Source organism: Moschus berezovskii, chromosome 4, assembly GCF_049115385.1.
Source record: "Moschus berezovskii isolate FMDL1 chromosome 4, NW_MosBer_1.0, whole genome shotgun sequence".
Classification (NCBI taxonomy): domain Eukaryota; kingdom Metazoa; phylum Chordata; class Mammalia; order Artiodactyla; family Moschidae; genus Moschus; species Moschus berezovskii.
Window position 1 is genome coordinate 56,763,485 of NC_142463.1, and position 144,179 is coordinate 56,907,663.

Genomic DNA, 144,179 nt, shown 5'->3' on the forward strand with positions numbered 1-144,179 from the left:
AAGAAAGTTATCCTGAAGTCATTTCTATCAATATAAGTCATAATAAAACTATCTCAAACATGCTTAAATGGAGAAAATATATTCACTTAGGTAGATGTTCAATTATTTTTATAAAAACTTCATGCAGAGATCTTCCTCTATTAATCTACTGGCACACAGAGGAAGAAAGCTTGTGACTCACAAATTGAAGGCAGAGAAGAATTCATGCAAATGAGACTAGAAATTGCAGACCTGCATAGTAGCCCTCCACATATGGAAAAATGTTGTCCTGAAATGTTATCCAGAAAGTGAATTTCTCCACATTGGACCCTTTTGTTTTCATTCTAATTATGGGGCTGACTGTGCATTTTGCAAGGATGGAAAAAGAGCTGCAAAGAAAATAGATTCTTGCTAAATTCATAATGCCAATTACTTGCTTATTACCCAATCTACTTCCTAATATCCTTTCTCTTCTTCTCCAGATGGAGATCGTGAGGGTAATGCCCTTCAAGGAGACTGCAAAGCATTCCTAGAAAACTTTGACAATATCTCTCAGTTTAAATAGGATGGAGATTATTTTATGTCCTGGCTTTGTCTTCTTCTTCCTGATCCTCAACTCAGTCCCCTTCTGCTATCTTTCCAGAGATCAAAGAAATATTTTGTCTCTCCCCCTACAGGGTACCCATTTTAACTCCATTTACTACCAGAGGAGTGGCTACTCATCTAGCTGAAAGGAGCTGCTCATTTAGAAACAGAAAGACAAACAGGACATATTCTGCAAGTAGGCATCAACACTTAGGGCCTTTGTGTTCCCTCTGAATACCATTCGTTTGACCCTAGGAAATGTTCCACATATGCAGAGGTGGTGTAATGCATGCCTGAAACTACATTCTTGATTTATAAATCCCATAACACAAAACGCTGTACACAAGGTCATGAAGCAAAAATTCTACATGGGCACATAAAATACTCTGGCTTTATTTATTTAAAGAATTAACCTTTCTCTCATAGACAGCTGGAATTTCTATCAGTTCTACTTAACTAAGGTATTTGGAATGTAATTGCCACATTGCCCCACTCAAATAAGAGACACTATCAATTCACTCCATAGCCTCCAGTTGTTTCTGTCACAAAAATAGGACCCTTGGCTGCTTTTGCTTCCTTTTAACAAGTATTTGTTAATTTTTATAATTTGCAGAGTTTAAAGAACAGCAGTTCTGTTTGTGTAAATCACAAGATTTAATTAGAGAAGAGGAATCCAAATGGTGCAAATAAAAGTCTGTGCATAATAAAATATTAATTGCCTTTAAAAATACAATAGCACTCCAGGATTCTATTACACTCCAGTGGAAAGTGCTGTAAGCAACAGAGCCTAATGCCACAGCTTGGCTGCACTCATAGCAGACTCAAAAATCTGTTTGTGACCCTGAAAGGCTAGAGGAATGACTGCCTTTGCTGCATCACTGATGAGGAAACCTGAAGTCGTGCTGCTGTTGAGGGGTGGGGCACTTACCATGTACTCATGGTACAGCCTTCTCATCTTTCTACCCTTCTGTATCTTTGTCTACAAACTTCTGAAATCTGGAGTACTGTGAAGAATTTAGTCTCTTTTTTTTTTTTTTCATTAGGTAGAGCTAATTGGGGTAAAGCAAATGAAAGGGAAAGAACACAGGCTAGGAGTTGTTGTTTTGGTCTTGCCATTAAGGGGCTGTATCACTTGCAGGCCCTCTAACCTAGGGTATACACGTTCACTTCGTGGGGCCTCTGATTCTTCCCTGCAGGCTGAAGAAAGCAAAGATCTCTTTGATTTCTAATCATTCAAGTATACTAGTTAGTATCTTTTTAAAATCCATTTTTTAGGAGAAGGTCAGTGCAGAACAAAAAAAATGATGTATTATTTAGTAATGAAATTTACTTTCTTAATAGAGTATACAGTAAATATGGTAAGCAGTAAAATTCAGTTCAGTCGCTCAGTCATGTCTGACTCTCTGAGTCCCCATGAATCACAGCACACCAGGCCTCCCTGTCCATCACCAATTCCTGGAGTTCACTCAAACTCATGTCCACTGAGTCGGTGATGCCATCCAGGCAGCTCATTCTCTTTCATCCCCTTCTCCTCCTGCCCCCAATCCCTCCCAGCATCAGAGTCTTTTCCAGTGAGTCAACTCATCACATGAGGTGGCCAAAGTATTAGAGTTTCAGCTTCAGCATCAGTCCTTCCAATGAACACCCAGGATTGATCTCCTTTAGAATGGACTGGTTGGATCTCCTTGCAGTCCAAGGGACTCTCAAGAGTCTTCTCCAGAACCACAGTTCAAAAGCATCAATTCTTCAGCGATCAGGTTTCTTCACAGTCCAACTCTCACATCCATACATGACCACTGGAAAAACCATAGCCTTTACTACATGGACCTTTGTTAGCAAAGTAATGTCTCTGCTTTTTAATACACTATCTAGGTTGGTCATAACTTTCCTTCCAAGGAGTAAGCGTCTTTTAATTTCATGGCTGCCAAAAGCATTCACAGTGATTTTGGAGCCCCCCAAAATAAAGTCTGACACTGTTTCCATTATTTCCCCATCTATTTCCCATGAAGTGATGGGACCAGATGCCATGATCTTTGTTTTCACTCTCCTCTTTCACTTTCATCAAGAGGCCTTTGAGTTCTTCTTCACTTTCTGCCATAAGGGTGGTGTCATCTGCATATCTGAGGTTATTGATATTTCTCCCGGCAATCTTGATTCCAGCTTGTGCTTCTTCCAGCCCAGCATTCCTCATGATGTACTCTGCATGTAAGTAAAATAAGCAGGGTGACAATATACAATCTTGATGTACTCCTTTTCCTATTTGGAACCAGTCTGTTGTTCCATGTCCAATTCTAACTGTAGCTTCCTGCCCTGCATACAGGTTTCTCAAGAGGCAGGTCAGGTGGTCTGGGATTCCCATCTCTTTCAGAATTTTCCACAGTTTACTGTGATCCACACAGTCAAAGTCTTTAGCATAGTCAATAAAGCAGAAATAGATATTTTTCTGGAACTCTCTTGCTTTCTCCATGATCCAGCAGATGTAGGAAATTTGATCTCTGGTGCCTCTGCCTTTTCTAAAACCCGCTTGAACATCTGGGAATTCATGGTTCACATATTGCTGAAGCCTGGCTTGGAGAATTTTGAGTATGACTTTAATAGTGTGTGAGATGAGTGCAATGGTGCAGTAGTTTGAGCATTCTTTGGCATTGCCTTTCTTTGGGATTGGAATGAAGACTGACCTGTTGCAGTCCTGTGGCCACTGCTGAGTTTTCCAAATTTGCTAGCATATTGAGTGCGGCACTTTCACAGCATCATCTTTCAGGATTTGAAATAGCTCAACTGGAATTCCATCACCTCCACAAGCTTTGATCGTAGTGATGCTTTCTAAGGCCCACTTGACTTCACATTCCAGAATTTCTGGCTCTAGGTGAGTGATCACACCACTGTCATTATCCAGGTAGTGAAGATCTTTTTTGTACAGTTCTTCCTGGTATTCTTGCCACCTCTTCTTAATATTTTTAATTCTGTTCGGTCCATACTATAACTCCTTGGAAGGAAAGTTATGACCAACCTAGATAGCATATTAAAAAGTAGAGATATTACTTTGACAACAAAGGTCCATCTAGTTAAGGCTATGGTTTTTCCAGTGGTCATGTATGGATGTGAGATTTGGACTGTGAAGAAAGCTGAGCGCCGGAGAATTGATACTTTTGAACTATGGTGTTGGAGAAGACTCTTGAGAGTCCTTTGGACTGCAAGGAGATCCAACCAGTCCATCCTAAAGGAGACCAGTCCTGGGTGTTCATTGGAAGGACTGCGCTGAGGTTGAAACTCCAATATTTGGCCACCTCATGCAACGAGTTGACTCATTTGAAAAGACCCTGATGCTGGGAGGGATTGGAGTCAGGAGGAGAAGGGGACGACAGAGGATGAGATGGCTAGATGGCATCACCAACTCCATGCACATGTGTTTGGGTGAACTCCGGGAGTTGGTGATGGACAGGGAGGCCTGGTATGCTATGATTCATGGGGTTGCAAAGAGTCAGACACGATTGAGCGACTGAACTGAACTGAACTGAATGTTCTGTTTAACAGGAATTTGTAAAGTTTAATGCTGAACAACTGTTTTAAGTATTGTTATTAGAATAAACAGATTTAATTTTTGTAAAGTATGGAAGTATAGAAGCTCTTAAGTTAAAACTTGAAATCCACGTTTCCTGTAAGTTTAACTTAAACCATCTAAGGAAATGATACACTTATCAGATGACCAATAGTGCCTTGCAATAAGTCTTCTCATTTGGTGTGTTTGTGTGTTTGTGTGGGTGGTGAGGGACTGTGGATTTCATTTGACCCCACTCTCCGGTTTGCTTGCCCACCTCAGACTAAAACCAATGAAACATACACAAACCCCACTGCATCTTCTCACTCAAAACATCCAGGCAGTAGGTCCCACTCAGGGAAGAGAACTACCAGAGGTCAAAGCAAAGAAAACTCACACCAGCTACATGTCCTTCTGTTTTTAAGATAAACTGAAAACCAAAGGTTACCAGTATATGAGGAGAACAATCAACCTGGGAGAGAAATGATGAATAAATACTTGTCCCTTAGGAAACAAATCATTCAGAACCCTAAATTATTTTTAGAGATTTCTTATTTATATTCTCAGAGACATTTAATAAGCCATCAGACTGTTTAAAAAGGGTCAGAGAACATGAAAAATCACTTAAGAGATTAAAAATATGAAAGTTGAATTTAAAATAAGCCAGCAGAATTACAAAATATTAATAGGAAGTATTATATATGTAATACATATGTATGCAATATATAATTATATATATATAGCACTTTTCTGGGCTTCCTTGGTGGCTCAGATGGTAAAGAATCTGCCTGCAATGCCTGTAGGCCTGGATTTGATACCTGGGTTGGGAAGGTCCCCTCAAGAAGAGAATGGAGACCCACTCCAGTATTCTTGCTTGGAGAATTCCATGGATAGCGAAGCCTGGCAAGCTATAGTCCGCAGGGTCATAGAAAGTCAGACACAATTGAACGACTAACATAACAACATAGCACTTGGCATGTGCAGACCCTGTATTAGATTCTGTACATGTATTAACTTATAATCCTCACAGCAACATAGAGAAGGATGTACTATTATCCCCTTTTGCAGATGAGAAGCTTGAGGAAGACAATGGTGAGGTAACTGACACATGTTTCCTAATGAGTAAGTGAGAGAACTGAGATACAGGCCCAAGTAATCTGCCTCCAAAGACCTGAAAGTTAAGCATTTAACTCTGTTTTTTGCCAACAGAAAGAATAAAGATGATTTTAATAAGATTCCAGCGAAAGAGACAGAAAATTGTCTACAGCTTAGTAAAACAGAGAGGCACCAGCCCTCTTTTCAACTACACTATATAAATCAGTAAAAACTTATATTCTGAGACCAAATGATTTCCAATGCAGATTTTACATCAAACCAAGTAATCAACCACAGTGAGGACAGAATAAAGTCCTTTTTAAGACATTCAAGGACTGGAAAAATTGTTCTCTCCAAAACCACGCTCAGGAAGTATCTGGAGTTGTGCACCATCAAGTGAAGAAGTAAAATAAAAATAAATAAATAAATAAATAAGGTGAGGCATAGGATCAAGGAAACATCTGACCATTTAAAAGGAAAAAAAAAAGAAAGGAATTCCCAGGATGATACCATGCAGCAGTCTATGAAATAAATTAGTTCCGATGGGAGCAGGAAGTAAGAGCCTCTGGATTGTGATGTGCAGGAAAAAAAAAAATTGAGAGAACAAAAAGTTGGTGTCATTCTGGAAAAAGTGAAAATATGATGAAGGTATAAAAGTCCATAAAGTCAAAACCATTTTAACAGCCATCAGAAGAGCAGAAATATGTTCAATGTTTTTGAAACATAGATTAAACTGAAAAGGGCATAATTCTGAGAAATTAAAGATGTAGAAGGAAAGAGAATCCATTTGCTCTTGATGTTCATAACAGTATAATGTTTTATAATTTAACTTTTTATTTTTTAATTGGAGTATAATCGCTTTACTATTGTGTCAGTTTCTGCTGTACAAGAAAGTGAATCAGCTATAACTATACATATATCCCCTCTCTGTTGAGCCTCTTCTCTAGAATAGCTCAGGAATGATGCAATCAGGTCCATAATCTCAGCACCACTGCTTGGGCCAGCATTGGATGGTAACATACATAGTCACAGCAATGTTTATACTGATTGAGTCAATCAGTATTCAAAGAGGGCTTTATTGTGTTTATAGTTTATATTATAAATCTGACCTGTATTGAGAATATAAATGCTCTCATATAGCTCAGAGAAGGTGGAATGAAAATTACTAGGAAAAGTTGAGGAAAATGTGGAAGTTCTAATGCATTTATCTTACAAAGTGAATAATCAAGAGATACTTTTCAGAATTATTGTAACTAACTGAAGCTTAAATGCAATAGGAAAATTTTAAATAAAACTGATAATTATAAATCATGAAGGAAAGAGGAACAGGAGAGTACAAATACATTTTCATGTATCATAAGAGCAAGTAAATACATACTTTCCAGTATGGTGTTTACAGAGTAAGCAATACAAGAGCCAAAAATAATCCTTTAAAAAGAGCAGAGGGAGTCATAGTACAGGTGGTAAGGGAAATAGTTGGGACCAACCATGAGTTTTCACCATAAGTTTCTGTATTCTGTGTTACCCTGGCAATTTGATAAAAGCTAAACTTTAGACCCGGGTTCGATCCCTGTGTCGGGAAGATCCCCTGGAGAAGGAAACAGTAACCCACTCCAGTATTCTTGCCTGGAGAATCCCATGGACAGAGAAGCCTGGTAGGCTACAGTCCACGGGGTCGCATAGAGTCGGACATGACTGAGCGACGGAACGGAACGGAAACTTTAAAATATTATAATATTTCTAAGATGACAAAATACACTTATTCTAATTTTCTAGTTTTCTAAATCTAAGGACATTTTAATGTGTCAATTTGTTATCAAGGTTAAAAATAGAAGGGGAAGTGTTTTTGCATTAACATAAGCCAGAAGATCCCATGCTTTGGAGAGTTGTTCCTGGATCCCATGGATCCGCTGTTAAGATGATACATGATGATGAAGCAAACGCTTCTTTATGATTTGGGTCAGTATGTACTCAGTATTGCAATTTCTGAATACTCATGATATATATGACCCATGAATAGCAAAATAAATTTAAAAAGTAATTTTTTTCATCTTCGAGATGATCACCCAGATACAAAAATGTCTAAAAGTTATAGTAGAAGACATTTACTCCTTTTAGTTTTGAAGGTGTGTTGGTGTGAGATGCAAATAGGGTGAAGTAAATGACTCTAGAAAGAGTTGAAAGATGAGAGCCTTGATTAATTACACTGTGATGTTATCCAGGGCAGTCTACCATTTTTGTGATTCAGTTTTCTCATCCACCTGAAAAAGGAAGTGAGGAAGAAAGTACAGAAGGAGAGAGGGAAGGAGGAAAAGCAAAAAGATGGAAGAAATGAAGAGGGAAGTAGGAATTTAATTAGATTGGCTTTGAAGTTCTATTATTTTGAGCAAGAAAGATGATTTATTTTGAGCTGAGATGACAGTGTAGTTTTAGAGGTAGGTGGGGAGCTTTGAGCCTGAGAGCAGAGATGTATATTTTAGTCATGAAGCTTCAGAGAAAGGCAGTCCCTGAAGGTTCAAGAAGTAGGTGGTAGGTTTAAATGTTACTAATTACAGGTGAGAGAAAAAAGCAGAAAATGCTTGAATGCACTGGGAATTTATTAATGCATCAAAACTATATTAAGCTGTGCTCAAAGTACTTTGCTGGAAACTTGAAAGCTCAAGGTTCTAAAAGACATATAAGATAGAGGCCCAGATTTAAAGACACCTAGACAAGGAGATAAGGCACACTGCCTGAAAGTTTAAACATACTAGACATCAAATACCTCTGCCAAATATGTTGCAGACAATATGTGGTTCTGGGGCTCTGAATAAAGGCCACTTTCATCTGCTTTAATGAGAGATGATTTCATAGGGCATAAGGAGCTAGAGATGGGGTTTAAAAGAAGCTGAGAAAAATAAATTCTGTGATGTGGTTACAAAAAATGAGTGGAGTAGAGATAATGATGATTCATCCCAACTTAGATTTCCCATGAGGCTGACTGAGACTCCACTGAGACTTCATTATACCTCACCCTCTCTCTCAGGGAGGCTGCTGAAACACTGGAGTGGAAGGGTAACGGTCTTAATATGATCTTTCACGGACAGCTGAGTCACTTTGTTTAACTGAGAAATAGTGTTAGATTTTGTCACTAAAGACTTTTTTTCAGTCTTATGACTTATTGCCTGGGGTCCAGAATAGTTGTGTTTTCTGAATCTATAAGGCTCTTGATCCCTGGCCCTCCATTGCCATTCTTATGCATGCATGCATGCCTGTATGCTGTCTCTTCAGTCATGTCCAACTCTTCGGGACTCTATGGACTGTAACCTGCCAGGCTCCTCTGTCCATGGGATTCTCCAGGCAAGAATACTGAAGGGGGTTAATGCGCCCTCCTCCAGGAGATCTTCCCAACTCAGGGATAGAACTCACATCTCTTATGTCTCCTGCATTGACAGGTGGATTCTTTACCACTAGAGCCACCTGGGAAGCCCTGTCATTCTTAATTCATTCTTAAACAGTTTGTTACAACTTAACAATAGTGGTCAACATGTTGGCTCTTTCCCACACTTCTCCTAGAGCTACTGGCTCAACAGGTAAGGTCTGTGGTCAAGTCATCACAGACAGCAATTTTACTAGGTATTTTTTACTGTACAACCACAATCTCTCGTTTTTCAGTTGCAGAGATCAGTTTTAACACCACCTGCTGCCTGGCCGCTTTTTTGTTCTGGAAGTTCTACCTTCCGGTAACAACTTCTGTAAACTTGGCCACACTAGAAATAACTGCATTCCAACCTGCAGGAAGAAACACCTGTAAGAGATTCATTCTAAATATACCATATATCCTTTCTACTCCATTCTGATTGTTAGAACTGTGACATGGTCATTTCTAACTATGGGGAGTTTGGGAAGTAAATTATGTGCTCAGAAAGTAGGGAATTTCCATCTAATATCCCAGCTAGCACCATCTGGCCCAAATGGAGACACAAAAGTGCTGTGATATACTGGTAACACTGCCACGGATGAGGGTGGGCATAGAATATTTGTGTCACGTATTTTCTACCCTTGTCATTGTCAGTGCAATTAGAGACAATGCTTAGACAGCATTCATAAATATACATATGCATATATATATATATATATATGCATTTAAGGACTATATATACACACACATATATAAAGGCTTCCCTGGTATCCCAGATGGTAAAGAATCTGCCTGCCATGCAGGAGACCTGGGTTCTATCCCTGGGAAGATCTCCTGGAGAAGGGCATGGCAACCCACTCCAGTATTCTTGCCTAGAGAATTCCATGGACAGAGGAGCTTGACGGGATAGAGTCGATGGGGTTGCAAAGAGCTGGACATGACTGAGTGACTAACACACACCTACGTATATAAATATATATAATTTCCTTTCAATAGATTGGCCCCCACCTTTTCTTAATAATCCTCTTTAATGACACTTTTCAAATAAACTGTGGCTTATGATGTCAGTTTAAAAATTAAAACAAGCACTAGAGCATCTTCTAGGAAAAGCTCAGTTTTAGAATATCCCTCACTTTAAAATTCTGCTGTCTGTTCTCTAATTCCACAGTACCCAAATATTTCAGAAGCAATATAATCTTCAGTTTATTTCAAATTCCTCAGCTTTCCCTAGGGCGCTTGTCTCTCTACAGGGCATGAGTAACTAGGAACTTTGGTCTGATGCTATCCACTTGGTTAAAGCTCACTGAGAGAAGAAATTACCTCTCAGTTCCATGCGGGAACTGCAGTTCCAATCCTTGTCACTAAACATAAAATAACTTGGGCCTCCAGGGTTAACAGTAACATTAGAATCACTTGAGGCTCAAGTAAGAAAATTGTAATTAAAAAGGAAATAGAGTTTGAGATATCGCTGAACTTTATTATACAAAAGTACAGTGTAGCATTTCCTTCTTAACCTTGGAGCTAAGTCTCTGAAGGTACTGGGATTTTTGATACCCAGAAAATACCCCGATGAAGGAAGAGGAGGTGCGGGGGTGGGGGCCGTTAAGTAGACCACTGCCAAATTTCTGCCTGGAATTTTATCAAATAATTAAAGCCTTCTTGTCACCCATTTCAAGTTTCTTTCCCTTTGTTTCATCTGCACTCAATTTTCCTCTCATCGGCTCTTAAGAGAGGAGCTTTTGGCCTCAGTTCCTTCACTACTGAGCCATCATGCTTTTCTTAACTCCTCCAGAATTCTCCCCCAACCCTTGTTATTTAGGAGTTTAGTCAAGTAGGCAGAACGTCTTTAGTTTTTGTTTTGGTCCTGTAGTATTTTTATACCCCAAATTGCACGGCCTAGCAGTGTTTTCTTGTTCCTCTTCTGTGACAGACTGAAATAAACATACCACCATCTGATAAAGGTCAGCTTTGAAACACAGCTGCCTCTTGTGCTTGCGGATCAGGCCACAGAACACCCAAACCTTTCCCCACTACTAAGAGAATTTAAAATCCAATTAAAACTCTTAGCCTTCTCTTTAAATCCTGGAGGGCTTAGGGACCCAGCCTCCTCAGAAACAGCCTCCCGAAGTCATCTTTCCCTTCCTCCTTTCAATCACCACTTGCACTCCTCAGTTGTTTATTTCTAGGATTAAATTGAAAAGACCTCAACAAAATCATTTTCAAAATGAAAACCCAAGAGCATAGACCTCTCACTTCCCGCTTATCCACCTGAGTCTTGCTATAATCATTCACAATGTGGCACACAAAACTTCCTCCCTCAACTTGCTTGCACCAGCTTGAAATCCTAAGTCTGCCAATGCCTGATTTCTTCCCACTCGCTTTCACATGGTTTAAATGGAGTCAAGCCCAGGAGAAATTGATTTGCCCCGGTTGCATTATACTTACATGTTTCTCTGATCACATGGCAACGCTGAGTGCCTACCAATAGGACAGTTTTAATCAACACCACAGAGTTGTCTGGGATGTGTGCAATCGGGGAAAGCAGGGACCTTCACTGTATCTGCTTATTAGTCCCTCTGATTAGAGAGACCCAGGGCGCTTGGAATCATGCACCTGTCACAGGTGCTCAGTTCCTCCAGAGCAACGTGTCCTCACCTGAGAGCTCAGTTGCAGTGGTGGCTTTCATCTCTGTTTGCCAAACTTCTGTTCCTCTTGATACCTCAGCTATGCCATGGGCTCACTGGGCCTAAACCACTCTTCTTTGTTTGTGCATGTGGAGTTAAGGGACTAAAAGACAGGGAGGGATATTTACCCTTTAGAAAGTCAAGTCTTGGAAAACTGAACAGCCTATGACTGCTGATGGGGGCGGTGTTTCCTTTCGCTCAGGTGATCTGGGAGCTAGACGATCACACATGTGATTCAAATCCTCAGCAGGGATCCATGATGGCATCTGTCCTTTCCATGCTATTGTTTGATAGCTAAGCTACAGAGCAGCCCCTCTGCAGACAATTGACATGGAGGGAACTAATGCAAAACACTGAAAGGAGTTTCAAGCCCTCTCAAAGTCCACAGGGTTCAGTGAAAAATAGAATCTAATCAACTTGTAAAAATTGTAATCCCACGTCTATTGCATGACTTGATTTGATTTGAAGTAGCTTCTTTTGGATCCCCAAGCAATAAAATGAATTGACTCTCTTTTCAGGAATGTTATCTGCATCTGTGTCTGCTTTTCTCAGCCTCCTCATCTTCATTCTGTGGCCTTCGTCTTTCAGGCTCCTGGTTCTGAACACTTCCAAACCACTCGTTGGCTTTTGCAACTATAAACAAAAGGAAAGCAGTCCTTATTGCTTCTCTTCTATTTATGTCTGGCACTTCTCTCTCCATTCTTTTTTTTTTTTTTTTTTTTTTTGTATTCTTCTTTCCCTGAGTTTCATTACTTCCCCTCTGACTCCCAGGATTTTATGAGGACTTCTTGCTGAAGAACCATTTCTTCTTGCTGAAGAACCATTTCTTAATCAAAGGTGAATCAACAATTTCAGAATTTTGTATGATGTTCGGGCAAGAGTGTGATGTGCTAGAACAGAGGAGAATTCAGGGAAGTTCATGTTTAAGTAAATCTTCTTCCATTAAGATAGGGAAACTTAATCTATGTTCTACGAACAGATTGTACCTTCTCCCACTGCCCTGTGCTATACAGTAAGTTCTTACCGGTTTATCTCTGGTATACATAGTAGTGTATATGCATCAATCCCAGTCTCCCAGTTCATCCCCCATTTTCGCCCCTCAGTGTCCCTACATTTGTTTTCTACGTCTCTGTCTCTATTGTCTTGCAAGTAGGTTTATCTGTACATTTTTTTTCCAGATTCTACGCATATGCATTAATATATGATATTTGGGACAGAGTTTCAGTTTAGAAACATGACAAACTCAGGAGATGAATGATTATGAGAGCTGCAAAGCACAGTGAATGCACTTAAGTACCGCTGAACTGTCTAGCTAAAGGTAGTTAAAATAGTATGTTTTATTGTGATTTGTACCACAATTAGAAAAAAAAATAAAAAAAGATAGGGACACCTATTATGTGGAAAATCAACAATGGTTGGTTGATTAAGGGAAATAATCAAAGCCACATGGATTTAATCTTGAAGAAGATAATTACATTATAGAAGAGTAAAGAAGTCACCCAAGGTGGGAGCTGTGGCATATATAATGATTCAGACGTGAAAGTAACTATTAAAGATGCTTTGGGGGAAATATATGGGTTTTTTTCTTTATGATACTCACTTCATTTTTTGATGCAAAAGATTAATTTTAATGCTTGCATATGTTACACTAACCCAACTTGGTGATAATTTGTAAAACTTGTTGATTCCTAATAATTATATCGACTTCTGCATCATTAGACATGCTCTCCCCAAAACCTTGCCCTACTCTAGCCCCAAAGCATATATTTAATGGAATATATTACAACATGTTCCTTTATGTATTAATACAAATAACTCCTTGTTCAGAGAAATTCTAAAGCAGTACATAATGCACTAGTTCATTGCAGAGATAAAAAGAGAATTTTATAAATTTTTTGTTATTTGAAATCTGCAGATAGTTTATTTTTTGGCTGCACTATGTGGCATGTAGGATCTTAGTTCCCTGACCAGAAATCAAATCCTGCATTGGGAACCTAGAATCCCAACCACTGGACTTCCAGGGAAGTCCCTAGAGAACATTTTTTAAAATCAGTTGAGAATGGAGGAATATAACATAGAACTCATTAGAATTTTTACTAGGGTCCAGACTCCTTTGGGGCTTCCCATGTGGTGCTAGTGGTAAAGAACCCTCCTGTCAATGCGGGAGACATAAGAGATGTGGGTTCCATCCCTAGGTAAGGAAGATCCCCTGGAAGAGAGCATGATGACCCACTCCAGTATTCTCGCCTGGAGAATCCCATGGACAGAGGAGCCTGGTGGGCTATATTCCATGGACTTGCAAAAGGCCAGACACTACTGAAGTGACTTAGCATGCATATAGGCATGGCAGACTCCTTTACTCTAAAAAATTACATGGGGATATTAGAAAACATAGTTTAATGTCACTTTCCAGAGACAATACCTGCAGTAAGGGTGTCTTCCAGCACCAGGTCTGCACACAGGTTCAGTTATAAATGAGGAGAACATCAATGAACTGGCCCAGCTTCTCCTCTCTGCCTCCTGCCATCTTCTCCCATCTGCACCAACAATGCCTCCTGTGCTTTCTGCTGCTCATCTTCTGAGCACAGCCTAAGGTGGGAGAGCTATGTTTCAGTTTGATCCACTCACTCAATATTAGAAGAAGGGTAGGTGTGCGACATTTTGCTAAATTCCAAAGTGTTTGAGGAAAGTTGTTGAAGCCATCAAACTTAACTTGTTTGACCTTCAGCTTCCATCTGCCTTAAAATTAAACTTGCTTTTATTTTCTCCTTTGCTTCTACCCTTTTCTTTTCTTTTATAAACAATAGTGGTAGCTATAATGGTAATATTTAAAAGCTGATCTCTGTATGTATGACCACTAAGTGTCTTTGGGGATTGGATGTGTATGTACCTAGCTTTATGTTAATGTTAAGAGTTCTTATTTTAGGATTTTAAAATCTAAGATTACTATTTTGAATGCTTTTCAATTTTTTTTTTCTGATTTTGTGCTCCCATATCTAAACATCCTTCTTCTCTCCTGTAATATGAGTACAGATAATAAGAAGCAATTTCTATATTGCTTATCCATGCTTAACTACAACATATTGCATGGGAGACATTGTTTTCAAAAGATTTCCTTTTGTCTTGGTCTTGACTGTTTCCCATCTCCCACCAATTATTTGCTTAAATGGTGTAAGCCATCTGTAGTTTATTAAACACCTTTAAGCTATTGTTTTAAAGTTTCATACCTTTTTTTTTAAGGTTTTTAGCTTTCTTTTTTTTTTTTCAGCTACTTTATTTATTATTTTATTTTACTTTACATTATTGTATTGGTTTTGCCATACATTGACATGAATCTGCCCCGGGTGCACATGTGTTCCCCATCTTGAACTCCCTTCCCACCTCCCTCCCCATCCCATTCCTCTTGTTCATCCCAGTACACCAGCCCCAAGCAACCTGTATCATTCATCGATCGTGGACTGGCGATTTGTTTCACATATGATAATATACATGTCTCAATGCCATTCTCCCAAATCATCCCACCCTTGCCCTCTCCCTCAGAGTCCAAAAGACTATTCTATACATCTGTGTCTCTTGCTGTCTCGTATACAGGGTTATCATTATCATCTTTCTAAATTCCATATATATGCATTAGTATACTGTATTGTTTCATACCTTTAATGTCTCCCTATTTATTTCCGGTTGGTATCAACACATACCCTGCCAGAATCAATCTTTGGTGGATAATAACATATTCATATTAAAAATTTAATCCAGGAAGTTTGCAGATAATAAGCAGAGTAAATATTTGTGAGGGCCAGATAATTTCTAATATTTATAAGGAACTCATTTCTGTGTTACAATCCTTATGAAGAGCTCGGTTATTTAAAACACTGTACAGTACAAGTCCTTGTAGAGGATTCTATTGTGGGAGAGCTTTGAGGATTGAGTACTAAACTGTTTACTAATTGGGTTTTCAACCATGTAAGAATATTACTTGTAAGAGTTTGAGTACTGTGCAAGGTACCTATGGAAAGGTGTTGATTTCATACATTTTTAAATTGTCACATGCTAAATGCACTCAGGAAAAAAAAAAGAAGATTCAGCCTTAGAGAACAATGTCCAAAAATAGAACAAGTTTATTTCTAAGTATTAAGGCAATTCATGTTTTTACTATGAACAAGATATTGATGCTTGTCCTACTCTTTCGAAACAGAAAAAATATAGTGGAATTAAAGCAGTATCTCATTAGTGTATTTTATTTTTTGTAAAGTGTTAGTATCTGGAAAAGATTAGTTACAGGTTCAAGATTCATATCATTTTATGACCGGAAAACTGGTCTGAGATTTTTTTTTTAAGAAAATATTTTAATATATTCACTACCCCTCTCCCAGACAGCTCCCCTTAAAGTAAGATAAATTGAACTGCCTGGCACAAGAGTCTGATAAAATAATACATTCTGTTATTGTGAACTGGTAAATAAATTATCAATATGATTTAGATTCAGAGATCTGAAAAGTATTTTAGAGATTATGTAGTATCACTCTTTATTAAAGCTTTGAATAAATTTGAAAACGTAGACAAACAAATAAAATTCAACTGTTGATATAACCTAGTTTATGGCAGATTCAGGACTAAAATCCAACTCTTTTATAGTGCCTGGAGAAGGGTGGATCTAGTAAGTAATCTTGAAAAATGGCCCAAAGGAGTGAAAATATTAATTTGCAATGACTGTCCCTGCTTATGAACTACCACTAAGGAGGCTCCATTTTTCTCCCCAGTCCTATGAAGCACATTATTACTTTAGAGGCAAAGCCCTGAGTTGTTTAAATTGGTAGGAAAAATCACTCAGTCCAGGAAGGGTAGTTTTAGGAACAGGAGCTTTGAGTTTTTTAGTGTTATTCTCTTTTCTTTTTCTGCCTCAAAAATTCCATTTAGATTCTAAAATCAATACTGAAGATAATTTATCTTGCAGCAGAAGGAGCAGTCTTCTCCTCCTACCTAGGAACAGTTGGGAAATAATTGAAGAAGGAATTAGAAGTTGGTCATAGCACATTATTTTGTCTTGTGTTGTTTAAGCTTCTTAAATATATAAATTAATAATTTATCAGAATGATGCGATGGATTTCCATGCATATTTCACTTTGTGCCATATAGAAAAAATATAGTTTTATTTCATATTGAATTTGGAGATAATGATCCTGCAGGAATTATTAATAAACCATAATAATAGCATTCTTTGGCACAGAAGTGCTTATGTTGTTCAGAAAATTCTCTAGAATAGTGAATCTGACAAAAAAAATGTCTTACCTCATGGGACTGTATGGTTTTCCCAACACTAGAATGAAAAATCAGAGTTTATCATGCACAGGCTTGCCATAAACAAGAGGATGCAAATAATAGATTTTTAAAATAAAGAAATAATTTGGAAAAATAAAAATCCTTAATGTCACAAACTTTAAACTGACCAACTAGCCCAAGGCTATCTGCAGATCCAGGAAAGTAGGGACCATTGTCCTTGCTCTGCCAATAGCCACATAATGCCTGCCCTGTATTCACTATTTAATACAGTATTGCTGAAGTAATTACTTGATTAGCTAGTCAGTTATTCAATAAAAAAGTGTCTTCAAAATTTTTCTGAATAATCTATAAGTTGTTTATTGTTGTTTAGTCACTAAGCCATGTCTGACTCTTTTGCAACCCCATGGACTGCCAGGTTCATCTGTCCATGGGGTTTCCCAGGCCAGCATGCTGGAGTGGGTTACCATTTCCTTCCCCAGGAATCAAACCCGCATGTCCTGCATTAGTAGGCAGATTCTCTACCACTGAGCCACCAGGGAAGCCCCATTATCTATTTATCTATCTTATCTACCTATCAAATGAAATAATTCAAAATGTGCAGTTAAGTGATTTGGTGATAATGCCCCCTGGTAATTAAAACAATTGTGCGGTAGTTTGAGCATTCTTTGGCATTGCCTTTCTTAGGGATTAGAGTGAAAAGAGACCTTTTCCAGTCCTGTGGCCACTTCTGTTTTCCAAATTTGCTGGAATATTGAGCACAGCATTTTCACAGCATCATCTTTTAGGATTTAAAATAGCTAAACTGGAATTCCATCACTTCCACTAGCTTCGTAGTGATACTTCCTAAGGCCCACTTGACTTCGCATTCTAGGATGTCTGGCTCTAGGTGAGTGATCACACCATCATGATTATCTGGGTTGTGAAGATCTTTTTTGTACAGTTCTTCTGTGTATTCTTGGCACCTCTTAATATCTTTTGCTTCTGTTAGGTCAATACCATTTCTGTCCTTTATTGAGCCCATCTTTGCATGAAATATTCCCTTGGTATCTCTAGTTTTCTTGAAGAGATCTCTAGTCTTTTCCATTCTACTGTTTGCCTCTATTTCTTTGCACTGATCACTGAGGAAGGCTTTCTTATCTCTCCTTGCGATTTTTTGGAACTCTCCATTCAAATGGATATATCTTTCCTTTTCTCCTTTGCTTTTTGCTTCTCTTCTTTTCACAGCTATTTGTAAGGCCTCCTCAGGCAGCCATTTTGCTTTTTTTCATTTCTTTTTCTTGGGGATGGTCTTGCTCCCTGTCTCCTGTACAATGTCATGAACCTCCGTCTATAGTTCATCAGGCACTCTGTCTGTCAGATCTAGTCCCTTAAATCTATTTCTCACTTCCACTGTATAATTGTTAAGGCTATGGTTTTTCCAGAGTCAAGGCTATGGTTTTCCAGTAGTCCTGTATGGATGTGAGAGTTGGACTATAAAGAAAGCTGAGCACTGAAGAATTGATGCTTGTGAACTGTGGTGTTGGAGAAGACTCTTGAAAGTCCCTTGGACTGCAAGGAGATCCAACCAGTCCATCCTAAAGGAAATCAGTCCTGAGTGTTCATTGGAAGGACTGATGTTGAAGCTGAAACTCCAATACTTTGGCCACCTGGTTTGAAGAGCTGACTCATTTGAAAAGACCCTGATGCTGGGAAAGATTGAAGGCAGAAGGAGAAGGTGACGACAGAGAATGAGATGGTTGGATGGCATCACCGACTCAATGGAGGTGAGTTTGAGTAAACTCTAGGAGTTGGTGGTGGACAGGGAGGCCTGGCGTGCTGCACTTCATGGGGTCGCAAAGAGTTGGACATGACTGAACGACTGAACTGATAACTGATAACTGAATTCAAACAAATCAGGAAATCTAGAGAATGTAAAAGTGGGTTCTCAACAAACTAACAATTATTGAGCACAGGTCAGTGTTTTGGGTATATGACACTTCCCCCAAACCTGCACATAAGTAGGTCTCTTAACTGACTTGTATAGATAAGAACCTTGTTTCCTCTTTCACTTGACCCTGCAAAACCAGTGCAATCATAATGTTGCACACTGCTCTCTTTCTATTCAGAATGAAATAGGACAGGCTATTAGTTTCACATATAATGAAAAATTTCAAAGGTAAAATACTAAATGTAATGGGGCTAGAGACTTGAGCTTAATGCTTCTCTCAAGTAAAATGTCTGCATCCCTCAAGGCTTGCTGTGAGGTATCAATTATAGGCATACTTTATTGTGAATCTTGTTAACTTGGCCATTAGGACATGAAAGAGTTTACATAAAAATTTTCAGGAGTAATTGGAATATTTCTCCTCCACTTTGAGCCTTTACAATTCTAACCGGAGATCTTTGAAAAATGCATTCTTCATTTCTTTGTTCACTTAACTTTAATCCAGGAAGCATAATTTAGACTTTCTTGGTGACACATTATAGGAGTACATTATGGGAGTCATAGCACACATTATGACTTCCCTGGTGGTCCAGGGTTTGGGACCTCACTTTCCAATGAAGTGGGTTTGGGTTCAATCCCTGGTTGGAGAGCTAAGTTCCCACATAACTTGTGACCAAAAAATCAAAAGCGTAAAGAAGAAGCAATATTTTAACAAATTCAATAAACACTTAAAATACTAAAATACAAAACAAAACAACTTTAAAAAATTAAACAAACAACTTTGATATGGGCCAGGGGGCAGATGGCATAAGCTTGTCATCCCCTCCTCACACAGCTAAATTATCCTGGTAAGTTCTTCATGGCCACACAGTGGCAGGACATGAGGTATAGATGAAAATTTGCACACACATTTAAATATATATGTACTCAAGAACACATGCTCAGTGAATGGAGATAGGTTTCAAATGCTACAATATAGAGAGGGACATGATTACATTTTCCTCCAGTTGTTTAGTTGCTCAGTCATGTCCAGCTTCTTTGGAGCCCTATAGACTGTAGCTCGCCAGTGTTCTCTGTCCATGGGATTTCCCAGGCAAGAATACCAGAATGGGTCGCCATTTCTTTCTCCAATTACATTTTTCTCTCCTACTTTCATTCTTTGTGGAGTCACTGTAGTCAATTCTGTCCTAGGTTTTCCTGGTATTTGTAAAAAATTAGTTTAATTCAGTAAAGTTTTGATAAATGCCTTCTGTGGATCAAGCACAAGAAGTGCTAAGGATGGATAATACATGTTTCATCCCTTGATGAACTTTCAATCTACCATACTTTTATTCTTTTAATTTTTTTATTTTTTATTAGAGGCTAATTATTTTACAATATTATATTGGTTGGTTTTGCTATACATTGACATGAATCCGCCCCAGGTGTACATGAGTTCCCCGTCCTGAACCTCCCTCCCAGCTCCCTCCTCCCCTTATCCTCCCTCTGGGTCATCCCCGTGCACCAGCCCCGAGCATCCTGTATCATGCATCGAACCATTGCATTGCATTAGCAGCTATTATTTTTACTTTTCCTAGCACAGAGGCCTTGTGCCAATGATCCATTATCAGCACCCTTCCACTATTATTGCACTATTCCTCAAACACAGCTTTGAGGAAACTGAATTCCTCCTTGTGCCCATAGCTCTATCAAAAGTAGAAAAATAACAGGCAGAACACAAAAAAAAAATAAATGAGAGAGCAGGTTTATTTGCAGGAGAAAAAAAAATTCTGTGGATTTAAATCACAAATGTTTCAGGATCATAGCTTAAATCACCTTGCTTTCCACCTTCACTTATGTTATTTTTGAACTCCACAGGCATGTGAGTTTGTGATTATATCAATATTTCTGATGTTTACCCATTGCCAACAATTTGCCACAAATTGTTTATAATTTTTGATATCTTCACTTTCCCCCCTAATCTTTCTCTTTCTCATACCTTCTGGATTTTTTTTTAACTTTCTCCATTTTGTTTTGAAAGAGCTAAATTTTCAAAAGTGCTATTCAACAATACAAATACTTCTTTTTTTGGTAGACAAACTAGTGATGGCATCCTTACTGTAACCTCTTTGATTTCTGTAATTTCATTTGTTCACACACTTTTGGTCAATAAAGACTAGATAAATCATTAGACTTAGGATTATTTTAAGAATTCTTTTTGTCTTATTTGCTTGAGTGCTTCAAGAAATGATTGCATCATAAGGTGATAAGGTCACATTTTGTGTCCCATTCAATGATATAATCATAGGTATAACTATTCTGTATATGAAAATGAATGTCTCATCAAATAGCTTATAATTTGCTTTTCATTTGTCTCTTGTATTTTTGTCCCAGTGTGTTTCAATTCTGTGACTCCTCAACAGCTCTTGCCTAAATTTTCATATTATAAAGATCTCAAGATAGCTGTTGTATGAAATCTTTATAAATACAATCTGACCCTAACAAACAGGAGACAATAGAATGGACTGCTTACAGACACACTCCAAACATCTATTTAATCAGTGACAAGGAAAGACACAATTAATTTCAAAGAGAAGCAGCGACATAACAGTGTACTTTGGAGGACAAAACCCTCATGACATCTTCTGTCCTCTGCTGAATGCAAAGTTAAACACCCCCACTCACACAAAAATAGCTGTCTATAAAATGCCGTCTGTGATGCTGAATGCTTTGGAGACGGGGGAGATGAAGTGAAATAATGTGAGGTAAACCAACATGTGGCAGACATCAGAAAAGCTGAGGCAGTCAGAAACGCCAGCTTTATCCACAAGTCCTGTGGTATAAACAGCAGTAACATTAACAATTACGCAGACAAAGAAAACATAAAGGAATCTTTCCATAGACAGAGAAACAAAAATGTGTTCACCCAAATGTATTTCTGTCGTGTCTGGAAAAGCAAGGCTGTTTAGCAGTACTGTAATCATCACAAGTACCATTTTCCTGGGAGGGAGAAGGTTATCTTTGTTTTCGTAGGTTATTGTAAAGTGCACATTAGTGACTAAAGCCTGTCCCCTTAGGTAAATACCAATCTCATCTTGTGTGCGTAAACATAGATTTAAGCATTTAAAAAGTTCATTTGTTCTCCAGTTAAATAGGGTGTTTGCTAATCCTGTTGGTAGAAAGTGAAGAGAAGTATGCATTCAGGATCATGGTAGGCTCTGGATAAACAGAATGGTTAATATGAAAATGCTTGCTTTGTAAGATCTATTTAGCATGAGCTTCCAAAAAATAGCCCTGGTTTGAATCAGACCAGAAGCTTCTTATACAGACAATGAGTTTGGTCTCTGGCTTCAAGGCTTTCATTTCTTACACATGTAAAACAGCATTGGTATTGCATTAGTAGTGGGGCTCACCCTTGAAGAGGTGCAACGCTTAGGAACAATTTATCTAACTTAATTTATATTTGAAAGTAATGAGCTACAGAAGTTCATTACCGTGATCTTGAATCAAAAGGTCATACCTAGATGGCTAGAGGTAGTTTCCTGTGGGAATAGGATCAGAAGAAGGCTGTTGATGCCAGAAAATGGTACATGAGTCCAAAGAATTTAAAGAGAGGGAAATTGAGAGTGTGTATTTTTTTGTTTGTTTTTTCATGTTTAAAAATGTTCTAAAAGATTTTTAGCAGTGACTAGGGGCACTCAAGAATTAAAATGTGGTGCTAAAGTCATGAAAGACAAACTTTTTGGTGAAAGAAATCTAAAGTTGAAATTAAAAATGAAATTCTCACTTTCTTTCCTTTGCATGCCTTTGAAATTCACTCTGGTGGACAAGAATATTAACAATTGGAATGCAAAACTGAGTTGGTATAATAAGAAATATCAAAACTCTCATTTTAGTAATCAGAGCCTGAGTCACAGAGGACAGCCCTGCTTGAAGCCCATTAACACATCATAATAACAACCACCTGATGTAATGAAAACAAATGAATTCCAAAGAAATAGAAAATGTAAGATAGGGTCATTATCACACAAGCTAATGAGGAACAGACTTTACCTGTTGTCTTGGGTTCCAAGGAAATGTTTCAGTCCACTGAGGGCATTTTACACCAGGAAATATTTCATTCTCTTTTGGAATTTCTCCTTGGAACATGTTACAGAACTATTTTCTTGCCTTCAGCCTTCTTGTTTTAGTTTAGCTCTGCTGAAATCTCTTTCTGCTGCTCATTACTTAATTTATAATTTTACAGAAAGCAAGGATGTGAGGGAACTGGGAAAAAGAAGGGAAGAGATTAAAATGTTGGAGTTTAACACAAAATTCTTAAATGATCTGGAGAAAGGACTTTTATTTTTATTTGTTTAATTCTATCCTTTATTTTAGAGTTTAGTCCTTGCTGCTGATAAACATTTCTGGACAGTATATTGGAACAGGATGAGCACAAGCTTTGGAATGCATGTGGCTTTCGTTAACTCAGGATTCTAATCCATGCTGCTGCTGCAGCTAAGTCACTTCAGTCATGTCCGACTCTGTGCGACCCCATAGATGGCAGCCCACCAGGCTCCCCCGTCCCTGGGATTCTCCAGGCAAGAACACTGGAGTGGGTTGCCATTTCCTTCTCCAATGTGTGAAAGTGAAGTCGCTCAGTCATGTCTGACTTGTAGCGACCCCATGGACTGCAGCCTACCAGGCTCCTCCATCCATGGGATTTTCTAGGCAAGAGTACTGGAGTGGCTTGCCATTGCCTTCTCCAATTCTAATCCATAATATGTGGTAAATAGTAGTGACTCATGCTTTAACATGAGCCCATGTGTGTTGTGAGAATAGATTTGTGTACCTTCCTATGTATTTCTGCCCAGCTCCCCACACCATTGGTGGCTTAGGTCATTTCACATATGGACCACTTCAAAGGCTCCTTCTAGTCTCTCCTTATTCTCTTCTTTTTCAATCCAGCATACCCTCCCTACTATGATCTTCCTCACATTGCAATTCAGAGTTTGTCTTTCTTTCTTCTTCTGATCTATTACCCAACTGTTTCTCAGCTGAAGGCAAATTCTCACATACCTTTTCCCATTGTCTTTTTAGACTGAAATGTGGGTAAAATAGGTTACAAGTAATTATATGTTTCTTCTCATTTAATTGTTGATTCCAGAATTTTTTAATTTTTTTTTTTTTTTGGTAGTATGAGTTCTGTTTTAATATCCCCAGTGCAGAGATTGGGCTTCCCTAGTGGCTCAGATGGTAAAGAATTCTCTTGCAATGTGGGAGACCTGGGTTCGAGCCCTGGGTTGGGAAGATCCCCTGGAGTAGGGCATAGCACCCCACTCCAGTATTCTTGCCTAGAGAACCCCCATGGACAGAGGAGCCTGCAGACTACAGCCCATGGGGTCACAAAAAGTCGGACACGACTGAGTAACTAAGCATAGCACAGCATAGCATAGTGCCGAGATTAAGGCCTTAAACCTAGTGGTTCTTTAAAATGTCTTGGTAATAAATAGATGATAAAGGGATAAAAGTCATACAGAAACTCTAAAGTTCATATGATTGTTAGTTGTCTTCTTTACTGGTGTCTGGAATGTAGCAAGCATACGCTCCAGACACATATGAATTCAAATTCTATTTCTCCAACTTGTTAAGTTTATATTCATGGACAAGTTATGAAATGTCTCTCAAATTTAGTTTTCTTATCTCCAAAATGGAGACAATAAGTGAAAATGGCAACCGGTTAGAGATGCTGGCAGATACTGAACAGTGTGTAGTGCCTAGTGCAGCATCTGGATCGCAGCAAGGACTCCGTCCTCCTTCCTCGCATGACTAGACTAGCCTGTGGGTAAATCTGGGAGACCGTGAAATCTTTTCACAACGGTAGCTAAGTATATGCTATGTATTTTGTTGTAAGGTTGTATTCTGGACTTCTGTTCTGTTCTGTTCAGTCGCTCAGTCGTGTCCGACTCTTGGCGACCCCGTGGACTGTAGCCTACCAGGCTTCTCCGTCCATGGGATTCTCCAGGCAAGAATACTGGAGTGGGTTACCATTTCCTTCTCCAGGGGATCTTCCCGACCCAGGGATCGAACCCGGGTCTCCCGCATTGGGGGCAGACTCTTTAACCTCTGAGCCACCAGGGAAGCCCACTTACCTTACCTGTAATCAAGTTCTCCATAAAGGCAACTGCACAATGAGATTTAAAACTGCAAAACAAAGATGCCAACCCATTCACAATATATCCCATTGACTTACCACAGTGCCAAAAATATTTCCAGTATTGACTGTTCAAAATTCTTTGTTTTGCAAATATACCCAGGAATGGAGATAATTAAACTGCTTTTGATGTTTTAATGTTAAGAAATAGTGTAAAAGAATCTCAGAGTTGGAAGATACCCTAAATTCAGAAAGGCAACATATCTTACTTTTGTTTAAGATAGTTCCAGTTTATGCTGATCTTTCCGTGATATAGAAAAATATGTAACAGTTGATCATGGAATCTCTTTACACACTAGTCTGGGTTTGGATGATAAATTATATTGTCACTCTACCTAAAGATACTTGTCCAATCTCTATCTCAGGCTTGAGATCTCTGTAATAACCCTATCACATGGTTATCAGTTGACTTGGATTATTTTTCTGACAGGGAACTTACTACCTTCTGAGGCATCCATTCCGTTCTGTCGCTCAGTCATGTCCGACTCTATGCAACCCCGTGGACTGTAGCCTACCAGGCTTCTCCGTCCATGGGATTCTCCAGGCAAGAATACTGGAGTGGGTTACCGTTTCCTTCTCCAGGGGATCTTCCCGACCCAGGGATCGAACCCGGGTCTCCCGCATTGGAGGCAGATGCTTTAACCTCTGAGCCACCAGGGAAGCCTTAAAATAAGCCAAATAAAGTGTGATTTTTGCTTCTACCCACTGCTTCTCACTATACCCTTGGGTTAAATAGAACAAGTCTAACGCTTCTCCCACATGACAGCCAGCTCTTCACAAATTTGAAGATAGCAATCATGTCCTGCCTGAGGGTGCTTATTTCCTGGCTATACATCCCCATTTCTTAGTTCAACTGTTGCTCATATAACTTGGTATTAGAATTTTCTCACCATTCAGATTGCACTTCATTGAATGTATTACAGTTTGTCTCTCTAAGTGAATAGCCCATAACACAGCAACATAATGTAACTGTGATTTGATTGATACCAAGATAAACAAAACTGGGATTGCTGTCCATGGGTACTATACTTCTAGTAACAAAACCAACTATTCAATAGTTCTACTCACCATATCAAACTCTGTTTTTTTGTTTTTCCAGAACTTATTTTCTAAAAATGAAGCTACATTTCCTTCATTCTAGGATTTGTGCTATTGTATTTTGGTAATTGAGTGTAAAGAGTTATAATCAGGGGAATAGTGCATTGATAAGATTGGAAGCTAAATAAATGTCTATCAACAGAGAAATGGATAAAGAAAAAAAAAAAGACAAGATTATTTAAGACAGAATTGTTGATATTTTGGGTTCTTGTCCAGAAAGGATGTTCTGAACGTTTTCTTCAAGGGTGGGATTGTAATAGAAGAACCAAAGTGTTACCTGGTTCATTTCTAAATACAGGTCTTTATAGTTCCAAGATCTGTGTTCTTGCTACATTATTGTGCTTCTCTTACTATATGTTTAGGTCTTTATTGTAAACTGAAATATGATTCAGTTCAGTTCAGTTGCAAAGTCATGTCCAATTCTTTGCGACCCATCAACAGCAGCAGGCCAGGCCTCCCTGTTCATAACCAACTTCCAGAGTTTACCTAAACTCATGTCCACTGAGTCGGTGATGCCATTCAACCATCTCATCCTCTGTCATCCCCTTCTCCTCTTGCCCTCAATCTTTCCAAGCATCAGGGTCTTTTCAAATGAGTCAGCTCTTTGCATCAGGTGGCCAAAGTATTGGAGTTTCAGCTTCGACGTCAGTTCTTCCAATGAATAATCAGGACTGATTTCCTTTAGGATGGACTGGTTGGATCTCCTTGCCATCCAAGGGACTGTCAAGAGACTTCTCCAACACCACAGTTCAAAAGCATCAATTCTTTGGGGCTCAGCTTTCTTCACAGTCCAACTCTCACATTCATACATGACTACTGGAAAAACCATAGCCTTGACTAGACAGACCTTTGTTGACAAAGTAATATGTCTGCTTTTTAATATGCTGTTTAGGTTGCTCATAACTTTCCTTCCAAGGAGTAAGCATCTTTAATTTCACGGCTGCAATTACCATCTGCAGTGATTTTGAAGCCCCCAAAAATAAAGTCAGCCACTCTTTCCCCATTTACTTGCAATGAAGTGAAGGACCGGATGCCATGATCTTCATTTTCTGAATGTTGAACTTTAAGCCAACTTTTTCACTCTCCTCTTTCATTTTCGTCAAGAGGCTCTTTAGTTCCTCTTCACTTTCTGCCTTAAGGGTGGTGTCATCTCCATATCTGAGGTTAGTGATATTTCTCCTGGAAATCTTGATTCCAGCTTGTGCTTCTTCCAGCCCAGCATCTCTCATGATGCATGTTTTTGGGCTCCAAAATCACTGCAGATGCTGATTGCAGCCATGAAATTAAAAGACACTTACTCCTTGGAAGGAAAGTTATGACCAACCTTGATAATATATTAAAAAGCAGAGACATTACTTTGCCAACCAAGGTCCGTCTAGTCAAGGCTATGGTTTTTCCCGTGGTCATGTATGGATGTGAGAGTTGGACTGTGAAGAAAGCTGATTGCTGAAGAATTGATGCTTTTGAACTGTGGTGTTGGAGAAGACGCTTGAGAGTCCCTTGTACCGCAAGGAGATCCAACCAGTCCATTCTAAGGGATATCGATCCTGGGTGTTCATTGGAAGGACTGATACTAAAGCTGAAACTGCAATACTTTGGCCACCTCATGAGACGAGTTGACTCACTGGAAAAGACTCTGATGCTGGGAAAGGTTGGGAGCGGGAGGAGAAGGGGACGACCAAGAGTGAGATGGCTGGATGGCATCACCGACTCTGTGGACATGAGTTTGAGTGAACTCCGGGAGTTGGTGATGGACAGGGAGGCCTGGCGTGCTGTGATTCATGGGGTCGTGGAGAATCGGACACGACTGAGTGACTGAACTGAACTGAACTGAACTGAACTCTGCATATAAGTTAAATAAGCAGGGTGACAATATACAGCCTTGATGTACTCCTTTTCCTATTTGGAACCAGTCTGTTGTACCATGTCCAATTCTAACTCTTGCTTCCTGACCTAATACAGGTTTCTCAAGAGGCAGGTCAGGTGGTCTGGTATTACCATCTCTTTCAGAATTTCCAGAGTTTATTGTGATCCACACAGTCAAAGGCTTTGGCATAGTCAATAAAGCAGAAATAGTTGTTTTTCTGGAACTCTCTTGCTTTTTCAATGATCCAGTGGATGTTGGCAATTTGATCTCTGGTTTCTCTGCCTTTTCTAAAACCAGCTTGACCATCTCGAAGTTCACGGGTCATATATTGCTGAAACCTGGCTTGGAGAATTTTGAGCATGACTTTACTAGTTTGTGAGTTGAGTGCAATTGTGCAGTAGTTTGAGCATTCTTTGGCATTGCCTTTCTTTGGGATTGGATTGAAAATTGACCTTGTCCAGTCCTTTGGCCACTGCTGAGTTTTCCAAATTTGCCGGCATATTGAGTGCAGCACTTCCATAGCATCATCTTTTAGGATTTGAAATAGCTCAACTGTAATTCCATCACCTCCACTAGCTTTGTTCATAGTGATGCTTTCTAAGGCCCACTTGACTTCACATTCCAGGATGTCTGGCTCTAGGTGAGTGATCACACCATCGTGATTTTCTGGGTCATGAAAATCTTTAATTTTATGTTTAAAAGAACATACATTAGTAATTCATTCAACCATTCAACCTTTTTTCAATAAGCTTTGGTTAAGCAATGATTTTAAACTAAGCACAGATACTTGATATTAAGTATATTAATACAGGGCCATTGCCCTTATTGCTTCTTTCTTTTCAAAGTGAATGTGAAAGTTGCTCAGTTGTGTCCTATTTTTTGTGACCCTATGGACTATCAGTTCAGTTCAGTTCAGTTCAGTTGCTCAGTCGTGACCAGCTCTTTGCTACCCCATGAATCACAGCACGCCAGGCCTCCCTGTCCATCACCAACTCCCGGAGTTCACTCAAACTTCCATGGAATTCTCCACGCCAGAACACTTTCCCTTCTTCAGGAGATCTTCCCAACCCAGGGATCAAACCCAGGTCTCCCTCATTGCACGCTGAGTTTTTTATCAGCTGAGTCACAGGGAAGGCCCAAGAATACTGGAGTGGGTAGCCTATCCCTTCTCCAGTGTATGTTCCCAACCCAGGAATCTAACTGGGGTCTGTGCAGTGCAGGCAGATTCTTTACCAACTGAGCTATCAGGGAAGCCCAATTCTTCTCCATATGTCCTTCCAGTGAAATGAGGTCAGTTAGTATAACTCTGAATCTCTTTTTTACTTATGTTTCCAAGGAGGTGGGATGATGCAACTGATCTGTTAATCTTGGAAAAATAACTAAACTTTTTAGACTTTTTTGAAACAAGATTGAGGAATCTTTTCCAGCACTAGGGTCTTTTCCAATAAATTGACTTTTTGCATCAGATAGCCAAAGTATTGGAGCTTCAGCATTATTTCTATTGATGTATAACAAATTATCATAAATTTAGAGGTGTAAAAAACCACTAATTAATTTTCCCATAGTTTCTGTGAATGAAAAGCCTAGGTGTGGTATGGTGGGATTGTCTGCTAGGCTGAAATCCAGATGTTGGCCTGTATTGCTGTTCTCACTTGCACTTGGACTTCTCAACCACACTAATGGGTTGTAGGGAGAATTCATTTCCAGCTGCTAGGATGGAGTTCTTTGTTTACTTGTTGGCTACAGCTGGATGCTGCTCTGAGCAGCTAGAGCTGACCCACATTTCCTTACCATAGGATCCTCTCCATCCTCATGTCAGCAATTACAAATTGAATCCTGCATGTACTTTGAATATCTTTTCTGTGACCAGCCAGAGAAAACTCTGTACTTTTACAGGGCTCATTTGATTTTGTAATGCCCACCTAGATAATCTTTCTAAACCTAATCACAGGAGTAAAATCCATCATATTTCATCCCAGAGATGATGTAATTCATAGCTTCCCTTGTGGCTCAGTTGGTAAAGAGTCCACCTGCAATGCTGGAGACCTGGGTTTGATCCCTGGGTTGGAAAGATCCCCTGGAGAAGAGAAAGGCTACCTACTCCATTATTCTGGCCTAGAGAATCCCATGGACTCTATAGTCCATGGGATTGCAAAGAGTCAGACACAACTGAATGATTTTCACTTCACTTCATGGAGGGAAAGGCAAGAAATCTTGAGGCTTATCTTAGAATTCTGCCTATGGCAGCCTCCATCTTTATATGTTACCCTATTTTTCAAATTGTCAAAAATTGACATAGGAGAGACTGTAGTTGTTGTTCAGTGGCTAAGACATGTCTGACTGTTTGTGACCCCATGGACCGCAGTGCACAGACTTCCCTATCCTTCACCATCTCCTGGAGTTTGCTCAAACGCATGTCCATTGATTCAGTGATGCCATCTAATTGTCTCATCCTCTGCCACCCCCTTCTCCTCTTGCCCTCAATCTTTCCCAGCATCAGTCTTTTCCAATGAGTCGGCTCTTTGCATCAAGTGGCCAAAATATTGGAACTTCAGCTTCACCATCAGTCCTTCCAATGAATATTCAAGGTTGATATCCTTTAGTGTTGACTGTCTCTATCTTCTTGCTAAGGAACTCTCAAGAGTCTTCTCCAGCACCACAGTTTGAAAGTATCACTTCTTTGGCGCTCAGCCTTTCTTTACGGTCCGACCCTTACATCTGTGTATGACTACTGAAAAACCATTGCTATATGGGCCTTTGTCACCAAAGTGATGTCTCTGCTTTTTAATACACTGTCTGGGTTTGTCATAACTCTCCTTCCAATAAGCAAGAGTCTTTTTCGTTTATTGGAAACTCAACATCTCCAATATTTTCTTCCTTGTCTTTTCTCAATTGTGTGTGTGTGTGTGCACGCGTGTGTGCATGCTTAATAGGTTCCTTAACAGAAAGTTTATTGTGACTTTCTTTACTCTGCTTTCCTACTTTCAAGAAAAAGTTATTCAAAGAGTTTTCTGAGAATTACATTTTGGAATTTAAGGAACTTGGAAATGATTTTCTTCATATTATCTATATTTTTATTATATTCAAAAGCTATGAAAGAAAAACACACTAGGCTATGTACAAACTTATAATTTTAGACCTGGCAGGTTAGTTAAGGAAAAGCCATGATTTATTTCACCAAGAAGTCCTATAATAGATAGCTAGAGTTACTTAAGAATAATTCTCTCTTGGATCTTTGCAGTACAGTCTCATTTCGCATTTAGAAAAGTTATCAAAAAAACAAAAAACACGTTGTGGCTAGTCAGAAGTAAGAAAAGACAATGATAAATAGAAATGCATTTTGCTTTATAATGACTTTCCTGTTCACTGGAAGAAAGGAACATTTTAATAACTGCATTGGGCTTTCCTTGTGGCTCAGTTGGTAAAGAATCCACCTGCAGTATTTGAGACCTGGTTTTGATCCCTGGGTTGGAAAGATCCCCTAGAAAGGCTACCCAATCCAGTATTCTGGCCTAGAGAATTCTATAGACTGTATAGTCCATGGTGTTGCAAATGTCGGACATGACAGTGACTTCAAGTTGTATATGATGCTTGCTATGAAGAGTTTAAATAAAAATAGAAACAGAACTATCTTTGTTTATGATGGTTATCCATTCATCTAAACTTTACCAACCAATGAGGTACTATCTAAAAATGTTTCATCTATTTAAGGTAGGTATTACTGGTTGGAGGGAGATTTGGTAGCCAATACACTACCCTTATGGCAGAAAGTGAAGAGGAACTCAAAAGCCTCTTGATGAAAGTGAAAGAGGAGAGTGAAAAGGTTGGTTTGAAGCTCAACATTCAGAAAACAAAGATCATGGCATCTGGTCCCATCACTTCATGGGAAATAGATGGAAAAACAGTGGAAACAGTGTCAGACTTTATTTGGGGGGGCTCCAAAATCACTGCAGATGCTGACTGCAGCCATGAAATTAAAAGACTCTTACTCCTTGGAAGGAAAGTTATGACCAACCTTGATAATATATTAAAAAGCAGAGACATTCCTTTGCCAACAAAGGTCCGTCTAGTCAAGGCAATGGTTTTTCCTGTGGTCATGTATGGATGTGAGAGTTGGACTGTGAAGAAAGCTGATCGCCGAAGAATTGATGCTTTTGAACTGTGGTGTTGGAGAAGACTCTTGAGGTCCCTTGTACCGCAAGGAGATCCAACCAGTCCATTCTAAGGGAGATCGATCCTGGGTGTTCATTGGAAGGACTGATGCTAAAGCTGAAACTCCAATACTTTGGCCAACTCATGCGAAGAGTTGACTCACTGGAAAAGACTCTGATGCTGGGAAAGGTTGGGGGCGGGAGGAGAAGGGGACAACCGAGAATGAGATGGCTGGATGGCATCACCCACTTGATGGACATGAGTTTGAGTGAACTCAGGGAGTTGGTGATGGATAGGGAGGCCTGGCGTGCTGTGATTCATGGGGTCGCGGAGAGTCGGACACGACTGAGCGACTGAACTGAACTGAACTGAACTGATGATTCTTCTTTATCATTTAAGCCTGTAATATATGTGATAACATTAAATGGTCAAAATATATGATTCACCTGTAAAAACACTTGCAGGTGAAAAAAATGAATGATCCTGGCAAGTCAACTGGAAATACATGTATATCAGTGGAGCTCATAGTAATTTCAGAAATCTCTTGCTTCAGGGGAGTGAAGCAGCATCCAGGATTACTGAATTGCATACACATGCCAAATAGTGAGCTGGCAAATCACCTCCAAGGCTGAGTGACGTATTTGATAACTGGAGAGAACACAGACATAAAATCAAAGCTAAAACAGAAGTCCTTTTTTTCTCCAGACTTATTGCAAAGAAATGGAGACTTGGTCTCTTTTTCACGTCCTCTGGGTTGATGTTTAAGAATCACAGTGATTTCAGCCAGCAGGATCTTGTCACAGTTCCTGGATTGATTCTTCATGGCTGTGTCTCCGCATTCCGTAATGCTGGTCATGCTGCAGTGCAGAGTGTGCTGTGCTTCCCACTGGCAACGTGGCCTGAGAGCACTGGCTGCACTCCAGTATTAACACAATCACCTCTGGTACTGCAGGGAAATTGTGCTACCTCTTTATGCTGGATGAAGTGTCTTAAATAGGCATTTAATTTATTCATTGTAACAGTTGCTTTTGTTGAATAAATACCAACTGCTTATTAAAAACCTATTTATTGAAGATGAGCAGCTATATCATAGACACATATCAAATTTATGGTTACTAAATCTCACTTAATATGCCTTGAATATTCTATTGGTTTTTAACATTCTGTACCAAAATGACTGTATTTATTCTAACCCTTCAAATAAAAATAGCTGCTATTGAATAAATATGGATTTTTTTTCCCCTCTCAGGCTTATTTACACAATGGTAAAAACTATGTAATAGTTATCTACTCTATCTTATTCTTAGTAGTTCAGTTTTTCAATGTGTGTTTTTAATATTCAAATGATTTATGATCAACAGAGATTAAGCATCTTATTAAAACTAAATTAAAAATGTGAGATATTTATGACATTCCTTGTATTCAGTTCACCCCAAATTCTCCTTAATCTAGTAACTCTCTTGGGAAGAAGCTGAAACTCTGTTACCAAAAAAGAAAAAAGAAAGCAGAAAGATTGTTTAACTTGCTCCAGAACAAAGTCATGTAAAAGAACTAAACTCTCTGGGCAGTGATCCAATTTACAAATTAGTAGCTAGAATTCTCACTCAAGAAAAAATGTACGAGATATGCCATGCTCTCATTCAAGAAGCTGATAAATGTTAGAGGTTTTTTTTTTTTTTTAAAGTCCATCTTGTGGCTTCCCTTTTAGAACAGAGTTGTAAGAACGAACTACACAATTTCTAAACATAGAATGTATAGATTCCAGCTGTTGGAAACTATGTTGTCTTTTCGGAAAGTGTTTTAAGATCTCAAGGAATTAACTTTCTGTGCAAGATTGGCATTTTAGTTTGGGAATTGGAATTGAATTACTAACAGGAATCAAGATATTTAGGGTCAGAATAATCAGGTTAGTACCTAGTACTTTCTGGTCACCATAATAACTCCAGTGAGGGTAACTGGAGTAATGCCCATAGGGCATTAGAATATTTTCATGAGCTCATTCAACAATAAAGACATTATTCTGCATATTGCTCTAAATCCTTTTGATACAATTTATTTTATTACTGAGAGATTTGATTGGATCCTCTTTTGTGAAAGTCGTGAAAAGCTTGCTATTTCTTTCCTATATTCTTCTGACTTTCCTGGTTATTATCTTCGCTAGACAACAGACAGACATACAGTAAGCATTGTCTGGGGAGTTGAGCTTTTTCCTGGCAAACCATTTAACAGAGGTCTGTAGAGCAAGGGATTATCCCTGATTGGTTAGGAAGAAGCTAACCTAGACACTTCAAAAGAGCCATCCATTTCTTTTGCTTTTTGTGCATTCACTTATAATCAATGGGATGTAAAGATTACATTTCCCGCATCTATTCACAAGTCCCTTTTTCTTTGCATTAGTATTGATTTAGTCGTGAGTCTATGTAAGCATTAAAGGCATTATTGTATTTCCAAATCTTGAGTTCAAAGAAATCTGGAGTGTCCTTTTGAGAACTAAGAGAACATATGGGTCTACTCTTAAATCATACTGGATTGGATTCCTTTTGGGAAAACCATCGATACACATTACAAAATTGTCTGAGGGTGATTTTGAACAAGCAGAGTGAATTTAAATTTTGAAATAAAAATTTGTAACAGAAATAACATTATGGTTATTAATTATATTAGCCAGGACTAATTGGGAGCACACATAAATTACATTGTTTAATCCTTAGATCAAAGCATCTTTATCCCATTTATTGATAAGGAAATCTGACACTTAGACCAATAAAATATCTTATGTAAAGTCACACCACTATTAAGTGTTGACCTTGCTATTAAGAATCAAATATGTGTGACACCAAAGGCTTTTATCCATTTTGTTATGCTACTACCAATACTTTAAAATGCTTTATTAATGTTCAGAAAATATAGTTCATTTCATATGATAATAAAAATTGGAGACCACTTTTCCGGTTTGGTACTCAGTGTCTCTCGGTAATTTGGCCTTTGTCCAGCTACCCTGAAGCACTGATCAGCTAGAATAAATTACTGAATTGTTTTTCAATAAAATAAATTTTAGCATAGCAGATATAATATTTATTACATTGGGTAAAAGCACAATTGTTTTTCTTTCTGCTACTATGTCTTTTCTGTTTGATTCCCTAGTGCCTAAACTTGCACTCCACACAGATATGGCTCAAATGTTCACAGAAAAAGGAAGGAAGGGAAGGAGGGAGAAAAGGAAGAGCGGTTTGGAAAAGGAAGGAAGGGAGCAGAAAAAGCAAAAAAGAATAATGAATAATTTGTGGGACAGTTGCTCCCTAGAGTGTCCTTTAGCTCTTGAGGGTTATTCTTTGAATATATGACTATTGATTATGTGTACTTGACCTTAAAAATGTGTATTAAAAATTAGTGGAAACAGATTTTTAAAATAAAAGTGTTACTGCCTCCTGCCAAATATGTCTTTGATATTGACAGAGAAACACATTTAGAGATAATTTATTTTAATTGAATATTTACTCCCTAGTTGGCACAAATTCATCACTAATAGGTCCAATAATTACATGAATGTGTGTGTTAAATTGACATGAGTAGTTCCATTATTGGGGGAAAAAAGGACAAGAATCTATAATACTCTGCATCATTTAATACTATATAATAATTTGGCTGATTATTGATGCTTTTGAACTGTGATGTTGGAAAAGACTCTTGAGAGTCCTTTGGATGGCAAGGAGATCCAATCAGTTCATCCTAAAGGAGATCAGTCCTGGGTGTTTATTGGAAGGACTGATGTTGAAGCTGAAACTCCAATAATGTGGCCACCTGATGTGAAGAGCTGACTCATTTGAAAAGACCCTGATGCTGGGAAAGATTGAGGGCAGGAGGAGAAGGGGACGACAGAGGATGAGATGGTTGGATGGCATCACTGACTCAGTGGACATGGGTTTAGGTAGACTCCGGGAGTTGGTGATGGACAAGGAGGCCTGGCATGCTGCAGTTCCTGGGGTCACAAAGAGTTGGACACAACTGAGCGACTGAACTGTAACTGTAATAATTTGGAAGTGATAGCATAAGAGACTGAACCAATGAAATACCTGTATACTAACAATCAGATTTTGTAACAAATGTGTTTAAAATTCTGAGTAAATGAAGGACATAAACAAGACAAGAAGTCCTTCTTATGTTTTGGGCAAAAGAGAAGTAAGTTCTGAAACAGATGAAAAATATAGAGGGTGTGAATTTATTTGGGAAGAGCATCTCTAACTCAAAGTTTGACAAGTCATCTAATAAATTTGATCATATTTTCTCTTTTTTTCTGAACCAGATGGGCCCTCCTTAATTAATATGAATACATGGTTCCAAAGTGTTCATTGTAGTCTCCCCACGGCCCAGCTGTGCCACAGATGATTCTCACTTCTGGGAGACTATATTGTCTTCCTGCTATAACCAGAACCTTCCAAACAACCTTCATTGCAACTCTGTCTGCTTCTTTTTCCTTAGACTAATTATCTTTCCAAAATAATCAGAATTGTAATTTAAATATTACAGTACATAATTAACCACACTGGTTGACAGAGAATGAGAAATTGTGGCTCTAGGCAACCATCAAAGTTAACATGTACAATCGGGAATACATCTTGTAGTGTAGGAGTATCATCTGGCTAGTATGCATGGAGAAACAGAGGAGAGTGGAGCCGAGTGGCCCGAGCCTCCTCTGACCATGGGCTGCCTTGGGTAAGATTTCTGAAATCCCAGGCACAGTCAGCCTGCTCTTACTTGTTTCTGATGTGTTGTTTTTCTGTTTCTCTAGGTTAAGTTTAACTGAAGCTCCCCAATGACCATCTCTTTCATCTTCTTCAAAGTCTCTGGCTCCTTTTAAGTGTCTGCATTTGGAAGTATTTATTGCTCTTATTGTATCTGACCTGGCTTCGGAATCAGTGGTGAAGTGTTCCCAGCCTGGCTATCTCCAAGGCATAGTCTAGAAAAGTGACATGGCTGTGAACTTTGAGCCTTTATGTACTGGAGATAAGAGAAGGAAGGGGAAATGGCAAATAAGCTGTAATTAGGTCCCCGAGGGCTGAAGGACCAAGAATCATCTTCAAGCTGTTGAATCATGAGACAAAGTTAATCTGTGAGAAACTGGAATAGGGATCCCAAGCACAACAGAGAGATTCTCTCTGGTTTTCACCCAAACCTGGACTTATCAAGGTTTCTGTGATATTGCTAATTTTCAATAACATTTAGCTAAAAAAAATTTACCAGAGCTACGCCAAAATGATGGCTCTCAGTCATCACCAGGACTTGCACCCTAAAATGAATGCTAAATGAAAATATATCATTTCGTCTTCATCTCAGGAGAATGAAAAGCAATGTCAGGCTGGTTCTCCATAAGAAGCAAAAGGAATCAGCTGACGTATAATTTGAAGAAAAGAGGAAAATGAAACAAGAGAAAAAAATAGTAAATTAGTGATGATTTGACAATAAAGTGAAGCCTTTTGGTTGGCTTCATTGTTAGCTTTGTGAACTTGATGACCTTTGGCCCATATTTGCCGTTTCCCTGCTGATGCAGCATGCTCACTCTTGTACCCTCATCCTTTCTGGCTGTTGTTGTTATTTTGTTATTCCCTTGGGTTCCATTGTTGTTGTTTTTGTCTCACGAAAGGGCACACTGTAATGGATCCATTCACAGGATTTTTTAATTGGGTCCATTGCTTCTGCCATGAGAGGAGAGCTGAATGCCAGCATTTTTCATTGAGATCTTTGCACCTTTATTGAAAGTGAAAGATAATGACTCTGGCAGCTATATTCTAATAAGGTCTTCCCCTTAATGACCTTAGAGGGTAAATTAGAAAAAATGGCTACAGTTGGTGTTTCTTGATTGGGTCAATTTTTCTTGCCCAGAGGATGTAACTGCTAGCATCATCCAATTAGACGCCACCTCTTCCTTAGAAATTGAGTACTTTTATATAGATCTAACCTTAAACTGTATAGGAATGTGGATGGTTGCATCTGACTATATCCAAGTCTGTTAGTAAGGTGAGCTGATAATGAAAACAACCATGTGTTACATTTTCCTTTGATTATAAGTGACATTAAATATCACTTTTCTTCCAATATTATCTCAAAATTAAGATTTGTTTAGTACTCAGAAAACACTCATTTATCCTTGTTTTTTAAATATGAACAATTATAATAGATGACTATTTTTTCCAGTATTTAGCAACCAATTTGATAGATAATTAAATTATGCACAAGAAGATCAATCAACTTTTAATGTGAAACTGTATTGTTGATTTCATTCTATATATATTTTATACTACTATTAAATATGCCAATTAGAAGTTTATGTATATTAAAATACCTTTACCCACTTGCACCCATGGATATTAAACAATTAACCCACTTTTCATGGGTAATCAACCCACAATAATTTGGTTTGGGTGTTCATTACCCAGATTAATTCAAATAAAAAAGTGAGGCAGTGAGGCAGAAATTGGATAAGTGGATACTATCTAATCCCAACTGTCTTAATTTTCCATAGGGATGTCTGAATCGGATTTTGACAAACTACCTCTCTTCATCGCAACCCCTCTGATCAAATACAATGTGATTTTTCTCTATTTCTTAAAATAAATTATTTTTCCATAAATTGTGTGGAGTTTGTAGTCTTCACAATTCTCAAGGACTAAGGTTATAAAAATTTTCCAATCCCCTCCAAAAACTGTTACACAATTAAATTTATTTCTATTTACATATATATTTCTATATGCAATGCACAAAAACAATAAACATAAAACATATACTAGAAGCTTCTTAGAGTTATAATTAATTGATTTTAGATTCTTAGCAAAAATGTAAATTATGATTCTCTTCTCCCTGTTTTTATAGACCCCAGCTACTATTGGTTAATCAATGACCAAAATAGCTAAAAGAAAAATATGTCACCACAGGGTGCCAGATTCAGTTTATAATTCAATTATACTCAAAAGACCAACACATCTGTACCTTCTAATAATAATATCTAGGAAGATTGGGTTTTTACATCTATTTGGATCTATCCATATGTAAACAAACATATACTTAAAAGTAACCTAAATAATCAACACTATGAGGATGTTTGTTTTTGTATGTCAGTTATGCAAGCTTTCATTTAAAATAATCTTTATAAAATTATTTAATAGTATGGACAATGCTTATACATTATGCCAATAGTTTTCAAACCTGGTTGCATGTTACAATCAATGAGGGAGCTCTTGAAAAATTAAATATGGCTAATCTCAACCTCTAGGGGTTCTGATTTAATTGGTCTTGAGTAGGATATGAGCAGGATTGTACTTTAAAATGTCAGTAGGCTGCTAAATTTCCTCAATAACCAGAATTTCAGTTATATAGCATTTGTTGTCGGAGAAGGCAATGGCAAGCCACTCCAGTACTCTTGCCTAGAAAATCCCATGGACAGAGGAGCCTGGTAGGCTGCAGTCCATGGGGTCGCTACGAGTCAGACATGACTGAGCGACTTCACTTTCACTTTTCACTTTCACACATTGGAGAAGGAAATGGCAACCCACTCCAGTGTTCTTGCCTGGAGAATCCCAGGGACGGGGGAGCCTGGTGGGCTGCCGTCTATGGGGTCACACAGAGTCGGACACGACTGAAGTGACTCAGCAGCAGCAGCAGCAGCATTTGTTGTTGTTGTTTAGTTACTAAGTCATGTCCAACTCTTTGTGACCCCATGGACTGTAGCCTGCCAGTCTCCTCTGTCCATGGGGTTACTCAGGCAAGAATACTGGAGTGGACTGACATTTCTTTCTCCAGGGGATCTTTCTTCTCCGGGAATGGAACCTGTATCTCCTGCATTGGCAGGCGGATTCTTTACTGCTGAGTCACCAGGGAAGCCACTAAAAATATAATTCAGGTTAAAAAATCCATGTTGAGAATGAAAAGGAGATATAGAAAGAAATGATTTCAAAAAATCTGTTTTTGGGTTTAGGTGATATAAGTTTGGATGATATTTATTTTATTTCTTGTTATATTTACACATTGAATATATTTTTGATGATCTTATAATTATTTAAAGTGAAATTAAAGACAAGTAATAAAAATATTCAAAATACATATTTAAGAAAGCAAAATCTTAGAGATATATGCTTAGGACAAATTATAGGCAATATATTGAGATAAAGATGTATTTGACAGTATAAACTTCCTTCCACACATGCATGAAATCTAACACAGATGGAAGTACAATGTCATGCTTTGAAGGACTGAGCTGTAATGATATGTACCTCTTCTTGTCAGAAAATAGGAACCCACATAGAGTAAACATAAGATGCATAAGTAAAAAACAATGATGGACCATCAAGTAAAAGATTTTCAATCCCAAGCTGCTTTACCTGGATTTACATATCCTTATCAGGTTATGACCAACCTAGATAGCATATTAAAAAGCAGAGACATTACTTTGCTAACAAAGGTCCGTCTAGTCAAGGCTGTGGTTTTTCCAGTGGTCATGTATGGATGTGAGAGTTGGACTGTGAAGAAAGCTGATTGCCGAAGAATTGATGCTTTTGAACTGTGGTGCTGGAGAAGACTCTTGAGAGTCCCTTGGACTGCAAGGAGATCCAACCAGTCCATTCTAAAGGAGATCAATCCTGGATGTTCATTGGAAGGACTGATGCTAAAGCTGAAACTGCAATACTTAGGCCACCTCATGCAACGAGTTGACTCACTGGAAAAGAGTCTGATGCTGGGAGGTATTGGGGGTGGGAGGAGACGGGGACGACAGAGAATGAGATGGCTGGATGGCATCACCGACTTGATGGACATGAGTTTGAGTGAACTCTGGGGGTTGGTGATGGACAGGGAGGCCTGGCGTGCTGTGATTCATGGGGTCACAAAGAGTCGGACACGACTGAGCGACTGAACTAACCAACTATCAGGATTAAAAAGCAGAGACATCACTTTGCTGACAAAGGTCCGTATAGTCAAAGCTATGGTTTTTCCAGCCACATGTAAGGATGTGAGAGTTGGACCATAAAAAAGGCTGAGCACTGAAAAATTGATGCTTTCAAACTGTAGTGCTGGAGAAGACTCTTGAGAGTCCCTTGAACGGCAAGGAGATCAAACCAGTCAGTCCTAAAGGTAATCAACCATGAATATTCTTTGGAAGGACTGATGCTGAAACTGAAGCTCCAGTACTTTGGCCACATGATATGAAGAGCTGAGTCATTGGAAAACACCCTGATGCTAGAAAAAATTAGGAACAGGAGGAGAAGGGGGAGACAGAGGATGTATTGGTTCAGTGGCATCACTGATGCAATGGACATGGGTTTGAACAAACCCCAGGAGATGGTGAAGGACAGGGAGGCCTGGCGTGCTGCAGTCCATGGGGTCTCAAAGAGTTGGACACGACTGAGCAACTGAACTGACTGATTGACTGACTGTGGAGGCATTACCCTCATGCTTTTTGACTACCTAAGGTCCTACTTTTGGAATTCTGCTGTGTAATTGCTTTTCTTAGATTTTGCTCCCAGAGGGCTTTAGATATTTTGTGTTAGAGGTCAGGGCATTTCTGAAATTTTACAATATGTGAATTTGTTCTTTATTTGACCTACTTAGAACTCATTGGCATTCTCAAAATTGAGAAGTGATTTAATTCCAAAAATTCTTACCTGCTCACTTTTTGAGCATTGCCTTTCCTCCAATCTTCCTTCTTTCATTCTATGGTTATAAAGATAGTACCTTTCAATTCCTTTCTTCCTGCAACTTGTCTTAAACTTTTGCATATTTGCAGTCAACTTAATTTAGTTGACTGCATTACTAATAATTTCTTTAGCTACATTCTCTAGTCATCATTTCTTCAGTTAGCTGTGCCTTTTAGTGCCAATGATTATCTATTTCATTTCCAGTAATTTTGTTTGTTTCATTTTCAAATGTTCTTGAGTATTTTCAACATTCTTTGATTCCATGTTCATGTTTTAGAGCTGTTATTTATTTCTTTGAATGTTTTTAATATATGTTTTATATTTTGTGTTAGATGATTCTAACATGTGAAGCCCTTCAAATGATATCTAAATTTAATTCTTAGTGTTTATTTTCTTAGTATTTTTTTCACTCATGATGGTTCACTTCCTTGTGTATTGATAGTTTTGTTTCTACTGTGAACCTATATTTAACAGAGTTTATACATAATTCAAAAAGCTTAAACTGACAGTCTGCTTTCCTGAGTGGAATAGTGTTTGTTTCAGTCAAGCACCGGTTCATTCCAGTTCAGCTTAGTCACTCAGTCATGTCCGACTCTTTGCAACCCCATGGACTGCAGCATGCCACGCTTACCTGTCCATCACAAATTCCCAGAGCTACTCAAACTCATGTCCATTGAGTTAGTGATGTCATCCAACCATCCCATACTCGTATGTCCCCTTCTCTTCCTGCCTTCAATTTTCCCAGCATCAGGGTCTTTTCAAATGAGTCAGTTTTTCCCAGCAGGTGGCCAAAGTATTGGAATTTCAGCTTCATCATCAGACCTTCCAATGAATATTCAGGACTGATTTCTTTAAGGATGGACTGGTTGGATCTCCTGCTATCTAAGAGAGTCTAAAGAGTCGTTTCCAACACCACAGTTCAAAAGCATCATTTCTTTGGCACTCAGTTTTCTTTATAGTCTAACTCTCACATCCCTACATGACTACTGGAAAAACCATAGCTTTGACTAGATGGACTTTTGTTGACAAAGTAATATCTCTGCTTTTTAATATGCTGCCTAGGTTGGTCATAACTTTTCTTCCAAGGAACAAGCATCTTTAATTTTATGGCTGCGGTCACCATGTGCAGTGATTTTGAAGCCCAAAACAATAAAGTTCATCACTATTTCAATTGTTTCCTCATCAATTTGTCACGAAGTGATGGGACCGGATGCCAGGATCTTAGTTTTCTGCATATTGAGTTTTATGCCAGCTTTTTCACTCTCCTCTTTCATTTTCATCAAGAAGCTCTTTAGTTCTTCTTTGTTTTTTGCCATAATGGTGGTGTCATCTGTATATCTGAAGTTATTGATATTTCTATGGCAATCTTGATTCCAGCTTATGCTTCAACCAGTCCAGCATTTCTCATGATGCACTCTGCATATAAGTTAAATAAGTAGGGTGACAATATACAGCCTTGAGGTACTCCTTTCCTGATTTGGAACCAGTCTGTTGTTCCATATTCAGTTCTAACTGTTACTTCTTGACCTGCCTATAGATTTCTCAGGAGGCAGGTCAGGTGTTTTGGTATTTCCATCTCTTCCAGAATTTTCCACAGTTTTTTGTGATCTACATAGTCAAAGGCTTTGGCACAGTTAATGAAGCAGAAATAGATGTTTTTTCTGGAACTCTTTTGCTTTTTCTATGACCCAATGAATATTGGCAATTTGATTTCTGGTTCCTCTGCCTTTTCTACATTCAGCTTAAACATCTGGAAGTTCATGGTTCACACACTGTTGGAGTCTAGCTTGAAGAATTTTGAGCATTACTTTGCCAGCGTGTGAGATGAGTACAATTGTGTGGTAGTTTGAGCATTCTTTGGCATTGCCTTTCTTAGGGTTGGAATGACAGCTGACCTTTTCCAGTCTTGTGGCCACTGCCAAGTTTTCCAAATTTGCTGGCATATTGAGTGCAGCACTTCCACAGTGTCATCTTTTAGGATTTGAAATAGATCAACTGGAATTCCATCATCTCAACTAGCTTTGTTCATAGTGATGCTTCCTAAGGCCTACTTGACTTCACATTCCAGGATATCTGGCTCTAGGTGAGTGATCACACCATCGTGATTATCTGGGTCTTGAAGATCTTTTTTCTTTTATAGTTCTTCTGTGTATTCTTTATCTTGTGCTTCTCTTAGGCCTATTTTTAATTGAGGTTCTTGTCTTGGAGTTTCTCAGACTTCAGTCTTCCTCTGATTGTCGTAATAGACACACCTGAAGTTGAGCCTATAACTGTAATTCTCAGAGTAGGCTGTTACTGCTATTGCTCTGGTTACTTTCCCATCTGTTCCCTTCTCCTGGCTACAGACAGGAAGCTATTTTTAGTGCCCATACCTTTACTGAGAAGGGGACTCTATTGAAGTTTCCAAATTTGTCCACGCAGGAGAGAGGGCACCTCACTTTGATCTCCTTTCCACACTTTTCAGAGGTCAAAGGCTCATCTCTAAGTACATTTCAGTTGGCTCTATCTATGTTCCAAGGACTTAAAAAATACTACAGATAGATGGTGGGAAGCACAGAGCTTCCTCATTTCCCTCAAACTCTTTCATTAATATACTTGAAAAGTAATTTGTCTTTTTTTTTTTGCAGAAATATAATACTTCTTTTTCATTTATTGTCTCTTAAATCCACATGTTTTCAGATTTTTGCTAAGCTTCAGTTCCTAATCTCACACTTGTAGATTTTTTTTTTCACTAGCCTGAAGATCAGAAATTGATGTTTGTTTTCATTCATTTTTGTCTTACTAGGTTCGACTCACTGTCTTTGCCTATCAAATTCTCTTAGGAGTACAATGTCTTACTTGTGATCTCTCCCAACTTTGAAACATTTGCAGTCAATATTTTATATACCCCCAAAAGTTTTTCTAAGTTAAATTTTATAAATATATAACAAGATTTAATTCTCATACTGCAGATTTCAAGTTCTCAACACCAAAAATATTTCTAAAGCCTGAGTATGCTTTGTCCTAGCTGCTGCTGCTGCTGCTGCTAAGTCACTTCAGTCGTGTCCGACTCTGTGTGTCCTAGCTATAGAATATCAAAGATAAACTTGTTAAGCCAAGGTGAAGATTTAAGTGTCAGGATATACATATATAAGAAATAAAATATGCATATAAATGAAAACACTGCATGATAGATTAAAATGCAAATTTACTTTAAATTTTATAACTACACACAAACATTTAATTACTTCTAACATACATTTAAAAGGTTTTTAAAAAATTTGATGAAACTTGAGGATGAGAGTTGCAGTAAATGCACTTCATCTCTAACAATTTTTGTCAAACATTTTTTTCTCATTACCTTAATTAATTTTGTTGCCAATTTGAGCACAGGATTACAGAAGAAAATTTGAATAAAGCACAATTTTTTTAAGGCTGCATCCATTAAAATAACTAAATAAAGAGAATCATTTGTTCCCAATTTCACCAATATTTCTTATCTAGTTTATTGTAATACTATTCTAACTGCTGGAGATAAAGCAGTCAAAAATCTCTCCCCTCATGAGGCTTAATGGAGAAGCAGATATAAACAAATAAGCAATCACAATTGAATAAGAATTGAAATATGCTAGATTAGGGGAAATACTATGAGAAAAGAACAATTAATAGGTAATGGTTTGAGGAGATGGGTGCTCTCATAGTAAACTAGTTGGTCAGGAAAGACCTCACTGGGAAAAAAAAAAAAAAATGACGTTTGAGCAGAGACATGAGTATGAGAGACATTGAGTATGATTACATGTGGTGAAACAAAACACAAAAACCCTAAGACAAGAGACTATATTAGAGTAGAATTGCAATATAATAAATTATTGTATGTACAATCTTTATTTCTGTGCTATTAATATCCTGGTCTATTGATACATTTTTTGGTTCTTTATTAAATATAATATTATTTTAAATTTATGGTGCTCCTATATTGGGGTGGGAAACTCTTCATTTTTATATTTATTAATTTTTCCTTTATAAATTGTGTTAAGAATGTTATTATTATAAATAATATTACAAATGTATAGTTTTTCTGGCTAAACTATAAACACCTATGTTCACCTGCAAAAAGGATCACAACTATGATTGAGACAACATAATTTAATTTGAGAAATATTAACATTTTAAAATTTTTCAGTGTTTTCATTCTAGCCATGTTTTACTTAGCAAATATTTTTACATTCTTTATACAAGTCTCATAGATTTCAGTGCTATTTTATAAATTCTTTGTTCAGCCAGATACTAATATTTAACATCTACTATATTCCAGATGCTGCTTCATGTTAAGGATCTATAGGATTGTTATCAAAACATAACTGTACCTATTTTGATATATTAAATATATGATATGAGAGATTATTAAGCAAGAAGACAGGGTGGAAAAGTAGCATAGAAGAAAATCCTAAACCAATATAGACCTCTTGTTGAAGTCTTCCTTGGAAAAATGTCACCTAACAGATGTGATGGAAAAGGCAATAGCAAGCCACTCCAGTACTATTGCCTAGAAAATCCCATGGATGGAGGAGCTTGGTAGGCTGCAGTCCGTGGGGTCGCTAAGGGTCGAACACGACTAAGCGACTTCACTTTCACTTTTCATTTTCACACATTGGAGAAGGAAATGGCAACCCACTCCAGTGTTCTTGCCTGGAGAATCCCAGGGACGGGGGAGCCTGGTGGGCTTCCGTCTATGGGGTCGCACAGAGTTGGACACGACTGAAGTGACTTAGCAGCAGCAGCAGCAGCAGCAGCAGCAAGAGATGTGAAAAAGAAAACATAAACAATAGAGTAGGGGTTATTCAGAGGAAGGTAGTGGATTAGCTGCAAGGAAGTCTTCTAGTCAAAAGAGAATTATATTTAAAAGTCTAAGTTGATAATGAGCATCCACAGTAGAGCTGTTGTAGAGGGGGCAGGGTCCTAATCTCTAACCTATATCATTGCTATTTTGAATGTAATAGTTTTTTAAAATCATTTTCTAATTGATTATTATTGACAGAACAATTTTGTGGGTTTTTTTTTTTCTATTTTGTATCTACTAACTTTAATGAATGACTTATTTTAACTTTTTGAGACCAATTTTTGTATTCTTTTCATTAGTAAGGTGTATGTGTGTAAGACAATTGCTACAAATAAAGCTTAAGCACTCTGTGGCTTTCCATTAAAAAAGAAAAAAGTTTTCCTTTTTGCTTTATTTTTGTTTTTGTTTCAACCTATGATGTCACAGGTTGGAGAAATGAAGCTCTGTCATTGCTGGCCTCTAAGGCTACAATGACAAGGGAATAGAAACTGGAGAATTATGAAAGTTGTTAGAGAATTATAGGCTATTTGTTGGAGAATTATAGGCTAGGAGTTGATGAGGTTTTGTTATGCCCTGAGTCCGGTCTCCCCATACTGGTAGAATAAGACACTCACAGCAATGCAAAAGCAAGAATGGGGTTTATTTCTAGCTTGAGCTAGGGCTCATGCCTCCTCCAGCGCAGTGGAGTGCAGACAAGAGCCCGGAGCCTAGGTCACAGTGGTTTTTATAGTCTCAGATTACACAAGCACCTATTTTTGTTCAAAAGATCAAGCTGGCAGAAACTCACTGGCCAGTTCATGTGCACGCAGAAGCTCATTGGCCAGTTCATGCGAGCGTGGGGTTTTTCTGGGGGATTTCCCTTTTTCCTCTGATTGGCCTGATTTTTGGCACCGGTGGGACTTTTCTAGGGAGGAGTTTCTTATTTTTGGCGCCAGCGGGATTTTCTTAGGGAGGGGTTTCTGTGAACTTAGCCTCCACCCTGTCTCCAGGAAATTGAAACTTAGGCCTAAGCAAGGTCTCAGGCCTATCATGGCTACTCAGATGTTAGGGCTCCTAACAGTTTCAACACTTTCATCTACAGAACTCCATCTTATGAGCACAGCCTACTTGAAGCAAGGTAGGAAGATACAGTCCATTTGTAAATAATAAACTTGGCAGCATAAATATTACGTTTTTTTTCTTGGCACAATGTAGATTAAAACTATTTAAGCACAAACAAGCACATAGATATATTTTTCTAGCATACATACTTTATATACTATGTGTGCTTTTTTCTCTATCACTTAGAAGCGGTTTTGTTTTCTATTATCCCTTTACCTATGAATAATCTACATTCTAATGACAGTAGACTACTTATTTTTCCCAACATAAGGTCCTTTTACACATTTTACACGTGCTCTTCTTTCACATTTAAATTACCTTTCTCTCATCTTCATTTGCAAACCCCGACTTACTTGCTTTGACTTACAAATTTTCAACATTATAATAATGTGAAAGCAATATGCATTCAATAGAAACTGTACTTTAAATTTTGAATTTTGAACTTTCCCTGGGCTAGCAAAATGCAATGCAATACTCTCTCATGATATATTGACACTCACCATACTAATCACAGTGCTTCTAAATTCTTCGTCTGATAATTCCAGTATCTTTGCCTGTGTGGTTCTGATGCTTTCTCTGCTTCTTCAGATTGCATCTTTTTGCCTTTTGGTATGCATTGTAATTTTTTTCTTGATAGTCTTACATGATGTGGTGGGTAAAAGGAACTGCTATAAACAGACCTTTAGTAATGTGGCAGTGAGGGTGGAAAGGAGCATTTTGTAGTCCTATGATTAGGTTTCAGGCTTTTAGTGAGCTTTTGCCTCTGAACTGCAAACTTTACAAGTATTTCTCAGATTTTTTCCCTTCCTTAAATGTGGCAGGATTTCTATAGCCAGCTAGAGTGGGTATTTTACTTCCCCAGCTCAGTTAGGTTCTTATAATACCCAGCAGGTTGTGGGCATGCTAAGTCACTCAGTCAGGTCCAACTCTCCATGACTGCATGGACTGTAGCCTGCCAGGCTCCTCTGTCCACGGGATTCTCCAGGCAAGAATACTGGAGTGGGTTGCCATGTCCTCCTCCAGGGGATCTTCCTGCTCCAGGGATAAAACCCATGTCTCCTATGAATCCTGCATTGGCAAACAGGTTCTTTACCACTAGTGCCACCTGGGAAGCTCATCCAGCAATTTAGGTTCTGGTTAATTAGCTTCTCTTGAGGGCTGCTGCTGCTAAGTCACTTCAGTCGTGTGCAACTTGTGCAACCCCAGAGACGGAAGCCCACCAGGCTCCCCCGTCCCTGGGATTCTCTTGAGGGCAGGTCTTGTTAAAAAAAAAAAAAAAAATCTGAATGCTCTGTTGTATTTCAAAATGGATACTTTACCTGCAGCTCCGCCAAAAGCTTCAGAGGATTTTTCTGCTATGTCTACTGTGGTAACGTGGTCAAGCTCCCGAAGATAAATCTTACGGTACTGTGGGAATCTCCATGAGCGAGCTCTCTGAAGTTTTTAACTCTCATAGAGTTTTTTTACACTGAACCTCCAACAGTCTGTCAATTACAGTTCATGTTTTATGGCTGAGCACTGGTTCCCATGGCAGCCTCTATTCTTGAGTCTCTGCTCAGGTAAGCTGCACCTCTCTCTGTCTCCAGTTTGGGGTGCATCAGTGTGCCTTGTGTTCCCTCCCCTTACAAATTCAAAAAGAGTTGTTGATTTTTCAGTTTTTTTTCTTGTTGTTAGGACCCACTTGGGTGTCTTCCAAACACCTTAATGTGAAATTGGAAACTTGCTTTTTATATTTATATGTTAAGAGATGATAAATGTCTAAAACTAATTACACTTGTTTGCAACAATGATGCAATCTTTTATGGCTATGTGCTAGTTTTGTAGTGTTTATAAAGACCTAAAGTATTAATTTTTACTAAAATTACTATTCTTCTTTCTTTGATAATGCATTTATTAATTCTTGCTTATTCATCAGAGTATGTATAAGTATATATAATAATGAAAACCAACAATTTGTATTCTAAACAGATGTAGCCATAGTTCAGAATATCAAGTAAATAAAAGAATTTTTAGTGATAACAGTGGGACGATACACATTTATAGGTATTTTTCTATTCTAGAATATTCAAGTTCCTGAGGATCTTTTATCAGGTTTTGTGGGGAGAATCATATTGGTGCTTTGGGTTTATACTGATATCTTTTTTATGCTATTATTGAGTAGAGGCAGAGGTCCATCAGAGGATGATGCTGCATCTGTGTGTGATTATTGTATGATAACATGTTTATAATCCTAGTTAACATTGAAAATAGGAAAAAACTCCCTCCCTCAAAAAGTGCATAGTCTTTGTTCGATATACAATTTAGTAAACTTATGAAAAGTTGGGTTGACAGTTTTAGAAAGAAGATTAAAGTAAACATTTTGACAGAAATGTAAGCAATCATACAAATACAATTATCAACTGGTATAATATTCTATACCCTTTTTAGTAGGTGTGTGTGTTAGTCACTCAGTTGTGTCTAACTCTTTGTGACACCATGGACTGTAGCCTGCCAGGCTCCTCTGTCCTTGGAATTTTCCAGGCAAGGATACTGGAGTGGGTAGCCATTCCCATCTCCAGGAGATCTTCCTCACTCAGGGGACAAAACCGGGTTTCTTCTTCTCCTGCACTGCAGGCAGGTTCTTTACCCGCTGAGCCACTGGTGATGGTCACACAATATTTTTGGTAACCTTTAAAAATATCTGGCTTCAATAAAATAAGTCTATTTAAATTTTTTTTAAGAACAATTAAACTTAATATATCTTTGCTGTTAAAATTCTTTGCACTTGGGCGGCGGTAGTGAGACCAGAGCTGCGCTCCAGCCCCCTTTTCCCTCCATGGTTTCTCTCCGCTCCCGCGAGTAACTCGGCTCCGGGGCTCCGCTCGCCTGCCTGCACGCCGCCCGCAGCCCAGGACCGAGCCGTAGGCTTCTGCCTGGAGCCGACCCCTTTGGACGGCCCTCACTGCGCAGGCTGGGACGCCTCTCCCTGCTCCGCCCCCGCCGCGGAAAGTTAAGTTTGAAGAGGAGGGAAGAGAGAGAAACATGGACATGAAGAGGAGGATCCACCTGGAGCTGAGGAACCGGACCCCGGCAGCTGTTCGAGAACTTGTCCTGGACAACTGCAGATCAAATGATGGGAAAATTGAGGGCTTAACAGCTGAATTTGTGAACTTAGAGTTCCTCAGTTAAATAAATGTACGCTTGATTTCAGTTTCAAATCTTCCCAAACTACCTAAATTGAAAAAGCTTGAGCTCAGTGACAATAGAACCTGTGGAGGTCTGGATATGTTAGCAGAAAAACTTCCAAATCTTACACATCTAAATTTAAGTGGAAATAAACTGAAAGATATCAGCACCCTGGAACCTTTGAAAAAGTTGGAATGGCTGAAGAGCCTGGATCTGTTTAACTGTGAGGTTACTAACCTGAATGACTACGGAGAGAGTGTCTTCAAGCTCCTGCCCCAGCTGACCTATCTGGATGGCTATGACTGAGAGGATCGTGAAGCCCCAGGTTCAGATGCCAAGGTGGATGGTGTAGATGAAGAAGAGGATGATGAAGAAGAAGAAGATGAGGATAAGGAGGAGGATGAAGATGGTGAGGAAGAAGAATTTGATGATGAAGAGGATGACGATGAAGACGAAGATGTGGAAGGGGAGGAGGATGAAGATGAAGTCAGTGGGGAGGAAGAAGAATTTGGACATGATGAAGTTGATGAAGATGGTGACGAAGATGAGGATGAAGAAGAGGAAGAAAGCGGGAAAGGTGAAAAGAGGAAGAGAGAAACAGATGATGAAGGAGAAGATGATTAATAAGACCCCAATAACCTGCAAAAAAAGAACTGTTCAGTGTTGGTTGGACTGCGGACATGGATTTGGGAGCTGTTGTTTTTTTTTAAAGAAAAAAAAAAAAAAAGGTAGCTGTGATACAAACCCCAGGACACCCATCCACCCAAAGAGCCAAAGAATAGTTCCTGTGACATTCCACCTTCCTCCATTTAGTCCCTCTTGGAAATCCACCACCGAGCTTGGGGACTTCAGCCCAACAAAATTGTAAGCGTTGTTAGGTTTTTGTGTAAGACTTGCTGTAGCGTGGATAGCTGTGATTGGTGAGTCAACTGTCCGTGGCTACCAATTACACCAAGATTGTAACAGCAGCAGCAGCAGTACAACAAAGAAGCTTTGTAAATAAAATCTTAACATTTTGAAAAAAAAAAATTCTTTGCACTCGTATTCTTCCAATCTTCTGTAGTTCTTCTTTAGTTCTGAGTGGGCAAAGAACGCCATCATAGAATTTTAGAACAAATTTTTCCCTTATATGTACTTTTCTGTTGTTTTTATTTTCACTTTGTGGATAAGATTTGAGAAACAACCTTTTCTTTCTCTACATAATCACTGACTACTCTTTAGAATTAGCCAAACTTTGCAACATACAACAAATTTATATTAAATACACATTTGCTGAATGTCAATACTTTGCCTAAGTACTAGAAGTAAAAATAGTATGGTAAAAGGTGTGATCGATAAAAGAGGCAGCCACTCCCTTCAGGTTAATCATAATACAACTTGAAACAGCATATAATGACTAATTCAAATTGTTAAAATAACCAGTGAAATATGTCAGTTTTGTAAAATAATATTATTGAAACAATACAAAAAAATGTGTTACCATAGTCTTTCTGTCCTTTTCTGCTTGTGTAAAGTTATTCTATTATGGAAAACCCTAAAGGTACAATGTACAATACTTTAAACAAAAGATAAACACAGCTCCTTTCTCTTTCTCAATATAAAGTTATCAAAGTCAAAATTGATATGTACTTATGTTATAAGTGGTTAGAAGAGATTTATGTTTTGAACGTGAATATACACATGCATGCTAACTATATGGTTTGATCAATTGCAAATTATTTGATTCATTTTAAAATATTCAACTGATTAGAGGAGGTGGAAATGCTTCAGGGAAAAAGCAGATAAAGAGAAAATATAAGTAGTGAAAATAAGCATGCTAACTGTTAGGTATATAGATATGACATAAATAAAAGCTCTTGCCATTCATTCCAGGGCCACCCTGGGTGTAAAACTAAATAGGAAAGGAAAGAAGGGGAAGTAATAGTCATTGAGGGGCTGGTATTAGAAGAAACTATGAAAAAATAATTCACAAAATTAATCAGAAATTATCCCTTTCTTCAGGAGTCTGAGATGTTATAAGATCAACATGTATACTAATAGAAAGAAACATAGTTTGTATCTTAGGTTGGATTTTCTAGGAAGCTGAGCCTGCCTGAAAGAGGGTTTTGGGTGCCTGGATTTATTGAATTAGTATTCTTTAAGAAAAACCTGTAGGGGAATGAGGAAAGAAAAATGAGAAAGAGGAAAGAACTGACAAGAATGTGGCCTCAGGTTAATTTTGTTGTTAGCCTGACTCAAGAAGTATTCTGGAGGGTAAGTTGCGTTGTAGAGGTATCCACCTTGCAACTAGGGGAAGATACTTTTGTACCCGAAGTTGTCAGATGTCACTAGCCTTTCAGAGGGTAAAATTGTAGCCTCCTAAGAGGAGGAGTTGGAGAAGTGTTGACTGTCAGTGAAGGGTAAGACTTCAGAGAAAATTGTGTTCTTTCCAGCACCCACGGGGAGCTGAGAGCACTGGTCAGTAAAGGCGACTTGGATGTGGCACACACAATGTCTGCCCATAATGTTAAATAAAAATACAAAATAACATGTGTAGAAGATGTAGTTTCTGCTGAGAGATTTGTCAAAGACTTTATGAGATATAACCTTGGTTTCCCTGCATAACTAGAGCCTGCAATTGAACATCAACCCATTTCTGTAACTCTGCAGAATTACTTGTGGGAAATCCTTGAATACCTTTGGCAATGATTTTAAAGCTGTGTCCAGTAAAATCAATTCAAATAACTCACTTCCGGTTTTTATAGGCATATTACCACTGAAGGTTGCAGGTTATCTCAAAGAAATATGAAACATGAAACAAGGATATTTTATGGTCCAAACCATTATAGTTTCTGTAATTTTTTACTGGTGCATTTTGTGCAGCTTTGTGTTTATGTGTGGTTTGTTGTTGTGGGGAAATATATTTTTCTATTTTCTGCTTCTGGAACTAGTGTTTTAAGATCTTATTTAGGAAAGTCTCTTTTTTTTCTTCTATTTACATTGTGGTCTTGTAATTTAATGACAGTAGAGGGAGCTATATTGTGTTGGAAGTTTATAAAATTCCCATAGTTAAAAGTGTTAAGTATGTGGGTACTGGGGGAGTCACAATCTATTTAATTATATCCAGGGACTAAAGTAGATGGGGACATTGAATCAATGTCTGTAATGTATTCATAGTCTGTTTGATTATAGAGTATGAATCTTTTGATTATAATACAATTTTCCTTTCAATCTTATATTCCTCTGCTTATTTAGGTTTCTTGAATGTCCATATTCATTCTCATAGCATGCATTAAAAAGTACAAAATGAGGGGATTCCTGGTGGCCCAGTGGCTAAGATTTCAGGTTCCCAGCGCAGAGGGCTTGGGTTTAATCCCTAGTCAGGGAACTAAATTCAATATACCTCAACTAAGAGTCCACGTGCCATATCTAAGACCTGGCACAGCCAAAATAATTACAAAATAAGAGTCTAACATGTAATATGGTGACTATAGACTATAGCTGATAACACTGTACTGTAGAATTGAAATTTCCTCACACAAAAAAGATAAATATGTGAGGTGATCCATGTGTTAATTAATTAACTTAATGGCGGAAATACTTTCAAAGAGGAAAAAAAAAAGTATAAAATGATCATTGGCAAAAATTTGTACTTCTAGTGTACTGAGAGAAAAGTAAGTCACTCACCTATTTGGAAATTTATTAAATATTACCCAATCATGGACTATTCCCAGAAGAGCTTTTTGTTAACTATATTATCTGTATTAGAAAGAATTACAATTTGTAGTTTTTCAAACACAAACCATGAAATATTTGGAGTGTTCTTTGGGAAATTACCTACTTTTGCTTGAAGGAGGAAAACCAATTAATTCCTAGAGACAGAAATTAGGTTTTTGGTGCAAACTTTGCTATGATGATGGAATGAGATTCTTAAAGGCGGTGATCTCCCATTATCATACTACTTCCTGAATCTTCTCACTGGTTTACAGCTTTCCTAGCACTCTTCCTCAGAGTTTACCAAGAAAGAGCTATTAGATACTAAAGTATGTGTGTGTGTGTGTTTGTGCGTGTGCGTGCATGCTCAGTCATGTCTGACTCTTTGGGATCCCATGGACTATGGCCTGCCAGGCTCCTCTGTCCATGAGATTTCCTAGGCAAGAGTATTGGATTGGGTTGCCACTTCCTTTTCCAGGGAATCTTCCTAAACCAGGAATCAATCCATAAGAGACCTAATTACACTTACAAGTCAGTATGAAGTAGGCGGCCTTCATGTGAGGAAAAGGATTCCACTGGGTGGCAACATAAGTGTTGATCAGAGAAGTGAACTAGTGGTGAGCCAACCATTTCACTAACTCTAAGAACTTGGAGTCAGTAGGGAATGTTGTTGAATTTGGATGCCAGAACTGATCACATCTTACCTGCTCAGCATCTCACATTTAAACCCCCAAATGAATGGAATGTCCTTGAAGAAGTTCTTCCTAAGGACTTCTTTGCTCCTTCCAGTAGATTTCACCATCCCTTCATTTGTGCCCCACAGAGTTTCCTATAAAAGTCTACTAAAGCTCATAGAACATGACCACAGCCTATTGGGGGTTGGGGCATCATGGTTTTAGTACAAAAACTGGGATCAAAAATAGGAGTGGAGCCTCATCTTGTGTCTTCCTGGTTGCAAGTAGCTTATTTATCTGCTTTGAATCATTTCCTTACTCTGTAACATTATCAAATGGTACTTTTGTAATTGTATAGCTTTTACAAGAAAAATCAGACACACCGTTTATCATAGACGTAAAAGAATTTGCTTTAGAACATGATGGAGTTCAAATCCTACTTCATTACTTGGTAGCTACGTTAACTTGGGCAAGTTGCTTAATTTTTCTATTCTTTAGTTACTAGTTAGTAATCCATTTGCATCAAATTTGGGATGGGAAATGTCAATAAGCTTGACATTTTTGTGTTGATTGGTGGGTTTATAATTTTACTATTTGGTAAGGCAAATATATATATTTCTTTCTTCTTGCATTCTTATATATTCCCCAGACTTTTTCTTTCAAATTAAAATTAATTAAAATGAATGTATGAAATTTCCAAAATATCTTCCATTTGGGTACTATTTGGAAAATATTTTAACTTGATTAGATCTTTTTTCCTCTAAGACTCACCTATAACCACTTCTCTTTCCATCTGGAAATTTAAAATTAACACCTCACACTTAAACATCTAATATCAAGTGCCTGCTGCAGCCTTTTCCATCCCAGTGAAGGATAACATGTAAATTCAAGCCACAAACCTTGACATCAACCTTAACTTCAGGCTTTCCTTCACACCAAACATCCAGTATCAGGACTTTAGTTTTCAAATCTGTCCAGGACATAGTCACTCCTCACAAGTTCTGTGGCTATGACTTGCCACCTTTCTTTCCCACCTGGACAGCTATAATCCCTCACAACTTCACTTCCTGTTCCTGCCCTTAGAACCTTTGCTACCTTCAATAGAATAATGAAAGTTATCCTGTGTCAAAAATAAGACAATAGGCCCCAAATGGGGTCACTTATCCTAAACCCCATGTCACCAATTGATTATAATTTTGGCTCTCTCAAAATGAAACCTTAAGCCAGTCAATCAGGAATCACTTGATCACCACTAGTTAAGTCATTGGCATGATAGACCCCTGTTGTCCGTTGCAATAACCAACAAAGGTTTTTCCTTTCTTGTTCTTGTTGGCTTCTGTCTCTAATTTCACATAGCACCTTATAGCTTCTTTGTATCTTAGACTGGATGCTGCCTGATTCAAATTGAATATTGCTTAAACTCTTAAAATGTTTAATACACCTCAGTTTATCTTTGGATAACTGTTAAAGAGTCAGATCATGTCACCCCTCTGATTCAAACTTTCCAATGACTCTCCGTCCAATTTGGAGTGAAATACAGGGCGCCTTACATGTGCTCACGACAAGATGGCGCCTGACGGATGTCAGGAGGGCGCGGCCCCAGATAACCACAAAAAATTCTGATTGGCTCCTGACCACCTCCCCTTTCATGCTTTAATGTGATTGGAAAGCCTCTTTCAAAAACGCCGCGCTTGCCCCGCGTTTGCCTATATAAGCTTACACCAATAAAAGGGAACTGCCTTGATAGAACCCCAGCAGCGTCTGAGTGTCTCTCTCCGGGCAAGGGAGGCTGTGGGGTGGGCGGTCTGCTCACCTCTTCTTTGGGGCTTGCTCCTTTGGACCTAGACCCCCGGAGGGGCTAATCCCGGGCAGCTCCCTTGCCATACCCAGGCTCCCCTCAATCTCTGGCTTCCGTCTTGGAGCGCTACCGGACAGGAGAAGGAAAAGGGAGAGAGGGGACCCCACGCCGGGCACTGGAAGGACCCACAGTGAAAAGCAAAATAAATACTTCCAATAACACGATCTGGTCTCCCCCCGGGACTCATCTACGTCTACCCTCCACTTCAGCTCTATTAGCCTTCTTACACACTGTCCACCCCAGAGACTCTGTGTCCTTTCCTTCTACCTGGAAGTTTCTTTATCTAGATGCCACAGAGCTTGCTCTCTTACCTCCTTAAAGTCGACACTCAATTGTTACCTTCTAATTGTAGCTTTTTCAACCACCCAGTGAGAAAGTGCTATCTCTACAACAGTTTCTATTTGATTTCTATTATCTATTTTCTACTTGATTTCCATGCTCTAATTTTCTCCATAAGATTTCACCACTGTTCAACATATAATATGCTTTATTTGCTTAATTTTATTGTCTGTATTCTGTCTCTATTATTACTTCATTCTCATCATACAGACCAATACAAATTAATATTTCTTGAAAAAAGAAATGATAAAACACATACAAGAATTAACATTTTATGAGATTAAGTGTTGCCATGCTGAGACACAGCATGTTTTTTCATTTATTCAGGGTCTGTTTCATATCCTTTGATGCATCTTACAGTTCTTGTTTATTTATAGTTTTACTTATCTGTATCATCTGAAGTGTTACCTTTATATATTTATTTATCTAGTTATTGGCCACACCATGAGACATGAAGGATCTTAGTTCCCCAACCAGGGATTGAAACCTTGTCCCTTCAGGGGGAGCACAGAATCCTTACCACTGGACTGCCAGGGACTTCCTTACAGTTCTTTTTAAATGAGCCCTTCATCTTCCTTGAATAGTTTGCTCCAGTATTATTTTATACCTTCTATATGATTATAATAGGGTTATTTTCCATTTTAACTATTTAGAGCTATTCTAAAAAAAATTAATATTTGATACTAACCTTATTTCTAGCTATTTTACTAAGTTATTTTGCTAATTCTACTAGACTGTAATGGATTACATATAAGAGTTGCAGCACTTTGCTTAATAGTCTTTAGCTGTTATTTCATGGACCCCTAATGTTTCAGATGAAAAGTCTAGTGCTAATCTGATTTCCACATTGCATACCATCCCCTCCCCAACTCCTATTCCTGTTTTCAACCTGGTTTGATTTTCTCTTTTTAATGTGGAATTTTGGAAATTTGTATTAGTCCTGCCTGGAAGTTTGTGAATCTTTTCCATACGTAGAATCAGACTCTTTTGTTTCAGGAAACTTTTCTTTTATTATTGTCTAATTATTAGTTTTATACTTGTTCTTTTTTCTCCTTCTGATACTCCTATTTTCTACATTTTATATTTCTAAGTATCTGTTTGTTATATTTTAGCTTTACCCTCGATTTCCATTCCTTCTTATTCTATTCTGTGTTATGATATTTCATTTTCTATTTAAACTTCAGGATCAATAGATCTGTCCTTGGCAGTGATATTTCTAATTTTCAGTTCCTCTATTGACATTTTTTATTTAAAAACGGTATGTGTTCCAGAATATTCTTTGGTTATCCATGTGTATTCCAATTTTTACAGTTTTTTGTATTTTTTTTTTCCTGGCTTTCCATCAGTTTTGTATCAGTTGCTGTCAACTATTCCAAATTAATATTTGATCTTCTTTCAGTCATTTAAAGTGATCCATTATATATATATATATTTCTCTTTATATGTCCCATCAGCATTCATATGGATCTACAAAGTAGCAGCTAAATTTTGAAAGGAAGGTACAGAAATTTCTGTCTTTGTGGCTCAGATGAGTACAAACTGGAGGGTATTTCTTTCTGCTGAGGAATGGGGTGAAAGTGAAAGAAAGTGACGCTGAGTCATGTCCGACTTTTTGTGATCCAATGGACTGTCGCCTGCCAGGCTCCTCTGTCCGTGGGATTTTCCAGGCAAGAATACTGGAGTGGGTTTCCAGTGGGGTAGAAACCTGATATTGCCTGATTTCTTGTGTGGAAATTACATCCCTTTCCCAAACAGTGGGACTAAGATTGATTTTAATGTAGTCTAACTGGGACTGCAGACTGTTTCCAAATAGGAAAAGGAGTACGTCAAGGTTGTATATTGTCACCTTGCTTATTTAACTTATATGCAGAGTACATCATGAGAACGCTGGGCTGGAAGAAGCACAAGCTGGAATCAAGATTGCTGGGAGAAATATCAATAACCTCAGATATGCAGATGACACCACCCTTATGGCAGAAAGTGAAGAGGAACTCAAAAGCCCCTTGATGAAAGTGAAAGAGGAGAGTGAAAAGGTTGGCTTGAAGCTCAACATTCAGAAAACAAAGATCATGGCATCTGGTCCCATCACTTCATGGGAAATAGATGGGGAAACAGTGGAAACCATGTCAGATTTTATTTTTTGGGGCTCCAAAATCACTGCAGATGCTGATTGCAGCCAGGAAATTAAAAGACTCTTACTCCTTGGAAGGAAAGTTATGACCAAACTAGATAGTATATTAAAAAGCAGAGACATTACTTTGCCAACAAAGGTCCGTCTAGTCAAGGTTATGGTTTTTCCCGTGGTCAGGTATGGATGTGATATTTCGACTGTGAAGAAAGCTGATTGCTGAAGAATTGATGCTTTTGAACTGTGGTGTTGGAGAAGACTCTTGAGAGTCCCTTGGACTGCAACAAGATCCAACCAGTCCATTCTAAAGGAGATCAATCCTGGGTGTTCATTGGAAGGACTGATGCTAAAGCTGAAACTGCAATACTTTGGCCACCTCATGCGACAAGTTGACTCACTGGAAAAGACTCAGATGCTAGGAAAGGTTGGGGGCGGGAGGAGACGGGGACAACAGAGAATGAGATGGCTGGATGGCACCACCGACTCTGTGGACATGAGTTTGAGTGAACTCCGGGAGTTGGTGATGTACAGGGAGGCCTGGCGTGCTGTGATTCATGGGGTCGTGGAGATTTGGACACGACTGAGCGACTGAACTGAACTGAATTGAACTGAACTTAAAAAATTATCTCGACGGTCAATATTGGCCTTCCCAGAATCACAAGACAGCCCTCTCTCCAGGGATTTTACTGGTTTTTGCTGTTTGGATTTGCCCAGAGATCTGCTAACCCCATGTTTGATTTTGACCTCTAGAAAGGCAAGTCCTCTTTTCAGCTCCTCCTTGCTGACACTCCCTGACACAAGAATGAGGTCCCTCACCTGCCTTCTCCTAGATCCTAGCAGAAGCTTTGCTACTGGTGTGTCCTCAAGGCTTATTAACTCACTTCCCCTGATGGTTATGTGACTCTGAAAAGGGAGATGGAAAGAAGTCTGGACATCATCTCAACTCACATTCTCAGATGCTTAAACTGTCTGAGGCCATCAGGTTTGAATTAAATCAAAACAATTCACATATATTTTCATGTATACAACCAGTAGTGACCACTTTACCTTTTGTTCATATCTGTCATATTTAGCATCTAGTGAGAGAGGACCAGAGTCCTTTTCAAAGCCTCTTGGAAAAAGAAAAGAAAAGAAAAGGCAGCTTCACACTCTTCTTTCTGCCAGCTGTAAAAACTTTGTGGGAGGATGCTACTTCCTTTTCGTTGTTTTCTTATTTCTTTAAACTTTTGGCTTTGACAAGTGTGGAATGAAAATCACACAGGGCAAAGAGCTGAATATAGAACTTACAGTAAAAGAGACTGTAGAGGCAAGGGGAATAAAAATGTTGTGATAATTTTTCAAGAAATGACTTAAAGAGAGGAGGATGTCTTATCTTTGTGTCATATAACCTCTCACATGGCTCTTGAATGTTGCTAACCATGGCTAGAAACACAATTACCAACAGGTAAACTATAATCTAGCCAGTGCTGTGGGAGTTGTGTATGTCAGCTGAGGGTCATATATGGCTTTACCTGTCAAAAGCTGCAAAGTAAATGTACATTGTTACTTTACTGAAGTGCATGTAATTTAAGTTTCTTGTTCTATTCTTTACTGTGGCATTATCAAAACTTAAACCCACTCCATTTCCCTACTGAGTCATTTTCAATGCTTAAGAATATGCTTTCAAGCTGTAACTGCATCAATACCTGTGGTTATGCATTCTATTGAGAATAAAAATGCCTTTTCTTTTCCTCCAGAGCTGTTGAAGCTCCTGATGCTGAAGAGTTTATCTTGCAAAATGCAGGTTCCATCCTGCTACCAGTGGAAAGTTCTTCATTTCACAATCAATGTCATCTTAAATGATGCTATTGTTTCTTATAATTGCACAGAAAACAAACTTAATTGACTTTTAATTTTGTGTAATTTGGAAGGTAAAATTAATCATCCATCTGATAGGTGCTATGACAGGTTGGATATTACATTGTGTTAAAGTAAGTTATATTTGTGTATCTAAACTTTGGAAATCAACGGTGCTCTTATTTTCCAGATTGAGTGACATGAAATTCTTCCTAGTTCTTCAAGAAATTTGACATTTTACATGAAGAGTTACACAGCTCAAAGTCATAATTTTATTGTCCATTATTGTATGTCTATAATTGGCAAGTAAGAAGTAAACACCTGTTTGGTCTGAACTACTCAGCTTAATTCTGCTGTGGTCCCATACATGTGTTTTAATTTTATACTCTCTTTTGGATCAAAAATGCTTTTCCTCCATCCATTTTGTAAGCAACATTTAACAACAAACCTGTTTGGTAAACCTTCTGCATTTCTTAGTCAGATGCTGGGATCAGATGCATAGCCATAAATTCAGTCTCTCACACTACACATGGATGTGTTTATTATAGTAATTTACCCTATATATATATTTGGTTGTTGTCAAATGTCAATGAATCCCTATTAGCAAATTGGATGCTTTCCTTATATTTAATGAATTTTCAACAATGCCTCTGCTAGGAAAATATACCATAGTCAAAGCATTTATGTTATTAGCCATAGCAAAAATATTATCTAGCTATTTTAAATTGCTTGGTAGCTAATAAATATTAGCCTAATTGAATAAATCTAAATTTTCATAATGATTTTCACCTGTAGTAATTGTGAACTCTAGAATTTGGTGGCCAGAACTTCATTTGGTTTTATGCCCGCTTTCCAGAGCAATTCTTAGGTATCAGTTTAGTCTTGTTCAAAAATACATGTGGTTTTATTTATTAAAGAAACAAATATAGTTACTCCTCATGATTCACAAATGCCATATTTGTGAATTTGATGACTTATTAAATTTCATTCATAATATCAAAATCAATACTTGAAGCCTTTTCAGATCATTTGCAAACATGCTGAGTGGTCAAAATTTTGAGTCATCTGACTGTGCCTGTTGTCCAACTGAGACTGAACAAGGCAAGACTCTGCATTTTTGTATCAGGTCTTACACTGTACATGAGTTTTCATTTTGCAGTCGATTTAGTGCCACCTTTTTATGCATTTTTGTACTTTTTTTTAAGTCAGGGAAAGGATTGCATTGTTTAAAATGCATTTAAGCATTGTACTGAAGTGTTATCTAGAGTTCCCAAATACAAGAAGCTGTGATGTGCCTTATGGGGAAAAATATGCATAGTAGATAAGCATCTTTTAGGCTTGGTTATAGTGCCTTTGGCTGTGAGTTCAATGTTAATGAATCAATAATATGGTACATCCAAAAAAAGGAAGAGAGAATTAACTAATCTATACATCAGACTGCTCCAGAAAGTGCTGAAGTAACATCTATGGTATGTGATGATACTATGAAAAATATAAAAAAGTGGCTAAGTTTGTGGGTTTGACTGATTAAAAACAAGATAAAACAAGCAAAAATTCCAAAACAGCAACAACAACAACAAAAAAACATAATGGACAGCCATGTTGTAAGACTGAAAGCCAAAGAATTTTATGATGATGTTAGCCAGGGTCAGGAGAGTGGTAAGCCCTTCCGACTCTGTGCTGGCTGGTTCACATGTTTCTAAAGGTGATATGGTATGAAAAATGGAAAACTTGCAGGTGGAGCAGGTTCTAAAGATCAGGAGGCTATGAAAGAACTTGGAACATATCTATTAAGTGTAATATAGGAAAAAAGTTATGTGGAAGAAGCTGGTTTTCAATGTTGATGAGGCTGACTTTTTTCACAAAGATGTTGGTAAATGATCCATAAGCCAAATGGTATTTTGGCTAATGAAATGTGACCAAAGGCTTGGAGACGCCTGACCCAGTACTGCTCCTTAGAGCCATAGTTCAGTATTCACTACTTCAGTATTTGTGGTAATATAGAGATCATAACCACCACAAATAATGTGTCTCTATTGTACATGAGTAAATACATTCCACTGTGTTAAAATGTTCTATAGAAATTTAGAACATAAAGCTACTATTTCTCATTATCATAAATAACAATGTAAATAAAGTTAAAATCTCTTATGTCTTTAATTACTACTCTCTGTATCATTTAGCTTATTTGGGAGAAGCCAAATTAGGTAGACTCTATTGGTATCTGAGTAGTAAGATTAAGGAGGCTTCTAAAAATTGTCCAATCTGAGAATAAGCATCATTATGCTATATACATTCTGTGTTAGTCAAGTTCTCCTGAATTAGCTGTAGTAACACACAATCCATATGTCAAGGCAATGGCAAGCCACTCCAGTACTATTGCCTAGAAAATCCCATGGATGGAGGAGCCTGGTAGGCTGCAGTCCGTGGGATCGCTAAGGGTCGAACACGACTGAGCGACTTCACTTTCACTTTTCACTTTCACACATTGGAGAAGGAAATGGCACCCCACTCCAGTGTTCTTGCCTGGAGAATCCCAGGGACGGGGTAGCCTTGTGGGCTTCCGTCTATGGGGTCACACAGAGTCGGACACGACTGAAGTGACTTAGCAGCAGCAGCAGCAGCAACACTGACACCTTGGCAAAGGAGAATGAAACATGGTAAGCCACATGATAGGCCACATGCCAATTCTTAAAACTATGTCACATGTCTAGAAGGAAATGTTATTTCTTCTCATTTTTTTTCCCCCAAAGAAAGTCACATGTGAATACCAGAACAGAATCTTTGGTGAGCAGTAAAATAGAGTGTCATGTTTCCTTAACAATCATGAATAAAAAAATATCAATATGGAGAGAAAGGCTTGAGAAAGGCCCTTGTGCCCTTCCACATGCTAACTCAGGGGGAAGGTGACCAGGATGCTCAGAACCTGTAGCGAAAGAGGAGCCCAGTGAGTGGAGTGCTATGACTCTAACCCTGCAAGTAGTGGAGCAGTTGCAGGGTCTGGCCCTTGAGAAGGTATGGACTAAGGGGCCAGAAGCTGCTTCAGAGAGTGCCTGTGAACTGAGGCATCTGGTCAAGACCCCAAGAGAGGAGGAGGGCCAGGAAGACCAGAGGGTGAGGGAGGTCTTTGAAGATGACAGGTATGCATCAGTGGTGATGACCCAGGGTTACAGCTCACCGTCACCAACACGCTGCTGCTCCTGCTAACTCACTTCAGTTGTGTCCGACTCTGTGCGACCCCATAGACAGCAACCCACCAGGCTCCCCAGTCCCTGGCATTCTCCAGGCAAGAACACTGGAGTGGGTTGCCATTTCCTTCTCTAATGCATGAAAGTGAAGTCGCTCAGTCATGTCCGACTCTTTGCGACCCCATGGACTGCAGCCCACCAGGCTCCTCCATCCACGGGACTTTGCAGGCAAGAGTACTGGAGTGGGGTACCATTGCCTTCTCTGCACCAGCACACTTCCCCAGGGGAAAAAAGGAAAAACACTGAACTCAAGGAGCAAACTCAGAATCTGCTACAGTAGAAGGAAAGCTGAAGATAGGACTTAGATTCAACATTGAAATAGAGCAAATGTTCTTCCACCTACCCCCCAGCCCACACCTGAGTTTGTGGCCTGAAGATATGTTTCCATTATACGTGTGATTTATCCTTTCAAAAGATGTAAAGTATGATTGAAAATTATACTTCCAGTTAACACTTTTATTCCACGTCAACTCCATTGAATTGCAGAAGCTAGATGTCTGCAAGGCATACTCTCCAGTGAAGCCACTTTTCCTCATCTCAGTTCAGAGGAGAAGGTTCATACATGTCCCAGTGCACCTATTATCGAGATGTGAAAGGGGGTATGATGGGAGTCTATTCATTCACAAGATCCAGAATCACTCAAGATATCATAAGCAACAATAAAAAATAAATAATAACAATTTATTGGGAGGCTGCCAGGGTATTTCAAGAAGCTCTGAGACAGAAAGAGGAGGTAGACCTTGCACCCAAACCAGGCCTCTGGAGGCAGAGCCAAGCAGTCAGGAATGCACCCCATGCTCCCATTTCCCAGGGATTTTAGGCCCTATCCCCTCTGCATGTTTCCACACATCTGCTTCTTCTGCCTCTCTGTGAAGTACAGCTTTCTCTTCTGTACATGCTTGGCCCCTCCACCCAAGATTCACACGCAGTTTCTCAGTTCAAAGCCTAGGAGAGACAGCTAGAGACTCAGGAGCTAATTATAACTCAAGAAGTTTTATTTATTTTTCACTTTTTATATTAAATAACTTTTAAAAATTGCAACATAATTGCTTTACAATGTTGTGTTGGTTTTTACTGTACAGCGGTGTGACTCGGCTATAGGTGTCCATGTGTCCCCTTCCCCTTGAGCCTCCCTCCCACCCTGCCCCATCCCACCCCTTCAGTTCATCACCAATATTTTTAAAAGGGCTTTCTATTTCCCATTAAAATCTTTGTCAATGTTTAAAATTTTAAACAAACAAACAAAAAAACCTGAAAAAATAGTGCAGTGAACATTTATACACAATTCAGTTAGGTTTAATAATTATTTTAACTCTGTGATGTTTGCTTTCTCTCCCTGTACGATAATATATATACATAATATGCAGTTTTTCCTGAATCACTTGAAAATAAATTATGTATATTTTGAAAAAAATAGCAATATGAGAAGAGTGGTACTATGAATACAGCATGCCACTAGTTGTGTTGACTCAAATTCCAATATTGCTTACTATGCAAATCTAGTTAGTATAACTTTCCTACTTAAATCTGTTACACAGCTCTCGATAATCACCAGATTCTCTAGCCTGTTATCCATGTAACTCCAGAATGTATACTTTATTACCTATGTTTCTATATGTCTTGCCATTTTCTGCCTTCATGTTATATGCATCTGCAATATTGATTTAAAAAAAGCAAAATGTTCCATGCCTTCGTGCTTTTGGTCATGTTGTTTTTTCTTCCTGGAATGCATTTTCTATCATTCCCTCTTAGCGGGATAAATATCTTCTAATCTTTTGAAACTTCTCTGGTTCCTGCCTGTATCCCATTTCAGGTAGGGCTCTTTATCTCTTCTTCTTTGTTCTCTTAATAAACTATCTTTATCATGGATTGTAACACATTGTATATAAGTAAATAAATCAGTATTGCTATCAGATCAGATAGCATCATATGTGTATAACTAAACATCGCAAAAATTATAGGAAGTCCAACGGTATTCAATAAATCCAATAATATTCAAGACACCTATGTTCTCATAGAATTTATATATCTGGAGAACATTATAAACTTTATAAATTATGTTTTCAACTAGATGGTGAACACTTGTGATTTTGTTCCTGCAGAAATTATGAAATAAACTGAAGAAATAGCTTCCAAAACATTTTTTAAAACTAACATAGAGTTGGCTTCTTGATAAGCTTGAAGAAGTTTTTAACTTGCTCATGAATATGTCGAGGAAGTGCTACTCAAAGACAATTTTTTAATGAATAATAAAGACCTCGATGCAGGTAGTATTATAATAATTACACGATATTCTGTCCTGATATCCTGATTTATGAGAAAGTAAGAAAATAATGTAAATAACCAACTTGTTCTTTGAAGAATGAAGTAAGAAGATCCTAAGCAGAAGATGTGTCAATGCTTTCCTGTAGCAATGGAACTTCACAAAGACCTCCACACACATCACTGCCATATATTGTATTAAAAAATTAAAACCCTAAGATTATTTAAGCTTTTGATATGCTTCTAGTCTCATATCTTATCATTAATATTTCATTTTTTCAAGACTTAATCTTGCTTTCTCCTATTGTCATGTATTTTCATTTATGCTCACTTCTTCCATTACCACTTATAAAAAGATAACCTTCAAGTTTGTGTGTAATCTGTATCTTTTACTCAGACTTTATTCAACCACTAATGGAGGCCTTTTGGATTTATCAAAGCATCTCACATTTGCTATTTCCCAACCTACAATCATATTCTTTTTTTCCAAACTGGTCCTCTTCTGGTAAACACTCCTCAATGAAAAGCACCACCACAGATTTAGATGTGTAAATCAGAAATCTAAGTCTTTGTTTTGTCCCTTTTCATGCCTGCAATATCCAACACATCACCATTCTCTGTATATTTTACTTCATCTTTGGCTTTTCAATCTGCTTCTCTCAGTTTCCAACACCAAGGTACTATGAACTCACACCTAGAATACTAGAATTGCCAACATCTCTTTTAGAGAGAGAAAGAGATGAGAAAGAGAGCCAGAGATCAAAGAAATATTTATTTTAAGGAATGCTTCATGAGATTCCAGAGGTTGGCAAATCCAATATCTGCTTTGTGGGCTGAAGACCCAAAGAGGAACTGAATCTGAAGTTTGATTCAGAAGGACCACAGGCTGGCAGAATTACAGGCTGGCAGAATTACTGCTGTGTGGGGGAGGTTAGTCTTTTAATTTTATTCAGACCTTCACCTGACTAGCTGTGGCTCTCTCACATTTGGAGGACAATCTGCTTTGCTCAAAGTCCATGCTTTAAATATTAATCTTATCCAAAAATATCCCCACAGAGACTTCCAGAATAATGTTTGATCAAGTATCTAGACGCTATGGCTCAGTTGACACACAAAATTAATCAGCACGATGTTGCAGCCAGATTTATGTTTTTGTATCACAAATCCAGTCCTTTGCTCAGCAAGGCTCCTATTCTAGTATCTGCATACATCCCAGCTCCATCTCATAGCACTCCTCTGCCTTTCATGTCATCTCAGTTGAACCTTCTCTGATCTGCCTGAATATGTCAAATCTCCCTAGTATATTACATGTCTTTAAAGCTCTATCTATGCACATTTCATCTGCAACACTTGAAGCACTTCATTTTCAACCATACTTGAAAAATTATATTATTTTGGTAGTGATTTGATGTCATAGTCTAAGCTCTAGAGGAGAAAACCAATATCTATTTTTGCCTATACAGCGAGTCCCCTACATATGAACCTTCAAGTTGCAAACTTTAAAAAAGGTCTTCGAAGCATCATTGTCAGGTGTGAGTGAAACTGCAGCTTGTCCTCCATGTCCTATTGCTGACAATCCTTCAGCTCTTTCATCTCCTGTAGTGTAAGGTTTAAAATGTTCATTTTTTGTGTTTGTTTCTTATGTATTATTTGTTTGAAAATATTATAAATCTATTATAGTATTATATAGCCAATTGTGTTAGTTGGATACCTAGCTAAATTTGTCAGATTTACAAATTAGACTTATGAACACACTCTTGAAATGGAACTTGTTCACATGTAGGGGACTTACTGTACTAGTATTTTGCTCATCATAGTATTTTGAGCACAGAGCACATCAGTTCAGTTCAGTCACTCAGGTGTGTCCAACTCTTTGCGACCCAATGGACTGCAGCACTCCAGGCTTCCCTGTCCATCACAAACTCACGGAGCATACTCAAACTCATGTCCATCGAATCAGTGATGCCATCCAACCATCTCATCCTCTGTCATTTCCTTCTTCTCCCGCTTTCAATCTTTCACAGCATCATCTTTTCTAGTGTGTCAGTTCCTCGCATCAGGTGGCCAAATATTGGAGTTTCAGCTTCAGCATCAGTCCTTCCAATGAATATTCAAGACTGATTTCCTTTAGGATAGACTAGTTGAATCTCCTTGCAGTCCAAGGGACGCTCAAGTGTCTCCTCCAACACCACAGTTCAAAAGCATCAATTCTTCAGTACTCAGCTTTCTTAATAGTCCAACTTTCACATCCATACGTGACTACTGGGAAAACCATAGCTTTGACTAGATGGACGTTTGTTGGCAAAGTAATGTCTCTGCTTTTAAATATGCTGTCTAGGTTGATCAAAACTTTTCTTTCAAGGAGCAAGCGTCTTTCAATTTCATGGCTGCAGTCACCTTTTGCAGTGATTTGGAGCCCCCCAAAATAAAGTTTGTCACTGTTTCCATTGTTTCCCCATCTATTTGCCATGAAGTGACTGGACCAGATGCCATGATCTTAGTTTTCTGAATGAACAGAGCTCATGGAAAGTAATAAACATTGTTGAACAAATGTATAAGAATAAGAAGAATGACCAAATGTCCAAGTCCATCTCTATAGTGAACTTTAATGTGCCATCCACAAAGAATAAGGATACACACCATGAAAAGTACATAAAAGCAAAATTTCTGTAACAGTTAAATTTTATCAATCACCTAAATTCTTCTCTAAATTCTCTTTGGTATTAGCTCTCAAGATATTGACTATCCTGGTTCTTTTCCCTGAATATTTTTCAGAACAATATATTGATCAGGTTGTTGTTCAGATGCTAAGATGTCTCCTACTCTTTGAGACCTCGTGGACTGTACCAGGCTCCTTTGCCCTCCAATATATCCAGGTTTTCTGAACATCCCAGCTCTTTCCTCTTATTTACAAATCAACATATGAGGTTTCAATGCTTGCAGTTTACTGAGTATTCAGAGTACACAAAGCCACAGGGTGGAGGACTCTAGTAAGAAACTTTCCTAGCAAATGCAAGAAAGAAAACACTTCTGAGATGTTAAGACTAAAGGAATCTGAGCAGCAGGGAGCTAGCACTTAATTCTAGTAAAGGAAAATGTGGGCCAAGGAAACAACAGGAAGAGGAAGTTAAACAGTGGGAGCTTTAAAGAGGAAACACAAATACTGTGGTCTAGAGACCAAAATAAGGTAGAAACAAAAGCCAGAGAAGAGATGCATAATCTAAATAGCAAAGGGACAAAAAAAAAAAAAAAGCAAAGAATGTGAAAGGAGATGTTAAGTATCTGCTGTCCTTTGGCAGAAAACTGGAGTCCTGAGAGAGTAGGATGCAATCATACAGCAAAGACTAAAGCTAAAGCTGAAACTCCAATACTTTGGCCACCTCATGCGACGAGTTGACTCACTGGAAGAGTCTGATGCTGGGAAGAATTGGGGGTGGGAGGAGACGGGGACGACAGAGAATGAGATGGCTGGATGGCATCACCGACTCTGTGGACATGAGTTTAAGTGAACTCCGGGAGTTGGTGATGGACAGGGAGGCCTGGCGTGCTATGGGGTCGCAAAGAGTTGGACACGACTGAGCGACTGAACTGAACTGAACTGAAAGAAAGGAAATGAAAAATAAGTGTTGACAATTTTCATAAAAGAAAGCAGTAACCCCTTGTCTTTGGTTAGAAGAAAGATTAGGCTTTCTCCATCTAAAATCACAAATGATAAGAGAAGCCAGTTGGGAAGCAAGAAGCTGTTGGAAATGATAAACTATTATAAGATTCTCCTTTAATGTTGTAAGTTCTGATAGATTCTCTGCTTGACTGAATTTGACTCAGACTCTTTTGAACTTTCTTCTCAACTAGGCCTTGATTTTTGTATTTCCATGTTCACCTCTACACTGTCCAGTTTTAGCAAGAATCTTGCTGAGCTGGTTTAACCAGAATCCCCCCTTATCCTGGTTGTGTTCTATTGGTAGTTTTCTATTCTTTCATCCCCACCTAACCCCTTGGTTATAAAATCAATTTTTCTTGTATTCATAGTTGAGTTGAATCTCTCTTCCCTACTACAAAATCTCTCCCAACATAGTAGCTCTCCTATATACCTATTATGATAGTCTCCCTTGAATCAAATCTCTTATCACATCACTTTATTACTTAGAGATAGCAAGCAATACAGCATGCAAACATAGGGTTGGGATTACCAAGAATAGAAGAGATCAGCCTCACATTCATACTTCTATTGTGTTTAGGAATTACCTTGTAAAGCATTTCTTGGAATGAAGAATACAGTTTTAATGAAAACACCATACTAAATGGTAGTCAAGTTCACATATGAAATTCCCAGCATATCATTGTCCTAAAATGCAAGTGAAATATTAGTTTTGTCATGGGACTATTAAACTATTAAATAATGAGTTATCATTATTTTATTATTATTGTCTTTGATTCATCTGGATCACTGGTGTTTGAGGGCATAAGGTTCAATTTGAAGAAAGTGAGTAAGTGGATGAAAACATCTTGGGAAATCTAAATGGAGTTTGAGTTTGAAGAACTTTCATGGACTTCCAAGTTGGAAGCCTTGAAATTTAATTTTGTCTAACTTTAAAAGTTATTAATGAAAAATATTTATTTAAAAACAACCATCTGTCTGTATTTATGTTAGATATGAGCAATCCCCAAATGAGAATACTCAATCCCTGCCCTTAAATATCCCCAATCTAGTAATATCGCTATTTGCTCCATAAAGATGTGTTATGAATTCTACTCCTTGGCTGTGGGTCAAGTTGTTTCATGCTGTGTAACTGTATGCGGAGACGACAAGCAAAAAAAACTGAAAAGGTTGATAAAGTTCTCTTGCTTATTAAATAGGTGAGAGCTGGGCTAGACAGGAAAGGAAGCAAAGAGATCCTATCACTTTCCCAGGGCTGTTGTAACAAATGACCACAAACTTCATGGTGGCTTAAAATAATCAAAATGTATTTTCTTACAGTTCTGTAGGAGGCCACATATTTGGGCCATACTCTCCTGAAAAGATCTAGTCAAGATTCTTCCATTGCTTTGTTGATTTAAAAAAATATTCATAACCTAAAAGTGGAGAGTTATGTTTTATTCAGTGGGAATTTTTAGGACTTCAAGCCCAGGAGATAGTATCTCAAGTGACCTGAGAGAGTTGCTCTGAGGAGGTGAGTGGAGGACCCAGGTTATGTAGAATTTTTGCAAATAAGGGCGAACATCAAAAGACAATTGTTAATTAAATAAAACCACCATATGATCTAGCAACCCCATTACTGGGCATTTACCTTGAGAAGACCATAACTGAAAAAGACACTTGCACCCCAATGTTCACAGCAGCACAGTTTACAGTAGTCAGGACATGGAAGCAACCTACATGTCCATCAACAGATGAGTAGTAAATATACACAATGAAATATTGAAGATGTGGCACATACATACAATGGAATATTAATGGAATATAAGTCATAAAAGGAATGAATCTAAGACAGTTTTAGTGAGGGAGATGAACCTAGAGCCTGTTATACAGAGCAAAGTAAGTCAGAAAGAGAAAAACAAATATAGTATATAACACGTATATATGGAATCTTGAAAAATGTTATTGATGAATCTATTTTCAGAGAAAGAATGGAGACACAGATGTAGAGAATTGACTTGTGGGAGGGAGAGAATGGGACACATGGAGAAAGTAGCATCAACATATATACACTATCAGATGTAAAATGGATGGCTGTGGGAAGTTGCTGTGTAATACAGGAAGCCCAATCTGCTGCTCTGTGATGACCTGGAGGGATGGGATGCAGGGAGAGGAAGGAGGCTATAGAAGGTGGAGATGTATGTATAATTGTGGCTGGTTCACACTGTTGTATGGCAGAAACCAACAGAGAATTGTAAAAATTAAAAAAAAAAAAAAATCCCAACTACGAAAATAAAGATAAAAAATATAAAACCTAAATTAAGGAATTTATCACTTTTCTATGTATGGGAATATACAAGAGTCTGGGCTCACTGAAATTATTCCTTTCATATGCACCTCAGCTCTCTGGGGTCACTATCCCATTTGCACATCCTGAGATTTCTTTATCAGGGTTCACCACAGGGAATGGCTGCAGTCTAATGGCTGCTAGAACACAAGTATTCTTTCCTTCCTAAGTTCCCTCAGGGCTTGCCAGCTCACCATTAACAGTGGCTGCAATTACTGGTGACTGTGACATCCTTATTTATTGATACAGAAGGAAATACTTTATTTCTCAGCGCCTTCTAGCTTTGTGTGTTTCCCAGTGTCCCTTGGCATAGCTGCTCAGTCTTGTCCAACTCTTTGCAACTGCATGGACTGTAGCCCGCCAGGCTTCTCTGTCCATGGGATTCTCTAGGCAAGAATACTGGAGTGGGTTGCCTGTCCTCCAGGGATCTTCCCAACCCAGGGATTGAACTCAGGCTCCTACATTGCAGGTTGATTCTTTACCATCTGAGCCACCAGGGAAGCCCTGTGGCAGGTGACTACACTACTCCAATCTGCATCTTTGTCTTTGCTTGAATTTCTGTCTATCTCTGTGTTTTCTCTTCCATTTCTCATAAAGTTTCTATTTTTTGGATTTGGGTCAATCCATATAATCCAGGAGTACCTTATCTCAGTTTCCTCAACGTCAATGTATCTGCAAACACCCTTTTGCCAATGTAGGTGACATTGATATTTTCTTGGGGTTGGGAAATAGACATACATTTTAGAAGAGCCACTGTCCTACTCACTGTGAGAGTTCAAATAGGAATCCTTTATATATAAGAATAAAAATTAAAAGGATAATACTTTGTGGTGGAGTAACAAACTGAGTTACCCACTCCAGTGTTCTTGCCTGGAGAATCCCAGGGATGGGGGAGCCTGGTGGGCTGCCATCTGTGGGGTCGCACAGAGTCGTACACGACTAAAGTGACTTAGCAGCAGTAGCAGCAGCAACAAACTGAGTATAGGAAGAAAAAACTACCAAGAGAAAAAGTAAAGCAAGGAAAGTGCTCTGGAAAAATGTCGGCTATGAGAGAAGAATGAAGTAGACTCTTCTCTGTAGCTTTTACTTAGTATTACAATTGAGTAAGAACACTGGTTTGGAGAAGGAAATGGCAACCCACTCCAGTGTTCTTACCTGGAGAATCCCAGGTGTGGGGGAGCCTGGTGAGCTGCCATCTATGGGGTCGCACAGAGTCGGACACGACTGAAGTGACACAGCAGCAGCAAGAACACTGGTTGCTTTCAGAGAAACCAAATTGAGGTTTTAAAGGAGTAGTAATTTGGAGATGGGTGTTAATGTACACATGTGTCTAGTAGGCTCTTCCTCTATCTTGGAATATATATTTATAAATCAGAGTTTTTCTTTTCATGGAGTATCCTTGAACTAAAACAAAAGTTTTCCAAATTAGGTGATTATCAATCAGAATTATATGAGAAGTTTAAAAATAAGAATCCTTACCCAACTATAAGAGTTTTGTTAATTTTGGAGTTACCATCCTCCTTAACAGCAGGAAACTCAGAGCCAAATGATGAAATGTAGCAAAAATCGTCCTTTGAAATATTTTAGCCCTATTTATTATTAATACTTGAGTTAATGAAAATATAGCTATGTCTTCGTAACAATGTTTGAAGTTTTCCAGTCTTGCATTTCATAGTAGTAGGCAAATAACAGATAGTTTTATATATAGAAGCAATAACTCAATCAAATGTTTGGGACAAAGGCAGCTTAATGCTGTGTGCACACTTGCACAGTTGCTGCATCTTTGATTTTGCGACCCCATGGACTGTAGCCTGCCAGGTTCCTCTGTCCCTGAGATTCTCCAGGCAAGAATACTGGAGTGGATTGCCATTGTTTTCTCCAGGGGGTATTCCTGACCTAGGGATCAAACCCAGGTCTTCTGCTTGGATTCTTTACCATTGGGCTGCATGACGAAGACCCTTGGCTGAATGGTATTCCTCCATTGAAACAGTTGGGATAGTTTCAGAGAAAGTGACCATTTTTGTGGAGAGGCATTATATTACAAAGAAACTTGAAATCTGCATCAGTTTTTAGAGGCATGCTGAATTAAAGTTCCCTTAGGAAAAAAAATAAGCTAAAGAAACACATAACTTTGCTCTTTGCTCTTTTTCCTTTCTCGTTGACATCAGCAGCCTTATCCACAGCAGAAGTGTTTTCAAGTTCCCAAGAGAAACCACCCTCAGTTTATATTTCTCTTGTCTCAGTACTAAACTCACATGTTTTCAAATGCTTCCCCCCCCCCATATAATGGCCATCAGCCTTCAAATCTGTACAGTCTGCAGGCAAATAATACATTGATAGATTTTAGTGGAAACAGATTATATATTAGTTCCATAAAAATAAACATGTGCACATATATCATATTAACATTTGCCTCAATTTGTACAATGAGATGTGAAGCACTTTCTTCTTTTGAATTTGAAAAAGCACCCAGGGCTACAGTGTGAAACTTCAAGAGAGTGCTAACTCTCAATAGACACTAGACCTCAGCAGGAGAACTATCCTCAAAAGGAAGATTTGGAAAAGACACAGATGAATAGGTTTGCTCAAAGTAGGTTGGGATGAAATTCTTCTTGTTGGAATACTACTGTGACCTCTTACAAAATACTAGCTTCTGTTTCTCTAACTAATATACACTATATTTAGTTGTATCTATTATGTACGATCCATATAGTCAGAGCTATGGTTTTTCCCGTAGTCATGTACCAATGTGACAGTTGAACCATAAAGAAGGCTGAGCACTGAAGAACTGATGCTTTCAAATTGTGGTGCTGGAGAAGACTCTTGAGAGTCCCTTGGATAGCAAGGAGATCAAATCAGTCAATCCTAAAGGAAATCAACACTGAATATTCATTAGAAGGACTGATGCTGAAAGTGAAGCACCAATACTTTGGCCACCTGATGCAAAAGCCAACTCATTGGAAAAGCCTCTGATACAGGGAAAGATTGAGGGCTGGGGGCGGCAGAGGATGAGATGGTTGGCTGGATAGCATCACTGACTTGAAGGACATGAATCTGAGCAAACTCTGATAGATACTGAAGGACAGGAAAACCTGGTGTGCTGCAGTCCCTAGGGTCACAAAGAGTTAGACACAACTTAGTGACTGAACAACAAATGATGCATGAATCCCCAAAAGCCTCTACTCTGAATTATAAATCGTATCTTCTTGCTTCAAATTCTCCAGGGCAGACTGAGGCAGGCTCATCTGTGTAATACCCTTGCCGCTTGCTTGTCTTATAGATGTTTGCACCAATGGTAGCTGACCTACAGTTGGGAGAAGAAACTTGAGAAGAAGGTTGGCAACCAGCCCAGTCGTATCTGTGCTGAGGAGTAGCTGAGGATCAGACACAGGAAAAGAATGGCTTCCACACTGTATCAGGGGAACTGTAATGACATTTCCTTCACTGAAGTATATTTTTGAGGATATTGAAACTAAATATTTTTGAACTCTTAATTCTCCTAGGGTTGGCATCTATGGAATATCACTTACGAAGGAAGTAAGACCACTCGCTGAGTTACCACTGCTTTAGCACAGCACTGAAAGGCATTGCATTTCATAAGTGTGGTTGTGCATGCGTATAGCCATGTGCATGTGTAATTATTTTATGAGAAGGTAATGAAAGTGTAATTGGGGGAAAAAAATCACAGGTGGGGGAAGAAAAGTAGAAAATGGGGCTTATCCTGCTGAAAAAGCAAAGGAAAACCTGAGTATTTGCCTGTCTCTCACCTCTTGCCACAAAAATTGAACCTAAAATTCAGCATCTGATGTCCTCTTGATAACTGAATCCTGGAAGATGTACTTTGAAAGACTTGGATGTTAATCTGAAACTAATTCAAGCCTTTTGAGTTCAAAAATTGGATTGGAAATCTTTTAAGAGCAGGCTTTCTCATGAGATTTCCATTACTTCTATTCTTACTGATAAGCCACAGGTATCAGAGAAACATCCATTTGTGTGCTATCTTTGGATCCTTCACTACAAGAGAAGAAGTACAGGGGAAAAATGGGGCTTGCTTTGATTCAAGTTTCAGAGGAAAGTTTCAATCAATTCGAATTTTGTCTGAAGCCTCTCTAGTATAATAGCTTAAAGTCTTTATTAGATACTTGTATGATGTTACCTTCAGTGTAATATGCCAACTTCAAGTGAGGGAGTTGATCTGTTCTAGAGGGCAGGGTCGAGTTTTGGCTCTCTTCCTGACCTATGGAATTTACTTTATTCCTCAGTTTCCTTATGCCTATAGTGAAGCTAGTTACTTAAAGAGGAAAACTCTGTGACATGATCCGAGTTACTTGGTCAAAGCTGACACCTATTTCTATGTGTGATCTTGTTAGTAATAAACTTAGAAAGCATTTTTACATATGCTGGTTGTGAGATCACTTTGTATTTTTCAGATGGTGCAGATTTGCAGGAGAAATAGCTTCTGGTAAGGGGATATGCAGAGATGTATGTTTCCACATGTCCTGTGGGACACATGTTATCAGCTTCTTTCAAAGAATGTGTGTACTTTTCTCATGAAGTGCTTGAGAAATACATTTTCTTCTTTTTTCCCCCTTGAACATGGCTCTGCCAGTGACACTAATTTCCTATCAGCAAAGAAAATTTGGCCACTGATGTGTTCTAGCCACCTTAACACTGAATTATGAATGGTCTGTTTTTACCCACTCTGTTCCCCAGTGCCACACTTGCCCAGTAAAATTACAGTGATATGAGAGTAGTGTTTATCTTTTGTCTGCTGACAGGAAAATAGTGATACAAGGAAAAATAAAAAAAGGATGGACAGTAAGTTTTGGTTTTAATGTTATTGAGTCCATTTGGAGATCCCAATTAATAGGATTAACCCCTGCTTTCTGAAAATTGTCAATAGACTTTAAATATAAATTTACACTGCCAAGTCAACCCTAAAGTCAGAAATGGAAAATAATTGTTATAGTTTCCAAGTCTGTAGTAAAAAGGAAAATTTCCCTCAATCAGTTCTTATATTCAGTTCAGTTCAGTCGCTCAGTCGTGTCCAACTCTTTGTGACCCCATGAATCACAGCATGCCAGACCTCCCTGTCCATCACCAACGCCCGGAGTTCACTCAAACCCATGTCCATCGAGTTGGTGATGCCATCCAGCCATCTCATTCTCTGTTGTCCCCTTCTCCTCCTGCCCCCAATCCCTCCCAGCATCAGAGTCTTTTCCAGTGAGTCAACTCGTCACATGAGGTGGCCAAAGTATTGCAGCTTCAGCTTTAGCATCAGTCCTTCCAATGAACACCCGGGATTGATCTCCTTTAGAATGGACTTGTTGGATCTCCTTTCAGTCCAAGGGACTCTCAAGAGTCTTCTCCAGCACCACAGTTCAAAAGCATCGATTCTTCGGCACTCAGCTTTCTTCACAGTCCAACTCTCACATCCATATACATGACCACGGGAAAAACCATAGCCTTGACAGTCAGTAAATAAAAATATCACCAGGGAAAATGGCTTCCTCATACTCTCTGTGGCATGGTGTAATGAGCCTGGATATGCCACAGACACTGAATGACTAACAAGCTGATTAGGAGTTCAGGTTTATTAAATATGGTAGCAGGGAATATTTTAAGTATCTTTCATGAAAACAACATGTAGTTACACAAACTACTCTTATTTTCTTTGTGAAAGATAAAATGTAGAGTGAAGCCAGCTTTTATATATAGTGTCTGCTTTATTTCAAAGACTGTTTTGTTCCCTTAACCTGGTATTCTACGAAAGTAAATGAAAATAGAGCATGTAGCTTTATGTTTTTCTTAAGGTTGCCATCTAAGATACTGACCTTCTACTACCATGCTTAGGAAGTGATCAATTCCTTTGTAAAAGCTATAGCATATTTATGGATATACTACCAGTAGGAAAGAGCTATTGTTATATACGAGGAATTGGGGGCAGGAGGAGAAGGGGATGACAGAGAGTGAGATGGCTGGATGGCATCACCAACTCTGTGGACATGAGTTTGAGTGAACTCCGGGAGTTGGTGATGGACAGGGAGGCCTGGTGTGCTGTGATTCATGGGGTCTCAAAGAGTTAGACACGACTGAGCGACTGAACTGAAGAGTAGGGAATATATGTGGAAAATGACAGAGGCACTGAGATTCTTTCACTACATTGTCCACCATGTCTAATAAGTAACAATTTGAGGTAAAATAAAACAATACCATCTGTCCCTAATTGTTGTCATTTTATATTTTCTATTGGTTCTATTGTTTTGATTAAGCATCACAGATAATTTCGTTTATCATTTCCATGGTAGAAATAAGCATATATCAAATGTGAAATGCTTGGTTTGGTTATGTAAATCCTACTGATTCTATATTGAAATTGCCGTATAGTCCTAACTATCTATCATGCCATTATCAGTTATACAGAAATATGCTACTGTGGTGTGAATGCGAGCAGGCACACACATACAGACACACACTGCTAGAGTGCATTGTGTTGGGCCAGAAGATTCATGGATACCATCATGGAAGAATAAAAATCACTGATTAGGGGAAATAAAAAGTTTAAACTAATTTTTCACTCATTATTTTTAGCAAATAGTCATTGAACATCTAATACGTGCCTGGCATGTTCCAGTCACTATAATAATGACAGCCAAATGAAAACGTGAGGCTTGTTGGTCAAAAAATTTTAAGAATTAAAAGGTAAGAACAGACCCTACAACAAGCTTGGAGCCCTTGTGGGTCCCCTGGGACCTTGTGCAACTTCACAGATATCAAATCCACAAGGCTGGTCCTTCTTCAGTCTCTGATGTTACGGTGTCGTTAAGTTTCTGAAATTTTGTCTTCTGGAACATTCTATCTTTTTTCTTCACATCTATTTCCTAGGTGATCTAACCCTATTTCTTGGGTTTAATATCATATATTGATGATTTCTGAATTTTATCTCCATACCATACTTCAAAACTGAATTACCACTTGCATTACCAATAAGAACTTCAAACTCAAGATACCCCAGAGCAATTCCTAATCTTCCTTTCAAAGCTTTCTATCCACAGCTTTCTCCAAGTCACTTAGTGATATCTCTATTTCTTCAGTTGTTCTGGTTGCTCAGATTGTAAAGAATCTGCCTGCAATGCAGGAGACCTGGGTTTGATCCCTGGATCAGGAAGATCCCCTGGAGAAGGAAATGACAACCCACTCCAGTGTTCTTGCCTGGAGAATCCCATGGCCAGAGGGGCCTGTTGGGCTACAGTCCTGGGGTTGCAAGGAGTAGGACACGACTAAGCAACTAACACACACACACATCCCTTTTCCAGTGGATCCTCTGGACCCAGGAATTGAAACAGGGTTGCCTGCATTGCAGATGGATTCTCTACCAGCTGAGCTACATAATTCCCACAATTACAGAGATATCAGTGAGCCAGGTGCTAACATATTTATGGAGTGAGTGCTATTGGTATTTGGAGGATTGGCAGATAGCTACAACCTGGAGGGCAATGGGTGCTTTGATATGAAATGAGATGGAAAGCAGAGAAACTGTTTTAAGTGATTGAAAACAGTTTAGAAGCAGCAATGTAGAGAAAATCCAATACTGAGAGAGAAAATAGCATTTGAGAATGCTTTATAAAGAGCTGTATTATTAGAGAATAAGTAACAGTTACAGAAATAAGGTAAAAAGAAAACTCAGAGAAAAGACTGAAATTAATGATGATTTTGATTTTGATGAAGCCCCTTAAAACACACTTACATTGAATTCTGGCAGACTTTAATTCATTTAAATGTATTAAAATCATATGGGATATATTCTCTAACTACAAAGGTATTACATTTTAAATCAATTTGTTGTTGTTCAGTCATGTCCAACTCTTTGTGACCCTGTGGACTGCAGCACGCCAGCTTCAGCATCAGTCCTTCCATTGAATATTCAGGGTTGATTTCCTTTAGGATTGACTGATTTGATCTCCTTGCAGTCCAAGGGGCTCTCAAGAGTGAACCAACACCATAGTTCAAAAATATCAGTTCTTTGGCGCTCAGCCTTCTTAATGGTCCAATTCTCACATTCATACATGACTACTGAAAAACCTTAACTTTGACTATGCGGACCTTTGTTTGAATGTCTCTGCTTTTAGCATGCTGTCTAGGTCAGTCAGCCTTTCTTCCAAGGAGCAAGTGTCTTTTATTTCATGGTTGCAGTCACCAACTGAGGTGATTTTGGAGCCCAAGAAAATAAAGTCTGCTACTGTTTCCATCATTTCCCCATGTATTTGCCATGAAGTGATGGGACCAGATGCCATGATCTTAGTTTTTTGAATGTTGAGTTTTAAGCCAGCTTTTTCACTCTCTTCTTCACCTTCATCAAGAGGCTCTTCAGTTCCTTTTTGCTTTCTGCCTTAAGGGTGATGTCATCTGCATATGTGAGATTATTGGTATTTCTCTCAGCAATCTTGATTCCAGCTTGTGCTTCTTCCAGCCCAGCATTTCTCATGATGTTCTGTGCATAGAAGTTAAATAAGCAGGGTGACAGTATACAGCCTAGACGTACTCCTTTCCCAATTTGAAACCAGTCTGTTGTTCCATGTCAGATTCTGTTGTTTCTTGACCTGCATATAGGTTTTGCAGGAGGCAGGTAAGGTGGTCTGGCATTCCCATCTCTTTGAGAATTTTCCACAGTTTGTTGTTCCACAGTCTATTTTTGACACAAAGGCCTTTGTGTAGGCAATGAAGTAGAAATAGATGTTTTTCTGGATTTCTCTTGCTTTTGCTATGATTCAACAGGTGTTGGCAATTTGATCACTGTTTCCTCTGCCTTTTGTAAATCCAGCTTGAACATAGGGAGTTCTCAGCTCACATACTATTGAAGCCCAGCTTGGATAATTTTGAACATTAATTTGGTAGCATGTGAAATGAGTGCAATTGTGTGGTAGTTTGAATACTTTTCAGCAATTCCTTTCTTCGGGATTGGACTGAACACTGGCATTTTTCAATCCTGTGGCCACTGCTGAGTTTTCCAAAGTTTCTGGCATATTGAGTGCAGCACTTTAACAGCATCATCTTTTAGAATTCGAAATAGCTCAGCTGGAATTCCATCACCTTCACTAGCTTTGTTTGTGGTGATGCTCCCCAAGCCACACTTGACTTTGCACTCTAAGATGTCTGACTCGAAGTGAGTGACCACACCATCGTGGTTATCTGGGTCATGAAGATCTTTTTTGTACAGTTCTTCTGTGTATTCTTACCACCTTTTCTTAATATCATCTGCTTTTGTTAGGTCCATACTGTTTCTGTCCTTTATTGAGCTCATCTTTGCATGAAATGTTCCATTGATATCTCTGATTTTCTTGAAGAGATCTCTAGTCTTCCCCATTTTACTGTTTTCCTCTATTTCTTTGCATTGTTCACTTAGGAAGGCTTTCTTACCTCTTCTTGCTATTCTTTGGAACTCTGCAGTCAGATGGGTATATCTTTCCTTTTCTCCTTTGCTTTTCAATTTTCTTTTTCAGCTCTTTGTAAGGCCTCCTCAGAAAACCATTTTCCTTTTTGCATTTCTTTTTATTGAGGATGATTTTGATCAATACCTCCTGTCAACGTTATGAAGCTCTGTCCATAATTCTCCAGGCATGCTATCAGATCTAACCCCTTGAATCTATTTGTTACTTCCACTTTATAATAAGGAATTTGATCTAGGTCATACCTGGATGGTCTAGTAGTTTTCTGTACTTTCTTCAATTTAAGTCTGGATTTGGCTATGAGAAGTTCATGATCAGTTACCAAAAGACATATGTGGAAAATCCCTAATTAATTAGAGATGAACCAACATATATATAAATAATTACATGTGAAATTAGAAAGCATTTTTATTTGAATGAAAATGAAAACACATATTATCAGAATTTGTGTGATGAAGATAAGCAGAGATTAGAGGAAAATTTGCACTTTTAATGCTTATATTAATACTAAAATAAAGAAAGATTTGTGTGTCAGTGATCTCTGTTTCCAATATAGAAAGCTAGGGTAAAAAATTGAATCAAGGTAAGTAAAAAGAAGATATCCATAAAGATTAGAGATCAACTAAAAGGAAAAAAAGCTAAACAAAAGAGAAAATGTAACATAAACAAAAAATATGAATAAAGTGAAGTCCATCAAAACTAAACATTTTAGTTCTTCAACAAAAATCATTATGAAACTCATAGGAAACTGTTTTATTAGAGAGATTTTTTAAAAATACATTTATCTGTAGCTTTGTTTCCAGATATGGAAAGTACTTTAAAGTTTCGAATATAAGAAGACAGATTATACAACAAATAATTTGAAACTAAAACATATTTCACAAAAGAAAATGTATGAATGATAAATAAGCACATGCATTATTCTCAATATATTTAGTAAATTAAAACCACAATGAGCTACTTCCTACATGCTCATCAGAATGGCTAAAATTAAAAATATGGACTGTATCAAGTGTTGGTATGGATGAGAAGTTACTGGAACTTATTCATTGCTGGCAGAGAGTGTAAAATTGTACAAATACTTTTTCTAGTTTGACAGTGGCCTAAAAATTTAGCTTATAGTTTCATATGAAAAAGAAATTACACTTCTACTTACTTATTTACTCCTATTTATCCAAGAGAACAGAAATATATATCAACAAAATGACTTGTATAGAAATGTTTATAGGCATTAAGAAAACCAAAATACTTCTATCAACAAGGGAACAGATAAGTAAACTATCGTATATTCATGCAGTGTAGCATTACTTAGCTGAGAAAAGACATGAATACTAATATAGACAAAAACTATGGAAGAACACAAAGTCACTCTTAGTGGAAGTAGCCAGATATAATAGATTCAGTTCAGTCGCTCAGTTGTGTGAATCACAGCACGCCAGGCCTCCCTGTCCATCACCAACTCCCGGAGTTCACTCAAACCCATGTCCATCGAGTTGGCGATGCCATCCAGCCATGTCATTCTCTGTCATCCCCTTCTCCTCCTGCCCCAATCCCTCCCAGCATCAGAATCTTTTCCAGTGAGTCAACTCCTCGCATGAGGTGGCCAAAGTATTGGAGTTTCAGCTTTAGCATCAGTCCTTCCAATGAACACCCAGGATTGATCTCCTCTAGAATGGACTGGCTGGATCTCCTTGCAGTCCAAGGGACTCTCAAGAGTCTTCTCCAGCACCACAGTTCAAAAGCATCAATTCTTCAGCAATCAGCTTTCTTCACAGTCCAACTCTCACATCCATACATGACCACTGGAAAAACCATAGCCTTGACTAGATGGACCTTGGTTGGCAAAGTAACATCTCTGCTTTTTAATATGCTATCTAGGTTGGTCATAACTTTCCTTCCAAGGAGTAAGTGTCTTTTAATTTCATGGCTGCAATCAGAATCCACAGTGATTTTTGAGCCCCTAAAAATAAAGTCTGACACTGTTTCCACTGTTTCCCCATCTATTTCCCAAGAAGTGATGGGACCAGATGCCATGATCTTTGTTTTCTGAATGTTGAGCTTCAAGCCAACCTTTTCACTATCCTTTTTCACTTTCCTCAAGAGGCTTTTGAGTTCCTCTTCACTTTCTGCCATAAGGGTAGTGTCATCTGCATATCTGAGGTTATTGATATTTCTCCCGGCAATCTTGATTCCAGCTTGTGCTTCTTCCAGCCCAGCGTTCCTCATGATGGACTCTGCATAGAAGTTAAATAAGCAGGGTGACAATATACAACCTTGATGTACTCCTTTTCCTATTTGGAACCAGTCTGTTGTTCCATGTCCAGTTCTAACTGTTGCTTCCTGACCTGCATACAGGTTTCTCAAGAGGCAGGTCAGGTGGTCTGGTATTCCCATCTCTTTCAGAATGTTCCACAGTTTATTGTGATCCACACAGTCAAAGGCTTTGGCATAGTCAATGAAGCAGAAATAAATGTTTTTCTGGACCTCTCTTTTTTTCTCCATGATTCAGTGGATGTTAGCAATTTGATCTCTGGTGCCTCTGCCTTTTCTTTTTTTTTTCCCCCCTCTTTTTTTTTTTATTGGAGGCTAATTATTTTACAATATTATATTAGTTGGTTTTGCCATACATTGGTATGAATCCACCCCGGGTGTACATGAGTTCCCCTTCCTGAACCCCCCCTCCCACCTCCTCCCTTTATCCTCCCTGTGGGTCATCCCCGCACAGCAGCCCCGAGCATCCTGTAACATGCATTGACCCTGAACTGGTGATTCGTTTCACATATGACAACATACATGTTTCAATGCCATTCTCCCAAATCATCCCACCCTCACCCACTCCCACAGAGTCCCTAAGACTGTTCTATACATCTGTCTCTTTTGCTGTCTCGTATACAGGGTCATCATTTGCATCTTTCTAAATTCCATATATATGTGTTAGTATACTGTATTGGTATACAGTATTTTTCTTTCTGGCTTACTTCACTCTGTATAATAGGCTCCAGGTTCATCCACCTCATTAGAACTGATTCAAATCCATTCTTTTTAATGGCTGAGTAATTTCACACCAGTCAGAATGGCTGCTATCCAAAAGTCTACATGCAATAAATGCTGGAGAGGGTATGGAGAAAAGGGAACCCTCTTACACTGTTGGTGGGAATGCAAACTAGTACAGCCACTATGGAGAGCAGTGTGGAGATTCCTCAAAAAATTGGAAATAGAACTGCCATATGATCCAGCAGTCGCACTCCTGGGCATACACACTTTGGAAACCAGAATTAAAAGAGACACATGTACTCCAATGTTCATTGCAGCACTGTTTATAATAGTCAGGACATGGAAGCAACCTAGATGTCCATCTGCAGACGAATGGATAAGAAAGCTTTGGTACATATACACAATGGAGTATTACTCAGCCTCTTCTTTTTCTAAAACCAACTTGAACATCTGGAAGTTCACGGTTCACATATTGCTGAAGCCTGGCTTGGAGAATTTTGAGCATGACTTTACTAGCGTGTGAGATGAGTGCAATTGTGCGGTAGTTTGATAATTCTTTGGCATTGCCTTTCTGTAAATTCCATTATGCATGTTGGCATGTGTGCTAAGTCGATTCAGGCATGTCTGATTCTTTACAATCCTATGGACTGTAACCTGCCAGGCTCCTCTCTATCCATGGGATTCTGCAGGCAAGAATACTGGTGTGGGTAGCCATTCCTTTCTCCAGGGGATCTTCCCAACCCAGGGATTGAACCCAGGTTTCCTGCATTGCAGGCAGATTCTTTACCATCTGAATCACCAGGCAAGGCCCAAATTCCATTATTAATTACAAACCAAATAAAATTGATTTATAATGATGGAAATCAGATCAGTGATTGCTTGGAGAGGGAAATGGGAGTTATTTTGATTGAAAATGTATAAGGGGACTTTGTGAGAGGGCAGAAATCCTCCCAGTGTATATTGATTGGGACAGTGTTTACAAAGCAGATATATTTGTACAACTTATCAATTATTTAAATCAATTATACTTTGATAAAGTGAAAAATAAATTGCTTAATATCTTATTATTTTATTGTATATCAAGGAAATCAGCAAGAAAAGATATTTGTTCTAAGAATAAAAAAAAATCACTTTTTATTCTGTGTCTTTAATAACTCTTATGTTTGGGTGATTTGAAATGAGGGTTACCTTTGTTTAATATCTTATGGCATTTTCACAACCAATGCAACATAAGAGCATTTCTATTAACTTGATAAAGCAGATTAGTTTGTAATGAAAATATGTCCTTTGGTTCTAAAATATGTCTAAAGGAAATTTTATGTTTTTGGAGATATATTTCTTATTCTCGCTTGGTGGCTAATGAGATTTAATTAAGTTTAATTACTAAGTTTATCATAATGATAAAAAATTATACTTATCTTTTCTTCATCTCCATGCCAACTCCCACCCCCAGGAAAAACTAAAATTGATTTGTTTTAAGAAGTAGATAGTGGAAGCAAATAAGATGATTAGATAAAGCACTGCGTTCTATGTGGAGTTCTTGGCATAAAGTGAAAGTGAAAATGAAGTCACTCAGTCGTGTCCGACTATTTGCGACGCCCTGGACTGTAGCCTACAAGGCTCCTCCCTCCATGGGATTCTCCAGGCAAGAATACTGGCGTGGATATATGGCATATTTAAATTAAGATATAGGGTACCTTTATTGTTCTTGGCCCAGTGACTCTTCAATAACCCTGAATGATTTTTTTCATGCAAAATTATTTCTCTTTTTTAAGAATTATTTGCTACTCTAGTAGCCTGCTTTGGCTTTTGATTCTTCAACTTTCTGTTAGTTGCACAACATTTTCTTCCTTTTATGGTCATCTCTCTCCTCTCATCACCCACCAGTCCCACATAGGTGATATGTGTGATATTGGAAAAAAACTGCTTGAACTTTCTAGATCTACTGGGTGATAAGATGCCCTGTGTCCTTTGCTTGTATCTTGAAAGCCATTTCCCTCATCTTATCTATTGCAACTAATCTGTCCTTAAATGAATGAGATCATGTTTTATGTTGAGAAAGGCCTTATCTGTTTTTTTCTTCTTTCTCCTTTTAAATAATTTCTATTTGTTTCTAAATATAGCTTGCTTTGCAAAAATATTTTCTTAATGCCTTGGAAAATACATCAAATAAGAAGAGAACTACTTATCTTTTTACTTTTAAGATGCAAGTCTCTCAGGATTAGTGAGAATATACTCTGCATATTTTATTGTATCTAATTCAGTGTAATTGTGCAATAAATATTAATGGGATTAAGAAAAATGGATATTGGGAATTTTCTCAATAAGAGAACAATCACTCTATTTAAAAATGAAATGAATTTCAATTTAAGGAGATAATAGAGTCTGGAAAAATGATATTCTCGGAGAGTATCATGAAAATGACTTTTAAAAACAGGAAGCAAAATCATGAATAAATCCAGCAAAATTTGAAATAAGATGACCCAAGGTTAGCAGGATTGTACTTCCGCCATAACAAAACTAGGAATTTTGTAAAGTGGATAAATAGTAGCTTTGTTCTTGACTGCATCAATTACTAGTCTATAGAACTAACAAAATTATCTGCTATTTACTACAGAACGGAAGCAAAGGAAGCAATGAATTTCATCCCTCAGTGGACCTGATTTCAGCATGACTTCAAAATCTGAATACCATTTTATTAAAAAGAAAAAAAAATGGGGGGAGAAAAATCTAACAGCAAAACAGGTTTCTTTGTTCGTTTATATTTTAACTACATGCATACACAAAAGCTACATTTGAAAGGTTACTTTTTTCGTCCCCTTTATTTTCATTGTAATATAAAAATCTCCTTGTTGGATAAAAGCCCATTTTGTAGACTGGGCAGAAAATCTGAACCAACTGATTTCAATAGTTCTGGTCATTGGGGTACTAATTATATCAAGTTAAAAGCAGGTATATATATGGTTTTTTTTTTTTTTTTTTTGCTGGATACTACAGATGGATTGTGCCTCTGGCAGCTCATAGTTCTCTTTTAAGAAAATGAAGTTCAGTATCATTTATAGCAATCAGAACAGAAATTCTTTGGCAGAATGGTTGATCTGAATGTATGCTTCAATAACACAATGGCCATGGTTATTATTGCTCTTGGTTCATGTTCTGATAAGGTGATTGAAAGAACACCTTATTTGCTCATTGGGAGACAAGAATGCCATTGAGAACATCTGACTTCTGGCTGACTTTCACATCCTCTCTGTGGAATACTGATTGTTTCTGGGGATATCCACACACCTCCTTTGCAAGCAATCAGTCAACCACCTATAAATTTCCATCTGTAAGAAATATGCAAGAAAGTCACAGAGTATAAGATATGGGCATTGCTAAACTAGGACAAAGCTAGGATATAGTATAGCCCACCACCTTCCTCACATCCTGGAAGTGGCATACAGGAGTCATAAACATTGGAAACCTTGTAAAAACTTTTTCAGCATAAAGATCTTTCTTGTTATATATTTTTAGTACTAGTAATACTTGCAATTTTCACTGTATTAACTAACATTGAGTTTTCACTATGTGCCAAGCACTATACTAAGCACTTTGCATGAGTCATTTTTAGTAATACTGGCAAGAGTCCTGTCTCAGCATTTCATAAAGCCTGAAGTCATCGTTTCTCCTAGTATGTGCTTGACTTCATCCTCCTTGAGGAAAACTTCCAGTCAAAGTGAGGTGCAAAATGAGTATTTGGCTATTCCTGGATCACATGCACAGTGACAACTGCCATGGCTAAACTGGAGTGTGGAACTTCAAACAGTGCTCACACATGTCTGTCAATCCAAAAGATGTGAAAGTAATTTCTGAAGTCAAGAGAACTGATTTTACCACCGGATTATGTGTAATTTAGGCCTCTTTCTAAACCTTTCCAAACTTCTCTTTCCTTACCTATAAAAGAAGATACTCGGTAAATCTTATACAATTAACATTTAATGTGTTAGGAATTGAGAATGCAGGTTAGAGTTGTCTGTATAAAACATCTTTTGTATTATCTAAAATTATGTGCCACAGCTTTCTTACCCATTTGTCTGCCAATGGACATCTAGGTTGCTACCATGTCCTGGCTATTGTAAACAGTGCTGTGATGAACATTGGGATACACGTGTCTCTTTCAATTCTGGTTTCCTCACTGTGTATGCCCAGCAGTGGGATTGCTGGGTCATATGACAGTACTATTTCCAGTTTTTTAAGGAATCTCCACACTGTTCTCCATAGTGGCTGTACTAGTTTGCATTCCCACCAGCAGTGTAAGAGGGTTCCCTTTTCTCTTCACCCTCTCCAGCATTTATTGTTTGTAGACATTTTGATAGCAGCGTGAGATGGCAGTTCATTGTGGTTTTGATTTGCATTTCTCTGATAATGAGCGATGTCGAGTATCTTTACATGTGTTTGTTAGACATCTGTATATCTTCTTTGGAGAAATGTCTGTTTAGTTCTTTGGCCCATTTTTTAATTGGGTCATTTATTTTTCTGGAATTGAGCTCCAGGAGTTGCTTGTGTATTTTTGAGATTAATTCTTTGTCAGCTGTCTTATAGCTCTGAATTCATAGACACCTGATAGCAATGCAAAAAATTCTTGTCCATAAAGGGCAAATTAATCCCAGCAGATTGAGGAAGAACTCTTTCACCCCAGGAGATAGCAGTTTTGCCTTCATTCGTGTACTCATTTTCACATTCCTATCTATAAAGGTGTCTGTCCTTGGATTCCCCTTTGAATTCGTTGTAACACCTCACTAGTTTCCTCATTAATGAGCTACATAAAATCTTTAATATGTGATCATTTTTATATCTGCATGAGAGTCATGACTTTATCTTTTTTTTGAAAATCATCTTTTAACATCCAAGTCCATTTTTCTCTCATCTATCCTTGGATGTGTTCCTCACTCACATATTTAATGAGCAGGGCTTCTACATGGAACACCATGGCAAGTGCTATGACAGACAATAAGAAACCATAAATCCAGCCTCTGACCTGGAGAAGAGAGATTGCCTGGTTCAGAAATACCATTCCTTTTCTCTATAATCTTCTCATCCTCTTTATTCTTTCTTCTCTGCTTTATTTCCTTCTCCCCTGTGTAGTAAAATAAATGAGATGATTATTTCATTATGATGAATGATACAGGCATAGGTAGATTGCCTCTCATTTATAATAAAATTGATAAACTATTGGAACTAAAAAGATTATTTTTCAATGCTATAAAGATTAAATACCTCTCCTTATCACAAGGGAAGAAATGTGACATACCACTTTGTTCTGATCAAGAGTTTTACTCTGAATCTCAAAAAGAGTGTCAGAGAGACAGAATGGAGAGTGATTTGGAGACTTGCTCTATGTAGACAGGAAGGGAGTAAGTCTGAAAGTAACTGTGGGACAGGACTGCCAGTAATGGGTTCAGTCACCATTGCCTGGGCTGACAGGTGAATTAAATTGAAAGATATGCCTGCCAGGTTATTTGGAAGACTTTCTCCCTCTCATGCCATTATATGATCTAAACTTTTTATTGTGTCATTTTGATAAAATGAGAAATCACAGAGTCAAAACCCAGCCTTTAGCTCAACAATTTAAACCATTTCTACTCCACTGTAACATTCTATGTATTTTCTAGCTATAAAAAGGGATAAAAACCATCACTGGGTGGACACATTCAGTAATTTCTTTTAAAAGTGGACATGATCCATTACTTTGACTGTTGTTGCCTTTAGTTTTCTACATCGTCAGTTTAATTTTGTGGGAATTGTAAAATGAATATTACACTTTTACACTTAAAACCGGACATTCCAAAGGTATTTCCATACAAACAAGTTGAAGAGGTGATAAGATTGTCCAGATTTTTTTTACCCCTTTATTTACTCCTTCTTACTTTATAACTTATCAAATTCAATAAATAATTTTTGAAAGCTCTGGCACTGGGGAGGTAGCAGTGAAATAAAAAAGGCATCATCCTGATGGACCTTAAATTGTAGTTGAGAATTTAAATTCAAATTTAAATATAAATTTAACAGTAAATTTTAGATAAAATTTTTACACGTGAAAATGCACACAAAAATAAAATTCTGATAATGGTCAGTGCTATGTAGATAATTGGGACTTCCCAGGTGGCACCAGTGGTAAAGAATCTGCCTGCTAATGCAGGAGGCATAGGTTCAGTCCCTGGGTTGGGAAAATGCCCTGGAAGAAGAAATGACAGTCTGCTCCAATATTCTTGCCTGGAAAATTCCATGGACATAGGAGCCTGATGGGCTACAGTCCATGGGGCTGCAGAGACACAACTCAGTGACTGAGCAAGTATCAATTCAGTCATTCAGTCATGTCTGACTATTTGTGACCCCATGGACTGCAGCACGCTAGGCTTCCCTACCATCACCAACTGCTGAAGCTTGCTCATATTCAAGTCCATCGAGTTGGTGATGCCATCCAACTATCTCATCCTCTGTCGTCCCCATCAATCTTTCCCAGCATCAGGGTCTTTTCCAATGAGTCAGATCTTCACATTAGGTGGGCAAAGTATTGGAGTTTCAGCTTCAACATCAGTCCTTCCAAAGAACAGTCAGGACTGATTCCCTTTAGGAATGGCTTGTTGGATCTCCTTGCAGTCCAAGGGACTCTCAAGAGTCTTCTCCAATACCACAGTTCAAAATCATCAATTCTTCAGTATTCAGCTTTCTTCATGGTCCAACTCTCACATCCATACATGACTACTGGAAAAACTGTAGCCTTGACTAGATGGACCTTTGTTGGCAAAGTAATGTCTCTGCTCTTTAAAATGCTGTCTAGATTGGTCATTACTTTTCTTCCAAGAAACAAGAGTCTTTTAATTACATGGCTGAAGTCAACACCCACAGTGATTTTGGAGTCCAAGAAAATAAGGTCTGTCACTGTTTCCACTGTTTCCCCATCTATTTGCCATGAAGAGATGGGACCAGATGCCATCATTTCAGTTTTCTGAATGTTGAGTTTTAAGCCAATTTTTTCACTCTCCTCTTTCACTTTCATGAAGAGGCTCTTTAGTTCTCCTTTGCTTTCTGCCATAAGGATGGTGTCATCTGCATGTTTGAGGTTATTGATATTTCCCCCAGAAATCTTGTTCCAGCTTGTATTTCATTCAGCCTGGAATTTCACATGATGTACTCTGCATATACATTAAATAAGCAGGGTGGCAATACATAGCTTTGATGTACTCCTTTCCTGATTTGGAACCAGTCTGTTGTTCCATGTCCAGTTCTAACTGTTGCTTCTTGACCTGCCTACAGATTTCTCAGGAGGCAGGTCAGGTGGTCTGGTATTCCCATCTCTTTAAGAATTTTCCAGTTTATTTTGATCCACACAGTCAAAGGTTTCGACGTAGTCAATAAAATAAGATACTGTTAAAGAGAGTGAATAGGTAACTGTTCTATAGTTAGATGGGCAGAAAGGTCTTTCTCAGGAAAGTATTGCATTTAAACTTTGATAGAAATGGTTAAAGGATAAAGTCTTGCAAAGATCATGGAAGTTGAGCTTATATGAAAATAAAGGATAAGTGTATTACCCTATGATCCATAAAAGCCACTTTTGGGTCTATAACCAATAAACTGAAAGAAGGATCTCAAGCAGATATTTGAATATCCATGTTAATAGCATCATTATTTATAACAGCCAAGAGGTAGAAACCACCCAAGTGTCCACATATGGGTGTAAGGGTAAACAAAATGTGTTAAATACATATAATGTTATTCAGCAATGAGAAAGAATAAAATTTTGATTCATACTACAGCATAAATGAACCTTAAGGATATTATGCCAAGTGAAATAAGCCTGTCACAAAATAGATTGAGTCCACAAATATGAATTACCTAGAGTAGTCAATTTATGGATAGAGAAAGTAGTTACCAAAGGCTGTGATGAGGTAAAAATGGTGAGGTATAAATATATATCCATTAAACATGGATGGAGTTTTTCCAGGTGAACAGATTTGTGGAGATTGATTACATAAAATTGTGAATATACTTAACACTATTAAACTGTACACTTAAAAATGGTTAAGATGGCAGATTTTATGTTCTGTGCATTTTACCTCAATGAGAAAGAAAAAAAAAAAAGAGATGTATAAGAGAAAGAGAATGTCTATTTTTAACAGAAGACCGTACTATTTAATATGTACCCTTTAAAAAAAACTTCAGAGAGCGCAGTTAGCACAGGAATCATGAGGTAGAAATGTAGTCATTCCTGGAAACTACCTTATGGTGAGATTGACAGGGAGACAATATTCAGAGTCCCCTATTTCTTTTTTCTTTCACAAGAATGTCAGCTCCTTGATGGTGGAGCTGTGGTCTGTTTTATTCACTGCCATATCCTCAGAACATAGCATTGGGTCTGGCATGTTAAAGACATTCAATACATATTTGGACACTTAATTTGTTAATAAAGACAGGCTATGGGAATAGGCTGAAATAATAATTTAGCCATGCTTTTTCATTTTGAGCAATACAGCACAAGATTCCACATAAGATATACATAGATTAAAGGGATGGCGATCTCTTTTTGTTTGCTTTTTTGTAACATTTTCTTTCTATAAGAAGAAAAAGGAAAGTGATTAAATGGAGGGCTGCCGGGAAGGTAATACAAGAAAGAGGAAAATGATTATATGGAGGCCTTGATAAAGATATTACAAGTTAGATCAAAGTGTCAGGATTTGTCAAAAAAAGTAGCCAACCACAGCACTAATCACTTAAATGAAGATAATGTCTATTGGAAGGGCATGACAAATAATTTTGGTATTTTGCATCTGAGAGGATTCAAGGCTTTAAGAGAAGGACTTCTCAATTAAGACCTCAAAGTCAAGCCCGTGCATTGTTTTCAGAGCTTATAGTAAGGGTTTAGAACTGTAATTCTAGCGTCTTAGCACCAATGTGAGCAAAATGTTGGGAAAGAGAATGGTGTAGAGTTAAGCCTGCGAATTTTTAAAAACTGGAATATTCTGATAATAGTAGATACTCAGAAATTTCTGATCCATACCAGATTTATGGAGATTGATCCCACAAAACATGAATGTATTAAGAATATTGAATTGTACACTTAAAATGATTATGTTGGTAACTAAAACTTTTCTATATATTTTCAAAATAATGGTGGTTCTCAAGATTTACAAAGACATCTAGGAAACATGTTCAAAATGTAGATCTTAGGCCCCTTCTTCAGACAGTCTTTCTTTCTTTCATGAATCATTTTTTCCCTCAATTTGCAGACCATTAAACTTTACTTTATTATTTGAAGTTTATTATTCTTCCATTTTTACAGAGATGTAATTGACATACAGTGCTGTTTAAGATGTTCAGCATAATGATTTGACTTACATCCAAGATGTTCAGCATAATGATTTGACTTACATCCACAATGGAATATAGTAATCTTAGTAAACATCCATTTACTCATTCAGATATCAAAAAAAATAAAATAACAAAATATCCCCTTCTTCTTAGAATGAGAATTCCTAGGATTTACTCTCTTAACAACTTTCAACCAAATCATACCCTAGTGTTGACTGTGGTAATCATGCCGTAAATACTTCTCTAGAACTTCTTTTCTTTGGCATTGCCAAAGAATGCTCAAACTACAACACAGTTGCACTCATCTCACATGCAAGTAAGGTAATGCTCAAAATTCTACAAGCCAGGCTTCAGCAATACGTGAACTGTGAAATTCCAGATGTTTAAGCTGGTTTTAGAAAAGGCAGAGGAACCAGAGATCAAATTGCCAACATCCACTGGATCATTGCAAAAGCAAGAGAGTTCCAAAAAATCATCTATTTCTGCTTTATTGATTATGCCAAAGCCTTTGACTGTGTGGATCACAATAAACTGTGGAAAATTCTGAAAGAGATGGGAATACCAGACCACTTGACCTACCTCTTGAGAAATCTGTATACAGGTCAGGAAGCAATAGTTAGAACTGGACACGGAACAACAGACTGGTTCCAAATAGGAAAAGGAGTACGTCAAGGATGTATATTGTCACCCTGCTTATTTAACTTATATGCAGAGTTCATCATGAGAAACACTGGGCTGGAGGAAGCACAAGCTGGAATCAAGACTGCCAGGAGAAATATCAATAACCTCAGATATGCAGATGACACCACCCTTAAGGCAGAAAGTGAAGAAGAATTAAAGAGCCTCTTGATAAAAGTGAAAGAGGAGAGTGAAAAAGTTGGCTTAAAGCTCAACATTCAGAAAACAAAGATCATGGCATCTGGTCCCATCACTTCATGGGAAATAGATGGGGAAACAGTGGAAACAGTGTCAGACTTTATTTTTTTGTGCCCCAAAATCACTGCGGATGCTGATTGCAGCCATGAATTTAAAAGACACTTACTCCTTGGAAGGAAAGTTATTACCAACCTAGACAACATATTAAAAACAGAGACATTACTTTACCAACCAAGGTCCGTCTAGTCAAGACTATGATTTTTCCAGTAGTCTTGTATGGATGTGAAAGTTGGACTATAAAATAGCTGAGTGCTTAAGAATTGATGCTTTTGAACTATGGTGTTGGAGAAAACTCTTGAGAGTCCCTTGGACTTCAAGGAGATGCAACTAGTCAATCTTATAGGAAATCAGTACTGAATATTCATTAGAAGGACTGATACTGAAGCTGAAACTCCAATACTTTGGCCAGCTGACGTGAAGAACTGACTCATTGGAAAAGACCCTGATGCTGGGAAAGATTGAAGGCTGGAGGAAAAGGGGATGACAGAGGATGAGATGGTTGGATGGCATCACCGACTCAGTGAACCTGAGTTTGAGTAAACTCCTGGAGTTGGTGATGGACAGGGAGGCCTGGCGTGCCGTAGTCCATAGCATCGCAAAGAGATGGACAGGACTGAGCGACTGAACTGAACTGAACTATATGAGTGTTCTATACATTTTGGATATTAACCCCTTATCAAATATATGGCTTGTAATTTTTTTCCCACAGCATACCTTGTCTTTTCATTTGCTTGAATGTTTCTTTTGTTGTGCAGAAGATTTTCATTGGTTGTTATCTCACTTATTTTGTATTATGTTGCTTGTGTTTTGTGTCATATCCACTGAATCAATTTTTAAAAGAACCCTAAACAATTAAAAGCAGATGGTTCCATGATCTGAAAAACACTGCTAACAAATAAAATTAGAAATTTTGATTGATAGATTCTATGTCTATCAATATGGAGAAAAAGATAGACAGATAGGGATAGATGATAGATGACAATGAGTTTTTAATAGTATATTTTGCTTTGACAGAAGCAAAATTACATGTGGCATAGCTGCTTTTGGAGAAAGTTTGTTTCTTAACTACATAATTAGGTAGTAGTTAACTTGAATTGGAATTAAATACTCCTAAGTGTTTCACTGTATACAGGCAACAGAAGTCTTAAAATGAGTTTTTTTAAAAAAACACTTTAAATATTTAAAAATAGTCTTTTCTATAGTACTACTTTCTGTATCTTTAATGTCAAAAAATTCAGAAGAATAGAGAATGTAAGCGAGGATCTTGCCGTAGTAGTTTCCTAGCCACAATCTTATTGGCTTCTCCAAAAGTTTTATTGTTATTCTATTGCCCAATCATGTCCAACTCTTTGTGACCCCATGGAGTACAGCACTCCAGGCCTCCCTGTCTCTCACCATCTCCCTAAATTTGCCCAAGTTCTTGCCCATTGCATCAGAGATGTCATCCAGACATCTCATCCTCTGACACCCTCTTCTCCTTTGCCCTCTATCTTTCCCAGCATCAGGGTCTTTCCCAATGATTCGGCTACATTGGATGGCCAAAATACTGGAGCTTCAGTTTCAGCATCAGTCCTTCCAAGTATTCAGGGTTGATTTCCCTTAAGATTGACTGGTCTGATCTCCTTGGTATCCAAGGGACTTTCAGGGGTCTTCCCCAGCTCCACAGTTCCAAGGCATCAATTCTTTGATGTTCTGCCTTCTTTATGGTCCAGCTCTCACAACCATGTACTGGGAAGACCATAGACTTGACTATAGGGACCTTTGTCAACAGAGTAATGTCTCCGCTTTTCAACACACTGTCTATGTTTGTCATAGTTTTCCTGTCAAGAAGCAATTATCTTCTTATTTCATGGCTGTAGTCACCATCTGCAGTGGTTTTAGAGACCAAAAGAGGAAATCTGTCACTACTTCCATCTTTTCATCTTCTATTTGCCATGAGGTAATGGGGCTGGATGCTAAGATCTTGTTTTTTTTTACAACAGAATAAGAAAGACTAGAGATCTCTTCAAGAAAATTAGAGATTCCAAGGGAACATTTCATGCAAAGATGGGCTCAATAAAGGACAGGAATGGTATGGACCTAACAGAAGCAGAAGATATTAAGAAGAGGTGGCAAGAATACACAGAAGAACTGTACAATAAAGATCTTGATGACCAAGATAATCACAATAACGTCATCACTGGCCTAGAGCCAGACATATTGGAATGTGAAGTCAAGTGGGCCTTAGAAAGCATCACTACAAACAAAGCTAGTGGAGGTGATGGAATTCCAGTTGAGCTATTTCAAATTTTGAAAGATGATGCTGTGAAAGTGCTGCACTCAATATGCCAGCAAATTTGGAAAACTCAGCAGGGGCCACAGGACTGGAAAAGGTCAGTCTTCATTCCAATCCCAAAGAAAGGCAATGCCAAAGAATGCTCAAACTACCGCACGACTGCACTCATCTCACACGCTAGTAAAGTCATGCTCAAAATTCTCCAAGCCAGGCTTCAGCAATATGTGAACCGTGAACTCCCAGATGTTCAAGCAGGTTTTAGAAAAGGCAGAGGCACCAGAGATCAAATTGCCAACATCTGCTGGATCATGGAGAAAGCAAGAGAGTTCCAGAAAAACATCTATTTCTGCTTCATTGACTATGCCAAAGCCTTTGACTGTGTGGATCACAATAAACTGTGGAACATTCTGAAAGAGATGGGAATCCCAGACCACCTGACCTGCCTCTTGAGAAACCTGTATGCAGGTCAGGAACCAACAGTTAGAACTGGACATGGAACAACAGACTGGTTCCAAATAGGAAAAGGAGTACGTCAAGGCTGTGTATTGTCACCTTGCTTATTTAACTTATATGCAGAGTACATCATGAGGAACGCTGGGCTGGAAGAAGCACAAGCTGGAATCAAGATTGCTGGGAGAAATATCGATAACCTCAGATATGCAGATGACTCCACCCTTATGGCAGAAAGTGAAGAGGAACCAAAAAGCCTCTTGAGGAAAGTGAAAGAGGAGAGTGAAAAGGTTGGCTTGAAGCTCAACATTCAGAAAACAAAGATCATGGCATCTGGTCCCATCACTTCATGGGAAATAGATGGGAAAACAGTGGAAACAGTGTCAGATTTTATTTTTTGGGCTCCAAAATCACTGCGGATGTTGATTGCAGCCATGAAACTAAAAGACGCTTGCTCCTTGGAAGGAAAGTTATGACCAACCTAAATAGCATATTAAAAACCAGAGACATTACTTTGCCAACAAAGGTCCGTCTATTCAAAGCTATGGTTTTTTCAGTGGTCATGTATGGATGTGAGAGCTGGACTGTGAAGAAAGCTGATCGCCAAAGAATCGATGCTTTTGAACTGTGGTGTTGGAGAAGACTCTTGAGAGTCCCTTGGACTGCAAGGAGATCCAACTAGTCCATTCTAAAGGAGATCAATCCTGGGTGTTCATTGAAAGGACTGATGCTAAAGCTGAAACTGCAATACTTTGGCTACCTCATGCGACGAGTTGACTCACTGGATAAGACTCTGATGCTGTGAAGGATTGGGGGCAGGAGGAGAAGGGGACGACAGAATGAGGTGGCTGCATGGCATCACCGACTCGATGGACATGAGTTTGAGTGAAGTCCGGGAGTTGGTGATGGACAGGGAGGCCTGGCGTGCTGTGATTCATGGGGTCCCAAAGAGTCAGACACAACTGAGAGACTGAACTGAACTGAATGGGGCTGGATGCTATGATCTTTTTTTTTTTTCCCTAAAAGTTATTATCCTAGCATTTTGGTCTGAAACTTTTGAGCGCATCTCCTCTACATTTTCAAATTTATAGTTTTATGTTTTCCTAAAAAAATCTGTTCGAATGGAATAATATATAAATAGCCTTCCACATTTACATTTTTCTCTTACTTCTTGTTTTCTGTTAATATGTCCCCTACATCTCTGCACATCAGTACCTATAGGTTCACTTGTTGTTCAGTCATCAAGTTGTGTCTGATGTTTGAGACGCCACAGACTGCAGCATGTCAGGCTTCCCTATCCCTCACAATCTCCTGGAGGTTGCCCAAGTTCATGTCTATTGAATCGATGATGCCATCTGGCCAACTCATCCTCTGTCAAATCCTTCTCCTCCTGCCCTCAATTTTTCCAAGAATTAGGGTCTTTTACAATGAGTCCACTCTTCACATCAGGTGACCGAGGTATTGGAGTTTCAGCTTCATCATTAGTCCTTCCAATGTGTATTCAGGGTTGATTGGTTTTAGACCTTCAAGATTGACTGGTTTGATCTTGGTATTTAGATACATAGATCTTGCTATATAGATGCACATAGATGCAAAATAGCACGAGCATAATGCTTTAAATCCTACTAGTGGAAAAGTAGTTTATTTCTAATTTTGTTATAAATTCTAGGTTAAAAAGTATTTACAATATTACTTATGGTATACAAAATATGCTGTATATATTATAAATATTACATTAGGTATCAGTATTATTTATAATCATATTTATGAGTATATCTTTATATTTTATGTAAATATATTTTATATTTTAAAATATTTTATATTTTTATGTATATTTTATATGCTTATATTTTTATGGTTCTGTGTTATATATACACATATGTATACAGATATATTTCTACATATATATTTATATGTATCCATACTATCTTAGATTCTTTTCCCATACAGATCATTACACAATATTGAGCATTGTTCTCTGTGCTATATAGTAGGTTCTTATTAGTTATCTATTATATATATATAAGAAATGGCAACCCACTCCAGTGTTCTTGCCTGGAGAATCCCATGGACAGAGGAGCCTGGTGGGCTATAGTCCATGAGGTCACGAGAGTCGGACATGACTAAACCACCACCATTTTATATGTGGCAGTGTATATATGTCAATCCCAATCTCCCAATTTATCTCCAATAGATTTTTTATTGAGAGCATATTATATGATTTGGAAACAGTAGTGAATTGATAAACTGACACACATGTAGTTAGACTTTTAGTGGTCTCAAAAGATGATAAATTGATATTTAAATTATATACCTGGTGATGATAAGTGTTACAAAGAGAAAAGCAAATGCAGTCAGGGAAAGGGACAGTTGAGTGGTAAGCTATTTTTAGATGAAGTGGTTACATTAAAGGGTAAATGCAATTTAAATCTTGATAAAAACTATCAAATTTTTCCTTAAAAGTCTCTACTTGAATGCTTTCTTATTGTCTTTATCAATATTACCATGAGATATCCAGATGTAAGTTCTTCATTCACTTCCTTCCTTCCTTTCTTCCATTCCCATAATATCCCTCTTTTCCATTGTAGCTGTTCTTACCATCTTACCTTCTGGAAAATCAACGAGATACAGTAGACATGAATTTGGGTTGTGAATCCATGTTCATTAGACTTTCTCTGTGGGCATCTAGTGAGGCCTGAGAAGAGAGATGCTTTGTTTCTATCATAAGCTTCCGGGCATTGCCTACCAGGGACTGCTTTATGGTAATTTCTTAGTATGTGCTGTGTATACTTTGTATATGTGTTTTCTGGAAGATTCAGATTGCAAACACATGTGCGGGCAGAATTAATATTATAGTTTTAAAAAAGAAGCATTTATTCTCTACTCAGAACAAAGGCCAAAACAGAGGAGTTTCCTTGTCAACCCCTTTTGATGGGATGTTTAACTTTTTTAGAAAAAAAAAAAAGCTTTTCACTGATGGTGGAGTCCTTAGAGTTAATGAAATTCATGCTGTGTCTGTTCCAACTCACCCAATTGAAGGAGCCCAAAACTCATCTCTTTTACTCATGCTAAATACCACCTGTGGCATCAATGATGACATCAGTTGATTTTGAACTCCCTTTCCCCCAACCCTTTATTTTCACATGCACTAAGCTGAATATTAAGAAGACATTGTATTGTGTCCAGTATTTCTATTTATTTTGTGCTATGAGAGTTTTCTGAATATCTAGCCTGACAATGCTCACCAGAATTGAAGTGCTGGACAGTTTTCTGTATATTATAAATGCTCAAAAATAGACATAAAGAAATTGTATCTATTCCAATTCCTTTTACCTGTAAAAATGTAGGGCTATAGAATGAAAGGCTAATTTACACTGACAAGGTGTTAATACTGGCTATTTTATTGAAGAAAGAAAGGGAAAAATTGCTACTACTAGGTTGTAAAACCCTGCCAACTGAAGAGTCCTTTTTTGCTGTTATCTATTTTTCCTTAATTTTATGATACAAAAGGCAATCAGTCCCCCATATTACTCCTACATATTCAGATACATATGAGATTCCAAATATATCTTTACTAGTGTTTTACCCATAAAAGCCAAAGTAAACCTGGCATCCTGATTCTGCAATAAAGAAGTCAGTGAAAACTGATTAGGGAACCTAATAGGGAAAACAGATTTCTGGATGACAATATCTTCTCAGATATTTCAGTGGGAACCACAGTGCCAGGAAAGGACACAGATGCAAACTTACTGTATGCCACTTTTACTTCTGGGTTATCAGTCATAACCAAATTAATGATGTTGAATTATGGTTTTGGTCCTATTAACCACATGTTTAAATCAACCAAAGTTTTATTGTAATTAGAATAAATCCCCAGTTCCTCAGATGTTCTTTCCCCTTATTTCCTCTTCAAGCTCACTTCTTAACATTTTGTCCTTTTTTATTGATCTTCAGCCACACTGAGAGTGATCAGGGACTTTGTCCTTGTAGCTCTGTCTTCATCAAAATGGTCTTTCTCCAGAACTTCATTTGATTACCTCCCTCTTACCATTAAGTTTCAATTCACTTGTCTCCTTTTCAAAAAAGCTCTCTGAGGTCATACTATATAAAATATCCACCTTGCCTTCCAAGCTCCACTGGTGGATTTTTGTGGACTTATCATACTTTTTTGACTACAAGCTTTGTATATGGTCCTCTTTAAAGGTTATAACCTGATGCAAAGAACTGACTCATTGGAAAAAACCCTGATGCTGCGAAAGATTGAAGGCAGGAGGAGAAGGGGATGAAAGAGGATGAAATGGTTGAACAGGCTCCAGGAGATGGTAATGGACAGAGAAGCCTGGCGTGCTGCAATCCTTGGGGTTACAAAGAGTCAGACACAACTGAGCAAATGAACTAAACTGAATTGAGAATGCTGTATACCCAATAGTATAGCAAATTATCAATAAATATTTGTTAGATAAATAACTTAGTGCATAGCCCCAGAGGCATTGCCCAGGTGATCCTGACATCTTCTCAGAGTGAAATCTGCTGAGGGCAGGAAGGATGACTATACCCCCAGAATGACTCTACTTTTACATTTTATAAACCTTACTTTTTAGTGCATGTGTTCTATCACCTCAACCAGGGAATTTAAGGAAGTATTTCACCCAAAGAAATTTATCTAAGATCTCTAGCCATTTTGACTGAGCTGAAGATAAATACAATAGTTTGATTAGGGCAATATGCAAAAGTTCCTTCACAAAATTATACAACTGTACCTGTCAGAGACCTTGAGCCATTTGTAACAGCCTTGGAGGGTATGGAACACAGATTCAGTGTATTGTTATTATGCTGCTGCTGCTAAGTCACTTCAGTCGTATCCGACTCTGTGTAACCCACAGATGGCCTCCTACCAGGCTCCCCAGTCCCTGGGATTCTCCAGGCAAGAACACTGGAGTGGATTGCCATTTCCTTCTCTAATGCATGAAAGTGAAAAGTGAAAGTGAAGTCGCTCAGTCGTATCCGACTCTTAGCGATCCCATGGACTGCAGCCTACCAGGCTCCCACCCATGGGATTTTCCAGGAAAGAGTACTGGAGTGTGGTGCCATTGCCTTCTCCATTTGTTGTTATACCATCTGCTTATTTATGTGCCTGTGGACTCTATGGAAGTGTTGATTAAATGGGATTTTTCCCAGCCTGATTCTGAACACTGTGGAACATTTGAAGCAGAGGAGCATATAAAGCTGAGGAGAAAAGTAGGGAATCAAAGTACAAGAAGTTTCAAGGGAGGGTGTTGGAACTCATTGTTTTGAAAGGCCTAGAAAGTTGTCCAGAGAGAAGACAGTCAGCGTGACCAGATTGATATGTGACCAGTGACTGTCATGTTAATGATTTTGTGGCTTTGAGCTAGCCTGCTGCTGCTGCTAAGTCACTTCAGTCGTGTCCGACTCTGTGTGACCCCATAGACGGAAGCCCACCAGGCTCCCCCGTCCCTGGGATTCTCCAGGCAAGAACACTGGAGTGGGTTGCCATTTCCTTCTCCAATGTGTGAAAGTGAAAGTGAAGTCGCTCAGTCGTGTCTGACCCTTAGCGACCCCATGGACTACAGCCTACCAGGCTCCTCCATCCATGGGATTTTCTAGGCAATAGTACTGGAGTGGCTTGCCATTGCCTTCTACCAGTTGAGCTAGCCTAGGAAGGGACTTTTAATTTTGTGGCATAATAAGTTGAAGCAAAAAATGCCAAGAGGCGATCCCAGTGGCATCTCCTATGGCTAATGTTAGTTGGCATTAAGCTTACCCTATAGGCCAATGGTGCTCAACCAGGGGTATCTTTTGCCCCCTTCCAGGGGGTAAGGGTGTCTGACAACATCTGGAGAATTTTAGCTGCCACAACTCCAGGTGCTTCTGACACATGGAGGGTAGAGGCCAAGAGTGCTGCTAAATATCCTACAATACACAGAACAGCTCCCACAGCAAATATCCAGCCCAAAGCGTCAAGAGTGCTGAGGCTGAGAAACTCCACTGAGAGACATGGTCACTTATTGGCGGTTTTAAGAACAAGGTGACAGATGAAAAGTATCATTTTAGTCAAAGTGGCTTGAGTACCGGTAACAAAATCATCCTGAGCAGTAGAAGTGGTTTCATTATTAGAATAGAGGAATATCTCATGGACCTCAAGGGTAGGAATTCAGACAAGCCTTAAGAAGAAACTGAAACCACAAAATTAGAAAGTTGTCAGAGAAGTTTCCATCTGTTTGTCTTTCTGTCAAGCAGTCTTCATTTTTGTCACTCTCTGTAGGCTGTCTTTATATGAAATCTACTCTATGCAGATCTCAGGTTATGACAGTCTCACAGCTCTCAGGATTCCATGTTACTCTATCACCTGCTGATAATCATTATCTGATGCCTGCAATGTGGTAGACCTGGGTTCAATCCCTGTGTTGGGAAGATCACCTGGAGAAGGAAATAGAAACCCACTCCAGTATTCTCACCTGGAAAATCCCACGGATGGAGGAGCCTGGCAGGCTATCGTCCATGGGTCAGACAAAACTGAGCGACTTCACTTCAATAATAATATAATTATCATTATCATCATTACTTATTACTTTTCCTACTACTTTACCCATGAGCTTAGTGTTATTAATAATCAAGATTTTTAAAGACTAATCTGGGGCTAGATCATAGCAAGTCCAGCTCCCCGGGCCCCTTCTCTTATGCAGACAGGAGTTGAGAGCTCATATTTTCTCTTTCTAGTAGGGTAAGGGTCCTGGAAATGAGTCCTGCAAAACAGTCTTTATCAATATGCAAATGTTCCAATCAAAGTTCTTTTGTGTAACTTATGTTTTACTCCTGTGAATTTGACCAACACTTTCTGCCATAAGCTTATAGAGAGTCACTTTATAACTAGAGGAATATCCCCTTCTCTTAACCAGACTGCCTTGGGTAATTATGTACCATTAGGGAGAGTTAAATTTAGATTTTTATAAAATATTTTAAAAAATATTTTTGTAAAATATGGACTTTAAATTTTTTAATTTATCTCGATGTGGATTGGTAAAATATTTCAAAACAGACACCTATCTGTGAACCATACTTTGAGCAGCACTGATTTAGCTAGTCCAGCACTTTCTTCCAAAGTATAATTTGTGGAATATAAGTATCAGTATTGTTTTTTTTTTTAAATGGTATTGTATGGTTAAAATGTGTTATAGGTTGAGTTGTGTTCCTCCAAAAGATGTATTGAAGTCATAATTCTCAGCATCTGTGAATGTGACTTGAAAATAGAGTTTGCGGATGTAATCAAGTTAAGATAAGGTCATTAGGGTACTTCCTAATCAAATTTGACTGGGGTCCTTATAAAAGAGGAAATTTTAGACAAAAAAAAGACGAGAACATCCTGTGAAGATACACACCTAGAGAGAAGATGACCTTATAAAAATGGAAGCAGGAATGGGAGCTATGCTATCACAGCCACAGAATGCCTGGGGCTACAAGAAGCTAGAAGAGGCAAGGACCGTTCTCCTACAGCTTTGGAGACAGCCTGGCCCTACTCACAGTTTGAATTTGGACTTCTAACTTCCAGGATTGCGAGAAAATAAATTTCTATTGTTTCAAGGCTGAAGTACTATGACACAGCAGTCCTAGGAAGCTAATACACTATGGGAAATCCTACATGTTATTATGCCTTGATCTAAGTGATTCCTCACTCATTCATAAATGAACAACAATTCGGGGATACAGAGTGATACTGATGGTTCAACCTCTCTTAGTAAGAACCTTATCCAGGACTGAATCCCAAGCTTCTTGCTACAGCAGTGCCATTGGTGGGATTAAAAAAAGAGCAAGCAAACAAAAAACAGAAACAAAACCTCATTTACTTTAAAAACATTGTTCAGATGCACATCCAAAGATTAAAGTCTTTTAATTCTTCTTATTTTCAAACACCTCTATGATGCTTAAGAAATAATACAATATAAAATAAAATGAATGTATAGAATAATTCCCATTCTAGTTTATATATTGGTATAGAAATACAATATACAACTGTGAAATTACTTACAATACCATGGAGTAGGAATGTATTCAATATACTATAGTGTCTCAAACAGTTAATGCTTTGACTCATTTTGCATGTTTAAGAATCTGAGTAAAAAATATTAAATAAATATTAAAGACCCGTAGTGTTATGCCTTCTTTTAAAAAGCTAAAATGCCATCTAGCACAGAACAAGAGTAATTATCTCATTGCTTCCCTAAATATGGAACAATTTCAGATAATATTAATAATCAGAAAATTAATAGTAATTCAGCATATTATGCTAGATGATTGTTAAGTACATAAGTGAAATTAAAATCTGAAAGCACTATAATGTTGCTTTACAAAATGACAGTATTTAAAACAATATCATTATAGTCAGGGGAAAAGAACACTGTGAAATGTTCTGCTCTATTGATTTTATTCCAAATGATCAATGTCTCTAATGATCAAAGGGTTTATGGTAATACTATGCTTCACATTTTCTTCTTCAATTTGTATTCTTAAGCCAAAAGGCTTCCAACTTCCTTTTTTAAAAGTAATACTCCTTAGGGCAAATTTGTACAACCTGTGTTGGCAATCCAACATAGAAAAACTAGAGATGATGACACTCACATTGGGAACAGTTTGAATTAAAAAATAGAGTGAATCCAAGTCCTTTCTCAAAATGAGCACAACTCAGACTCAAAGTTGGCAAAGCAGTTTTGAGTTCCTCCTATACTTAGAGTTGATTGGGAGAAAATGTGTCTTTCTATTAGATGTCTCACGTTCTCCATTTAAGAGTGTAAGGGCTCATGATGAGTTCTAATACCACTTTCTTGGAGCTACATTAAACTGAATGCTTTGTTTCATTTTTGGCTAATGAAGAAATAATTACTGACCTACTGATTCTCTTTTCTACAATATTTAGCCTCTGCTTTGGGGATACAAATAGGGATACTTGCAATATAGTGTTATTAGGAAGTAGATAATTAAGCAATTGATATGTATTGTTTGGATGAACAGTTTGTTAAATGAAGTATTGATTTCATATTACAGGGTAAGAACTGAGATCTGTAAAATCTGTATGTAAAATGTTCAAATTTCCTTGGGTCTCCTTATTTCCACTCCAGCTTTCTTCCCACTATGCAATTCTTCTTGAGATTAGATTATACTCATTGGATAACCATTAGGTTAGAGTTTCCAAACCTTCTGGATCCAGAATTGTGGAATGATAAATTTGAATCAGCTCCAAAATGGAAAAAAAAAATAACCAAAATCACATCTCTTAATATCAGTTCAGTTCAGTTCAGTTCAGTCGCTCAGTTGTGTCCAACTCTTTGCGACCACATGAATCACAGCACGCCAGGCCTCCCTGTCCATCACCAACTCCAGGAGTTCACTCAAACTCATGTCCATCGAGTCGGTGATGCCATCCAGCCATCTCATTCTCGGTCATCCCCGTCTCCTCCCACCCCCAATCCCTCCTAGCATCAGACTCTTTTCCAGTGAGTCAACTCGTCTCATGAGGTGGCCAAAGTATTGGAGTTTCAGCTTCAGCATCAGTCCTTCCAATGAACACCCAGGATTGATCTCCTTTAGAATGGACTGGTTGGATCTCCTTGCAGTCCAAGGGACTCTCAAGAGTCTTCTCCAGCACCACAGTTCAAAAGCATCAATTCTTCGGCGATCAGCTTTCTTCACAGTCCAACTCTCACATCCATACAATTTCTCTTTAATTCTTTAGTAATTGACTTCAGCTTTTATTGGGGCACTGTTCCACCTATCAGGAAGATTGCATTTTTTAGTTTCTTTTACAACTGGATGTGACCATGTGGATAAATTGTAGCCAATTATGTGATCAGTTCAGTTCAGTTGCTCAGTCGTGTCTGACTTCTTGCAATCCCATGTACTGCAGCACACCAGGCTTTCCTGTCCATCACCAACTCCTGGAGCTTGCTCAAACTCATGTCCGTAGAGTTGGTGATGCCATCCAACCATCTCAGCCTCTGTCATCCCCTTCTCCTTCCTCCTTCAATCTTTCCCAGCATCAGGGTCCTTTCCAACAAGTCAGTTCGTCACATCAAGTGACCGAAGTATTGGAGTTTCAGTTCCGGCATCAGTCATTCCAATCAATACTCAGGACTAATTTCCTTTGGAATTGGCTAGTTTGATCTCCTTGCAATCCAAGGGACTCTCAAGAGTCTTCTCCAATACCACAGTTCAAAAGCATCAGTTCTTTGGAATGAAAGTATTACTTGAAACTTCTGTGAAGTCTCCTTTAAGGAGGAGAGGGGGTACACTTCTAGTATTTCTGTAGTGTGAAATGCAAACATATGTGTTGTTTGGCTCAAGTAGTCATTTTTACAGTCTTAGATAATACTCTAATGAGACAGCAGCAGAGTGAAAGAAACCTGGGTAAGTGATGAATATGGGTTCTCCACACCAAGCGTGGAGTACCGCCAGACTTTTTTACACACAACAAAAATGCATTCCCTACATATTAAACAATTACTTTGTGTTTGTGTATGTCAGAGTGAGTGGTGCTTGAATCTAATATTATTTCATTCAATAGGCTAAGTTTCTTCTATTGTTCTATGTATTTAATTCAAACGCTCAGTTTCTGTTATGAATTCTGTGCATGAGTGCTAAGTCAATTCAGTCGTGTCCGGTTCTTTGTAACATTATGGACGATAGCCTGCCAGGCTCATCTGTCCATGGGATTTTCCAGGCAAGAAATATTGGAATGGGTTTCCATTTCCTCCTCTGGGTGATATTTCTAACCCAGGGATCAAACACGTGTCTCCTGTGACTATTGCATTGCCGGTGGAGTCTTTACCTTTTAGCCATCAGGGATTGTATCTTCTTTATTCTTTCTACCATTCAAATGTTAAAATATCTTTTTCATTTATGAAATTATTTTGAATCATAGGAATTAGCTTTTTGGATACATTATTGAAAAATAAAAAGTAGTCAAACCTGAGATTTTGCACATTCATATTTTTAAATTATACAAAATTAAATATATCTGGCAACAACTAATTTGGGTTATTGTCCATTTGTCATCCTCAGCAAATAAAGAGAAACTTGGAATGTGCAACTGAATTCATTGAGACTCTAAGGATAAAAGTTGAAGTGATTTGAAACAATGGCTTTATGTTTATACATTTTTGCATATCCTTGTTATTAATGTGATCTCAATAGCACAGGTAAAATAAAATATGTCATTTTAAGGTAGGTTTGAATTCCTGGATTTTTATTATTATTTATGTTGATGATATTGACTATATTTAAAAGTTATACCATGAGTTGTAATTCAATGGCTTACAAGTAGTGGCAATTTAGAATGTAACAGTAAATAAAAGAAAGGTGATATTATATATTTATTATTAGGCAATAAAATCTTTCAAATGTCATTCTGTTCTGTTCAGTTCAGTTCAGTCGCTCAGTCATGTCCGACTCTCCGCAACCCCATGAATCACAGCACGCCAGGCCTCCCTGTCCATCACCAACTCCCGGAGTTCACTCAAACTCATGTCCTTCGAGTTGGTGATGCCATCCAGCCATCTCATTCTCTGTCGTCCCCGTCTCCTCCCGCCCCCAATCCCTCCCAGCATCAGAGTCTTTTCCAGTGAGTCAACTCGTTGCATGAGGTGGCCAAAGTATTGGAATTTCAGACACAGCAATTTATTTGTTTTTGGAGCCAACACAGCTGCCTATGTAAAAATTTAAGCCCCCAAAATATTTAAATCAAAGAGTAATGAATTTTATTCCCTACTCCTGACTATAATCTTCCAGAACCTGCTTTCTCTGACCAGTGTCCATTAAGGATTTTCATATATAATAATTTTACTTACTTATAGGATAAAGTACATATTCTATAACTGTGACTTTAAAAAGTAATTTTCATGGCCAAACTGCTTAAAATTCATTTCTTACACGGTTTTGGTTTCCAGAGAAACACTCATAATTGCAGATTTGAAACAGCATGATGTTAACAAGCCTGTGTACTGATCTATTTAGATAATGTATCATTTTATGAAATTTGTGTTTATATTTTTTCCTATGAAAAATGAGGAAGCCAAAATGAATTAAAAACCCTTGTGATTTGACCTCTTTCATATAGCAACGTATTTTTCCCTTTATTTCAGTTTATGAAAATCTCAAATTGTTCCATAAGCATTGACTTAATTGTGTAACACAAGATCAAACTTTTTCTTATCCTCAGGATTATGAGTACTTTAACTGATAATCATGATAATATTAAACACGGCAGATTATACTTCTGTGCTTAAAATTCATTCATCTGTTTATATTCATTCATCATACACTTGAAGTGTTTACCAAACTTAACTTCCTATTGCATTACTCTCATTGAATTATGCATGTACATTATAAAATTCATTCCAAAGACAAATTTTGAAATTGAACACTATACCTTGGGGTTCTTGTAACTCAAAATTTGTTTATGCATGATTATAATATTTTGTGAACTTTATGCTATTTTAACACCTCACAGTATTTGTTGTTTTATAGCTGCGAAGTCATGTCCAAATTTCTGCAACCCCATGGACTGTAGCCGCAGACTCCTCTGTCCGTGGGGTTTCCCAGCAAGAATACTGGAATGGGTTGTCATTTCCTCTCACTGAATTATATATGTACATTATATAATTCATGTCAAAAGCAAGTTTTGAAATTGAATACTATGCCTTGGGGTCTGATAACTCAAAATTTAAGTGTATGAGTGATTATAATATTTTGTGAACTTTATGCTATTTTACCACTGCATGATGTTTAATTTTATTCTTTTTAATCTGGTACATTTGCTTATTTAGCTACTTACACTTAATGAGAAGAATGTCTTCTCCTGTGGCTATGAAGTTTTTTATATATTTAATGCAGAACTGGCTAAGCTTTAGCAATATGTGTTTAGTGTCTTTATGTTTACACCTGTAAAATCTCTTCTTATAGGTGCAATTATGTAGGTGTCTTTTGTAACTCATTTTAGAAGGAGTGCCATATTGTACTTAGTAGATACCATAGTGACTTCAGTATAATTTTTCTATTATTCTTATGATCAGTTCAACTCACTTTTCAGACACCTGCTTAGTGTTTTTCAATCTTTGAAAGACCATTGTACTTTTCTGGGGCCAAGGGAGCAGAGTATTTCTAAACGACTACAATTTCCATTATACCAAAAGAATATCCTCTCAGGGGATTATAAAAGCTGTAATTTCATCTCAGGGTTCCTATGACTAAACCATTTGAGTTTGCTCCTACAATTTATGACATTACATGCACCCTCGAAGGAATTATAGACTTATAATATCCCTTGAGATATATTATTATTCTTTATGTTATCCATGTTTATGTCTAAAAGAAAGATTCTTGCAACTGGTACTTGATGGAAGAGCAGATTTGTAGTTATCTCTTCAATGATTTTTAGCAATTTAAAAGACAACTGTATGTTAACAAAAATGCCTTTCTGCAGTAGTTCACTCAGACCAAATTCTACAAAATTTGCAAAATTCTAACTTCCAATATACATTTCATAATTCTTGACTCTGCCCTACAAATTAATATTTCTTAACTAAACATAATCACTCGTAAATAAGTTTAACAAGAAGTATATGCTCTGTAAAGACATGTGTTCCTTTTTCAAACTATGTTACATGTATATGTTTAGATAGAAAAATAGATGCACAATTTTCATGTTTTTTTCTCTGAATGTGCTGCCACTTTTTCTTCCTAAAGAATTACAAATCAGTGTAAGGACAATGTTAGTTACTTTTACTCTTATTTTAAGAGAAAGTTTGAATAGTCATTTCCACGTTTTAAAGTAGAATAACGGAATAAATCGTGGTCTCTTAACCTCAGCAATATTGATATTTTGAACTAGATAACGCTTTTTTGTAAGGGCCTGTCCTGTACATTATAGGGTATTTGGAAGCTTCCATGGCTTCTGCCTACTAGATTACAGTAATATAACCCAATTGTGACAACTAAATATGCATCCAGATAGACCCAAATATATCCTAGGGGACAAGATCACCTCCAGTTGAGAACCACTATAACAAACCATTCACTAGACTTAAGATTATAAAATATGTCTCGAATATCAACAGTTGGTACATTGAGCATTGTATGGGCCATGGTTATAGGGCAGATGCTACTCAGAAAGATGTACAGAAATATACAGGGGTTATTTAAGACTGTCTAAATTATAGTAAATATCCAAGTGAAAAGTGGATAGTTCTAGTTCTCTTTTTGAGACGTTACTATTTCAGTGTACTCCAATCTTTGATATAGTTCAGTCAAAAGAGTAAATTTTTTTTGACTTTTCATTTAAATATTCGATAGTGTACTTGTAGGTACATTTATAAATCAGAAATTTTAGAGCTTTAAACGTGTTTGTTATTCATTTGTTTTCATATGGATATTATGTCATAGGCGCAGATACAAGTAGCTAAAATAATAATGATTTTGAAGAGTGATTTCCAATACTTTGATTACCAACCTCACATATTATATTTCATTGTAAAATCTGAGAATTCTTATCCTCTTCAATCATTAATTAATATTTCTTTCACACACACAGTTCAGATTTATAAATCAGAGGTCATAAACTTGTGTAATACTAAAGGGCATAGTTTTTATATTCTACATCTATGTATGTATGTACATAGAATAATTAAGAACAACTTATACATTCTGCTATGATTATTAGATGAACATATTCTCTCAAAAAGTGCTAATAAAAAGTTACTTTTTGTTTTATATATTCTCAAACATATCCAGACTACAACTCAGCATATGACTACATATAAATTATATATATTATTTACAATGAAAAGTGTTTCTTATATTCTAAAAATTGGGGATAAACATCTTTCAATGTATAAACTTGGATTTTCATCTCAGCATTGCTACTTAAATGTGTTATATTGGGAAAACTGCTTAATAGTTCTAAAACTCAATGTCTTTACATGTAAACTCAAAAGAAATAAATATATGCAGTTTATGATCTATATATTGGGTGCTTTAATTCATTTGATTCTAACAAAATAACTTTTCATTCATTCAGTTTATACTGAGCATATATTATGTGTCAATCTCTGTATTGCATTGTAAAGTTGGGATGATTTGGGAGAATGGCATTGAAACACGTATATTATCATATGTGAAATGAATCGCCAGTCCAGGTTTGATGCATGATACAGGATGCTTGGGACTGGTGCACTGAGATGAACCAGAGGGATGGGATGTGGAGGGAGGTGGGAGGGGGGTTCAAGATGGGGAATACATGTACACCTGGGGCAGATTCATGTCAATGTATGGCAAAACCAATACAATAATGTAAAGTAATTAGCCTTCATTTAAAATAAATAAATTAAAAAAAAAAGAAATAGTCATTGGAAAAACTTTTTTGAGGTAGTTAGGGGGAGTGAAAATTTACCAATGTCATTGTACTAATATTTAGCGTTTCTTGCTTTTTTTCTATTCCTAACAATATCTATATTTTCCTTTGGGGAACATTACCTCCATGATTATATAGTAGCTTTAAATTTGGGATAGACTGTCCTGTTCTTGGTCCAATAATGCTTGAGATTTTTTTTATCAATAATTGATGAAAAGGTGTGCCTTCTTACTCTTGCTTCTCTCTCTTAATCTGCATTAGGACTCATGTGGTCAGTCTGACAACTGTTGATGATCAGTTTTTGATACATGAAAGACAGGACTTAGAAACATAATTAAACCTGTCCTTTATAACATTATCAGATCACTGGATCAGCCAAGCTCTAAAACTGACCATATTTCCGAAATCTCCTTTTCTATAAACCAATACATCCCCTTATTTTTAAGCCAGGCAAAGTTGATTTTCTAATAAATGCTACATTTAGGAGTGCAAATTGAAAAAAAATACATTTATTCAGAATGTTTAGATATAAATGAACAAAGAAAAAAAGCTTAACTGTAGCATAGTAAATGACTGAGCTGAGATTTGAACCTAGGTCTGTTTGACTCCAAAGTCTGAGAATTAAGGATGCAATTCTCATAAAAGTACAGAGCACTAACACATTTAAAATGTTGAAATAATCTCAATATTTATTTAATTTCTACTCTGAGTTCAAGAACTGACTACAAGATATCCTTCATGCAAACTTTTATAGAAGTGATTAGTAAGTGTTGCAGTAATGAGTTTTATGGAAATGAGATTGTCCTCTGAACTGGTGTTTTGTAAATATATTTTTATAGAGGTTGATACTTAGGCACAGTGGGTGCTGAATAAATTTGCTTTGTGCTGAACTTAGAGCACTAGTATTTTAACCTGCACATGGTATACATAGGAAAGACTCCTACTAGAGTAAAAAGTAAGTTTTTAACTTTTGCAAAAACAAAATATGGTTAAGCAAATAAAAGAATGCAAATTGAAATATTTAATGAATCTAATCATCACTTATCTTCCACTTATGTTTCCACTTCTTAACTTTTTCCAACACCCTTGCTTCCTCCCTCACAAAAATATGGACAACAGCATACACATAACCCTAAAGAAGGTGGCTAGGCTGTGAAAGATGTGGTTTGGTCTCCCAACAGTAGTTCAGAGGCCTGTAGGTCTTTGAGATTTCCTTGGGATTTCTTCAAAATTTAACTTTTGAGCTTTTTACCCCATTTAACAGCCTAGTACAAACTCTTTCTAGGGTGTAGATTCTACTTCCTTTTGAAATCCCATTGGCACCTTCCAGGTTTGTCATTACTTAAACTGAATTATTTTGCACTAAAACTTCCCATTTTTCTCAGTTCCCTTAATTTCCACTAGTCCACATTCTTATGAAGGTTATTATGCCTTCTCTTCAATTTTACTGAGACCTTTGTTATGTCACACCTTTTCTGGAGTCTTTTTCTTAACAGTTCTATGTGAGTGCACTTGTACTAAGTCGCTTCAGTCCTGTCCGACTCTTTATGACACTATGGACTGTAGCTTGCCAGGCTTCTCTGTCCATGGGGTTCTCCAGGCAAGATTACTGGAGTGGGTTGTCAAGCCCTCCTCCAGAGGATATTCCCAACCCAGGGACTGAAGCCACATCTCTTATGTCTTTTGCATTGGTAGGTGGGTTCTTTACCACTAGTGGCAACTGGGAAGTCCTAACAGCAACCATGTAAACTCAAAATTCTCCAGTCTTCTTATCCTTTGTCTTTCTGTTATGTCACCATAATGGCTCATTGAGTTTCAATTCTGGAAAAACCTTTGTGTCTGCTAAAGGGAAACACATCCCTGTGTCTCCACTACTCACAGAAACAACTAACACCCAGCAATTCCAACTGCCATGAACTACTTAGAGTTAGCACAGACTCCACAGGGTAAGGGTTCAGTCCCACAAGACTGCCCCCAACAGTTCAGAAACCAATTGCAAGTCCCAGGTCGTCTCATGTGTTTCTGACTAACTGGCTATAGATCAGGAGTTCCCATGACCCCTTCCTTTGGTTGGATTATTTGATTTGCTAGAATGATGCACTAAACTCAGAAAAAAAATTTAACTTGCTAGATTACTGGTTTATTATAAAAAGATACAACTCAGAAGAGTCAAATGAAAGAGATTCATAGGATATGGTATGGAGAAAGGGGGAGAGACTATGCCCTCTCCAGGTATTGCCTTCCCAGGAAATCAGAGTGTTCAGCAACCAGGAAGCTCTCTGGTCCCTTTTGGTGAGAGGTTTCTTTGCAGAAGCTTCCATTACCCAGGCCTCAGTGATTAAATTGTTAATCATTAGTGTTGAGCACAGACTCTTTGTTACTCTATAGAAGCCTGTCTTCCCAGGTGGCGCTAGTAGTAAAGAACCCACCTGCAAATGCAGGAGACATAAAAGCTGTGGCTTCAACCCCAGGAAGATCTCCTGGAGGAGGGCATGGGAACCCACTCCAGTATTCTAATTAGAGAACCCCAGGGATAGAGGAGCCTGGTGGGTTACAGTCCATGAGGTCGCAAAGAGTAGGAAACAACTGAAGTGACTTAGCACAGAAGTCTATCTGAGCTAAAATCTAATAGATTTATAATCATCCTCAGCTTGCATGCCAGACCCTAAAATTATCCTTTTTTAATATCAGAGTTGGATTACACTTTTCTATGCCCTACTGAGAATGGAGATTTGAGCTCCTGGCCTAAAATCACAACCCGCCTTCCCACCTCTTTGTTCAGAACACTCAGTATGATTTATGTGTGGAGTTATCCTTAGTCTGCCAAACAGAGTTGAATCCTTCCCTTCTTCTTTTTTTTTCCAGCAGAAAAATTTTTTAAAACTCCAAGTGACCACTAAACCACTGTTTACAACATTACATTCATTTCAGAATGCTTTTAATCCTATCACACTGACTGTACTGAAAGCTACAGAGAAAAACAAAGCACAGAAGAGCTGAGAAGTCAATGTGACCTTCTGAAACATTAATTTTTTATATTAACATTACATAATTAGATATTTAGCAGGTAAATCCTACATTTGTCCACATGCTGAATGCTTACCTACCTCTTTAACTTACCTTCAGTGAAAGTTTAACACCATGGATAGCTCATATACTTTCTCCATCCATTTAATAGCAATTGTATATATACTTCAGATGGGAATATAATGAAAGCTTACACTTTTCCAGAAAAAAATCTCCAAAAGACTCTAGTAATAATATCTTGATTGTTTCTGAAACCATTTTCTGGCTATATAATATATCCCTGCCACAGCTCTGTAGATTTCTGAAAATGGTATACTTGTTCTGAACACTGAAAACAATTGAACAGTAAGTTTAGATTCAAAGCTGCAAAGCAACTATTTTTGTGTCCATCTGCACTTGTCACTTCACATCAAAGCAGAAATCTGTGAATATATTCTATTTTGTTTCCATTATTGTCACATACACCGATTGTCCAAAAGCTTTCCCCAAAGCCAAATATATATATATATATATATATATATTTTTTTTTTTTTACCATCCCTGGTTTCCTCAATAATATAACATTTTGCTAAGTATTTAATTCTTTTCGATGTAACAGTGAATGGAATAGTTTCCTTAATTTCTCTTTCTATTTTCTCATTATTAGTGTATAGGAATGCAAGGGATTTCTGTGTGTTGATTTTATATCCTGCAACTTTACTGTATTCATTGATTAGCTCTAGTAGTTTTCTGGTAGAGTCTTTAGGGTTTTCTGTGTAGAGGATCATGTCATCAGCGAACAGTAAAAGTTTTACTTCTTCTTTTCCAATTTGAATTCCTTTTATGTCTTTTTCTGCTCTGATTGCTGTAGCCAAAACTTCCAGAACTATGTTGAATAGTAGTGGTGAGAGTGGGCACCCTAGTCTTGTTCCTGACTTTAGGGGAAATGCTTTCAGGTTTTCACCGTTGAGGATAATGTTTGCTGTGGGTTTGTCATATATAGCTTTTATTATGTTGAGATATGTCCCTTCTATTCCCACTTTCTGGAGGGTTTTTATCATAAATGGATGTTGAATTTTGTCGAAGGCTTTCTCTGCATCTATTGAGATAATCATATGATTTTTATTTTTCCGTTTGTTATTGTGGTGTATTACGTTGATTGATTTGCAGATATTGAAGAATCCTTGCATTCCTGGGATAAAGCCCACTTGGTCATGATGTATGATCTTCTTACTGTGTTGTTGGATTCTGATTGCTAGAATTTTGTTAAGGATTTTTGCATCTATGTTCATCAGTGATATTGGCCTGTAGCTTTCTTTTTTTGTGGGGTCTTTACCAGGTTTTGGGATTAGTGTGATGGTGGCTTCATAGAATGAGTTTGGAAATTTCCCTTCCTCAGCAATTTTCTGGAAGAGTTTGAGTTAGAGTAGGTGTTAGCTCTTCTCTAAATTTTTGGTAGAATTCAGCTGTGAAGCCATCTGGTTCTGGGCTTTTGTTTGCTGGAAGATTCTGATTTCAGCCTCTAGTTCCGTGCTTGTGATGGGTCTGTTCAGATGTTCTATTTCTTTCTGGTTCAGTTTTGGAAAGTTGTACTTTTCTAGGAATTTGTCCATTTCTTCCAGGTTTTTCATTTTATTGCCATATAATTGCTGATAGTATTCTCTAATAATCCTTTGTATTTCTGTGTTGTCAGTTGTGATCTCTCCATTTTCATTTCTAATTTTATTGATTTGGTTCTTCTCCCTTTGTTTCTTGATGAGTCTGGCTAGTGGTTTGTCAATTTTATTTACCTTCTCAAAGAACCAGCTTTTGGCTTTGTTGATTTTTGCTATGGTCTCTTTTGTTTCTTTTGCATTTATCTCTGCCCTAATTTTTACAATTTCTTTCCTTCTACTGACCCTGGGGTTCTTCATTTCTTCTTTTTCTAGTTTCTTTAGATGTAGAGTTAGGTTATTTAGTTTACTTTTTTCTTGTTTCTTGAGGTGTGCCTGTATTGCTATGAACTTCTTAGGAATACATCTACCTAAGGAAACAAAAGACTTGTACATAGAAAACTATAAAACACTAGTGAAAGTAATCAAAAAGACACTCATAGATGGAGAAATATACCGTGTACGTGGATTGGAAGAATAAATATTGTAAAAATGGGTATGCTACCCAAAGTAATTTATACATTCAATGCAATCCCTATCAAGCTACCAAAGATATTTTTCACAGAACTAGAACAAATAACCTCACAATTTGTATGGAAATACAAAAAACCTTGAATAGCCAAAGCAATCTTGAGGAAGAAGAATGGAACTGGGGGAATTAACCTGCCGGACTTCAGGCTCTACTACAAAGCCACAGTCATCAAAACAGTATGGTACTGGCATAAAGACAGAAATATAGATCAATGGAACAAAATAGAAAGCCCAGAGATAAATCCACGCACCTACGGACACCTTATCTTTGACAAAGGAGGCAAGAATATAAAACAGAGAAAAGACAGTCTCTTTAACAAGTGGTGCTGGGAAAACTGGTCAGCCACTTGTAAAAGAATGAAACTAGAACACTTCCTAACACCATACACGAAAATAAACTCAAAATGGATTAGAGAGCTAAATGTAAGACCAGATTCTATAAAACTCCTAGAGGAGAACGTAGGCAAAACACTCTCCGACATAAATCACAGCAGGATCCTCCATGACCCACTTCCAAGAATATTGGAAATAAAAGCAAAAATAAACAAATGGGACCTAATTAAAATCAAAAGCTTCTGCACAGCAAAGGAAACTATTATCAAGGTGAAATACAGCCTTCAGAATGGGAGAAAATAATAGCAAATGAAGCAACTGATAAAGGATTAATCTCCAAAATATACAAGCATCTCCTGCAGCTCAATTCCAGAAGAATAAATGACCCAATCAAAAAATGGGCCAAAGAACTAAACAGACATTTCTCCAAAGAAGACATACAGATGGCTAACAAACACATGAAAAAATGCTCAACATCCCTCATAATCAGAGAAATGCAAATCAAAACCACAATGAGATATCTTTTCACACCAGTCAGAATGGCTGCTATCCAAAAGTCTACACGCAATAAATGCTGGAGAGGGTGTGGAGAGAAGGGAACCCTCTTACTCTGTTGGTGGGAATGCAAACTAGTACAGCCACTATGGAGAACAGTGTGGAGATTCCTCAAAAAACTGGAAATAGAACTGTCATATGATCCAGCAATCGCACTCCTGGGCATACACACCAAGGAAACCAGAATTGAAAGAGACACATGTACTCCAATATTGATCGCAGCACTGTTTATAATAGGCAGGACATGGAAGCAACCTAGATGTCCATCTGCAGACGAATGGATAAGAAAGCTTTGGTACATATACACAATGGAGTATTACTCAGCCATCAAAAAGAATGCATTTTAATCAGTTCTAATGAGGTGGATGAAACTGGAGCATATTATACAGAGTGAAGTCAGCCAGGAAGAAAAACACCAATACAGTATACTAACGCATATATATGGTATTTAGAAAGCTGGTAATGATAGCCCTGTATATGAGACAGCAAAAGAGACACAGATGTATAGAACAGTCTTTGGGACTCTGTGGGAGAGGGTGAGGGTGGGATGATTTGGGAGAATGGCATTGAAACATTGAAACATGTATATTATCATATGTGAAATGAATCGTCAATTAAGGGTCGATGCATGTTACAGGATGCTCCAGGCTGGTGTGCAGGGATGACCCAGAGGGAGGATAAGGGGAGGAGGGAGGTGGGAGGGGGGTTCGGGAAGGGGAACTCTTGTACACCCAGGGCAGATTCATGTCAATGTATGGCAAAACCAACCAATATAATATTGTAAAATAATTAGCCTCCAATAAAAAAAAATAAAAAATAAAATAATATTTAAAAAAATAAGGTAACATTTTGGAGACTCTGCAGTGTTTGTAAAAACTTTTTTTTTAAGCCAGATTTAAACATGAAGGGTAAGAATTTTAAAAATCTCTTTAAAAATTCCCTCCTGAGCCATTTTGTCTATGCTATTTTCTTACTTCTGTTTACCGTGCTTGCCGTCTCCTCTTTGTCTGTCCTTCTCTACTCCTATCGCAAGTGCACGTGTTAGTTGCTCAGTCGTGTCCAGCCCTTTGCGACCCCGTGGACTGTAGCCCTCCAGGCTCCTCTGTCCATGGGATTTTCTAGGCAAGAATATTGGGGTGGTTGCCACTTCCTTTTCCAGGGGATCTTCATGACCCAGGGATAGAAATGGGGTCTCTGGCATTGTGGGCAGATTTTTTACCTTCTGAGCCACCAGGGAAGCCTTGTATAGCATAAACTTTTCTGTCTCACTTCCCATAGCTCCTCTTTTACCCAAGGCCAGTCTTACCAAACATAGTTTTCTTAGTAGCAGAGTCCCAAATTCTAAGCAACCCTTAGTAACCTTAATAAGACATGTATCCGTGAAACTCTCCTAACTAATGTTTCTCCTATACCTGCTGTGTTTGTGGGTGGGTGTCATGAAACTGCTTGTGAGTGTCTAAACAGAGTCCATATTATTCATTATTCATCTTTGGTACCTAGGTTAATGTCAAGAATTATATGTGTTCAATAAAGTATTAGAGAATAAAACCAGAGCATTCTATTCCATTGCACAATAATAATATCCAACCCCAACTTCATTTGCTAATGTTCGATTATTTTATTAATCTTTAGTCAATTACTTAGCATACTTTAAAGAACAATGGTTATTAACTAACTGCTTCTATTCTGTTTTTTTTATCTTCAGTTTTATTGAGATATAATTGACATAAAGCACTGTATGTTTAAGGTGTACAGAATAATGTTTTGACTTAAATGCACCGTAAAATGATTACCACGATTAGTTTAGTGATCATCCATCATTTCATAGAGATAGCTACAAAATAAAAGAGAAAAAGTTTTCCCTTGTGATGACAACTGTTAGGATTTACTGTCATAACTTCCATATATAACATACACTATTGTTAATTTTGGGCTTCCCTCTTAGCTCAGTTGTTAAAGAATCTGTCTGAAATGCAGGAGACCCCAGTTCAATTCCTGGGTCAGGAAGATCAACTGGTGAAGGGATAGGCTAGCCACTCCAGTATTCTTGGGCTTCCCTTGTGGTTCAGCTAGTGAAGAATCCACCTGCAATGTGGGAGACCTAGGTTGAATCCCTGGGTTGGGAAGATCTTCTGGAGATGGGAAAGGCTACCCACTCCAACATTTGCTGGAGAATTCCATCGACTGCATAGTCCATGGTGTCACAAAGGGTCAGACACAATGGAGTGACCTTCACTTCATTTCAGTGTTAATTTTATTTATCATGTTGTATATTATATCTCTAGAATTTATTTTATAAGTGAAAGTTTGTACATTTTGACCTCTTTCATTCAATTCCACCTCCCACCATCTCCATCCTCTGGTAACCACAAATCTGGTTTTTTCCTATGACTTTGTTTGTTTTCGAAGTATAATTGACCTACAGCAACATTGTGTTAGTTTTTAGTACACAACATAGTGAATCTATGCTTCTGTTCATTTCAAAATCATCACCATAGTAAATCTCGTTACCATCTGTCACCATACAGAGCTATTACATCATTATTGACTATATTCCCCACACTGTACACTTAATACCTGTGACTTATTTACTTTGTAAGTCATAGTCTGTACCTGTTAATCTCCCACACCTATTTCTCCTCTCTGGAAACCACTTATTTGTTTTTTGTATCTCGTACTCGGATTTATTTATTATTTATTAATTTTATAATGAATTTTATTTATAATCCATTAATCAATAAATGACTCTTATTTATGTATTTATTATTTCTAATTATTAACTTTATTCATTTGTTTTGTCTTTTAAATTTCCACATAAAAATAATGTCTTATGGTATTTGTTTTTCTCAGTCTGAATTATTTCACTTAGTGTAATATACTCTATGTCTGTCCATTGCTTCTTCTGTTTTTGAACACTCCACCTTTGCTCTGCCTTCCCATATTCAACATATAATCAAATTTTCTTCCTTTATAATAAGAATGGTCATGCATTCAATCCACAGAATTCTCACTGTTGGCTAGGTCTGTGTGAGGTAGTGGACATACAGAGGTGAATACGTTATGGTCTTTGCCATGAGGTGAAATTTATTGATAAATTATAACACAATACAATAAGTTCATCAATATAATTTTAAAACTACATATAAAGTGATTGATACTTATATCTGAGTGAGGATAAAGACTGTGGAATTGTGAGAATCTTCTCAGTTTAGGTTTAAAAGGGTAAACAGGAGTGTTCCATATGACTGGAATAGGGGGCAGTTACCCTCTAGGTGAGAGAATTATATTTCAGTGCTCTGTATCTCGTATTTATTCATTGACCTTTGCACTCTGGATTCCCCTGGACCTGCATCTTGCACCATCCTGACTCTGGCTTGACTTTTTTGCTCCTCCTTACCTCATAAGTCCATCTTTGTATGTGGAATTTATTCATTCATTCAACTTAGTTGATGAATCAGGAAATTGCTATCAGGGAGATGATAGAGATACTAAGATCTAAAGAATCTAAAAGATTAGCAACATCCCATCAGCTATGTTAATATCTTTGGACTTAATCCTTATGCAAAGGTGATAAGATGAATGGTGTTATAAGATTTGAAGATAATTACTGGCTACATATTAGAGAATTGATTGGAAAGTAACAAGAGTAGATGCAGGAAGATCAGTCAAGAAGTTTTTATAGATGTTCAGTCAAGAAATGATGGTATCTGAAAATGGGGCTATCAGAGTTCCTGTAACTTTACACACAAGCCTGCTGAATTTTTCACAATCTTATTAGCACCTTTTCTTTACTCCACTAGTCTCTTAAGCTAAAATATCCCTTTCCCTTTCATCATCAGATTTCTCTTAAAAACCAGTTAATATTCATTTACTATTTCTTTTTTCTCACTTCCTATAGTCTTGATTTTTCTATCAGAATTAACTCCATCACCACAGATTACAATGCCACAAGGAGAACTATGATTGGGTTGCATAAGGAGAACATTGTAATATATAATATTTTTTGCTCCTCTATCACAGCTTCCCTGACATTAAGTTCAAACATTCAACTCAGACTAAACAGCCTTCTCTTCCCACAACTCCAGTGAAGCAATTGTTGTCAAGGTCAACTGATAACCTCTATATTGCCATATTTAACATTCTTATCCCTCAACTCCATCTCAGACTTTTCTCAATCTCTTCTACTAAACTTCTAAATATTTCATTGCATGCAAGGTTTTGGTCACAGAGCACTTTCTCTCTATTTGTATTACTGACTTTGTAAATATTACCTAGTCCCCTGGTTATGAATGCATTTGTAAACTGTTATCTGTCAATTTTATATCTCTAGCCTCCCTGGTGGGTCAATTTGTAAAAATCCACCGGCACTGCAGGAGACACAGGTTCTATCCCTGGGTTGGGGAGATCCCCTGAAGAAGGGAATAGCTACCCACTTCACTATTCTTGCTTGGGAAATCCCATGGGCAGAGGAGCCTGGTGGGCTACAGTCCACGGGGTTGCAAAGAATCAGACATGACTTAGCAATTAAACTAGACATCTGTTAATTTACAATATTACTTGGTGTAAAATAGATATTGAACAATATAACTTTTCTACCATCTATATAATATACACCTTCCAAGTTTCACATGCCAACATCAAGATGACAACTTTGTACTGTTCAGACAGAAACAGCTCTCTTTTCATATAACTCTTATAAATGGACAAGTAATTATTTCAAAATCTTTCGTTACAATATGCGTAAACCATTCTTAAGTTTTCTAATTTATATGGTTCATTATTTTATTGAATATAACTATTCTTCCTTATAATAACCATTTTGTTTTCCTTATAAACCCTTCATGGGTAATCTTAATAAAGAATAAGTTGGATAGGGATATGGAAGTATATCAATACCTCTATATTGTTAAATCTAAAAGAAAGTAGTAACCCTATACATGAACGCAAAATCACAGTCTTTGGTTGAAGACACTGTGAGAGAAAAGGAATGATAAGGAAAAGAAAGGGAAGAATTAAAAACTTTTTTCTCAAGATCTTGCTGTGTTCTATCCACTATGATCAGTTCTATCCCTATAGTTCTCAGAACAACCTACTGAATCATGTAGGTACTTTTATAATCCACATTTTTCAAAAGATAAAAATAAGACTCCATTCATATAGCATGTAATTTTCATAGCCAAGAATTAAAATAAAATTCTAACTTCAAAACTTTGGACAACTAAGACACTGAAAAAATTTCCCAGATTCCCCAGATCCCCCTAAACCCGAGAGCCAGATATTATCATATTATCAGGTTATCAGTGGTAGAATCTGGACTTGAAGCTGAGTCTCTAACACTTTAATATGTGTCTTTCACTACTGTGTACTCTCTGCATTTTATGTTTCTCTTTGTTTCTTTAAACTACAATCAAATAAAAGTGGTATCCTTCATGATTCAATGCAATATTCACTGACTAGCCTGGAATTTTTTAAACAGTGGCCTAGAGAATATATTAATTCTAATGCTAGACTCTTTTTATTTAGAGTAGATATTAAGTGTCCTGAACCAGCCCATGATGTATTTTGAGTATTATTGAAGAAAGACCTGCTACACTTTTGGTTTGAATAATGATAGCTGAAACTGAGAATATGTCAGATTTCTTATACATCATCATTGGCAGAATTCTTAATTAACCTGCTAATGTTGCCCATAACATAGAATGATTATTCTTTTGGAATGAGAGTTATTTAATGAACTCTGGTTATTTCATTGCTGATCAAACTCTGGGGAGCCAATACACTACTGAGCGAAGGATAGTACTCTTAAGAAGGTGGTCATCAGAGTGGACTCCCTTGTGGCAAATACAGTAATGGAGCAGACAGTACAACTTGTAGCTATTCTAGTTTCACTGTTTCTATTTCAGAAACTTACGTATCTGAGAAGCTGCAACCTATGCTTGCCCCTGAATCTCTCCTGTGCTCTGTTCTGCCACTAGAATTTCTCTAAAATAAAAGTAATCTCTTCCTTACTGATAAAGAGGAAGCTTGGCATAGAGGTTCAAAACAATAAATGTATAGATTAAAAGATACAAATAAAAATTGCCTACTGTATTAAAGTATAAAAGTGAAAGTGAAAGTGGCTCAGTCATGTCTGACTCTTTGTGACTTCATGGACTATACAGTCCATGGAATTCTCCAGGTCAGAATACTGGAGTGGATAGCTTTTCCCTTCTCCAGGGGATTTTCCCAACCCAGGGACTGAACCCAGGTCTCCTGCATTGCAGGCAGATTCTTTACCAGCTGAGCCACAAGGGAAGCCATTAAAGTATAAAATTATAGATAAAAGTCTCTACCTTCCAATTCTCAGTCTCTGTTTCTTTTTTACCTGTATCAGGGATTTGATGTTGAGTGTGTTTTCTACCTGCAGGTTTTAACAGTGTGATTTATTGTCATGTTTTAACTTATTTATTCTTCAGTTCAGTTCAGTTCAGTCGCTCAGTCGTGACCGACTCTTTGTGACCTCATGAATCACAGCACGCCAGGCCTCCCTGTTCATCACCAACACCCAGAGTTCACTCAAACTCATGTCCACAGAGTTGGTGATGCCATCCAGCCATCTCATTCTCTGTCGTCCCCTTCTCCTCCTGCCCCCAACCCCTCCCAGCATCAGTCTTTTCCAGTGAGTCAACTCATCGCATGAGGTGGCCAAAGTATTGGAGTTTCAGCTTTAGCATCAGTCCTTCCAATTAGATGAGTTAAAAAAAATACCTACTCAATTAGCCCATTAGTAACAATAACCTCAGATATGCGGATGACACCACCCTTATGGCAGAAAGTGAAGAGGAACTAAAAAGCCTCTTGATGAAAGTGAAAGAGGAGAGTGAAAAGGTCAGCTTGAAGCTCAACATTCAGAAAACAAAGATCATGGCATCTGGTCCCATCACTTCATGGGAAATAGATGGAAAAACAGTGGAAACAGTGTCAGACTTTATTTTTTTGGGCTCCAAAATCACTGCAGATGCTGAATGCAGCCATGAAATTAAAAGACACTTACTCCTCGGAAGGAAAGTTATGACCAACCTTGATAGTATGTTAAAGAGCAGAGACATTACTTTGTCAACAAAGGTCCGTCTAGTCAAGGCAATGGTTTTTCCCGTGGTCATGTATGGATGTGAGAGTTGGACTGTGAAGAAAGCTGATCGCCAAAGAATTGATGCTTTTGAACTGTGGTGTTGGAGAAGACTCTTGAGAGTCCCTTGGACTGCAAGGAGATCCAACCAGTCCATTCTAAAGGAGATCAATCCTGGGTGTTCATTGGAAGGACTGATGCTAAAGCTGAAACTGCAATACTTTGGCTACCTCATGCGACAAGTTGACTCACTGGAAAAGACTCTGATGCTAGGAAAGGTTGGGGGCAGGAGGAGAAGGGGACGACAGAGAATGAGATGGCTGGATGGCATCACCAACTCTGTGGACATGAGTTTGAGTGAACTCCGGGAGTTGGTGATGGACAGGGAGGCCTGGCGTTCTGTGATTCATGGAGAGTTGGACACAACTGAGCGACTGAACTGAACAGTATCAAGAAGATTCCTACAGATGTTTTACCCAGTGATATTTTAAAATTTATTTTGCATACATTATTTCATTTAATTCTTATGAAACATCAACAGATTATCTTCTCTATTTTTCAATATAAAGAAATTGAAACTCAAAAAGAGAGGTAACTTGCCCAAGGTCACACAAGTAGAAGTGTGTTGGATGAGCAAAGACTCAAATCTAGGCCTGCCTAAAAGCCTGAAGATACTCAGATATACTGAACTATATAGTATTGCCTTTACACAACCTCACATATTTAAATTATATTGATCCTTGAATTTCCATCAGAAATATAATTTCATATCCATCAACTGAATTGTTTACCTACATTTCTGTGCAGATGTGACTTTGGCCCATTCTCCATTCCAAATTTAAGAGTTAAGCTTTATTAGCAAATAAACAATAAATCTTTTTATAATATAACTGTGCCCCTTATACATGGTAATAGTGAACATTCATTGGGTGATTATGTGCAATATTTGGGATATACTTGTGCTAAAAAGGTCTCCACTATTTATCTGAAATTAAAATTTAACTAGATGTCCTATATTTTGTCATGTAGTGCCATCCGTGTGTGTGTGTCTGTGTCTATGTTCAGTCTCTTCAGTCATATCCATCTCTTAGTGATGCTATGGACTGTAGCATGCCAGGCTCCTTTGTCCCTGGGATTCTCCAGGCAAGATTACAGGAGTGGATTATCATGCCTTCCTCCAGGGGATCTTCCAGACTCAGGGATAGAACTCAAATCTCTGACTCTCCTGCATTGGCAGGGGGGTTCTTCACCATTAGTGCCACCTGGGAGGACCCAAGTATTAGCCTCATGGGGTGCTAAAAGGACTTAAAATAATGCATATATGAGATTATTGATGTCTATATTAATATTAAGGGGTTTCCCGGGTGGCGTTAGTGGTAAAGAATTGGACAGTCAAAGCAGGAGATGTAAGAGATGCAGGTTCAATCTCTGGATTTTGAAGATCCCCTGGAGGAGAGCAAGGCAACCCATGTTGCCAGTATTCTTGCCTGGAGAACCCCATGAACAGAGGAGCCTGGCGGGCTACAGTTCATAGTGTCACAAAGAGTCAGACATGACTGAAGCAACTTAGCACTGCAAGGCATGTTAATATTGATGAGAGGAAACAAGAGCAATAATTTAGAAGATTGATTGGTGAACACAGAATCAGAGTGCCAGGAGATGGATAATCTTGTTTTGCTAAAATTGGAAATGTGAAGCTCTCTTAAAAAATATTTTCTTGATAAGAGTAATATTCTTGCTTCTGAATTAAAATTCCTTCTTAAATATTGGATACTTGAAAAAGCCCTGCTAATATTTGTTTGCTTCCTCTTAAATTCTTTTCTGTGCTTGTGTTATTAACCAACATCTCTTTGGATAAAAAATAAACTTTTTTTTAAGGTCATAAATACATTCAACCACCTCTGGAACTACTGATTTTATTTAAAAACGGGATTAGATTGGAAGTCATTCTTTCCCATCAGTTAACTTTCTGTGCATTTTCATTGATTTATTAACTATTGGTTCCATGAAAATTCATTTTCATATTTCTATAATTTGGAGTAAAGCTTGTCACCCCCATATACCATCTAGAGTTTACTGTGTTAAATCGGCTGCTTATTTGTTGTTCACTCTTTGACAAAGCGCTTAACTTTCTCACCACCTCAGTTGTTTCATCTGTAAAAGGGGAATTGTGAAAGTTCATTAGGGTATTACAGTGAAATATTCATAGACTAAAATCATTTTAAACATGGGTGGATGCTTCTGCCATTAGCCATATGAGGAGGCAAGTATGAGAAGGGCACGTGAGACATGGAGACAGTGTCATATGGTGGGACTGCCTGATGCTAAGCCAGGCTTTGGAGGCTCAAGGTATAGTCTAGGTTCTAAAGTATTTAATCACCTAATATCATGGGAAATTCCAAGTCTGTAAAATACTGCAAGGGGACAGTTCTTAAAATTTATCTGCGTCAACCATTTTCTTAGTTGAAATAAAGGGAAATTGGAACTTGCTCACAATTGCATTTCTGATAAGTGAAAAAACTAAGACTAGAAATCAAGCTACTTTGTCCCCCACTCCCCAACTTGCTGGCAATGTCCCCAACAACTCCCTCTACAACAGGCATGAGTAGTGCCTAGTCAGTAGTCCTCTGACCTTGACTTCTAATTGCCAACATATGTTCTTCTAAGACTGATATTTTTGGGGGCATTGATGCAGCCTACCTCCACCCTGGGCATATGATTGACTCATCCATCTCACCCTGTAGGGTAAAGTAGAGGCCCTGTCTTGCAGTGTTGCAGAGAGTTTCCCTGTGGGACTAAGCTCCAGTAGCCACTGAAGTAAATGATCTAATACCTCATGCCTTTAGGAGCTGCTTTATCTTTCCTATAACATTGTTTTTTGTCCCCTGTCCAAATTCCCTGTTTCTCTCAAATAAAATACTTGCCTTAGACCCCTTACCTCAGGCATTGACTCTAGGAAAACCAAATTAAGACACTCTCTTTACCTATGACAGCTTTTATAAGTTTTGTAGCAGAGCTGACTGTTAAAAGCTTGGTACCCGAACCTCTGCGGGATCTTAAAAAATAAAGAATGCTATCAGGATTTACTTTAATGGTTACCCTTATAAAATAACTTATTCTGCCTGTGCTTCTCATCTCCTTTTCCTCTCAAAGACATCAGGAAATAAAAAGAAATACCTCCTTTCACTGTTAAGAAGTAAAACACTTTCAGAAGCCAGGGCCATGAATGAACTAATGTAATGCTTTGTAGGTGCTTCTTCCAGAAGGCGGAAATGGCAATTTTCTCAGCAGATTCAGAAACGTCTCAGTTATGTAAAATGCCAGATCTGCCTGTGGACTTTCTTACATCATCGCTATACTTTACGTTCTCTTGAGCAGAGATTTGATAGTTCCTTAAATTGTTCTTGCTAGTTACTTTTTATAAAATATGAACTTTTACAGAGATGAACTATTTCTTAAATGTATAAAAATCTTTTTTCTTCCATGTGTCAAATTTAAATGGAATGAAACTATTATCTTTGGGTTGTGGGTGCCAATTCTTTATCTCTCATCACAGACACATGCCATAATTCAATCTCTGTGTCCTGTTGCTGTTCATAAACCAACAAGCTCTGGTGGTTTATGTCATCAGCAGAAAAACTGAAAGTGAATTATAGCCTTGCGTTCAATCTCTATGTTCTGCACGGAAATAGCCAGTTTTTCAGAATGTGCAATTTAGAGACTTGGGAGCAAGAGACTTATAAAGTATATTTCTTGTAGTCTGTGCCAAAGTCAAAGCTATGAACATTCAAAATAAAAGATTGATATAAAATTGGTTCAAGATACACCTATAGTTTTATGAGTAACAGGATGTTTTCATTAATATTTGGAAAACTTGAGAGAAAGCTACATTCTACTTATTTCTAAACATCTAGAGAGTTTCTAAAAGAAAAATGAAACAAAATTTGGATTTCATCAACACTGAATTAAGAGGATAACAACTTGGACATAGTGACATTGACAGTAGAAGGTCCTTTTACTTTATGTGTTAGTGGTTACCCTTGTGAAATGGTCAGGTAAGCATCTACAAGAAGGGCTACACAGAGAGCTAACCAGAGCACACACAAACAATGTCCTTCTTTAAAAGTTGCTAACAAGTTCTTTCTCTGAGAAAGTTTATTTAGGTAATTATCTTAATTAAACTATTATTTGCATTAATCACACCTATAATTCTGAATACTTCTCAATGCACAAACCCTATGTTAACAAATAAAGAGTCCACTTCCTAAGTAGTTTCAGAAGCAAAGTAGGCTTGTGTTGGGGTGTGATCAAGAAGAGCTTCCCTGATGGCTCAGTTGGTAAAGAATCTGCCTGCAATGTGGGAGACCTGGGTTCAATCCCTCAGCTGGGAAGATCCCCTGAAGAAGGGAATAACTACCCATTCCAGTATTCTGGTCTAGAGAATTACATGGGATCACAAAGAATCAGACATGACTATGTGACTCACTTTCAAGAGCACATATACTAGAACTCTTAGTTTGAGAGACAGTTTTTGCATCAAATTTTGGACTTTAATTTGGAAATAGTACTTTATAAAGAAAGGTATAGCATGTTTAGATAAATGTCCTTATTGAAAACTGTGTTAATATTTATATTGTGAACACTGTAAAGTATTTCTCTTGACCACCATTGAGTATTAAATATGGCATTAAATGTATATCACACACAATTCTAGTTGCTATTGATGCTAAAAAGTTTCAACAGTAAAAAAAGAAAAGAAAAGAAAGATATCTCTGTCTTCAATAAGCTTCTATTATGTTTGGGGAAGGTTAATAATAAATAAATAATAATTACATATTATTTCAGAATAGTTAAAGACTATGAAGAAAAAAAATGTAGTATCAGGGAATTAAAGAAAGAATAAGAAGTAGCATTTTGTAAAGAACTGTCAAGGAAGGCTCTCAGTCAGAAAAAGTAAATGACATGTGAAAACATATACATAAATTGATGGAATGGGCTGTTTGAATATTTGAGAGAAAGGTATTCCAGTAGAGGGTAAAACAAATCAAAGATCTCGAGATAGGAAAATGTTAGTTGTGTCTGAGAAAGAATTATAACGATAGTGTGAATAGAATGACATCGTAGAGGACTAGAGTGATGAAAGATGGAGTCAGAAAAACAGCAGGATAAAATGGCTGGATAATACAGGGCTTGTAGGCCACAGGAAAATTTTTGGATTTAACTCTTGGTGAAGCAAGAAATCAATGAAAGTAAATCAGAAGTGATCTGTGGATTGCTAGCAATCTATTTTGTTGAGAATAAACTATAAAGTCGATGGAGATAAAAGCGTGGATGTTGGCTGGAAAGTTATTGGACAATTTCCAGTCAAGAGTCCATGACTTATGCCAAGGAGGATAGTTAGAAGTAGTAATTAGTTTCTGTATAGGTTTTAAAAGCAGCATCAAAAGAATTTCTGGTCATTTGGGTTACAGTTGTGAAGCAAAGGAATGAATGATGATTCCAAGGTGTAGAATCTATTCGTTCAACTCATTTGTTAGGGAATGAGTGAGTGAACATATACACTAGCTTGGGTGACAAAAGCAATGGTTTAGAGAATATGACACGCAGACTACATAGGATGGAGAGACTGTCACATCAAACAGTTTATGTTTTTGTCAAGAAGAAAGCATTAGGAAAATTACGGCAATCCTAATTTATTAATAAAATTATATGGTCTTGTACACTTATCACTTCAGCAAATAGCACCGAGTCTCCGAGTGCATGATCAGTCATGTCCAGCTCTGATAAACGTCATGGACAGTATCCTATCGAGCTCCTCAGGTTTATGGGACTTTGCAAGCAAGAGTACTGAAATGGGTTGCCATTTCCTCTTCAGAGGTTCTTCCCAACCCAGGGATCAAGCCTGCATCTCCTGTCTCCTGCACTGGCAGGCAGATTCCTTATCACTAGCGCCCTATGGGAAGCCCAAATAGCACTGAAGCTTAAGAAGTTTTGGTGGCTAGAATCCTTATTTGGGTAGTCCTTGTTGTAGTCACAGATGCAGAGACTGATCTGAAGTTGTTTTAAAAATGGCTCAGAAAAGTAAGTTTCAAAGTCCGTATTTATAGTATTCAGTGGTACCAGTTTACATCAGCCTTACACACTTGATGTTCTATTTCCTCTTCCCAGGGCCTTGGGTCTTGTGGGAAGTTTTCAGTAGCTGACCAGAGTTCCACTTCTAATTCAGTGGGTGTTACCATCTATCACAATGTTAGAGGCATGTCATGGGTACTCATTAGACTTCAGGTAAATTGAAATAACTGTCTTGCTCTTCTAAGAATTTTGGCATCAAAAAATATATTAATATTTAGTAGAAAAAAATCCTTAAATAATTTCATTAAATTTTTTCTTCACATACACTTTTACATTTTTTCTGACAATCATCACACAGTTTCTTCATTGATTTTTAACACAGAATCATTGTCTAGTTCATTATTGTAGTGATCTATTTGTATGATTGCCTAATTGAGCGAGATTTTTTTTGAAGAAAACATCTAATGTTGGAATCCTGGTTTTGCCATAGTAAGAACATGGGCAAGGAACTAACCTTGAATTAGCATAGATCCCTCCACAAATATAAGAGCAATTTGCAAGGCTTATTTTAAAGGGCTCTGGTATAAGAATAAAGCCATAAGAGTATCTAATACACTGGAGGGAAAAGCAAATGAGTGTTGTCTTCTTAAGGTAAATTTATGTGTTAGTTTTACAACTCTGTAGTTACACTGAGTATTACCAATTCAGGAGCATTCTGTAGAGAAGCTGAAGGTCAAGAAAAACGAGAGGAGCTCAGCTTCCTATCCCCTTTACCATATTGTGTTTTCTCCAAGTATGTGGCTGAATCTTAGGGCAAAGTCCAAAAAAAAAAAAAAAAAACCCAAAAACTGTAATACCAGACAATAGAACATTCCTTTATATACAGAATGCTTAAAAATTGCTATTCTGGACATTTATTTTGGGAGATAAAGGTCTGTAAGTTCAGTCCAGGTATCGATTTTGTTAAAAGGAGGGGAAAAAATCCACTGGTAGGAAACCTTGGATGAACCTAAGGCTTCATTATTACAGATTTATTTTTAGCCATATGATTAGAAACAGTACATTAAAAATAGAAAAGCTGGAGAAGGAAAAATGATTTGATCATGACATCATGACAGGATGTGCAAACAAGCAACATGTGCGCCTTTAGCACAAATATTTAAGGCGTGTGTCTTTGGGACCTGACTTATCACAGCATAGTCTTCTCAGGTTCACAGCCAGAGTATCATTGAAATACAATCTTGACAGATATTGTTAAGCAGTTGTCTCACTGAGCCAAGCAAGGGCAGAGTTCAAGGATGAAAATGCCCTTATTATCTGCATGAAAATGGAAAAAGTAAAAAAGCAACCCATGACCAATATGTAATTTCATTAAAATTTTATTTACTCAAACAAGATTTACTGACACTTCTGAAAAGCTAAAAGTGAAGCTCACACTGAAAAGAAGAGCCATTGGGTATAGAGTTCTGAAGTTAGAGTTAAAAAGTGAAAGTAGTGACTAGTAGAAAACCTATAATAAAGATATAGAAAACTTACCTAAGTTCAAGGTACACTCAGCATTTTAATACTTACTAGTTTGTCTAAAAGTAAGTTTTGAGTATTCAGAAATGCACAAATGAAATGGTGTCTCAGTCTGCTCAGTTCAGTTCAGTTCAGTCGCTCAGTCGTGACTGACTCTTTGCGACCCCATGAATCAAAGCACGCCAGGCCTCCCTGTCCATCACCAACTCCCGGAGTTCACTCAAACTCATGTCCATAGAGTCGGTGATGCCATCCAGCCATCTCATTCTCTGTCGTCCCCTTCTCCTCCCACCCCCAACCTTTCCCAGCATCAGAGTCTTTTCCAGTGAGTCAACTCGTCGTATGAGGTGGCCAAAGTATTGCAGTTTCAGCTTTAGCATCAGTCCTTCCAATCAACACCCAGAACTGATCTCCTTTAGAATGGACTGGCTGGATCTCCTTGCAGTCCAAGGGACTCTCAAGAGTCTTCTCCAACACCACAGTTCAAAAGCATCGATTCTTCGGCAATCAGCTTTCTTCACAGTCCAACTCTCACATCCATACATGACCACTGGAAAAACCATAGCCTTGACTAGATGGACCTTTGTTGGCAAAGTGACGTCTCTGCTTTTTAATATACTATCTAGGTTGGTCATAATATTCCTTCCAAGGAGTAAGGGTCTTTTAATTTCCTGGCTGCAATCAGCATCTGCAGTGGTTTTGGAGCCCCCAAAAATAAAGTCTGACACTGTTTCCACTGTTTCCCCATCTATTTCCCATGAAGTGATGGGACCAGATGCCATGATCTTTGTTTTCTGAATGTTGAGCTTTAAGCCAACCTTTTCACTCTCCTCTTTTACTTTCATCAAGAGGCTTTTGAGTTCCTCTTCACTTTCTTCCATAAGGGTGGTGTCATCTGCATATCTGAGTTTATTGATATTTCTCCCGGCAATCTTGATTCCAGCTTGTGCTTCTTCCAGCCCAGCGTTCCTCATGATGTACTCTGCATATAAGTTAAATAAGCAGGGTGACAATATACAACCTTGACATACTCCTTTTCCTATTTGGAACCAGTCTGTTGTTCCATGTCCAGTTCTAACTGTTGCCTCCTGACCTGCATACAGGTTTCTCAAGAGGCAGGTCAGGTGGTCTGGGATTCCCACCCCTTTCAGAATTTTCCACATTTTATTGTGATCCACACAGTCAAAGGCTTTGGCATAGTCAATGAAGCAGAAATAGATGTTTTTCTGCAGCTCTCTTGCTTTCTCCATGATCCAGTGGAATTTGGCAATTTGATCTCTGGTGCCTATGCCTTTTCTAAAACCTGCTTGAACATCTAAAAGTTCACAGTTCACATATTGCTGAAGCCTGGCTTGAAGAACTTTGAGCATGACTTTACTAGCGTGTGAGATGAGTGCAATTGTGCGGTAGTTTGAGCATTCTTTGGTATTACCTTTCTTTGGGATTGGAATGAAGACTGACCTTTTCCAGTCCTGTGGTCACTGCTGAATTTTCCAAATTCGCTGGCATGCTGAATGCAGCTCTTTCACAGCATCATCTTTCAGGATTTGAAATAGCTCCACTGGAATTCCATCACCTCCACTAGCTTTGTTCGTAGTGATGCTCTCTAAGGCCCCCTTGACTTCATATTCCAAGATGTCTGGCTCTAGGTCAGTGATCATGCCATCATGATTATCTTGGTCGTGAAGATCTTTTTTGTACAGTTCTTCTGTGTATTCTTGCCACCTCTTCTTAATATCTTCTGCTTCTGTAAAGTCCACACCATTTCTGTTCTTTATCGAGCCCATCTTTGCATGAAATGTTCCCTTGGAATCTCTAATTTTCTTGAAGAGATCTCTTTTCTTTCCTAATCTGTTGTTTTCCTCTCTTTCACTGAGAAAGGCTTTGTTATCTCTCCTTGCTATTCTTTGGAACTCTGCATTCAGATGCTTATATCTTTCTTTTCCTCCTTTGCTTTTCACTTCTCTTCTTTTCACGGCTATTTGTAAAGCCTCCTCAGACAGCCATTTTGCTTTTTTGCATTTCTTTTCCATGGGGATGGTCTTGGTCCCTGTCTCCTGTACAATGTCACGAACCTCCATCCAGAGTTCATCAGGCACTCTATCTATCAGATCTAGTCCCTTAAATCTATTTCTCACTTCCACTGTATAATCATAAGGGATTTGATTTAGGTCATATGTGAATGGTCTAGTGGTTTTCCCTACTTTCTTCAATTTAAGTCTGAATTTGGCAATAAGGAGTTCATGATCTGAGCCACAGTCAGCTCCTGGTCTTGTTTTTGCTAACTGTATAGAGCTTTTCCATCTTTGGCTGCAAAGAATATAATCAATCTGATTTCGGTGTTGACCATCTGGTGATGTCCATGTGTGCTCAGGCTGTTGTAATTAAAAAACAAACAAACATGAACTGAGTGGCTTAAACAATAGATATTTATTTCTTACAGTTCTGCAGGCTGGAATGTCCAAGATTAAGATGTTGATTTGATTGCCTTGGTTCCTGGTGATAGCTCTTTTCCTGTATTGCAGATGGTGGTTCCCTTCTCGTAGTAGCCTCACGTGATAAAAGCAGCAGTCTCTCTGTTCTCGTCTTTGTTGTTGTTCAACTGATAAGTCCTGTCCAACTATTTGTGACTCCTTGGACTGCAGAATGTCAGGCTTCCTTGTCTTTCACCATCTCTTGGAGTTTGCTCAAACTCATGTTTATTGAGTTGATGATGCCATCCAGTGATCTCAGTTATTATCACCATCACCCTCTTCTCCTCCTGACCTCAGTCTTTCCCAACATCAGGGTCTTTTCCAATGAATTGCCTCTTTGCATTACCTAGCCAAAGTATTGGAGCTTCAGTTTCAACAGTAATCCTTCCAGTGAATATTCAGAGTTGATTTCCTTTAGGATTGACCGATTTGATCTTGCTATCCAAGGGACTCTCAAGAGTCTTCTTCAGCACCATAGTTCAAAAGTATCATTTCTTTGGCACTCAGCCTTCTTTATGGTCTTCTCTCACACCTGTACATGACTACTGGAAAAACCATACTTTTAAGTATCCAGACCTTTGTCAGCAAAGTGATGTCTCTGGTTTACAGTATACTATCTAGCTTTGTCATTGTGTTCCTTCCAATGAACAAGCATCTTTTATTTTCATGGCTGCAGTCACCATGTGATTTTGGAGTCCAAGAAAATAAAATCTGTCATTATTTCCACTTTTCCTCATCTATTTTCCATGAAGTGATGGGACTGGATTATAAGGACACTAATCAAACCCTGAGGAACACACCCCCATGACCTCATCTAAGACTAATTACCTCACAAAGGCCCCATCTCTAAATGCATATTATGAGGGGTAGGTGGGACTTCAATATATGAATTTGTGCGGATACAAACATCTAGTCAATAATACTTGGTAATTACAATACATATGAATTATTAGGAAATAACAGTTCATCATATGTGCTCTAGATTGAATTTTTATATCTTACAAACACAAAAAAGAGATAGCATGAAATGCTACTGTTCAAAATTCTGCATACTCAAGTAACAACAGCAGAATACCAAGAATATTACTCTGATTGAGAATACTTTGCATAAGTTTGTTTATAGCAACTAGAAAAATACATAAAGTGGATCTATGCCATAACCCTACAAATACTAAATATAATTTAAATTAAAAACATATTAATGATCATTCTTCTTCTGAATTTTTCTATTGTTCTAAGAAGACAAAATATTCTCTGTAACTATGCATCTATGAAGCTGGAAAAGTTTGAATATTAGCCATGGTTAGGATTTTGCCCTGGGCCGGAGCTCCTGTGAGACACCAGCTCTACAAACATGTTTACCAGAGAGCCACATCAACAAAACAAGGAAGGATGCTCTCACTCATTTCTACCAGGGAAAGTCCAGGGCCAATGTATTCAAAGGGGAATGGCACATTTCTGCCTGTAATAACCTTTCTACCTTTTATGTATTGCCTTATTTCATTTTTTATTTTTTTTATTTTTTACTGGAGGCTAATTATTTTACAATATTATATTGGTTGGTTTTGCCATACATTGACATGAATCTGCCCCGGGTGTACATGAGTTCCCCTTTCTGAACCCCCCTCCCACCTCCCTCCTCCCCTTATCCTCCCTCTGGGTCATCCCCGTGCACCAGCCTCGAGCATCCTATATCATGCGTCGAACCTGAATTGACGATTCGTTTCACATATGATAATATACATGTTTCAATGCCATTGTCCCAAATCATCCCACCCTCACCCTCTCCCACAGAGTCCCAAAGACTGTTCTATACACCTGTGTCTCTTTTGCTGTCTCGTATACAGGGCTATCATTACCATCTTTCTAAGTTCCATATATATGCATTAGTATACTGTACTGGTGTTTTTCTTTCTGGCTTACTTCACTCTGTATAATAGGCTCTAGTTTCATCCACCTCATTAGAACTGATTAAAATGCATTCTTTTCAATGGCTGAGTAATACTCCATTGTGTATATGTACCAAAGCTTTCTTATCCATTCGTCTGCAGATGGACATCTAGGTTGTTTCCATGTCCTCGCTATTATAAACAGTGCTGCGATGAATATTGGAGTACATGTGTCTCTTTCAATTCTGGTTTCCTTGGTGTGTATGCCCAGGAGTGCGATTGCTGGATCATATGGCAATTCTATTTCCAGTTTTTTGAGGAATCTCCGCACTGTTCTCCATAGTGGCTGTAATAGTTTGCATTCCCACCAACAGTGTAAGAGGGTTCCCTTCTCTCCACACCCTCTCCAGCATTTATTGCATGTAGACTTTTGGATAGCAGCCATTCTGACTGGTGTGAAATGGTATCTCATTGCGGTTTTGATTTGCATTTCTCTGATTATGAGGGATGTTGAGCATTTTTTCATGTGTTTGTTAGCCATCTTTATGTCTTCTTGGAGAAATGTCTGTTTAGTTCTTTGGCCCATTTTTTGATTGGGTCGTTTATTTTTCTGGAATTGAGCTGCAGGAGCTGCTTGTATATTTTGGAGATTAATTCTTTGTCAGTTGTTTCATTTGCTATTATTTTTTCCCATTCTGAAGGCTGTCTTTTCACCTTGCTTATAGTTTCCTTTGCTGTGCAGAAGCTTTTAATTTTAATTAGGTCTCATTTGTTTATTTTTGCTTTTATTTCCAATATTCTGGGAAGTGGGTCATGGAGGATCCTGCTGTGATTTATGTCAGAGAGTGTTTTGCCTATGTTCTCCTCTAAGAGTTGTATAGTTTCTGGTCTTACATTTAGCTCTCTAATCCATTTTGAGTTTATTTTTGTGTATGGTGTTAGCACTTTCTTATTTCGTTTTTTAAATACATTTTTCATCTGATGGTCCTGTGTTTTCACCATAATTCAGCTCAAATATCAAGCCTTATGAAATCTCCCCCTAATCTTTGACGCAGAGAAAGTCATGTACTGGTCAGTTTTTACAGGGCATATGCACTAAAGCAGTTACATTTGTATATTTAACACTTTCTCTTACTCACTAGACCACAAATCCCCTCAAGGCAGGGGATATAGCTTACCCAGCTTTGAGCACACTGTCCAGTGCTATTCACAGTGCAGAGTAGATCCCAAATGAATCACTGTTGAACAATAAAGGGTATGAATAAATGTATAAGCACAAAGCATTTCAACTCAAATAAACTTGACCATTTTTTCTACCAATAATTTAGCTTTTAAAGTATAAAAATAAATCACAAGATGATAATTATCATTTTCATAAATAAGGGTAGAGATTATTAAAGATAAATGTTTGTATAGTTTCTGGTCTTACATTTAGCTCTCTAATCCATTTTGAGTTTATTTTTGTGTATGGTGTTAGCACTTTCTTATTTCGTTTTTTAAATACATTTTTCATCTGATGGTCCTGTGTTTTCACCATAATTCAGCTCAAATATCAAGCCTTATGAAATCTCCCCCTAATCTTTGACGCAGAGAAAGTCATGTACTGGTCAGTTTTTACAGGGCATATGCACTAAAGCAGTTACATTTGTATATTTAACACTTTCTCTTACTCACTAGACCACAAATCCCCTCAAGGCAGGGGATATAGCTTACCCAGCTTTGAGCACACTGTCCAGTGCTATTCACAGTGCAGAGTAGATCCCAAATGAATCACTGTTGAACAATAAAGGGTATGAATAAATGTATAAGCACAAAGCATTTCAACTCAAATAAACTTGACCATTTTTTCTACCAATAATTTAGCTTTTAAAGTATAAAAATAAATCACAAGATGATAATTATCATTTTCATAAATAAGGGTAGAGATTATTAAAGATAAATGTTTAAAAGTAATTTGGAAAACAACCAATGCTAAATTCTTTTAGAGATGAATCTAACTATAGGCAAATTTTAACTTAACTAGAATATGAATTGTAAACTTAATCTTATGCGATAAGCTTTACTAGTTTTGTGCTGACATTAATACACAGAAAACTATTAACACTGAACCTCTGACAAATTCCACATGAAAAATAAAAGTAAAAAATAATAGTTTCCCTACAAGAGTAGAAACACTCTTAATAAAGTGTTTTCCAAAGCAAAACAAAGAAATATAAACTTTACAATAAAGAGTTCATGAGTAAAGTCAGCATGAGCTTAAAGGATAGAATGTAATGAACATTTGATAAAGTTTTGATAAAGATTCAAAGCTTACGTTGATTATGAGAATGAAGGCTTAAAGTTCCCATTATTGAACATTTTTCTGTAACTTTCTTCAGCAGATATTAAGCTTGTAAAGAGCAAATGCTTTCAGGAATCAAGTCTTTAAGAGAAGCAATAATAGCATTTGGAAAATTTATTAAAATACAAAAGGATAAAAAGTCTTTAAAGACTTAATCTATGTGGTGATCTTGCATTCTCTTTGTACAACTAAATTGAGTCCAAAGTATTAAACTAAAACTGTGGAACTGTAATTACACAACTAACTAGCCACCTGCGGTTCAGATAGTGTCAAATGAATTGGGTCAGATTGGAATGAAGTCAAATACTTAAATGATGGACAAAATACTTCCTTGGCCCCGCAATTGTGCTGTTAGTATGACTCTGAACTAACTGACACCTTGAATAGCAGAATCTTCAGAGTTTCGCACATTTGCTCTTGTGTTATCACTGAAATATAAAAAATATACATGATGAGACTGCTTAATTTGACAGAAAATTGTTCAAGATATCAAAGTCAAATGGATAATTCCTATTTTTCCTATACAGTGTATTGAATGTAGCAACAGTTACAAACACTGTATCACAGTATACTTTCTCAAATGCTTTTTCATATACTATCTCATTTGCTCTTGTCCAGCAATAGCTGAGGATATTGCCTCTGACAACTTGACTTTTCAAGATCCTTTAGCTAATAAATGGTAGAATCAGGACAAAATTCAAATTTTTAATTCAAATTCCTAGGTTCTTAAAAGATATTGCTAGTAAAAATATGCCTATTATGCGCACACACACACATACACACAGGGACCACCAAAATCCAGTGATACTTTCTAGGAACTGGAATTATAAGCCATTGGCTATAGTATTAGGATAAATGACTGGAAACTTGTTTTCATAGTATAGGCTTAACATGTGTTTTGGATATTTTCTTTTTAGTAAGTATATCAGAAAATAAAAGTTGAAAATAAAAAAAAAGAAATATTTGTTCAATATGGAAATTCTTATAGAGATTAAAGGGGGCACTAAAAATCACAAAGAAGCAGTCAACATTTCTGGCAACTGAGATGTCACTGCCTAAAATATGCCTTTACATATTTTGACCTATCATGTAGACATAACTTTCATGGATCCAGACTTACACTGATAGGTTTAGTAAACATGTACAGTTTGATAGCTCTTCTATATATGTAAATTGTACCTCTTCAATAGGTGTCAGCTTTGGGGCAGACAAGATATAGTCCCCCTCTTAAATCCAATAATGTAATTCAAATGAAATTTCTTGCTGACAGCATGAACCCGTAGAGCACAGGAGCTTGTGACAATAACTGAATGCAGAGATTATACAGCATCTCATGGTCTCAGCTAGACTTCTTAGCCCTTTATAGAGAAGACCAAGCAAGAGATTATTTACGGTTTAACTATGATATGAAAAAGAAGTTTTATTTGGTGTCAAGTAGTGTATGCGACACCAGAAATGAGTTTATCACAAAGCAATTTGGGAAATTTCCTTATTTGTAAGTCAGGATTGCAGCTCACTGCTCCTTGTAGTGCGCTGGATTTTTTAAGTCAATGAAAAAAACTCACCCACACTTAAAGAAGCTTTTCTGTACTTTGTAGGAGTTCATGTTTTCAGAAAACATTTATCCAATCTTGATATTGCAACTGAATTAGACTCTATCTTGGGAGAAGCAAATCTTAGTTTTTGCTGTTGCTCTAGTTTTTTTTCTTTTAACTTTAAAATTAATTTTTAATATGCTGCAACATATTTAAGGTCATACAATATGTGTTGCAGACATACGAACCAATTTTATACACAACGAGATTAAATAAGTTTTGAGAGAATCTCAGTGAACACACACTTACAGAAATTGAGTGAAATGGCATTCAATTCCATTTGTGTAAATGAAGCGAAGTGAAGTTGCTCAGTTAGGCTACAGTCTGTCCATGGAATTTTCCAGGCAACAGTACTGAAGTGGGTGGCCATTTCCTTCTCCAGGGGATCTTCCCAGACCAGTAATCAAGCCCAGGTCTCCCGCATTGCAGGCAGGCGTTTTACCGTCTGAGCCACCAGGTAAGCCCTTTGCTTAAATGGTTGAACATAAATAAGAGTTTCATCAGGAATACGAGAACCCACCAAAGACCAGTTATGTTTCTTGATTATAAATATTTTAACTTATTGATAAATAACAATTTAACAAACATGAACAATGATTATTGACTCTGCTGCTGCTGCTGCTAAATCGCTTCAGTCGTGTCCGACTCCGTGCGACCCCATAGATGGCAGCCAACCAGGCTCCGCCGTCCCTGGGATTCTCTAGGCAAGAACACTCGAGTGGGTTGCCATTTCCTTCTCCAATGTGTGAAAATGAAAAGTGAAAGTGAAGTCGCTCAGTCGTGTCCAACTAGTCGAGACCCCATGGACTGCAGCTTACCAGGCTCCTCCATCCATGGGATTTTCCAGGCAAGAGTACTGGAATGGGTTGCCATATTGCCTCAGATTGCCTTAAATTCAGAAGACTACTTTGAATAATAAGCAAATGCAAAATACTTTTACACAAGACAATGTAAATGAATGTGTCTAGAGAAGTACTTGATCTTCTGCAGGAGCTGTCAAATTTATTACAGGGAGCATATGGGATAAAATAAGAAATATTAGTATGGGGTCTTATGAGCTAAACACAAGAAGCTAAAGCTATCTACATAATCAAAGGAGGATGTAGAGAAAAAGAAGAAACCAATAGGACCTGAGAGGGCTGAGCCATAGGAAGGAAAATTCAGCAATGTTCTAGAGTAGTTTTAGGGTGTAAGAGTTGAAAAGTAAATAAAGAGACTTTTGGTTTTAACAGACATGTAATAAGGAATGGAGGTTGGTTGATAGCTATTGATATTTTTTCCATTCAAACAAGGGGCCTTCTTGGCATATTAGGATTAAAAAAATAATCTATAGAAACTGGTCTTCCATGTTTCGGTTTCAAAGAAATTAGTGACTCAGGAAGGCAACCTAATGTTGATGCAGTGTCCTCATTTCTAAAGTAATATTTATAGCACTATCAGTAATAACAGATATCCATACCTTTCAATCAATCTGTATAACTGTATCTAGTTCTACATCACTATTTAAGCATAAATTTAAGACATGGGTTTAAATATACCAAAAACCAAGAACAATAGTAAACCTTTTACATTTTAATCTTATTGTTATGATAATCCTATGAGGCAGAAACTATTATTACTATTGTTAAACATATGAGGAAAAAGACTTTAGTTAGTTCAGTTCAGTTCAGT

At 37.8% G+C, this 144,179-nt stretch overlaps 1 pseudogene; it reads left to right on the forward strand.

Moving 5' to 3' along the window:
• The first annotated feature begins 50,389 nt into the window (after positions 1 to 50,389).
• Positions 50,390 to 51,433, forward strand: LOC129541376 (acidic leucine-rich nuclear phosphoprotein 32 family member D-like; annotated as a pseudogene).
• The last annotated feature ends 92,746 nt before the right edge of the window (positions 51,434 to 144,179 follow it).